This window comes from Cupressus sempervirens, chromosome 10 (genome assembly GCF_028749045.1).
Source record: "Cupressus sempervirens isolate cs-2001-9-10 chromosome 10, ASM2874904v1, whole genome shotgun sequence".
In the NCBI taxonomy this organism is placed as follows: Eukaryota; Viridiplantae; Streptophyta; class Pinopsida; order Cupressales; family Cupressaceae; genus Cupressus; species Cupressus sempervirens.
In genome coordinates, this window is record NC_143127.1 from 18,337,221 (window position 1) to 18,481,399 (window position 144,179).

Here is a 144,179-nt window from a genome sequence, read left to right on the forward strand (position 1 = left end):
ACAAATTAAGAAAATATATAATGATAAGAAATAAAAAACTATTAACTACATAAAATTATATATATATATATATAGAATTATTAAAATAGCCATAATTTTTCATTCTTGTAAACAATTCAATAGACTTAGATGACCATTGTTTTCCATCCTAAGTGTTAATATTGATTCTTTATCATTTGTCAGTTTATTTGTCCATTTAAAATATACTCTCTTTTTTAATGTAAAAAATCTATACTAAATTAGTAGTAATGAAGTTTTTTATTAATGTTTCCACTGGATCATTAGTATCTCATAAACAAATAATAAGAACTTTATACATAGATATATAAATATATAGAGACATATACAGACAAATATATTAATTTAACTAAATATAGAGAGGAGTGCAATGAAGACGGAGTGGATAAGAGAGGAGGGAGGAAATGACATAAATATATAGAAATGGATAAAGAGTCATTACAAAAGATAAAGATAGAAAGATGCAGCTAGAGATGGAGGGAAAGAAAGAGGTAGACAAAGGTAAATAGTTATGGAGAGGTAGAGAGATTTATATAAGTAACTAGAAAGAGAGATCTAGAATTATTCACAATGAGTAATGTCATTTTCCTCTATCTATCCCTCTCTTCTTTGTATATTTTTCCGTAATTAATCTTCAACATATCTTCGGCATACCTATTGCACACCAAAGTGTGATTGCTAGTTATTATATATGGTGTGCTTTCCACGGTGGCTTCCCTTTACCATTTATTATCTAATTGGGTTTTATAGTAATATAAGGAGTATATATTTGTATGAGTATTTTTTTTATAAAAAGAAACAAAAAGGATAATATTAAGGAAATTTCTAAAATTAAAATTAATAATACTAAAACAATCACTACTATAATTTTTATACAATTTCTATAAGAAATCTATCTAAAGTGGTATAGAAATAGGAAGTACATACAATAAAGTATATTACAATGTAGAAGGGGGAAAAAATTAATATTGGAATTAATAGTTAGCTCTATAACTCCCATTAATCCCTTATAACCAAAATATCTATCACATATGAAGGGAATAAGTCTTAATTCTATGCTATATAATCTTAGGAAAATTTTGATCTAAGGAAGCATGATTGGTATCCATATCTCAATGTAATAAGACTTGGATTGAATTACAATAAATGCTTATAAAAGCAAAAAGATAAATCCCTAGATGAAAACCTAAGAGATGATTAAATTAGAGCATGACAATGTGTCTTAATCATATGACTTGACACAAATTGATGATTAGCTCAATCTAAATATAGAGATAGTCCTAAGTTAACCTGAAGTGTAATAAAGTGACCTAAGTAATTTATGATTGATTACTTAATTATTAAGGTAATATTTTAATTACTCCAATAGACCCCCTTAGGTAAACTTAAAGAGAAGCCCAAAGCTTAATGATGGATGCATGAATGCATGAATTGGTGAATGGATGGGTCTTGGATACAATGCCTACTTAGGTACTAATGTACCTATTTGATCAATTATATTTTCCTAATAGTTTTTTTTAAGAAAACAATGATGGATTATTTTATTATGGACATTATTGGAGAACACTTTTATATATATTCAACTCCTACAATGGAAACCTCTAATCTAAAATGTAAACCCTTCAAAACAAGACATGTATCCATCCTAATTCTCCAATATTGAGTTTTTAATGTTTGACACTCCCACACATACCAAAATGGCATGCAAACCAAGTGAAGTATGTTTTTTTTATAGGTAATTGATCGAAACCTAGATTCTTTATTATTTATTTATTATTGTTGTTGTTAAGATTAATCATTATTATGTGTTAATATCAAGTAGATTTGAGCCCAAGACCTCCCTGATAAGAGGCTTGTAATTTACTGTTGTGTTGTAGGCTCTTGTCTCCAAGTGAAGTATGTTGCCATATAGCCAAAGAACCAATTTCACAATCAAATAAAGAAAATATCCTCACATAATAGTTTGAATTTCTTCTAATTCTTGTATTGAAAGCAATCTAATTTTTATTTAAAGTTAAAGTCTTAAAGTGCATATTCAAATTTATAGAGCCTTACTATCTTGCCAAAAGATGATATTACAATGAACACCCTCATTTTTTTACAGGTGACGACTACGAAGAAATGGTGGGAGAAACCCAACAAAATTTGACTTATTCCCTAACTAACTTATTCAACCTAACAATCCTGATGTAATTGACCTACAATTTGATTGTATGCAATGAATTTATAGGTGAAAATATGACAATTACATGTAATTTGTTGATAACAAATTTACAAAATACATGATGAAAATAAACTAAGTGTCTCATAAGATACGACTACTATTATGCCATCATTTTTTGGACTTGATGTTGCTACAAGATGTTCTATGATTAATGTGTTCAAATTTGGTGCAAACATCTCAGAACAAGAACTTGCATTCTGGATTGTTATATGTCACAAAACCCTTTATTGGAAAAACATCTTTTTAATGATTCTTTCCATCTCTTTCTTGAAAGCATTCTATGTCTGCAATCATTTCATTGCTTAGCTCTTTCCTTGCATGGTTGCATCATGTGATTGTTAATTCCTTAGGTCACTCTTTAGTATTGGATTTTATTTGTAAAATAAGACCAATATCATGATATGTTTAATTGGGTAGATCATACATGCAAACAAGAGAAGTCGTGGATCTTTCTTCCAATGTAGAACTCTACAAATCTAGAGCTATGCATGTTGGACAATTGAAACTTGAGAGAAGATGGAAGGAATCAAATTTTAATATGGGGAAAAAGATGAATTGTGATTTTTTTGCGAGCACTATAGTTGAATGAAATGCAATTATTTGGTGCCAAAATGAGGTGCAAGTGCATACATATACAAGAGAAGGCATTTCTTACTTATAATTAGGGTTTTTTAATCCAATAACAAGTGCACTTGTAAAGGTTTATTGATTGCAATTGGGGTTGTAAATCCTATTTGCAAGTGAGAAAGAGACTTATTTTATGCTTGGAAAACACTTGCAATCAAGGTTTTAAAGCTCACTTGCTAGGAAGCGAAAAATTCAACTATTTTTTGGCAATATAAACTCACAAATGGAGCTTTTAATTCCATTTGCAAGTGGGGAAAGTATGCAAACTTAAAGTTCTTCCTTTGGGGGAAAATTTATGCATTTCAACTTGAATCATTTTGGGGCAAAGAATGTATTGTTTATGAAGAAAATATTCTCAAACAAAAAGCTCCACAAATCCCTTTTTAAGAGCTAAACATATGAAGAGAAAAAAAACCTTGAACTTTGAGAAAAAAAACTCAAATCTTTGTCGATTCATATTGATGAAAAGATCTCCAACTTGTAGCTATATAGGCAATACAAACTTGATACAGTGCCTTTTATGATCAATGCATTTTTAGTCTTGCATAGTTCTTTACAAGTGCACATGAATGAAAACCACAATGCTTGAGAATAGCAACCTCCAAGACTAATTCAAACATCAAAAATAGGGTTTTAATCTATTGTTATAAGTTGACTTGCAATGCTTGAATAAAAATGACACCTATCAAGCAAAAAAATATTTTTTGATAAAATAATACAAGCAGAAAAAACTTTGATTTTGCCTTAAATCGGACTTTAAGTGTTGAAGTAAAGGTCAATGTTCACATGATTTTCTCTCCAATTATGTGTCTCTTGATTCTAAGACTCTTCATTTTTATGTAATTGGTGTCTTTATAAAGGCTAGTGTATCATTGTATTCATCTTTGTTTAATCAATACAATTATCTACTCATTGTGGACATGGCTACAAGTTGTGGTGAACCACTATAAATCTGATGTCTTATTTCCTTGTGACTTACTTCAAAAAAAATATTTGTTTCATTCTTTGTTCTTCTACATTTACAATTGGTATCAGGGTAGATTAGAAGCCGTTGATTGAAAATTTGATGATTGAATTTCTTGAAGATAGAAGAGTAAAAAATAGAGATTTATCTAGAAGAATTTCAGCTTATGGAAGGTGTAGATAGAATCTCAGTTGATCAAGCAAGATATTTTGCTTGCATTAGAAGCAAAGAAAAGAAAAAGACAGTGATGTCAAATGAAGATTGGGTAAATTTGGACAAGAAGATAAAAGCAACAATAATTCTTTCATTGTCAAACAATGTGTTTAGCTAAAAAGGCCTCTAAAAAATGTGGGACAAACCACCTTCCATGAATGAAATGGATTTGGTATCTAACAAAGTATTTATCATGAAAATGTTGGAAATGTAAGAGGAGTAACTAACAAGGTAGGAATGAATCAATTACCACAAAAAATAAATCCTTGTCCCTTAGATGTCAATACAAACTTCTACTTATCATGCAATATTAGATAGCTCGATTAACACTAGAATATTACTGACACACACTTAACAAAGAAATCTTAAGATTATTAAATTGTTTTAACCTTTAGTAACTTAGTTGTAGAAACATAAAGCATAAGAAAATAACATGAACACATATGACACCAAGATTTAAGAGGAGTAACTAAGAGGGGAGGAGTGAATCAATTACCACACAAAAAAAATCCTTGTGCCTTAGATGTCAATACAAACTTTCACTTATCATGCATTACTAGATAGCTTAGTTAACACTAGAATATTACTATTGCATGGTTAACAAAGCAATGTTAATATTATTAAATTTTTTTAACCTCTAGTAACTTAGTTGCGGAAACATAAAGCATAAGCAAATAACATGAACAGATATGACACTAAGATTTAATGTGGAAACCCAATTTGGGAAAAACCACCTTACAACTAGTCACAATAGTTTTCACTCTTTTGAAGTGAGCCTTGTTAGGAGCCAACCCTATTATTGGTTACAAAACATACTGTTAAGTATGACCATGTTAGAGAATTTAAATCACCCTGTTAGGAGTGGCCTAGTTAGAGGTCTTCAAACACTTCAACCTTAAAATGTCACCTTGCTAGAGGATTTATAAAATGATTGTTAAGTCAACTCTGTTAAGAGATTTCTTTACTGCTACAATGATTAGAAAGCAACAACAATTTCATCTGATTTATGAAGCAACTATCTTTGCAGATTTAGATCTTTGTTTTGGCTTGGCCTCTGGATCCTTCTTGATCAGATGTTTCTTTGTAGCTTATCTTTCACACTATCTTGCTTTACCTTTTCTTTGTTCACATATCCATACTTTTCATATTCCACTTGTATTTCTTGTTCTCGCAATTTGACCTTTCTTAAATATCATAAGCTAGGAGAATTTGACTTGAATACCCTTTCAAAATATTAATAAACATCCAAATAGTCGGCCTCTATTAATAAAATATTTGACAATTACATCATGTTGCCACTCAGTCAACACTAGGATTGAACACTTGGTTGACACTATGACTTCTTCAATGCCCAACCACTTAGTCAATATTTCACACCTTTGATGCCAGACCACTCAATCAATACTACAAGCAAGAATCCATTTCATTAATCAACTATTTGGTTAATACTAGAAAGTCTTCTTTACCCGATTGCTCAGTTAATCCTAAGATATACAAAGTTAATACTGCAAACTCTACATTGCTCAGTTAATACTGACATTTGTGTAAACATCAATGACAATCTAAAATTGAAGAAATATTTCCAAAAAACTCCCTCTTTGGCATTGATGGCAACACAACATGTCAACATAAACTGATAGAAGTATGAGCAATTGAATAGTATCCTTAGTTTCATTCTGATTCTCATCCATACTAACTCTGTTTGAGATTCTACTCGGATTTGTCTCTGCTACTTCCCTATCAATGTTCTTCTCTGATTTTCTCTCTCTTAGTTGTACAATACATTATCAAGACTCTCCCTCTTTCTCATTAATATTGAACTTCCCACAATATTCCATGTTGACACTAAAATCTCCCTCTTTGACATCAATTGCCAAAGGATACAAACTCTAAAATTACAATGTACCTTTTGCACTGATTCATATGCAATATGCTTTGTATTACATTGCATCAACTTGATTGATCTTCAATGGAGCTTGGTTGATGCTTCACTATCTTTTGCTTTAGTGAGCATCAAATAGGGGAATGACCCCTAGTTTACCTCTTAGATACATAAATGCATCCTTAGGTAAATTCTTAGTAAATATATCTATTATCTACTCCTTGATTTTCACATATTCCAATCTCACCTCTTTGTCTTGAACCAATTTCCTTAAGAAATGATATTTGATTGAAATGTGTTTTGTCTTTGTGTGCATCACTAGATTTTTGGATATATTAATTTCACTTGTGTTATCATAATAGATAACCATTGGTTCCTTGATCTCTTCCTTCATTCTTGACATTAATTGTTTGATCCACATTATGTTAGAATAATTAACTATTGCAACAACATACTCTACTTCTATTGTGGATTGAGAAATACAATTTTTCTTCTTGCTTGTCTAAAACACTAGCCTCTTTCTAAGAAATAATGCTCCTCCACTAGTACTTTTCCTATCATCAAGACTTCCTACCCAATATGCATTAATAAAGGCTCTTAACTCAAGATTTCCTCCTTTCTTATACCGTAACCCATATTTAGTTCCTCTTAGATATCTGAAAATTCTTTTGACTACCATCATGTGATTTTCTTTAGGATTGGCATAAAATATTGCAACTATGCCAACTTCCAATGCAATATCAAGTCTGGTGTGAACCACATACTAAAGTTTCTCAAACATTGATCTATAAGTAGTCTGATTTACATCATTTGAATCATCATTCTTTGAGATCTCATGTCTAGTAGACATAGGTGTCCCAACTGGTTTGGAAACTTTCATTCCAAATACTTTCAATGTTTCCTTGATGTATTTTGATTGAATGATGTATATCTCATCTTTCATCTGATGAACTTGTAAACCCATAAAGAATCTAATTTCTCCAAATATAGACATTTCAATTTCTTTCCTCGTTGCTTCAGAAAATTTCTTGCATAACATTACATGTCCACCAAATATAATATCATCCACAAATATTTCTGCAAGCAATATTTTGTCATGTGGTCCTTCTTTAATATACAAATTGCTATTATCATTTGTCTTTTCAAAACTAATTTTTACCAGATATTCATGTAGTCTTTCATATCATGATCTAGGAGCTTGCATTAATCCATATAAAGCTTTATGAAGTTTACATACCATATTTTTTTGGCTTGGATCAATGAAACCTTTAGGTTGTTAAATGCAAACTTCCTCTTCTAAGACTTCATTCAAGGAAGATGATTTAACATCCATCTTATATAATTTGAATATCTTTTGTGCTACATATGCTAGAAGTATTATGACTCCTTCAAGTTTTGCAACAAGGGAAAATGTTTCCCCATAATCAATACCTTCTTCTTGAGTATAACCTTTGCATACAAGTCTTACCTTGTTTCTTGTCATGTCTCCTGTCTCATTCAACTTATTTCTGAATATCCATTTTGTACCAATCACATTTTTATCCTTAGGTCTAGGAATAAGAGACCGGGTTTTATTCTTTTCTATTTTCTCAATCTCTTTATTCATTGCTTCTATCCAACTTTCATTTTCTAAAGCATCTTTTACAAATCTAGGCTCAAATTCACTAAGCAAACATGTACCTTTTAATGTGCTCCTTGTCAATATGCCTTATGTCTCTCCTCCAATTATTTGATCAAGTGCATGGTGCCTTCTCACATATTTAGCAAGTCTTGGATTTTTCTTTATTTGCTTAGAACTTGGTTCACTTGGTTCTCCAATATTTTCGTCCTTTTCGTCAGGCTCCTTTGGCTGATATGGTTGTAACTCGAGTTGTACTGCTTGGGGCTACAACTTGCATTGAATTATTTATGACTCGGGTGTCTTTGTCTATGACTCGAGTTGAACTACTAGTGAATTGTTTGGTACACTATGTTGTTGAATGACTTCAACCTTCTGAGGTAAAGTTTCATGTTCCTCTTCATAGTAGACAAAATTTTTGTAGTCTTCAGGCTCTCTGTTGATTTGTTCTTCATTTCTTTCTCCAAACTCATCAATCTTTACATGGGCACTTTCTATGACTTTGAGAGAAGTAAGATTCAAACGTTTGTAGACCTTACTTTTATTGGAGCGCCCTAGGAATATCCCTTCATCACTTTTTGCAGCAAGCTTTCCTTTCTTTACATCTGTTAAGATATAAAATTTGCTTCTAAATACTCTGAGATAAAAAAAACATTGGGTTTTTAACCATACCATAATTCATAAGGTGTTTTGTTTGTACTTTTCTTCAATTGAACTTGGTTCAATGTATGAACTACTGTGTTGATTGCTTCTCTCCAATATTTTGGTGCAACATTCTTCTCTGTCAATAGTATCCTTGCACATTCCATGATGGATTTGTTTCTTCTTTCTAGTATTCTATTTTTCTTTGTAGTTATAGGTGTTGATACATGTCTTTTGATTTCTCTTTCATTGCAGAACTCATTGAGTTCATTTGAGATGAATTCTCCTCCTCTATTAGATCTCGAGCATTTCAAATTCTTCTCTATTTCTTTCTCAACTCTAGCCAAATACCATTTGAACTTTTGGAAAGCATCAGATTTATCCTTCAAAAATATTATAGTCATCGTTCTAGAATAATCATCAACAAACGGAATGAAATATATATCTCCACAGTAGCTTTCCACACCTATTGGCCCACAAAGATCTATGTGAACTAGTTCCAAAACTTCTTCATAATTGTAGGACTTACTTTTGAAACTTCTTTTACTCATTTTACCAATTTGACATTTTTTGCACATGCCCATTTCTATTTTCTTCAAATAAGGGAACTCCTACTCTATTGTTCAAGTGCTTATGGTGATTAGGTTATCAAAGTTATCATAACACATTCTTTTATGCCATAGCCAGCTTTCTTCTATTTGAGCTAGCAAGCATGAACTTACAGTGAAACCTAGGTAGGACAAATTTCCTTTTGTCTGATTGCTAGTTCCAACTAGTTTTCATTTTCCATCCAATAGTTTAGCTTTGTCATTCATGAATTCAACTTTGTATCCTATATTATTCAATTGTGCTACATTGAGTAGATTATGTCTTAATCCTTCAACCCAATAGGCATTCTCACATTTGATTCCATCAGTTTATGTTATGATTCATTTTCCTTTTACATAACATGGTTCATTATTTCCAAATCTAACACTTCCACCATCATAGTGTTCCAAATGTTCAAATTTAGTTTTATCACTAGACATGTGATTAGAAAAACCACTTTCTATGATCCATGTATCAATTTTGCTAACATGAGAGAAATCTTTTCATTTTCCTCATCATCAAATTCATCTTTAACAGCAATATAAACTACTTCATCTTCATCATTATCACTATCAGAATCGTTTGCAATGTAACATGATTTCTTACCTTTACCTCTTTAGCCCTTGTAGCTTTTGAAGTCTTTCTTGCCTTTCTTTTTTCATATTTATCTTCCTTGTTTGGACACCTTGCAGCAATAAGACCAACTTCTTCACATGAGAAACAAATTGATGAAATTTTACCTTTGAATTTTCCTCTCCCTCTTGTTGCTCTTTTTTCTAGAAGGGTTTCAATGACTTCAAGATCTTCATCTGAATCATCTTCTTCTTAATTGTCAACTTGTTTCCTTTTTGAGCTCCCTCCCTTTCTACCAAGGGTTAGTTTTTCTTTGAATGCAGATTCAAGATTGTTAGAAGAAGGAGCATAGTTATCAAAGTTATCAAACTCAAAAGAAATCAATCTTCCCACAAGAGTATCTAGGGTTAAATCATGTGTTGGATTGCATCTCATCTCTTGAATAGGTGAAACTCTAATCACATAAATAGGAAGAAGAGTTCTTAGTACCTTGTTGATTATTGTTTCATCATCAATTTTACCTCATGCAGCTCTGATTGCATTAACACTTTCTTTGACCCTTTCACTGTATTGGGTGATGTTGTCACCTTCTTTCATTTTTAAATGATCAAATTTACCTCTTAAACTTTATTCCTTGGCTCTTTCCACATTTTTGTCACCTCCAAAGACTTTCTTCGAATTTTCCCACATGTCAAATGCAGTAGGACAATCTTTGACTTCATCAAATTCAAAATAGTTCAACGAGGATGCAATATCAACCATCATAATATTGTGATCCTTTGGTTCTTTTATTTGCTCCATAGTCATAGTATTGGGTGTTGGCACATATTTTTTCTCCAAGTAGAACACGCCAACGTCACTCATTCTTGATATATGTAGCTTCATCAACTCTTGCCACACTCAAATTTTTTCTCTGTTTAGCTTAGGGATCTCCCTTCTGTAAGACATCTCGATCTTTAGCTTAGGTCCTTAAAACCTTTACCTACAAGCATCAACTGCTCTAATACTAATTGTTGAAAATGTAAGAGGATTAACTAAGAGGGGAGGGGTGAATCAATTACAACAAAAAACAATTCCTTGTCCCTTAGATGTCAATACAAACTTCCACTTATCATGCAATATTGGATAGCTCAGTTAACACTAGAATATTATTGATGCATGGTTAACAAAACAATCTTAAGATTATTAAATTGTTTTAACCTTTAGTAACTTAGTTGCAGAAACATATAACATATAACATGAACACAGATGACACCAAGATTTAATGTGGAAACATAATTTGGGAAAATCCACTTTGCAACTAGTCACAATAATTTTCACTCCTCTATAGTGAGCCCTGTTAGGAGCCACTTGTGTTAAAGGTTACAAAACATACTGTTAAGTACGACCCTGTTAGAGGATTTAGATCACCCTATTAGGAGTGGCTTGGTTAGAGGTCTTCAAACACTTCAATCTTGAAATGTCACCTTGCTAGAGGATTTACAAAATTATTGTTAAGTCAATTCTATTAAGAGATTTATTTATTGCTGCAATGGTTAAAAAGAAACAACAATTTCACCTTATTTATGAAGCAACTATCTTTGCAGATTCAAATCTCTATTTTGGCTTACCTCTGGATCCTTCTTGATCAAATGTTTCTTTGTAACTTATCTTTCACACTATCTTACTCTACCTTTCCTTTACTTGCATATCCATAATTTTCATATTCCACTTGTTACTTCTTATCCTCACAACTTGACCTTTCTTATATATCATAAACTAGGAAAAGTCATCTTGATCACCCTTTCAAAACATTAATAAGCATCCAAATAGTTGCCCTCCATCAATTAAATATTTGACAATTACATCTTCTTGTCACTTGGCTAACACTAGGATTGAACACTCGGTTGACACTGTGACTTCTTCAATGCATGACCACTCAGTCAATACTGCACGCCTTTGATGCTTGACCACTAGGTCAATACTGCAAGCAGGAATCCATTTCATTAATTGACTACTCGGTTAATACTAGAAAGTCTTCTTTACCCAACTGCTTGGTTAATACTAAGATATATAAGGTTAATGTTGCAAACTCTACATTTCTCGGTTAATAATGACATTTGTGTAAACATCAATGACAATCTACATTTGGAGAATTTTTTCCAATAGAAAAGACTATACAATCTAAAAATGAGAGGAGCAATTGTTTCAAACTACCTTCATAAATTCAACACCTTAGTTAATCAATTAATTTCGGTGGGTATTGATTTGAATGGTGAGATTAAGGCCATCCTATTGTTGTGTTCATTATCGAATAGACCGGAAGGAATTCTAATGTGGGTAAGTACTTTGATGGCTACTACAACCAAGATAAAATTTGATGATATTGCAGCAATTCTTTTAAGTGTAGACATGAGGAGAAAGTATCAGGAACCTTCATCTGGTGATGCTCTAACTATGGCAGCACTAAAAGTAGAGGAAGAAAACAACATTGAAAGTAGAGGACGAAAACATTATAGAGGTAAAAATCATGATCAGAGATGATCTAAATCTGTAAAGAGTTTGAAGACAACAGGCAAAAATGGAGAGTGTTGGTTTTGTGGAAAGGTTGAACATTCAAAGAGAAATTGTCGGTCTTACAAAAGGGCACAAGAAAAAGTGTGGAATTGTAAACTAAACATAGCATAGGACAAGGATGATAGTGTCTAAGTCCTTGCAAAATCTAACACATCTCCAAATTCTTGGGGGTTAGATTATGGAGCTTCTTTTCAATCTACCTCTTGTACAAAATATTTTACAAACTACCAAGACAAACAGTTTGAGAAAGTGTTTCTCAGCGACAAGTCATATGAGATAGTCAAAAAAGGTGATGTTGTCTAGCAGCTAGAGGGAGGAAGTTAATGGGCATCGAAAGATGTTCACCATGTTCCCAAATTAAGGGAAAATCTAATTTCAGTTAGTTACCTTTTTACACAAGGATACCATCCCTCTTTTCTTCCAAATTCTTGGAAGGTCACAAAAGGTTCCCTGATTATTGCAAAGAGCAATAAGGTTGGTAATTTGTATCTTTTTGAAAGACCTACTAAAGTAGGAGATTTTATGATTGTTGTCAACAATGATGTGTCACTTTGGCATCAAAGGATAGGCCACATGATTAAGAAAGGGCTTGAGGTTACGCTCAAAATAGATCAATTATTGGGTCTTCAATCAACAAACTTGGAGTTTTGTGAACATTGTCTCTATGGAAAACAAGGACGAGTCAACTTCTTGAAGAATGGGCATGACATGAAGACCACACCACTGGAACTAGTGCACTCGGATTTTTTTGGTCCTACTTAGGTAACTTCTTTAGGAGGCACAAACTACTTTGTTTCTTTCCTTGATGATTGTACAAGGAAAGTTCGGATTTACATGATGGCTGGAAAATTTGAAGTATTTTCTAAATTCAAAGTTTTAAAAGCTATTGTTGAAAACCAAAGTAGTCACAAAATTAAATGCTCTAAAACAAACAATGGAGATGAATTTTGTTCATTGGAGTTTGACAGTTTTTGTACAGATAATGACATTTGAAGGGTGAAATTTGTCTCCTTCACCCCTCAAGAAAATGGGATAGTGGAAAGGCTCAATAGAATTATTCTTGAGAAACCTTGGTGTATGCTTTCAAATATTAGCTTAGGCAAAGAACTCTAGGTTGAAGCATGTAATGCAACAATGTATATAATTAATCAGACTCCTTAATCATGTTTGATTTCAAAACTTTGAAAGAGGAATGGTTGGGTAGAAGAATCTCTTATTCACATCTTCGAGTTTTTGGTTGTCAAACTTTTGTTTATGTTCCTAAAGAGAAAAGGAGCAAGTAGGATTTTAAATCATAGCAATGCACATTTCTTGGATATAGAGAAGATCAATTCGGTTTTTGAATTTTGGATCTGATAGATAAGAAATTTTCACAAAGGGATGTTGTTTTTAATGAAAAAGTATTTCCAGCTCTTCAAACACAAGGAAAACCCAATAAAGGAATATGCTCCATTCTCAATTTTTGAAAATCACAAGACAAAGAGGCAGCATAGTAATGTGCAAGCAATGCCCCCCTCAAATCTTTTTTCACTTACCTCAAGCTCTAGTCCTCCCTTCATCTACAGGCAATATGTGGAACATCGATGATGAAAATTCACCATTTGCTAAAAACAAAGCTTGTAATGAATAATTACACCATTACAACAGAAATTGTTGTTCAATGGTTTAAAGACATTAATAGAATGCAGAAATTCATCTCAATTCCTTGCCAATAGAGCATCCCCTACTAGTAAAGACCAAAAATTTCAAAACTATGTACAACCCATAGTTGATTGGACGACACACCTCCTCATTGCTTAAATTGTACACCTCTTTTTCAACGCACATGCACTCCTCTTATAAGTCTGCACTCTTCTCATAGCTCTGTGTGGTCAACCATAAGTCTCGCACATTACATATATTGATTGGCCTGGTGTGCATCCACAATGACAATTGAATTCCTTCAACATCCATTTTCTTCTGCGGACCATCCAATAGCTCCAAGTAACACTATCGGGCAAAGGGAAGCCCACGCTGGAACCTGCGTGGTCAATACACTTGTGGTTAATGATGAAAACGGTGTAGCACAGGTTGTGGTCTATCCATATATGCGGCCTCATGACACTTTGTACTAGTCTGGGCAAAATGTTGAAGACCACAACTACTAACGAGCTTGGGACAACTCACCCTAATCAAGGCACGATATCTCTGCACACAGAAAACCTATCAATCTCTTCATGCCCAATTCACAAGGAACTCCTTGTCAGTTTTACGATGAAGCAGCCACAAACCAATTTAAGAATGGCGTCGGCTATGCTTCAGATAGAATGTATCAAAAGCCAAGTCTTAATTTCTAGACTAAAAGTACTTTTTCCAAGCTTAAATTCCTTGTTTTCTTCCTATTCTTCATAGTCTTGGCCCCAAATTTAAAACATTATAATAAACTCAAAACTTCTTTTTCTCTGAATTTAAAACATTACAAAAAAAAAAAAAAAAAAATTTATTAGGTTGACATTCTAGATAACTTAAACATTACATGCTAAGTCTTCATTTCTAGACTAAAAGTACTTTTCCAAGCTTAAATATTTGGGGCCAAATCTAAGACATTTCCATATCAACCTAATGAATGATTACATGTTTTATTGGAGGAGTTTCTTTTATATTTTTCTTTATCTTAACATAGACTATTTGATTTTGATATGGATTTCATATTTTGACAAGGATCAACTATTTTCCTCTTCATTAGTGAAGCATCTATCATATTTGGATAAGATAATGACTACATTTTATTAATTAAAATGCTACAAGAGTATTTATTATCATCATCATTATTACATTGTTCCAAAAATGGAATCTACACCAACCATTGGAGGAGAGAGTGGGTGGAGGACAGGGAATCCTAGATTCAACTCCCATCTTAAACTTGATAAGGGATGTTTTGCAGTACATGTAGAAATTTTTGAATGTAATAATAATATATATCGATCAAGTTACCATCTCTAAGATCTTATCGATGCATATGTGAATGATTTCTAGTTGGTTTTATCACTTGTTTGGTACAAATGATGATAATGGCAATTTCTTTTCTGTCATCCCTAGTGATCTAGGGGAGAGGACCCAGTGCTTGAACACCCTAACTTCACACTTATTAAAACCCTATATAAAAATTTTAAATCACTCCCAATTTTTTACAGCAACTTACTTGGCGAGTAACCTACTTATAACTAAGGTTTCAAGTCCACGTCACCCGTTATGATGCCACATTAGCATGCTTTTTACCAAGTTGTCCAAAATAGCCCAATAAAAAAGTTAGACCAATAATCATGCATAAAGGGTACCCATAGTTGAATAGCTAATGTGGCATCACATCATTGGTTAATTTTTATAACTAAGGGTACATTTTTATTCAAATTTGGGTAGTTAATGTTGTACTAACGACTTTAAAGTCACAAGTATCGGTACAGTGTTGTCAAAAAAATTGGACGCTAAGTCAATAAGTTTAGGTATCAAGTGAACAACTCCTATCACAACTATTAGAACACGTTCAAGTACTGGGTCCTCTCCCCTAATTCACTAATAACACGTGCCTTGTGTATTTTTTTTATGAATTTGCAATATCATTGTTTTTTCTAATTTTGAATGTGACGTATAAGCTATCAGTTTGATACAAAGATACAATAAAGCCAACATTTACTCTTCTGATTTTAAAGGGAACTTTACTCATTTATGCACCATTCACCTATGGGTACGTAAATATATAAAACCAGACAATTGATCTAGATTCCAGAGCAATGGTTTGAAAATTTGAAAACATGAAATATTCCATATAGGATAATGAAAGCACAGTTATCCATACAACTCTTGCAAGCCTAATCCTTACAATGGATGCTATGTAACAAAAAAGTTTTCATGAATTGCGGATTGTGTTTTAAATAAATTTGGGTTCACATTTATTTGCGAACAAATTGTCTTTAAGAGCACTTCCCTTACACAATTATCATGGGCCAAGCCACTACAGCTGGTGAAGATATACATTTCTCAAGTCAAAGGCTCAATTGTTTAGGCCCAAGTTCCAAGATTCCACCCTACCATCAATCGACTAAAATGGTAGAAGCAATACCACTGAAATATAGTGTCTATGTGGGAACTTGATAGTGGATCACAACATAAACAGAGAAAAGAATGCAGTAGTATCATCTCACATGATCCCTTATCATTGTGGCCAACAAAAATGTTTTAATGGTATGAAGACTATGGCTGAAGAAGCTGTAAAAATACAAGAACAATTCATTTCAAGTCCCTGAGTTACATATCACAAATTAGAAAGTTGGGAAGCAGCTTCCTCCTCCTACCGACGACGGGCAAACACACTTGAAATTGTATAATCTTGTAGCAAACGAAGTGGCAACAGGAACATAAAATATTCAATTTACCTCACGTAAAACCTCTATCTACAGCTTCTCCAAATATATTTCAAAAACTCACAAGTTCCAGCTAAAATGGAGGAAACCCTCTTATACATGGAGTGTGCAAAAAATAAAAACACTAAACAAAATGTACAGCCAAGGTAAATTTACATGAAGACGTAATAATGGAGTGACAAAAGTTAAAATTGAAAAAGCCAAACTTACTATGTAAGACCAAAGATTTGAATTGGGGAAGATTTCAAAGCAGGGATCACAAAGAAAGGTATAGATTTGTTCCTCACTCAATGAAAATTGAGACTTCTAGCATAGAGCTTACTAATCCTATGAGAGGATGAAGCACCTAAATGAATCTGTAGATTAAATTCATACCTAAAAACCCAACTTCAGTGAAGGTGTAGTAGGTAAATCCAACTTCTAAGCCAAAGCAGAGAATGGGTGGTCATTTTTATATAGCACATTGAGGGGGCCATCATCAGTGGCAACCAGCTCGGTGGCAGGAGCCACTTTTACCTGGCACAACAATGTAAAACCCTTCTTCTCATTGCAATCTGATAAACCCCTTCATGGCCCAATGAACAGCTCAGTGGCCTCTGTATAGACAAGAAGTTTTTACAAAGAAGGAATATTGTTTTTAATGAAAAGGTATTTCCAACTCTTCAAACACGAGAAAAAATCAATAAAGGAATATGATCCATCCTCAATTTTTGAAAATCCTAAGACAAAGGGGCAGCATAGTAATGTGCAAGCAATGCACCCCTCAAGTTTGTTTTCACTTACCTCAAGTTCTAGTCCCTCCTCTTGTCTCCTCTTCATCTACAGGCAATATGTGGAACACAAATAATGAAAATTTACCGTTTGCTAAAAACAAAGCTTGTAATGAATAATTACACCATTACAATAGAACAATTTGTTGTTCAATGGTTAGAAGACATTAATAGAATGTGGAAATTCATCTCAATTCCTTGCCAACAAAGCATCCTTTACCAACACAGACCAAAATTTTCAAAACTAAGTACAACCCGTAGCTGATTGGATGACACACTTCCTCCTTGCTCAAACTATACACATGCACTCCTCTTATAAGTGTGCACCCTTCTCATAGTTATGTGTACAAATTACACAAACCTAGTGGTCAACCGTAAGTCTCGCACATTACATATATTGATTGGCCTAGTGTACATCCATAATGACGACAAAATTCGTTCAACATCTGTCCTCTTTTGCAAACCATCCAACAACTCCAAGTAACATAGTCGACCAAATGGAACTTCAAATTGGAACTCATGTGGTCAATACACCAGTGGTTAAGGATGAAAACAGTGTCTCGCATGTTGTGGTCTCTCCATTTATGCGGCCTCATGACACATTGTACTAGTCTGGCAAAATGTTGAAGACCAAACCTGCAAACAAACTTGGGACAACTCACCCCAATCTAGGCATGCTATCTCTGCACACAAAAAACCTACCAATCTCTTCATGCCCAATTCACAAGGAACTCCTTGTGAGTTTTAAGGTGAAGAAGCCATAAATTAATCTAAGACTTGGCCCAATTCCTCCCAAAAAAGTCAACCACATAACAATAATTATATTATAAGCAGTGATGTACCACATGGTATTCATGCAGAAACAAGTTTGCAACATAACTATGATAAAGAAATTGGTAAAGAACATCATAAGCCACATAAAAATAAGAAATCTGGTAATAAACATCATACAAAGAATGTTCATGGGTGGAGAAGGTCTACTAGACAAATAAGGCTACCTAACAAACTCGTTGATAATGAACTTTTATTTGCCGAAGAAGCAAAGCCATCTCTTTTGGTTTCGGAATTCTTGGAGCCTACAAATTATAAAGTTGCACTCAAGGATATAAACAATGATCAATGTCAAGTTGTGATGCATGAGGAAATGGATTCCTTACTCAAGAACCAAACATGAGATTTGGTTACTCATCCATCAAATCGAAGACCACTTAAGAACAAGTGGCTATACCGATTGAAAGAAAGGGGGAGTAAATGCTACAAGGCTAGGTTAGTTGTAAAAGGGTTTGATCAAGAAAAGGGGATCAATTTCAATGAAATCTTCTCACTAGTTGTTAAGATGACAACTATTTGAACAATTTTGGGATTCATAGTTGTAATGAGATTTTGAACCAAAGCAGCTTGATGTTAAGACCGCCTTCTTACACGGTGATGTGGATAAGGAGTTGTTTATGTAGTCTCCTCAATGATTCATCAAAAAAGGTCAAGAACAACTTTATTGCAAACTAAGTTGGAGCTTACATGGGCTCAAACAAGCCTCGAGATTGTAGTATTTAAAATTTGATCACTTCATGGTTGAACAAAACTTCACAGGGTGTGAATAAGATTCATGTGTTTATTTCAAGAAACTTCCTAATGGTTAGTTCGCCATTCTCCTACTCTATGTTGAAGACATGTTGGCAGTCGATACAAGTACAAGGATTATTCATGAGTTAGAGGAGAAATTGGCAAGAAAGTTTTCTATAAAGAACATAGGAGTAGCTTAGGAGATTCTTGCCATGACGATTACTAGAGCTAGAAGAAAGAAAGAGATCATGTTATCACAAAAAACATATATTGAAAAAGTTGTAGAGAGATTTGGTATGGATGATGCCAAGGTCGTTTCTACTCCTCTTGCTACTCATTTATGTTTAACTTCTAATCTGCGTTAAAAAAATACAAGAGGAAAAGGACTTTATGGATATGATTCTTTATAAATCTGCAATTGGTAGCATTATGTATGTCACGATTTCCACTTGCCTCGACATTGCTCATGCAATGGGAGTTGTGAACAGGTTCATGAGCAATCTTGTAAAGGCTCATTGAGAAGCAGTTAAATGGATAGTTAGATATCGCAAAGGCACTTATGATTATGTTTTATGTTTTGGTGGCAATAATGTACAACTGTGAGGCTTCGCTGATTCTAATCTTGTTGACAACTTGGATAAACAGAGGTCTACTGTTGGTTACACCTCCATGTTTGTTGGACCTGCCATTGGTCGGGCTTCAAGGTTGCAACATTATATTGCTCTTTCTTCTAGCGAGGCTAAGTATTTGGCTCTTTTTGAAGGTACAAGGGAAATGATTTGGCTTCAACAATTGTTTATTGATTTGAGATATCATTTGTGATAGTCATAGCGTCATTTTTATGGCTTATAACCATTCCTCTCAGTGTCGTTCTAAGCACATTAACATACATGCCCACTTTGATCATCATATGGTTGAAGAAGGCAAATTGAGAGTTGCAAAGATAGACATAAGGGTCAATTCAACAGATATCTTGACAAAGATATTTCCCAAAGAGAAGTTCGAATGTGTCGAGACTTCTATCATTAAGAAGTGAAACAACAATTAGAGCAAGGGATTGGCTAATCAGTTACATCATGTGACGTTCAAGTGGGATATTGTTGAAGAGAAGGCCAATGATCACATGGTTTCCCCCCCAACTATGTAGCTCTTTCTTTTTTACTCTTTATTTATATGTAATTGGTGTCTTTATAAAGGTGGTTATTGTATCATTGTATTCAGCTTTGTTTAATCAATACAATTATCTTCTTAGCGTGGACATGACCACAAGTTGTGGTGAACCATGACAAATTCGATGTCTTGTTTCTTTGTGAATTACTCCAACATTTTTCTCTATTTTGTTCTTCGTTCTTCTACATTTACATTAAGAATGTCTCATCCTTAGAGTTTCTTTCCTTTCAAGAATTGTTTGTAAATGACTAAGTCGAGGTTTGTAAATGTCATGACAAGTGTTGGACAATTCAATATAAAACAGTGATTGGAGTCTAAGATAACATTTCAATCATAATGATGCAAGTGAAGTTTGGTAAAAGACGGATTTTTATCTCACATTGACAAGCATTTACAAAGAAGAACAAAAGTTTTTGTTTTACATTTTGCTAGGTTGTAATAGCCCTATTACATGTTATAAGCTTTAGAAACTTCTTCTTTGTTTTGTAAAACGATGATTATATGAAAGATATCAGGCTTCGTAGAAAGAAATGCAAGTAAAACCCATGCTTCCAAAATGACATCACTGGAAGCAATTACATTTTTAGGAACAATTTACAAGTCCTTTCAAGTTTTAAAATAATAAATATATGTTGTGGTCAAGCTTTAGAAGCCCAACTAAAGCATTCTTATATTTTTTGCCATAAAATCATGTGATTGGGCTTTTAAAAAATAAATCTCATTGTGAAACTTTATGATAGAGACTTGTAATGCATTAAACAACTTAGAACAAAAGATCGACTTTAAATGCATCTTTACAAATACTTATCTTATGTAGAAGTCATAAATCAGGCTTTAAAAGCCCAAATACGTATATAACATTGTCATTAAAATGATTGATTTCTCTTTGAAAATATTATTTCGAGTGCAACGGTATAGCAATAAGCCCAATGTCATGACTTAAGAGGCCTTAGTGGACTTTTGATTCCATATTGCTGACTTCTTAAATAAGAAACAAGGACTTGTAATCGAGCTTTAAAACTCCACTTTCACATAGCTTAATTATTTCTTATCTCTTAGAATATAGCTTGGAATGAAGCCTACGATAGCTCATAAACAAGCAGTATTCAAAAAGCAATAGACCTAGGATGAAAAAAAGTCAAAAACAAACAATCCAACCAAGAAAAAATGATCTAAAAATTGATGACTTCCAAAAAGCAAGTACCTTGGAGGGTTTGGACTATAAATTTATGAAAAAAATTGTCTCTGTTTTGAGAATCCAAAATGAAGGACAACAAATCTATATAATTATTTCCTTTAAAAAAATCATTATTTTACATCATTAGTTTATTTCTAATATTGTCCTAAAACTTTTCCCAACAAAATAACAATTAATTAAATAGCCCTCCTGCTTATAATGATGAAAATTGCATACTTGTCCTTCTACTTATAATGATGAAAATTGCATACTTGTCCTTCTACTTATAATGATGAAAATTGCATATTGTGTCCCCTCTCATGCTTTGCATTCACTTCTATTATAGTGTCCTAAATACAATAATTAGCCCACAAGTGAAACATACCTATGTAAATTTGTCCATGACGTCAAATAAACCTATAGCCAATTTCATCAACCAATAGATATTTATATCGAATCACGATACACTTTATTCATCTTTCTGTATCATATCCACAAGCATGGACTTGGATTACTTTTGCAATCACAAAGCTAAACTTCAATTTGTTTAAAATTCAAATTCTCACCTTGCCAACCGGAGTCATTAGTACTTGTAACCTGATCTAAAGCACATTTAGTTGATTAGTAGGCTTTTGATTGCATTCAAGAATACTCGCTCATTACAAATCATGGTAGAATAATCAGGTTCTACCATCTAGGAGTTTGAAGCAGCGTGTTAGGCTCTTCTTGATAAAACATTTACAAAAGCATTGCTTGCTAGAATAATCAGGTTCTACCATCTAGGAGTTTGAAGCAGCGTGTTAGGCTCTTCTTGATAAAACATTTACAAAAGCATTGCTTGCTACACCCAAAACTTATATTCAAAGCCAAAAAGCCAGTTCACTAGGGGTCAAACTAGTGAGTAACTTTGCCCTCTAATCTAGCAGTTAAAGGTGTTTGCAAGACTGCCTATAACAAATCCAGACACAAAAGATCAAGGTGAACACATCACAGACTGCAAGAAACAACTAGATCAGTTCCATGAATTACATTACCACTTCACACATTCCACTCTCAGAGATCACATCCATACTCATGGAAGTGACCCCAACTCTATGCAGTCTAATTCATCAGTCAGAAATCAGTCCTAAGTACCCATGTGTTAAATTTATTTATTTTTCTCATTCATTTGAAAATTTAATTTTCTGAAAACAACCTCCATGATCAATCCTAGCTCTGCTAATACATTTAACTAAAGAATGTAATTTATTATCTTTCCAACACTTCATTAATAAATCAGCCTCATAACTTCTTTGGGTTTGAACAACAGCTGTTACAAACAATAGGAGAAGATTACATTAGGCCAGGGAATATGATAAGGATCACTCACAAGACCCAAGAATATGTACAATCAGCTTTAAGTGCCTAAGTGCATGAAATTTATGCGTCAATTTGAACTTAACCTAAGAAAAGTGTACAATGAATGAAGATGGACCCTGATGCAATACCATACATGTCAGGCAACTAAGAACTTTTTTGTAGTGTCGTTTTTCTGCTACCCTCAATTGAATACAATCAAGTGATTGAAAAATTGATGATAAAGTTACAAACAATGATAGTAATACCACAGTTACAGGCTGATCAAAATAATTCCAAAGAACAGCCGCCTTCTTTGCATGCTCTGCATCAACATTTCAATAAGATAAGATAACAGTATGACAGGTTAAGAGCAAACATACATATTTCTGTAACTTCATAAGATACTTTAACAGACCAGTGCAACTTAATAATTCTGTAATAGTTGCTATTGCTATTCTGCTTGATCCGAAATTACTGCCAAAAGAAAATCTTTTAAACATTGTCATTTTGATTTTAGGTATCAAATAGCTTTACCAGGACAGCTTCATCCCTCTGATTAGTTGCTTCTATTATTTAGTTACAACTGAAATTACTGCTTATCAGAGATTTTCTAAATGATGGTTTATCAAATTCTGCATAGAGCACCAAAAAATAAGACAGTTTAGAAAGCTAAACTACAATAATACATACCTGTGTTCAGCTAAACCAATATCTGGAATAATGCCCGATAATTTACACACTGTCATCCAGGAGAGAATGAGGCCTGTTAATAGCCTGTATTTCAAGTTCCCCAGCACTTATGTGTTCATCATATGGATGAAACAATGGCAAATGAGATTCTGCCATTGTATATCTTGAGGCTCTGCTTTGTTGGAGCTCACTGCTAGAAGCAGAAGGATTGAAAATGTACTCACTAGTGCGAAAACTGTGACCAGTGTCATATTCTTGATCACCAAAAGCCATCATACGAAATGTCCTCACTAATGACGAAAGTTCGCGACAATCATATTGAGCACTATGGCCTGGTTTCACACCATTATTCAGGTCATAGTCTCCAGAATCACCTTCCAATGCCCGCACCACCTTGAGAAAAAAGAGGGAAGCAATGAATAAATTATAATCACATGCTATCATTATAAGTGTTTTATCACTTACTCACCTGTCCCATCCGTGGTCGCCTTTGAGCAGAGTGACAAATGCATGCAGCTCCAACTTTTAACATACGGAACATCTTATCCCTATCAAAATTATTTTCTAGCCTATGATCAGCTAGACCTTCAAAGTTTCCGTTTTCGAGTGCATGGTCCAATAGAGGCCGAGCCTGCAAAATTCAGAGTGCACATTAGCAAGGGAAAGCAAGAAAAGGAATAAAATAACACTCTAAACACAAAATACGACGTCAACAAAATTTCACGTTAGACTTGTTATTATAAAATCTTGCCAATATCCCAAAAGACCACATTCATCCTGATGGACATGCAAACCTACATACAAAAATTTATAATTTGACTCCTTTTGGAATATTGCATGGATTTTGAGGGTTTTACAAAGCATGTTATGGGTTGAATTGCACATTGCTTTACAGATTTCTCGTCTCCATGGATAAGTTACACATTCAGTTGGCTATATATTAGTTCAGTGTTAGAGGAAAACTAAAATGAACAGCAGAAAGCTTCACTTTCTCCATCAAAACCCTGAGCATTAACTTCCTCCTCTGCCCCATAGGGATAGCTAATTGGCAGTGGCCAACAGGTTGGAGACTGCCTTTGACGTTGGCTAGATGATAAATCTATTGGGCCTAGATTGGTGCAAATTTCTGGGTGAAGTTTATAATCATCTTATACTCTATTTACATATCAGTTGCTTTTCTTGCAGATATAAGTGGGCATGACTTTGAAGAATGGATCAAGGACTCCCAATGCAATCTTTAGGAAAAACTAGATTATTTCTTATTTCTTAAACCACTTTTCCTCCATTACATACTGGCATTGATACTGATAAGTAGGCATATCATGAAATAGTAAAAAGAGAAGCAATATAGATAGAATGTGGAACTTTATCACACGTTTTTTTGTGTTTCTGGTCATCCTTGTAGCTGGTCAGAGCTATAATAGAGGATAAAATATATGATTGAAGAAAATTAACTTTTAGGAATGAAATTCATGTTTGAAAGGGTAATAATTTTTGTACGTCATGGAACTATTGTCTTGAAATAAGTTGTTATGGATGGTTCTCTCCAAAATCCATCCCTAACAGCTAAATTCGATAAATAGATGCAATGGAAGTTTCAGCTCACTGAAAATGCATTAATCACTGGTTAAACAAGACCTTAAGGGCTGTAGTTGACATGCTTTACACTTAGAAGTATGACCATCCATTAAAGGCATATAGATGTGATAGCAAATGAAATCATCTTACATTCAAGTTCTTATTTGCAAAGTATACACTCGTTTAGTTTGAGAAAACCAGGGATCCTCTTTTTGATCAATACCTAGAAGCCTTGAAGTCTTGATTTGAATCCTTGACATGGTTGCCCCTGTCATTTCAAACTGCATTTTCTTCTATGCTCGGATCAATGAAAAACTTTATTTTGCTATACTTGACCCAAAAACATTTTAGATTAGAAGTTTGTAATCAATACCTAGAAGTCTTTAGTCCTGATTTGAATCCGTGGTGAGCTTGCTGTTGTCATTTCAGGGTCCATTTTCGTCTATTCTCAGATCAATGAGAAAATTACTCGGCCCAAACACATTTATTTGAGAAGTTTGAAAGCTTTGAGCTCTCCAACCTACTTTCCATCTGAGAATTCAAAGAAGACTAGGCTTTGAGGGGATGTTTATTATTGTGTCATACTTCAAATTTCCTTGGATCTTGATTATCTTTGGACGCAAAAAGTAAAGCCGTGATTTAGTGTTTAAGTAGGGAAATTCGTTTGTTTATGCCCGAATGTGATGCAAACAAGACCAAGAGGCCTAATCAAACTGCCCAGCCACACAGCCAAAGCAACACCAAATTAATAGAACAATGAACCAAAACCTAAATTTTCTTCAATTTTGAAAACCAGCACAATATTAGAATATTATCAGGAGTTACATTTCTTTTCTCCATTCATTATTTTGTTAGTTAACAGATTTGGCCTTTTTACAATATTGACTCAAGCCTTTGCAAGACCTATCTATCAACAAACAGTTGAGAAAACCAAAACAAAAGATAAGAGTTTGATCTCTGAATTTTACAGATACAGCTCCCTTTGACAAATCTTCAATGAATATGTTTTTGGCACTTTCAGAATATGAAAGGGTATGCCCTTGACCAGAGAGCAGGAGAGACTTCTAATGGATGCACATCACCATGACACAACCACAGTTAAACATGAAATTATAAACTGCAATGAATTCAATGCTCAATAATTCACAACCATGAAAAACCACAAACAAATTAAAATCACTACTCTATTTTCTGTAAATACACCTCCACAACTGCAAAAATCATACATACAGTTTGATTATCATAGGAAAATAAATCTGTTAAACAACAAGAGTATGACAGAAGAGAGAACAATAGTGACACAGATCACCCTATAATCATAGACTCCAAAAAACAGTTTGACATCAATAATTAATTCATTCCATTCCTCTTAATACTCAATTTTCAACAGTAAAAATCTACTAAACAACCACCATAATTCGAGTCTCACACAGTTGTCACAGCAACAGGGGGAAAATGAACTAAAAGTGCCAATCCATTCCAGAGTTTTGAAAAGATATACAATCTCTTCGCCTTCAAGGCCGTTACACAAAACAGTCTTCAAAATGCTTATAAAAACATAATGTAAGAAAAGCAATGCAACTGAAAAGAAACTAAGCATAAAAATAGAAATAGAATCTAAACAGAACATCATGTGGCCTCTTTTCCTCCTCCTTTGTCGACCATAGCATCCTCTTTCTTTTTCTGGTTCTCTTTATACTCGTGGAGTGTAGTAACCACATTTGCAATATCTTCTTCTCCGGGCACATTGACTTTTTCACTCCCAATAGTCCAATACAGGGTACTTTCTTCCACAAGTTCTGCCTTTTCATTGAAAGTCTGGTAGTGATTATTACACCACATCAACATGGCATCAATTTTGGTCAGCTTTTGATGCTCTTATTTGCAATATACCTATGGATCTATTATGTAGTCAATATGCTCCTGGTAAATATCTTTCAACTCTCCATAATGATGATATCTTCGTACCCTCAATCTCTGCCCAAGGATGGAGGATTGGTAATGCAGAATCTCAACTTTGTATGGTGCATGGTGAACAAATCCTTGAGAGAAGGATGACGATCAATTGAGGCTGAAGGGAAAAATGAAATTTTAGAAGTGAGACATAAGTGGACTCAGATTTCAATTGCCCCATACACAATTCAGACTGGACAAAGAATGAGAATCACCTTCAAAATCAGACTGAACTGCTAGAGATGAAATGAAGGGGATGTGAGTTTGTGTAAAATGAAGCTAAATTAAAAAGAAAAAAATCCTAAGGTAGGGGCAGAATCCACTGCCTACTTGGGATTCGCAATCCCAACATACACTAAATTTCTGCCCTCTAAATTAAACAACCAAAAGGGAGGTAAGATGAGCGTGAGGTGAATAGAAATTTCATGTCAAGAAAAATGATTTTCAATCCACAAAAGATCAGATCTGAATCAAGTAAAACTCAATCGAATTAGAGACTGATGCCCCTAAATCAGTCTCAAGGAGGGGGTGGAATCCATCTTCTACTTGGGATTCTCAATCCCAAGGCACACCAAATTTCCACCTTGCATTAATGTGAATTCCATGAAGGCATGGGGGAGTAAAGCTCAGATCCATGGAAGACGAAATGTGGGAATTGAAGATGAATTGCAAATAAATGGTCTAACCAACGCCACGAGTGAAGAATTAGGATGATTTCAAGCCTAAATTGGACAGAATCAAATTGAGAAAGGTAAAAGGGCAGTCCCAAGGAGAGGGCGGAATCTACCCTCTACTTGGGATTCTCAATCCCAAGGAGCATGAGATTTCCACCCTCTATCAAAGCAAGGTATTCTTTCAACCTCAAATCAGACTAAGACCAAGCGAAGGAGAAAGATGATAAATGAGATCAGATTACAGAGATCGATAGAATGTAAAGTGCAAAATGATAATTCTAAGAGGGAGGCGGAATCCACCTACCTCTTGGGATTCCTAATCTGGTGAAAGCAAAATCCCAACGCATGGATGATTACTGCCATAAATTGCTGATGTTTGAGACATATCCTTGACTCCCAATTTACATAAACGGGATGAAAGCGAAAGTCTAAAACAAATAATGACAATATTTTGGAGAAAAGGGATGAATCAATGGATCAGATCAGAATATCAATCAACAAACCAAGAGTGAGTGTGAAGAAATGAACCAGCGAGATAGGGGGTGATTTGAACTCAATAATAAAAAAAAGCATTGAATCAATCCCAGCTAAGGAGCAGAATTCGAGCCCTACCTGGGATTTGCAATCCTAGCAAACCCTAAATCTCCGCCTAGATTTAATTTAAATCCATGGGGGATTCAATCATCAACATTGTCTTACATTTTTAGAATTAGATAGAATTTCTAAACCCTTTCCCTTGCAAGTCGATTGGTTAAAAGTGTTTGAAGAAGTTAAAGTCAAGTTGCTATCCATTGAACGAGCATCATAAGTCCCTTTGTGATAAAGAGAATGTCACATCATAAAACTGAGTGAAAATCCACAAAAAGAAGGAACCTTGAGGTTGTCTCATTTGATCACACAATTTGAATACATTGTTTAGCAGATGAGCATCCTTATTCAAGAAAGAGTTGTAAACTTGATATCAATATCAAGTATTTTATTTTGTATGTTGTAGTGAAACAAAACTCACATCGACACTCCCCATAAGCAGCAAGAGGTAGATACTTCTTCTAAAAGGGAACAATCCTGTACAATTTTCACCAATAATTTAAATGGCAAGAGGTCATTTTAGATTGTGGTAACCGCCTATTTTCTAATGATAGTGTAGGTGTTGAATCAACAAGGTATAAACTTATTAAGTAATTAGAAAGGAAAGAAAGTAATCAGGATATAAGTGATCAAAGAATAGTACGAAGGGAAGGAGGAAAAAATGGCAAAATGTTTTGATAGATTATACAAAGAATTCAGGGGATTAGAATCTCCTTACAGAAAATAAATTCTTAGGTCCTATTGCAATATGATGCCTAATTTGGATTTTCTTTGTTTGCAAGAAGTTTGTCTAGAGAAATTATTTGTTCTTCTTTGCCTATAGCATCTAAGAGGGAGAGGTAGGGCTGTCATTTTAGTCAGGCCAAGAATAGTGGGCCCTCTCCCTCTAGCTGAGTGGTTTGGGTAATCCTTGAGGACTCTCTCTCTCTCTCATTACAGAGAAAGATGTCTTCTATAGAATTGGATGACTCTCTCTCTCTCCAAGATCCCTTGGCTCTGTGGTGGTGACAACAACATGGACTACAAGAAAGATAAAATGGAGGGTAGGGGTATTTTATGGAACATAATGAATTATGTTTTGGTCTCAAATAAAAAAAATTCACCATCTCTTAGATCCTCTGAGAACAAGAAGTCAACTAAAAAGAGAGTTTTAGTTTTCTTGGTGCAATGCTCAACTTTCTAGGAAGAGGGTTTTACTCTAGGGCTGACAAATTTATGCAAATAAAGAGGTACTCCGCTTTGTATCTAGCAATGAAAATAATCTTGTGCAGGTGTATCCCTATGCTGTCTAGCCATTCCCTTAATGAAACCTCTTGGAGGTTCCTAAACAAACCCCAAGAGGATTGAATCTTGATGGCAAGAACAACAAAACAACTTAACCATCATAACATATGCCAACATTGGCACTTTAAGACCTCTTTTAAAGACATTTTAAAATATCATTTTGAGGCCCTTTGATAGTTAAACAATAAATGAAAGATCCCTAATGGATCTCTTCTGCTGATCTGCTGTAATTTTATTATTTTTAAATTTGTTTTCCCTGTTTAATAATATTTTCTTGCAAAACTAGACAGAAGTTGCAGGGGTTTGAGTGTTTTATGTTTTTGATGATTTTGCAATGAGTAATAACAGAAGTACAATAACCTGAACCAGTTCTGAAAATATATTTCAAATATAGCCAAAGTAATTTCGCTTCAAGCAGATTTTTAAATATAAAACCTAGTTTGTAACCGGATGAAGATTTACAATAATATCCAGATGATTACAACCAAGGATAAACCCAACCTGAATGCGTGAAGAAGAAATATGAACCCAGAAAGAAGATACGGCCAGATTCCAACTCTCCAATGTTGCACATGGGAAAGAATATGGCTGCCAGGTGTTGCCGTACAGCTGCAAAGTGCCCACACGTGGATAGAATGCCCAAATCCCAACTGAAACTCTGATTCAATACTACGTTCCCAAGAAGAAACAATGCACAATCTCGAAGACGCCTCTGACTACAACAAATCCAAACCATTGTTTTGGGGGCTATGTCCCAAACAAGCAAAGCAAGTGGGGTTGGCATCCCAAGTGCTGAAAGCTCAATCAGAGCCCAAATCACAAATCCAAGATGTAATATGTCAATAATGAATTAGAACTTTCTCTTTACCTCCTTATTACCCACGATACTTAGCTCGAACCCTAAAAATGTCTCCATGTGGCGTTGGATTATAAAATAATATATTTCTCATTTTTAAAGTGGTCAAGTATCCAGAAATTGACCTTTTTCCAAATAGAAAGAAATCCGTTCACTGAAATGCTCTAAGCCAAAAGAGAAATATTTAGAAAAGTTCAAGACCTTTCCAACGAGCTATTACACCAAGGGATACTCATACAAATGAGGCCAAAAAAACCCTTATTAATCCAAAATGGATATAACTTAGCCTTATTTAAATTATTAAAATGCTAACTTAGGAGAATATTTATATATATTTAAATATTTCCCAAATAGCGAACTGATAGCCCAAAACACCTCTACAAGGTGAGACTGATCTCGTCACATCCTGTGACTGATGCTAGATAATTTGAAATAACTGGCAGTCTCATACCTCAAAAATAGGGATACTCCTAAAAAATAGGAATGTTAAAAAATAGTAATGTCTCTGAATCTCCCGAAACTGAAACTATAGAATGATCTCGTAGAGACTCAAGAATGTAACCCATCTCCACCTCCTAAAATGTAGGAAACTCCTACAATTAACGAACTGCTCTCCTACTATCTGAACTCCAAATCCAAACACTGTGTACCCTAACTGAGTCCCTAAACACCACTGTCAACCTACGAGACTCTAATGATAGGCCAACTCTATCGTCTCTAATGTCCACTCTAGAAAGGGGGCATGACAATAAAATATAAATTTTATAAATTAAAGTTATTTTTTTGGGCGACTTCGATTAAATTATTAAATTATTGCCTAGTTAAAAAAGGGGACATCGCATTAAAAACATTCAAGAGTTTTCCAAAACCAAGTATCAATTGAGATGTTTGCCAAATTATAAGAATCAAGGACCAAAATTTACGGTAAAGCTAAACTAGTTTAGAAGATAACAAAGGTTCCAAGTATGTTTTCAATATTTTGAAATATAAACGGAATAGAGAACACATTGGCCCGATTGGCATTAGAGATTCGGAATCTGAAAACCTTGAGAAAATGAAAGATACTTTTGACAGTTTTTGTCAAAAAAAAATCTCATCTATTTTTATTGATCAGTATTTTAAAGCTAGACAATTTCATCAGAAAAATATTCCTAGAAAGTTAAAGAAGAATATTCTAAGGAGTTGAGTAGAAACCTATCCAAAGATGAAATTACTCAAACTATTAACTCCTCTACTAATGGTAAATCCCTAGGAATTGACAGTATCCTGCTAATTTTTATAAAATATATAGTCAATAGTGACTGAATTGTTGAAGATATCCTCGATGTCTAAAATAAGGTTTTTCAAAAGGGTTTGATTGGAGTTAATATTAATGGGGAAAACATTAAGCTCTTGCCTAAATTGAGATATAAAAATCTTCTGAAAATGTAGAGACCAATCACCCTTCTCAATATGTTATAGAGGCCATCTGGCTTCAACATATCCTTAGATTTCATATTCCTTTGAGTCAACCTTCAATCATCTATTGTGAAAATTGGAATACTCTTCAAATTTCTATGAATCCAAATCAAGATTAAAGAATGTACATATCAAGGCCCATATGCAATACACCAGATAGCTCATATAAGGGTAGGAGTAGGACATTGATCTATAGTTTTTTCCTCCAAAACAAGTAGTAGATATCTTCCCCAAGCTCTTAACAGAAATCAAGGACATTCACACATGAGGCATTCTTTGAGGAGGCTACCAAGTTCTTCCTGTCTTTTCTCTCTTCTTTTGACAGAAGCTATCTCAATCTTTTCTTTAGTTTTTTTTGGCCATCGGCAACAGGTTTTTCTTTTGTACATGGACAAAAAAGCATGGCACTATCTTGCCAACCCCTATTTTACCCATTCAAGCTGCTGCACTTAAAAGGAGGATATTTGTGTAGATATCCATTTAGTACATTGTAGGTTAAGCTTACAAAGATAACTTTTTCCTTTTTGGAGTGCATAGTGTTATCCTCTTCCTTATAAGTTACACTTCCTTTTTTGGAAAGTGAGGTATCTCATCATTTCTGGGAGTTGCAGTTCTTCAAGAGTGAGCTGTCATCCTCTTCTCTTATATTTTCTATAATGGAGACTCCATTGCATTTATTGTACACACATTATGAATGGAATAGTTGAGTTTTTGTTCATTGCATCTTACATGTATTTTGTCTTTTTTCAAGCAACTAGGTTATTGTAAATAAATTTGGGCATTTGTTCCTTGGTAGAGATCTCATGCAATAATTTGAAACCTTACAGGATGAAATCTTCCAGTTTTAAAGACTATACCACTCACAATATCCCAAAACAAAAGAAAATTTATCTGAATCAAAATGGCACACCAGAACCTGTAAGAAAAAAGTTTTGAGTGATACCCATTCAACCAAGCTTTCATTTCCAGAAGGAAATGATGTATCAACAGGTCTTCTCCCAGTAAAAAGCTCCAACAATAAAACTCCATATGAGTATACATCAGACCTTTCTGTGAATTTTCCACTTGATACGTATTCTGGGGCCAGATATCTGAAAATTCAAAAAAAATTGATGAAAATGAGAAAAATCATTGTTCTTGGCCATGAAATGAATTTAGCATATTTTCTGATAAATAACCAAGGTTCAGGGAGAAATGTTGTAAAGATGGGAGTAATAGCACACGTCGCCTAGACAACTTACCCAAAAGTTCCCACGACATGGGTTGTTACATGGTTATATGTATCTGTTGCTAATTTTGCAAGTCCAAAATCTGAGACCTATAGGGAAAAAGAAGGCAACACATGAGACACTAATTTAAACTTCCAATAGGCATTACTAACTATGAATCAACAAAACTCGAAAAGCTCCTTGACGAAATAATACCTGAGCTTCAAAATTGTTATCCAATAGAATGTTGGATGACTTGATATCACGATGAATGATCTTAGGATAGCCTGTTAAAGAAAATTGTGAAATTTAACTCAATTATGAAATATGCTTTGAGAATCAAAAAGAAGCAGTATAAGCTTTATTTCTGAATATATTTCATAGTGTTTATTTACGTAGGATCACTTAAAAATCACACAATGACATTTTTCCAAATGTCAACATACTTTCTAATTTATTTGTATCTGCCCATTCAAGCTGTTCTGGCTGTCCACATAATATTTAGCATACTCTGTCTATCAAAAAAAGGATAGTTCAATTCTACCTACAATTTACAGTTCTTTCAAGTTTCAAGTTTTTACTATCCAACTATTTTTTAATTTAAATCTACCTAACTACTTATATGGATTTGATTGATAAAAAACTACTCGCGTACATATTAATGTACTCATTATTTCCTCCGTGCATAGAGGAAATCCAAAATTGCCAATTTTGATTAACAAATAATGCCACTTGTGTTACATCCCAATTTTTGCCCTAAATTTTAAACTGATTATTGCCGTTGAAACAATTTATTTTTGATCATGTGAAGCGAGTTAGTTAATTATAGCCGTTGTATCAATCTATTCTTTCTTGATCATGTGAAGCGAGTTAGTTAATTATAGCCCTTGTATCAATCTATTCTTTCTTGATCATGTGAAAGTGAGTTAGTTAATTATAGCCATTGTATCAATTTAATTCTTTCCGATCATGTGAAATGAGTTGAAGTACATGTATAATGATGAGATATTTTCATGAATATGTGAAGAGAGTTAGTTATTTTGACATTGATGAAATCTCTAATAGTCACTAGATGATTTTGAATTAACAATTTATAAATCTTGAATTGATGTCTTGACGAGAATGTTGTTTTGATTGATTGCAAAAAGAAGACGGAAGAGAGAGGGGAAGCATTGCTAAACGGGGTCATTGGAAGGGGATGGTCGAATAGTTCAATCATTAGAATCAACAGGTTTGACCTAAAAACTACCATGGCAAGGTTACTAGGACTTGACAACATATTACATGATGGAACTGTGAGAGCTAAAAAAAAATTATAATAAATAATATAAAATAAACATAAATTCTTACCTTTAAAAGAATTATCAAATAATATTATTATTATTGATTATTATTAAATATTCTCTAATACGAACATATGTATATAAAAATAAGGTGACACCAATACATTATAAATCATAATCTAATGATGCCACCTTATCAATACGTACACATGAACGTAGAATAAGAATATATAATAACAATAACCCTTTAACTTCTTATTTTTCTTTCTTTTCTTTCCCTCCTCCTTTTCTTTTTAAATCGATTGCAATGGTATTCGAATGGGTTCTTGTAACTGAAGGGAGCCGAATAATCAAGCTCTTCCTTTTATTAGAGTCTCATAATCATAATCGATTCATTCTTCCCTTTTCCATAACATTCTATCAAAAGCTCTCGGAACAACTGAGCCTGGAAATCGATATACTTACTGATCACACGTCCGTCCCAAATACCCCAGCATAATATCTATCGTGGGTCGCCGAATAGAAGGATAAGACATATTCCTGACAACAGAGCAACCGGTTTGCAGTAGAGGTGTCACGTAAGACCTCTGTCATACATGGTTTTCCTTGCATTATTTACGCTGTCTGTAGTATAAGAATATTGCTTTTTATATGTAGTGTTTCATTCCGAGTTTTCTATTCCCATTTAAAAATCAGTCGTACTTCCCTTATGTCAATAACACAAAGTATCCATAACTTCTATTGTATATGCATTGATTCAAGTTCAAGAAAGTATTTAATAGATTTTAAAATATGGAGTCTGCATTACATTGATGATTTTCCTAACCATGAAAGTATACTAATCCTGTACAATCAATTGTCTCAGTTCAAGATGTAAATGAATCCTTTTTATAAGATGATATTATGAACACCAAGGAATTCACCAGGTAGTTGTGCCATTAAAGGCGAAGAAGGTGTAAATCAATTCTATGAATATAAACTTGCAGGCACCTAGGAATCACCAGCTTGGTAGCCTGAAAATGGTGAGGAGGTATATATAATCTGCACAAGAGGGAATGACATCAGATATAATAAATAAAAAGTTAAAAACCTATAAAGCTCATGCATGTCCCAGATATGTATAAGTTGTTAAGTCGAGTGGTGGAGATTGGGTTTGTAGACCCGATTTGAAATCCTTGGCCAAGGTAGAATTTAGGCAAATGTGTCGAACATGTGATCTTTGTTGAATGTCCAAACACTTCAGTTATTTTGGAGAACTGTGGGGAACTTCAACCCACCGGGTTGCTCTGAGGGCTGGACTCATGAACATCCCAAGCCCGATCTCGAGGTAGGGAGGGTCGTACTATTAAATTAAAATATGTGGGGATAAGTAATGGTCCACTGTTGGGAGCTTAAGCCTATGTCAATGCTTCTCCTCTCACCAATGCCGAGCCTTGGATAACAAGTTTAAGAAATTATTTCATTTATACAATATGTTTCTTTCACTTTTTACCTTCAAATGATTAGATGGTTAATTTCATTTTCAAGATAGAGAAAACATTTACTTTATGAGAATTTCAATTGATATAATTAGCCGTTAATTTAATTTCAGTTAAATAATTAGAAGTAGTTAAAATGTTAGCAATACTTTAATTTCCTTCAGTTATAATCAGATGGTTGAAATCAATGTCAGCTGAAATGAATTCAGTTACTTTTGAAATTTCCTTTGAATTTAGATATTTAAGATTGTGTAATTAGGTTGTAAAAAAAATGTATGTCACAACTTGAATCTAGGTTGAAAGAGTTTCCACAAAAAAACTGTGTATAAGGCTTTTGCATCAATGTTTTAGATTACACTCCATGATCCAAAACATTGATGCTAAAAGCTTACACACGGCTTTCTAGAATCTTCTTCCCTGATGATGGATCATAGAGTGTAATCTGAAACATTGATGCTAAAAATTTATACACGGGTTTATCCAAAAACTCTCATATTTTCCCTCTTCTTCCCCCTAATGATGGATTATTAAGTGTGATCTGAAATATTGATGTCAAAACCTATACAGTTCTATATGTAAACTCTTTCAATTCATTTCAATAAACTGTGGAGAAATTATGCCTGTCACATATTGTACCCACCAAGCTGAGATTTAGAAAATAGAATAATCCATGCAGATTGCAAAACAGTGATGATGACATAACTGTGTGGAATTTCTTCTTAATGTTGCATAAGAGTCGGAACGCTTGGGGGTGGAGTATCATGGAGACTGAAATGTTTGTCAACACAAGAAGGGCCCTCACATGGAGATCTAGGATCTAGGAATTGGTGATCTGCATGGAAAAAACTCTTCTTACGGAGAAAATAGTATTTTAGTGGGAAAAAGTTGGATTGAGTTTGTGTAACTAAATCATGCAAGTTGCTGAAAGCGAAATCAATGGCTTTGTCAATCTGATTGTTGAATGAGATAAGTTGAAATCCAGGGAGATGAATATCATTGTGACTTAATACTTTGTCAACATAAAAAAAGGCCCTTCCTCAGAGATCCAAGATCTATAAATTGCAAAATGAAATTTTTGTGTTAAGGAGATGTATTGTAGTGGGGAAAGAGGTGGATTCGGTTTAAGTCAATCCTGGCAGATAAAAGCAAAATCAATGGCTTTTCTCCCTGCTTAACAATAGAATGGGTGGTAAGGAATGAGGCAAAATGAGATGCCAACACCAGAGCACTGAGGTGCCATCTTGAAGCTGTTTGGAAGCTCACTTGAAATCACAGTTCCTGACAACTAAGGAAGAGAACAAGCAACATGGAGTTCTTGTTGAGTCTCATTTTTTTCCAGGGAAAATGAATGGACTGTAGTTGGAAAGATAGCAACAAGCTCAACATAGTATTAATGGTCCTGCCCTGCAGCCACAACCACTCAAGGAAGTAGCTAGGTGATGATCAAAAGATTTTCTCAGAACTGGAGCTTGTGTAGAAAAGTTGTAGTCTCCAAAACAAAATCTTCATTATGAATTGCACACTCAAAGAGTGCATGGTTGTGATGTCCCCTTTTGTAAATGCCCTAGTGTTTTACCTACACAACTAAATGCAAGTAAAACAAGAAGTAGAATACAATTAGTGACATCATGTACCTAGTTGAGATCCCACAGCATGTTAGAAAATCATTGAAACATAATCCATAAAATAGATCATCCTTATTAGAGACATTGAAAGCATAAATCCTTTCTTACTATGGGTAGACACATTTATTTAATAATAGAAATATATTTAATTTTCTGAAGAAATTCAACCATACAAATGCTATAGAAAACAATATTAGGGTGCCTTAAACAATCCTCTAACCTAGGCCCAAGAGAAGATGGCATCCCTCTTGGTCTCATGTGACCCTCTGCCATCCATATGAGGGGGCGTACCTAGTGAGGAATCCCATAGTCATTTCCCTCTTCCATTTCCACCCTTATCCTCCTTATGGTTAAAGTTCCTTAACATGATGATCAAAAAAGGTAAGGGTTTGAGGAAACTATAGTAGGGTGCTCACAGACCTTCCCTTCTAAGCCCAAGGGCGAGGCACTCTGTCATGTCCCCTCTTTAGTCTGACTAGCAAAGTTATGTGAGTTAGCCTATCATGGGGATCTCATAGGCTAGCAGTTGTGGATAGAGACTCATACAAGATATTCAATGACCGGGCTTGACTTTACAGGGAGTTGGGAGCCAATTGGGTGTAGTTCCTTGATTTTATGGGGTATCCCTAGATTTTAGGAGGATGTGGCGATTTCCAAATGTGAGGTTCCACGGGACCATTCCATGGTTTCAGTTTCAAGATGACAAGGTGTGTTCCCTAGTTTCTAGGAGCATCCCTAGATTATAGGGAAGGGATTGCCAGTTGATCCATCTCGTCCGATTTCAGTTACAAACAAGTGACATGGTCAGTTTCACGTTTATTTGGTTCGTATGGGCTTTCAGCAACAAAATGGAGAATATTTTAATATATTTAAATATTTCCTAAGCATTTAAATAATTTATAATAAGGCTATTTATATAGCCATTTTGGAGTAATAAGGGGAATATGGCTTCATTTGGTCATATGTGCCCTTCTGTTATAGCTCGTTGGAAAGGTCTTGAATTATTATAAACTATTTTCATTATCCAGAGACTCCTTGACGCTTTGAATTATGACATTTTAATAAAATAATGTTTTTCCTATAGCGTGAACGCCTTTATTTGGGAAAATATTACTTTATTTTAAAGTGCAAAGTGTAATAATCATTTAGGGTTCGATTTGCACTTGGGAAGAGTTATAAGGAGATGACGACCTAATTGTGGAGTATCTTTTGATATTTGAAACTTGTGAGATTGGAAATTGCTCTAGTGGAGCGATGTAGAGGCTTGGGACGAAAACCCTAAGTCTAGAGTGTTGGGACGCAAACCTCAACAAAGATTTGCTGATTCAGTATTGGAGTTGCAAGGTACTATTCTCTGTGGCAAGGATCAACATTCTTCATAGAACCATTTATCAAAAGGAAACATCACATTCAGGTAGGCGGCAAGCCTATTCCAACTTGGGTGTTTCTTCCATAGGCAACTCGAACTTGTATTCTAGGTGTCATTCTTTATTAGCAGCCATGTTTTGCAATTTGGAGATCATACAGGGGTTTGTGACAGCAAGCTCTCCATCTTTTGTGATTGTAAAACCCTTCTACAGCTGGCGTCAGGTTCATTGTAGACAGCAGCAAATCCATTTGATATATTTATTTCTTTGACTATAAAAATCTGAATATTATGCCTGGTACGATTTGAATCATTTCCAAATTGTTAAGTGTTTTCAATATTTGAATGTTGTTCATCATTCTTAGTTCGAAGTTATTTGTTATTTGTCATTTACTTGCATATATCTTCAAAAACACCTAAAAACTTGAAAACGAGAAAAAACCAAAAAGAAATCAAAAATCTATAAAGTCTATTCAGAGGAACAAAATTGTGGTCAAAGTCTCGAATTTTGAAACAAGCAACAATTTCCAAGATCACCAGGATTGGGGACTTTTCAATGGTATCAGAGCTTTGATCTTGCCAGCCTGTGAATTTTATTGACACTTCTATGCATTCGGGTAGAGCTGAGATAAACAAATTTTACACATGCAGGAGAGCTCAATTCGAGCAAGGGTTTGGAATTGAACAAGAAACTATTATGGCAAATGAACAGAGAGGTGCCAGACAAAACCAAACGAAGGAGGGAGAGAGGGAGATGATGCAAACTCTCATCACTACACAGCCCAGGATAGTTCAGACCTTGGAAAGGTTACAAGGTACCTTGGAACGGATGGAGTTGGATAAACATGGAGGCATGCATGAGAGACAGGGGCGGAGCAAATCAGTTTTAGTCGCAAGAAGTCAGCATAGTCATAGATCCCACACATCAATTGGGAGCTCCCTTCATTCCAACAGACAAGCACACCCTCGTACACTGGTTAGGGATAGACCCCTACTTCCGCGGTTTGCACCGAGTGAGTAGTCGGCACAGGTAGAGCCACTCGAGGTGGGATTCCAAGATTTAGTTATGGCAGCCACGGATGAGTCGAGAGCCTCGCCTCCGAGGTCAAGGACATTTTTCCTCTTTCCCAATATTGTGCACAATAGAGAGATGCTATAAGGTTTAGAGGAGACAGGGGCCATAGGCCACAACGGAACAATGACCTCAGTAGAGCTACTAGGAAGATCACATTGGCTGCATATGATGGTACTAGTGATACGAGTGCACGAGCTTGGGTGCATAAGCTAGACATATATCTATCTTTGAGGCCCATGCCTAAGCGTGGTGTTATTTGGTTTACAATCTTGCATTTAGAGGAGGTTGCCTATGACTGGTGGCACCATGGATTGGTCACCCAGGATCACACCATGGTTCACTCCTATGCAGAGTTCACTGAGCATCTCATTACCTAGTTTGACCTTACGGACACAAAACTCTGCTATAGGGAGTTGGAGCATCTTAGACAGACTAGACATGCAGAGGCGTATGTTAATGAGTTCCTACATATTGCAGTTATGGTATTTGATATGCTAGCGTGATGTTATTTATTGAGAGACTGCAGGATAGGTTTAAGGGATTGGTACGTGCTTTCAAATCCGCCACTCTTAAGGACGTCATTAATGTGACATTGAGACTAGACACCACCCCTACTTCTTATCATACATATAAGAAGCCATTCAAGGGTTCTCAGCCTCCATACAAGGCCAACACTTCCCGGGGTAGAGGCGGACTATCACCTCTTAGGAAGATCACATTGGCTACATATGATGGTACTAGTGGTACATGTGCACGAGTTTGGATGTACAAGCTGGACATATATCTATCTTTGAGGCCCATGTCTGGGCGTGATGCTATTCAGTTTGCAGTCTTGCATTTAGACAAGGCTGCCTATGACTGGTGGCACCATGGATTTGTCACTCAGGATCACACCATGGTTCACTCCTATGTACAGTTCACTAAGCATCTCATTACCGGATTTGATTGTAAGGACATAGAACTCTATTATACATAGTTGGCGCATCTTAGACAGACTGGACATGCGGAGACGTATGTTAATGAGTTCCAGTGTATTGCAGTTATGGTACCTGATATGCTTCAGAAGCGTAGCATGATGTTATTTGTTGAGGGACTGCAGGATAGGCTTAAGGGATTGGTATGTGCTTTCAAGCCGGCCACTCTTAAGGACGCCATTAATGTGACATTGAGACTGGACACCACCCCTCCTTATCAGATAGATAAGAAGCCATTCAGGGATTCTCAACCTCCACAAAAGGCCAACACTTTCCAGGGTAGAGGTTGACTATCACTTCAACCTCCTAGGATGGACCAAGAGATGAGGAATGATTTGAGAAGGAGAAAGCTATGCTTCTCCTATAAGGAGCCATGGGAGCTCGAACACCATTGCCTTGGTAAAGGCAAAATTCATTTGAATGAGGTGACGTCCAAGATGGCAGACGAGGAGATTCCTGACACTGATACTGAGGATAGTCAGGAGGAGATTGAGCAGGAGCATCCGCAGTTGGACTTAGACACTTCTGAGCCCTTGGCATCAGTCAAGGTGACTACAGCTACTCTATCCAATTATCTCAAATTTCACTCCTTTCGTTTGAAAGGAACACTTCAGGGCGAGCAGGTTATGAGCTTGGTAGACACAGGTGCCATGCACAATTTTATTGATCGGAAATTAGTGGATAGTTGTGGCTTGCAGTATGAGGTGTTTGCAGGTTTTGCGGTGAAGGTTGCAAATGGCGCAATATTGAGTTGTACTAGGAGGATTCCTCAGCTTAGCATTCAGATGGGGGATAATACCTTGACAGATGATTTCTATGTACTCTCAATGGAGGATTATGATGTGCTTTTGGGCATGCAGTGGTTACAGGGTATTGGACGATACATTATTGACCACCACTATATGTAGTTAGAGTTCCTTTCTAGAGGGAAGAAGACTATCTTGAGGGCAGCATTAGATGGTGGACGTAGGGAGGTGTCTTCTCCCAAGATGGAGACTATCATTAGACATGATGGCGTGATTTGGGCTACACATTGTTATGTGAAGCCCAAGACACCTACACCTCAGGATGGCAGGGCATTTCATGTTGATATACAGTCAATGATGGATCGGCATGGTTGAGTGTTTGGTGATATACCCCCGGGTGTACCTCCTAATAGAGGATTTGAGCATGGAATAGAGATGGAGGATGGAGCTAAGCCAATAATCACCACTCCATATCATCATCCTAGAGCATACAAGGATGAGATTGAGAAGACCATTCATGAGTTGTTGGACATGGGGTTCATTAGCCCTAGCTCTAGTCCTTTTGCTTCTTCTATGGTACTGGTTAAGAAGAAGGATGGGGCTCTACGGATTTGTATAGATTATAGGGCCTTGAACAAGAAGACGATCAAAAATAGATATCCCATTTCACGCATTGATGAGTTGTTGGATGAGCTTCATGGAGCTATCTACTTCTCTAAAATTGATCTTCGTTCAGGCTATCATCAGATACATGTGCAGAATGAGGATGTACATAAGACTGCATTCCATTGTCACTATGAGCATTATGAGTTCTTGGTGATGCCTTTTGGTCTCACAAATGCACTGGCCACTTTCCAGTCCTGTATGAACCATATCTTCAACAAACAGTTGAGGAAATCGGTTCTAGTGTTTTTCGATGATATTTTGATTTATAGTTCTACTTGGGAGGATCATCTCAGACACCTAGAGGAGGTACTTAACATCATGGAGAGTCAATCTTTATTTGCTAAGTTGTCCAAACGTAAGTTTGGACTCAGTGAGATTTTATATTTGGGCCATGTGATCAGTACTGATGGAGTGTAGGTGCATGAAGAGAAAATCCAAGCAATTCGAGATTGGCCCTATCCCAATAACATTATCGAGTTACGTGGATTTCTTGGCTTATGTGCATATTATCAGAGGTTTGTGAGGGGATTCCCTCAGTTAGCAGCACCCTTAACAGATCTCACGAAGAAGGAAGCCTTCAAATGGACAGCGCAGGCACAGGGAGTCTTTGACAGACTCGAGGAGCTTATGAGCACATGTCCGATTTTAGCACTCCCTTATTTCTCACAGCCTTTTGTACTTGAGTGTGATACTTCATGTGAGGGTATAGAGGTTGTTTTGATGCAAAACAAACATTCCATTGCCTATGAAAATAGGAAAGTTGCATGATAATGAGAGGTTGTATTCTACTTATGATAAGGTAATGTTGGCTATTATACATGCATTAGTCAAATTCTGACAGTTTCTTGTTGGCAACAAATTCATGGTAAGAACTGGCCACAATAGTCTGAAATATTTCCTTGATAAAAAAGAGCTCAATGATCGTCAACAAAAGTGGGTAAGCAAGATTCAAGCATATGATTTTGACATAGAATTTATTAAGGGGAAGAATACTATTGCTGATGCACTTTCTAGAAAACCATCACTTGCTGCCCTATATTCATTGAGTGAGATTTCAGCAAATTGGAAGGCTCAACTTTTAGTTGAGTATTCCGAAAATCAGCATGCTTGTGAGATCATGGATGGATTGGTACAAGATAATAAATACAAGGTGATTGATGATGTCATCTACTACAAAAACCGAGTCTACCTTGTTCCTAAATCACAGTTAAAGGGACAAATTTTGCATGCCCTCCATGATAATCCTACGATAGGGCACCCCAGTTATGGTAAGACATATAGAGCAGTACATGAGAGATTCTCTTGGAAGGGTTTCAATGATGATATCTTACACCATGTTCGTGAATGCATGACTTGCCAGCAAAACAAGACAGAGCGTACTTTCCCGGCTAGTTTGTTGCAACCCTTGCCCATACTGGAACAGAAGTGGATGGGACTCTCCATGGACTTCATTACAGGTCTTCCTCGAGTGCAGGGGAAGGATTATATTTACGTTGCGGTGTACAAATTGACTAAATATGCCCACTTTTTTTTTATTGCAATTGATTTCACAGCATCCCAGGTAGCTAAGCTATTCTTCGCGGAGGTGTTCAAACTCCATGGTCTCCCTAAGACCATAGTAAGTGACAAGGACAGCAAATTCTTGAGTTCCTTTTGGCAAAAACTTTTCAAGCTCGCAGGCACAGAGTTGACACCTAGTACAAGCTATGACCCTCAGTCGGATGGGTAGACAGAGATAGTTAATAAGTGGATTGAGGGGTATCTGCATAATTATGTGTGGGGGCAGCAAAAGGCATGGGTGCGTTGGTTGTATCTGGGTGAGTATTGTTATAATACTACGCACATGTCCATTGATATGTCTCCTTTCAAAGCCCTTTATGGCTACAATGCATTATCTTTTGTTGATCTAGCTTTGAGTGACAGCAGAGTTCCTTTGGCACAAGATTGGTTAAAGGAGAACCAAGATATTATGAATTCTCTCGAGGAGAACTTATAGCATGCACAAAATCAGCACAAGATGTACGCTGATCGGCATAGGACCGAGAGGGTATTTGAGGTGGATGACATGGTTTTCCTATGCTTACAACCCTACCGACGAAGCATCCTTAAAGGGGGGGGAGCTAAGAAGCTCAAACCTCGTTTTTACAGACCTTACAGAGTTCTCAAGCGAGTTGGAGAGGTTTCTTATGAGGTTGAGTTACCACCTGATAGTTGGATTCATAATGTGTTCCACATATCATGCTTGAAGAAGGCACTGGGGCAGCATATTAAAGCATCACCCGATTTACCTCCCTAAGGTGAGGAAGTTAAGTTGACTTTGGTTCCTGAGGAGATTCTTGAGGTGAGGGAACGATGGCTGAGAAGCAGAGTGATTCGGGAGTATTTGGTAAGTTGGAGAGGTCTACTCATAGAGGATACCACTTGGGAGGGTGAATCCATTTTGCAGCACCCAGCATTGCAGTTGCTTGTGGGAAAGCATCTCCGAGACAGGAGGAGTATCATGTCCCCTCTTTAGTATGACTAGCAGAGTTATGTGAGTTAACCTATCATGGTGGTCTCGTAGGCTAGCAGTTGTGGATAGAGACTCATACAGGATATTCAGTAATCGGGCTCGACTTTACAAGCAGTTGGAAGCCAATTGGGTGCAATTCCTTGATTTCAGGGGGTATCCCTACATTTTAGGAGGATGCAACAGTTTCCAGATGTGAGGTTCCACAGGACCATTCCATAATTTCAGTTTTAGGATGACAGGATGTGTTCCCTAGATTATAGGAGCATCCCTAGATTATAAGGAAGGGACTATCAGTTGACCCATCTCGTCTAGTATCAATCACAAACATGTGACAGTCAATTTCAAGCTACATTACCGAGTTCGGACCCGAATTCCACTGGGTTTAGATTTGTGCTTGGGTCCGGATCCGAGTGCCTAGAATTTTTTAAAAAATTTAAAAATTGTAAAAAAAGTACAAAACGAAAAATTGACTTTCAATGGTTCCATAGGATTTGGGCTATTCCGAGTTGATTTCAGTATGTAAGTAATAACAAAAAAAGTTATAAAAAAACAAATAATAATAATAATAAATAAGCCTTCTTGATTCTAATTTTTGGTTGTAAGTTTGTTATAGTTATGATATATAGACTAATATTTATTATTTGCTGACATACAATGTTCAATATTAATTGTTTGTTTGTCATTTGATCATGAATCATGATGTTCCAATTGAAAACTTCAATGCAATGTGCAATGTTTAAGTCTACTGTTTTTTACATCTTTGTATCTTATATTGTATAATTGTAGTACATCTTTTCATAACTAGCATTTTAAGTATCATATGTATAGTAATAGTATACACACCCCTGCTCCCCCCGACACCTCCCATCCCCAAATCAAGGCCCCTCTACCCCCCGTCTCGGAAACTTGTGCCCCCGTCACCCCGTCTCGCACGGCGGTGTAACTATTCATGAGTATATATATATATATATATATATATATATATATATATATATATATATATATACATATATATGTACATATATACATATACTCATAAACCCAAATGGGAAATTTGTTTTTGCCCAAACTCACAAACCCAAACCCCGAATCCAAATCTGTCTCCAAACCCGAATCAGCAACTTAGGTTTCACATTTATTTGGTTGGTTTGGGCTCTCAAAAGCAAAATGGGCAATATTTTAATATATTTAAATATTGCCTAAGTTAGCATTTAAATAATTTATAATTAGGCTATTTGTAGACGCTTAAAATCGTCCCAAATGCTATATTAATTTATTTAATATTTCCTTTGACATTATAATTAATTATTTATTAATTAGTTATATTTGTCATATTCTTCTACTTATTTAATTAAATTCATTTAATTAAATAGGTTCATTTCCCTAATATATTTAAGTTTAATTTAAATACTTCCCCTCTAATGTATTAAATTCATTTAATGCATAGTGCTCCATAGATCCCCTTTTAAATATTGAGAGGCAAATCGAAAGACACCACTCTTGGAAGCAAAACCTTGTCATTCTTGGCTAAGCACCAAAGAACTTTATACCTTTGGAAAGTGAAGGTGGAGATTTGGGTTACCATCTCCTCCCAGCTATGTGACATTATTTTCTTTCATCTACAGATTTTGGCCTCATGTACCTTGCATATATCAAGGACACCCCTAACTGAGCTTGTGTATCCTAGTAAAAACCTTATAGGATTGTTGGCGTGTTTGACATGCTAAGTGTTCAAAAAACCTCCCCATTTGAAGGGGACACCTCATCTAAGATTTTTCTTGTATATATATTTCATTGTATGCTTTGCATGTTATGTTTCATAAAAAAATCCAAAAACATCATAACAGTGCAAAATCCAAAAACATTTCAAAATAACAAAATTACAAAAGAAGCTTTTTTGTTTTCTACATCACTTATTCTATTCATCCATTTCATCACACTTTTCAAAATTTCAACCATCCTAATCATGTCCTCATCTTCTTAATCATTCAATCAAATTCCTAATCTTCATCCTAGTCATGATTCATAATCCACATCAATATCCAATTCCCTCATCCAATGATTCATCCTCATGATTCTTAATCCAATCCCTTGTCTAATTCATTCCTTTCTAATCAATTCCTATTTCAATCCATTTTCATCTTCATCCAAAATCAATCAATCTTTCTTCATCTATTCAAATATTCTTCTAATTCAATTTTCATAAAATCTTCTACTTTGGACTTAGGAGCACCATCATAATCCTTGGACTTTAATCCCAGTTATTTTGAATGACCCAAATCTTATCAAGGCTATCTCAAACCTTCATCCAATATCAAATCAAATCAAGTCAAATCCAATCAATATCAAGTCAAATCCAATCCAAATCAAATTGAAACGAAGTCCAAAATTGCTCCTAGTCTCAAGTTCATGTTTCATTTCTCATCAAATCTCTCACCGCTCATCTAATCTCAATGGATAAGAATTGGCTTAACCAAATGGTTGGGGACCTTCATAGGCAATATGGAGTCACACCTCCAGCACAAACCCCATATTAACTAAATCCTCAAAATTGCATGTCCAATCCTAATCCATCTCACATTCCTTATTCCTCTACCTTTGACAAGGGAAATCCACCTCATTATCCTTCAACCACATACAATTCTGTTCATAGCCCACACAATTCCTCAAACAGAAATGTCATTGCCAAAGAAATTGCAAAACTCAAGAATTCTATCTTGAGCCTAGCAAATCAAAAGCAAAAATCTACCCTCCAAGACATATGTCCTCTTCCCCCATGTTCCGAAGACCATAATCCTCATGTCCCATCCAACCCAAATCTTCCATGTAGTTCCCCATACTTCTAGCTTAATGTCCAAAACCATCATCCCTATCCCCTACCCATGCCTCAACCTCCACACAATCCTAATCCTCCAAAATCAACATCATCCCCACCTTGTAATAGGTTTATCTCACTAGAAACCTTATCTAGTACAAAACTAAAGTGATCCAATCACCCAAAGTCATACATCCAATGCCATCTCAAGAACTTGTTCCAAAGCATGTCACTATAGATTCCTCTTCTCCTCTAGATCCGAGCATTTCTCCATCTCATTATTCCCTTATCCCTCAAGATCCATTTATCCCTCTTAGTCCATCTCATGTTCCTAATCAAGATCAAGACATTCCATGTACCGCGCACATTACTGATTCCATTCTATCTCAAGAGTTAGCATCCATAGATCCTCCACTTCATGAAGATTCTCCTTACACTCCATCCACTAATACTCCTCCATGTCAAGATCAAAATGTTCCATCTCATAATTCCATTCCATCCATGATCCTATTCTACTAGATGATCCAATAATTCCTTCCATCCCACTACATGATCCTCCTTTAAGTCAAGATCAAAGTACCCCTTCATTTGCATTTCATGATCCCAATCCATATCAAACTCCTATTATCCCTCATAATTGTTGGAAATATAGATGGAGTAACGAAGGGGGGTGGGGGGGGTGACTCAATTACTACAAAAACAAATCCACAGATCCCTTAGATGTCTTAAATAACTAGTTACTGCTATCACTCGGTAGCCACACAGAAAAATGTTGTAACTCGGTAGATGAACTGTGTATTAACTTATTTCTGATCTTTAAGCATTCACAATTAACATGCATGCAAAAAAAAATAACATGAACACAAGAGACGTCAGATTTAATGTGGAAACCCAATATGGGAAAAACCACCAAGTAACTAGCTACCAATTTTCACTCTTCTAAAATGTGTCGTCAGGAAATAATGTATCGGGATGTTCCTGACGGGGTATCGGGAGGTTCCCGACAGTGTATCAGGAGCTTCCTGATGGGGTATTAGGAGGTTCCCGACGGGGTATCGGGAGGTTCCCGACAGTGTATCAGGATGTTCCCGACAGAGTATCGGGAGGTTCCCGACGGTGTATTAGGATGTTCCCGATGGAGTATCGCGAGGTTCCCGATGGTGTATCGGGAGGTTTTTGTCAGTGTATCGGGATGTGTGTCGTCAGGCCGATGTGTATCGGGATGTATCCAGAAGGTTCTATTATTGTAGTTGACATGTTGTATGTGGCCGACGGATACCTTCGGGAAGGTTCCTCAAACAGTATTTATATCTTCCTTCGGGATCATTGTAGTCATGATATGAGAACTTAATGTAATATCTTAGCATATGCGAATAATAAGAAGAAACCTGCTATTCGAGTTCGTGTTCATTATCTGTGTGCAATTGTTAATTAATCTATGCGGTAAACATTTGGCGCCATTGCCCAATGGACCTGGAAAGGCAGGAGAATGAAGAGTAATGCCGAATCAGCTGAACAAGAATAAGAACAAGCTAAAGGACAAGGATGAAATACGCACTGCACATGGAGATTGGATTTTAGCGCAGCAAGCCGAACGCAGAAAGAGGTTCCAAAAGATTGCTGTAGATGGACGCAAAAGCACAGAAGCATTGTTGGAGGAGACGCGACAGTAGGTGGAATTGGTGGAAGAGGCAAGGGAAGAGTTTTTGAATTGGTGTTCGCTGAGGGAAGACAGTCCAAACGGAAGAGAATCGACTCGCACAGCTCGGAGTGCCAAAGGAGCAAGAGCGTGGAGTGAACTCTTAGTCCAGGATCCACTTCCAAAAGGAACAGATTCACTTAACGGAGACCTTTCTTCACCAAACACAGCTGTCGGGATACTAAGTGTGAGCGTCGAAATACCAAGCGTGAGCGTCAGGATGGCGGGACCAAAGGAAAAGTTACCTAAATTTGATGGTGATGGAGCAGCTGATCCCATCCGACATTGTAAAACCTATGAAACGATTTGGAGAGCCAATGGCATAACGGATACCAATGAATGGATGAGGCAATTTCCGGCAACCCTACAGGGTGTTGCAATTGATTGGTTTACTGATACCGATCCACAAAAGTTAAACAGTTGGGATAACATTAAAAAGGAGTTCATCGCCGAATTTCAACTCCTGCGCAATGATAATGAAATTGTAGCAGAGATATTCAATACTAAGTAGGGGAAGAATGAAATAGTTTGAGTCTTCGCAAGGAAATTGAAGGACTTGATCAATAAGATAGAGAATAAGCCAGCTGACGAGTTACAGAAACGATGGTTCATTGAAGGCCTTCACCCAAAGCTACGAAAGAAGATGAAGATTGTGCCACCATCGACATACATTGAAGCATATAACCGGGCAATGAACCTGGAAAGTGAGCAGAAGACCAAGAAGAAGAAGAAGAATACTTCATCCGATTCAGACGATGACGCCTCTTCAAGAGAAGATAGCAGTGATGATGAAAGTAGCAGCAAGAAGGTTCGTGCCCTTCAGAAAGACATGATTCGGTTGATGAAGGAATTCAAGAGCATGAACAAAGAGACTAAGGGCAATGACCTATGGTGTACGGAGTGCAAGAAAGAAGGCCATACTAAGGGATCTGCCCAAAAGAACAATATTGTGAGATCTGCCAGATTATGGGACACTCGATAAAGGAATGCCCTTTCAATTTGAAAACAAGAACACCGCAGCAAGTGTTCCTGACACAGGAGGCATCCCCGTTAGGAGGGAACGAGAACACCAGTACGAAAGGTGTCACATTAGGTGGATATAGAAACAACCGACACGGTCAAAACAACAACAATAGCAGCAACAATAATAATGGCAGGAGTCGAATTCAGTATGATGCGAATGGTCGGCCGATAGTTCAATGTCGCGCATGCAATCTGTGGGGTCACTTCGCCCGAGAGTGTACAACGGCGAACACACCGAAGTTGCTATGTCGATGGTGTGGACCTAGCAATCATGACAATGCTAAGTGCTTGAAGTCCGCAGTAAACTTGATTACCGTCAGGACGGACGAGGAAGAAGTTCTGGCTATCACTCGGAAGCAGGCGAAGCTCTACCCTGATCCAACGGAGGAAAAGAAGAGACTGGAGGAAGCCTTTGCAGAAATCCAGAAAGCAACGTAGGGAGAAACAGCACACCTGAAGGACACACCTGGTACCTCTGTACGGAACTGTGCAGAACAAAACATTGTAAGGCAAATATTGCAGGCCGAGGTACCCGTCAAGATCAATGATCTGTTGCTCACTATGCCTCAACTCCGAACGGCACTCACGAATATAGTCCCGATTGCTAAGCAACCAGTAGAGCGAGAAAAGGAGAAACAGGGAGATGCAAGTGCAGAAGACCCGATGCTGTTAGCTATTTCATCCGGACGCTATCCGGCGGTTGTCGAAATGGGCATTCTCAGAACTGTGTTAACAAACACGATCGTGGATGGAGGGTCTGGTGTCAATGTGCTGCCAGAGGATACCTGGAGGAAGTTGGGACAGACGACATTGTGGCCAATTACCTTCCAATTGTTAACAACCGATCAACATGGAATCAAGCCATTGGGAATACTCACAGCGCAACCAATGACAATTGGAACACAACCATTCCTATTGGACTTCGTTGTGATTCCTCTAAGGCGGAAAGGGTATGATGCTATTCTGGGTCGGGGGTGGCTGATACAAGCCAAGGCAAAGCACGATTGGAAGAAAAACACTTTATCACTCGAAAGCAAAGGCTCGAAGTATGTTATTGATCTGCACACTCAGATGGTCGGGGAAGAAGCTGTATCGTCGGATTCCGAAGAAGAAAAGGATGAGAGGAGGCAGAGTATGGAACCCGATCAGGAGGGAGTCCTACGATTGGAAGGAGATGACGATCTAGATTCAGTAAATGGTCTTTACCACTAGCAGATAGAGGATTACGAGCTCTTTTCAAGTTGTAATATGCTAAGGATCGACGACGGTAAGAAAGAAGAAGGAAATGAGTGTCCGAAAGAACACAAAGAAGCCGAAGAAGGAAATGAATGTCCGAAGGAACAAAGAGAAGCCGAAGAAGGAAATGAATGTCCGAAGGAACAAAGAGAAGCCGAAAAAGAAAATGAATATTCGAAGCAACATGGAAAAGCCGAAGAAGGAAACACGAGTATGATTGAAGCTGAAGGAAAGAACATACAGTACGAACCTAAAAGAAGGAAAGATTCCACTATACGACTACGCAGGAAGAAAGTATTATGTCGAACCACGGATATAGCAAAAAGGTGCCAGCAGCAAGGAGGACACATCATATGGTCCGCACAAGAAACTAAGCAAAAGGGTTCAATAAAAGTTGTAGCAGTACAGAGTGAATGTGTTATTGACGGACAGAAGGGGCAGCTGACGAAGTCCATGGTAGCGAGCTTCAAGAACAAACTGGGCGATATGGAGATGACACAGAACAGGCGTAGTAGGTATCAACTCGGACAGTGGTTGTTGAAGTACGATGATCGGAATGAGATCAAACCAAGCAAGTTCAAAATTAAATGGATCGAACCGTACCAGATTCAGCAAATGGGTGATAACGAAGCAATAAAACCATGGATACAAGATGGAAACGAGGTGGCCAACGCAGTGAATAGGTGGAAGTTGAATGTCTACCATGAAAGAAGTAACGTACCTCCGTGGATGAACAACTGAGACAAGAACGATTGTAAGTACTATATATATGTAAATATTGTACATATGTCAGATAAGGAGCAGTAGGAAAAAATTAAAAAATTTAAAAATTTAAAAAATTTAAAATTTAAAAAAAAAAGGGAGGAAAAAAGACACTATACGGTCAAGCGACCATACGGCCTTAGGAGCAGGTGATACACACTGTACGGTATTCTCAAGTTCATCACCGTACGACATTAGAGGTTGTGTTACCGTACGACGCCCGTAGTCCTATCACCATACGGAAGTCCTTGCCATTTTGAAATATGTTTGTGCAATGAGTCGTACGGCTTCCTTAAGGAAGCATTCAAATTAAATACTGTACGGCATTACATTCACCGTACGGCATTCCAGATGAAGCGTCGTACGGCATTTTGGCCAGAGTACTTTCACCACCGTACGGCGTAGGATTTGTATCTGAGACCATATGACGTTAAGGTATACCACCACACGGCTTGTTGAAGGTGACACCGTACTGCTTGCAGCAAGGACACCATACGGCATGAACATGTCCTCTAGAAGCCATGTCCTAGTACGGCGTAAGGTATTGGAAGGACTTGCGTACGTTGGTCAATGAGGAAATGAATCGTAACTTTACAAAGTCCTCCAAGAAGGCAGTATGCAAGCCAAAAGTAGGGTGAGAGGAGGTTTTTCCTAACATTAAAAAAAAAAACGTCGACAAATCAAGAATGCTCAGAATGAGTAACAGATGATGTTAAAGGGAAGGGAAAGTATTAGTGATTGCCAGAAAGAGTGTGGAATCAAAAGAAATTGCAAAAATAGTGTGTTCCATGCAGTTTTGTGTGGGTTTCAGAGTGCTGATTTGGTCTTGGCGGCAACGGGCGCTGCCCCTCGACCCCGCTGGGGACGTTGCCCCCTGGACCCCCAGTCGTGGGAAGTGTGATCAGTTGATGAAACCTGGAGCTGCTACAGGCATAGTGTGCCAGAGGTGGAAAGATCTACAGAACAAGCATTTCGAGAGGGGTGTTACACTTGGAGTAAGTGTTGGTCGTGAAGCTGTCTTGGTGGATGTAGAGAGAGCTTGGGAGGAGTTGATCATCCAGTTGCAGGCAGTTCAGCGGCACTTGGCTCAATGGACCCAGAGTTGAAAGCAGAGAAAGCGGCACTGGTGGCTATCAAGGTCAGCTTGACTAAGGAGACAGTGTGTTTTAGAAACCAGTGTGGCGCAGGCACAGAATGAATGTGAAAGTTATGTGGCAAATCTATCTTGTTGTAGTTAGTTGTTTGAGTTTTGTTCTGTAGTCGTCAGGAGACAACTTTTCTTTTTGGGGGGATGATGTCATCAGAAAATAATGTATTGGGATATTCTCGACAGGGTATCGGGAAGTTCCCGACAGTGTATCAGGAGCTTCCTGACGAGGTATCGGGAGGTTCCCAACGGTGTATCAGGATGTTCCCGACAAGGTATTGGGAGGTTCTCGACGGTGTATCAGGATGTTCCCGACGGAGTATCGGGAGGTTCCCAACGGAGTATCGGGAGGTTCCCGATGGTGTATCAGGATGTTCCCGACGGAGTATCGAGAGGTTCCCGACGGTGTATTGGGAGGTTTTTGTCAATGTATCGGGATGTGCCGTTAGGCCGACGTGTATCGGGATGTATCCAGAAAGTTTTATTATTGTAGTTGACATGTTGTATGTGGCCGACGAATACCTTCGGGAAGGTTCCTTGGACAATATTTATATCTTCCTTCGGGATCATTGTAATCATCATATCAAAACCTAATGTAATATCTTGGCATATGCAAATAATAAGAGTTCCACTATTCGAATTTGTGTTCATTATATATGTGCATTTCTTAATTAACCTATGTGGTAAACAAAATGAGCCCTATTAGGAACCAACCCTGTTAAAAGTTACAAAACACACTGTTAGGTGTGACCTTGTTAGAGGATTTAATCACCCTACTAAGAGTGGCCTTGCTAGAGGACTTTAGAACAACTCAATAGAACTGTCCATTTTGTTAGAGGGTTTACAAAAATGGCTGCTAAACCAACTCTGTTAAGAGATTTAAAATTCACTGCTACAATTGTGAGAAAGTAACAATGAGTAACTTGAATGAGATGCAACTGATCTTTGTTGATACAGATCTCTGTTCTGCTTCACTAGATCCTTACTGATCGAATACACCTTTGTTGCTCCTCAAGGATATCTGATCCTTCTTCAAAATTCGCTCACACTTCCTCTTCACACAATCAACTCATTTGCATATTCGCTCATTCATACATCCATTCATTCATTCATATTTTAGAATTCACAACTTGACCTTTTATTTATACATTACAAATTGTCAAGTCAGCGCACTTACAAGTTACATTTGCCAATAAACAATACATCAGTCAGCTACAAACATTACACATGAAACAATTAAACTTTATTCTCAAAACAATGAAATCCTTCATTGGCTAACCCTGCTCGGTAAACAATGCTCCAAAAATGATTTCCAGTGTTAACCAAGTGAAGCTCGATAAACACTGCAAATCTGAAAAATCCTTTGAAGACCGAGTGAACTCGATAAGAACTAATTATCCTTCACTGACCTTGTGAGCTCGGTAGAAATTGACTTCTGCCATAGAATCCTTCAGCGCCTGAGTTAGCTCGGTAGAAACTGTCTTCACAGTGTAACTTTCAGAAACGCTCAGTAGACTCTATAATTCACTTTGCTGACCTTCTGAACTCGATAGACTCTGTCTTTTGCTTTGCTGACCAACTGAGCTCGGTAGACTCTGTCTACTAACTAATATGACATTTGTGTAACATCAAAGAGAACACACAATTGATCATTGTATCCAACAATCTCCCTCTTTAGCATTGATGGCAACACAACATGTCATAGCATAATGAAATTTGAGAACAAGTATTTTTCTGAAAGAATGTTTCTCCCTCTTAGATTTCATTCCACAAACTTCTCAAATACAGTAATCTCCCTCTATGAAGGAATTACATAGCTTTTTTTCAAACATCAAACTCTTCACAAACAAATTCAAATTTCAAAAAGATATGACAGTATACTCTCCCTTTTTGACAACACATGACAAAGACAACACAAACCAAATGAAGAACAATGTACCTTATGTACTGATTCATATGCAATGTTCTCAAAATTATTCTACATCAACTGAAAGATCTTCAACTTGATGCATCACTAAAACCTCATTTTAATGAGCTTCAGATAAGGGAATGACCCCTAACTTACCTTTTAGATACAAGAATGCATCATTAGGTAAAGACTTGGTGAATATGTCAGCAATTTGTTCTTTTGTATGGACATATTCCAATCTGATCTCCTTATCCTACACCAATTCTCTGACAAAGTGATATTTTATTGCAATGTGCTTGGTTTTTAAGTGCATCACTGGATTTTTAGATATGTTGATTGCACTTGTATTATCACAAAATATAACAACAGGTTCTTTGATTCCCACCTTCATGTCTTCCAATAATTGTTTGAACCAAACAATATTAGAACAGTTTACTACTACTACAACATACTCTACTTTTGTTGTGGATTGGGATGTACAATTTTGCTTTTTACTTGTCCAAAAAACCAACCTCTTTCCAAGAAAGAATGCACCTCCACTTGTACTTTTTTTGTCATCAATGTTTCCTGCCCAATTTGCATCAATAAACACTTTCAAATCCAGATTACTTCCAAATTTATACCATAATCCATAATCTTCAATTCCTTTCAAGTATCTCATGATCTTTTTGATTGTCATCATGTGATTTTCTCTTGGTTTTGCTGAAAATATTGCTACAATACCAACTACAAGGGCAATATCTGGCCTTGTATGAACTATATACTGCAACTTCCCAATCATAGATCTATACAATGTCTGATCTACCTACTTTGATTCATCATCCTTAGCAAGCTTTAGACCAGTGCACATAGGAGTTCCAACTGGTTTACAGTCTTTCATACCAAACTTTTTCAGTATCTCCTTGATGTATTTAGACTGAGTGATGTAGATGTCATTCTTAATTTGCTGAATTTGAAGACCAACAAAGAATTTGATCTCACCAAACATAAACATCTCAAATTCCTTGTTCATTTGCTCTAAAGCATAGGTCATCATTTCCTGTAAACAAATTATCATCCACAAATATCTCTACTAAAACAATCTTGTTATCTGGTCCTTCCTTGATATACAAGCTACTATTATTATTAGTTCTCTAAAAACCAATCTGAATAAGATAGTTATGCAATCTTTTATACCATGCTCTAGGGGCTTGTTTTAGACCATACAATGTTTTGTATAATTTGCAAACCATGTCCTTCTTGTCTGGATCAACAAAACCTTCAGACTATTCAATGTGGACTTCTTCATCCAATATACCATTAAAAAATGTTGATTTGATATCTATTTGATAAACCTTAAATCCTTTATATGTAGCATATGCAAGTAGGGTTCTGACACCTTCCAATCTTGCAACATAAGTAAAAATCTCTCCATAGTCTATTCTTTCTTCTTGAAAGTATCCTTTGCATACCAGTCTAGCTTTGTTCTTTGACACCTTACCATCTTCATTCAACTTATTTCTAAATACCTACTTAGTTCCGATCACATTTTTATCTTTAGGCCTGGGTACAAGAGTCCATGTTTTGTTTTTCTCTATCTGCTCTATCTCTTCATTCATAGCCTCAATCCAACTTTCATTTTCCAATGCATCTTTGACACCTCTAGGTTCAAAATCAGCAAGTAAACAAGTACCTTTTAGCTTACTTCTTGTCATAGTACCTTCAGATTTGTTTCCAATAAGCTGATTTGGTGCATGATGTCTCTTGACATACTTGGCTAAAGCAAGGTCCTTGCCTTTTGAACGAATTGCATTATCATCCTCTTACACTTCAACTTCAAGTTCTGGCTGTTCTGTCTGCTACTAGGGTCCTTCAGACTCAGTAGGCATTGGCTCGGTAGCATATGAATGTGACTCGGGTTCTTGTAGCTCGGTTTGAACTTCCTGTAACTCGATTACTAAAGGCTCGAGAGTAGAAGATTTCTGATTGACAGATGTATCTGGCACTATATCAAGTTCAATGAAAACAAATCTCCTATAGTCTTCTGGTTCCTTTTTGCTTGATTCTTCAGTCCTTTATGCAAACTCATCAACTTTCACATGTGCACTTTTTATGACTTTGTGAGTAGACAAATTCAAACATCTATATGCTTTGCTTTTGCAATAGTATCCCAAAAATATTCCTTCATCACCCTTCACATCGAATTTACCTTTTCCAAATTCTTTCAAAATGTAACGTTTACTTCCAAATACTTTTAGATAACTTACATTGGGTTTATAGCCATACCATAACTCATGAAGGGTTTTGAATGAGTCCTTCTTCAGCTGTACTCGGTTCAAGGTATGAACTGCAGTGCAGTTAGCTTCCTTCCAATGTTTGATAGCAATGTTCTTTTCAATCATTAAAGTTCTTGCACAGTCCATGATAGATTTGTTCCTTCTTTCAGCTATTTCATTTTGCTCAGGAGTGCCAAGGGCTGATACCTGTCTTTTGATTCCCCTTTCAATGCAAAAGTTATTGAACTCATGGAAGATGAATTCACCACCTCTGTCTGACCTCAAGCATTTCAATCTTTTTGCCTATTTCCTTTTCTACTCTAGCCAAATACCACTTGAACTTTTCAAAAGCTTTTGATTTCTCTCTCATATACATGACAGTTATCATTCTTGAGTAATCATCAACAAAAAGAATGAAAAACTTTTCTCCAGTATAGCTTTCAATTCCAATAGGTCCACACAAATCAGTATGCACAATTTCCAAAACTTCTTTAGATTGATAGTTCTTACTTTTAACGCTAGTTTTTCCCATCTTACCAATCTGAATTTGCTTATCTTCGCCAGATTATCCAAAGTTCACATGACACAACCTTCTATGCCATAACCAAGTTTCTTCAACCTGAACAATAAAACATGAACATTCACCAAGTTCAAAATAGAACAAGTTACCTTTTGTCTGTATGTCTGATACAATTAGCTTTCCTTTATCATCCAGCAATCTTGCTTTTCCATGCATGAATTCCACTTTGAATCTATTATTGAGTAACTGTGCCACACTCAACAAATTGTGTTTTAGTCCTTCTACCCAATATGCATTATCACATACAAGCTCTTTGGTTAATGAAATTCTTCTTCCTTTTATACAACAAGATTCATTATTACCAAACCTCACACTACCACCATCATAGCCTTCAAATTGTTCAAACTTAGTTTTATCACCAGTCATATGATGAGAGCAACCACTATCTATGATCCATGTATCATTTTTGCTCACATGAGAGATAAGTGCCATTTTATCTTCCTCGTCATTATCAGAATCATCTTTCATAGCAATGTAAACAATTTCATCTTCTTCTTCTTCATCATCAGAATTATTAGAATCCTTAGCCATGAAACATATTTTCTTACCTTTGTCTTTGAGTGATTTGAAATCTTTCTTGCCATTGCATTTGTGACCTTTCTTCTCATCCTTGTTTTGTTTGTTTGGGCACATAGCAGCAATATGATGAATTTCCTCACATGAAAAACAGAGTAGAGGAACCTTACCTTTGTATTTCCCTCTGCCTCTAGAATATTTCCTTGCAAGCAAAGCTTCAACCACCTCAAGATCACTGTCTGAACTTTGTTTTGATTCTTCACTTTCTAACTGAGAATCATTTATTTTCTTGCCTTTCTCTTTAAGTGAAAGCTTGGCTTCAAATGTTGATTCAATGTTCTTGGAAGCTGGAACATAGTTATCATAGTTATCTAGCTCAAATGCAGTCAATCTTCCTACTATGGCCTCTAAATTTATCTTATGATTTGCTTCACATCTTCTTTCTTGAATTGCAGAAACTCTAATTGCATAAATGAGAAGTAATGTTCTAAGAACTTTACTTACAATTGTTTCCTCCTCAATATCTCCTCCAGAAGCCTTGATAGCACTAACAACTACTTTAACTCTTTCAACATATTTGGCAATGTTTTCATCCTCTCTCATCCTCATCTGATCAAATTGTCTTCTTAGATTTTCTGCTTTGGCTCTTCTCACATTATCATCACCTCCATAGATATCTTTCAAATTGTTTCACATTTCAAAAGTAGTTTTGGAGTCCTTGACATCATCAAATTCTTCATAGCTTAGGGCAGATGCAATATCTATCATCATGGTGTTATGAGTCTTTTTCTCAGCAATGTCATTAGCAGATAATGTACCAGAAGGTGTTACATACGCTTCATCCAGATATTTCAATCTTGCATCTCCAATGGAAGCCAGATGGAGTCTCATGAGACCTTGCCATGCTGAAAAGTTATCCCAGTTAGGCTTTGGAATTTCCCTCTTGTAAGACATCCTAATCTTTAGCTTAGATCCTTGAAATCCTTCCTGCAAGCACCAAAAACTCTAATACCAATGGTTGGAAATATAAATGGAGTAAATGGGGGGTGAATCAGTTACTACAAAAACAAATCCACAGATCCTTTAGATGTCTTAAATAACTAGTTACTACTATCACTCGGTAGCCACACAGAAAAATGTTGTAACTCGATAGATGAACTGTGTATTAACTTATTACTGATCTTTAAACATTCACAACATGCATGCAAAAAGAAATAACATGAACACAAGAGACACCAGATTTAACGTGGAAACCCAATATGGGAAAAACCACCAAGTAACTAGCTACCAATTTTCACTCTTCTGAAGTGAGCCCTGTTAAGAGCCAACCCTGTTAAAGGTTACAAAACACACTGTTAGGTGTGACCTTGTTAGAGGATTTAATCACCCTACTAAGAGTGGCTTTGCTAGAGGACTTTAAAACAACTCAGTAGAACTATCCACCTTGTTAGAGGGTTTACAAAAATGGCTGCTAAACCAACTCCGTTAAGAAATTTAAAATTCACTGCTACAATTGTGAGAAAGTAACAATGAGTAATCTAAATGAGATGCAACAAATCTTTGTTGATACAGATCTCTGTTCTGCTTCACTAGATCCTTACTGATCGAATACACCTTTGTTGCTCCTCAAGGATATCTGATCCTTCTTCAAAATTCGCTCACACTTCCTCTTCACATAATCAACTCATTTGCATATTCGCTCATTCATACATCCATTCATTCATTCATTAATTCATTAATTCATACTTTAGAATTCACAACTTGACCTTTTATTTATACATTACAAATTGTCAAGTCGGCTCATTTATAAGTTACATTTCCCAATAAACAATACATCAGTCGGCTACAAACATTACATGAAACAATTAAACTTTATTTCCAAAACAATGAAATCCTTCATTGATCGACCCTGTTCGGTATACACTGCTCCAAAAATGATTTCCAGTGTTAACCAAGTGAAGCTCGATAAACACTGCAAATCTGAAAAATCCTTTGAAGACCGAGTGAACTCGATAAGAACTAATTATCCTTCACTGACCTTGTGAGCTCGGTAGAAATTGACTTCTGCCATAGAATCCTTCAGTGCCTGAGTTAGCTCGGTAGAAACTATCTTCACAGTGTAACTTTCAGAAACGCTCAGTAGACTCTGTAATTCACTTTGCTGACCTTCTGAACTCGGTAGACTCTGTGTTTTGCTTTGCTGACTAACTGAGCTCGGTAGACTCTGTTTGATAACTGATATGACATTTGTGTAACATCAAAGACAACACACAATTGATCAATTGTATCCAATAATACTCCTTCCACTCCATCCACTAATACTCCTCCATGTCAATATCAAAATGTTCTATCTCATAATTCCATTCCATCCACTCCATTATATGATCTTATTCCACTAGATGATCCAATAATTCCTTCCATCCCACTACATGATCCTCCTTTAAGTCAAGATCAAAGTACCCCTTCATTTGCATTTCATGATCCCAATCCATATCAAAATCCTATTATCCCTCATAATCCCCCTCATAATCATAATCCTCCACATGATCCTATCACACCTATCCAATCCACTCATGAACCCCATATACATAGACTCGCATCTTGTATTGAAAATGATAAATATCCATTTGAAGAAATAATATCTCAAGATGTTGGTACACCTTCCACTCCTTCCAAATCCGAAATTCCTCCAATCAAACCTAAATGTTCCCATCATCCATATTCCAAGTCCATTTTGAGCCTTTATATCCATATTCCTATTCCTTCCTCATTTCCATCCATTTTGGGTCCTTATGTTCCAAAGCTAGACCCTTCATCCCTTCCATCCATTTTCGGTCCTTACATACATCCATCTACCATATCCAATTATTCCACTTCATTCCCTCGTGCTCCTAATTGTTAGAGTAAATAATTAATTATTTATTATTTATTCTATTTACTTAAGCTTATTTAGGTTAATGCATTTATTAATTAGTTGTACTCTAGAAGTTTGTTATAAGCTTTTGACAATATGGAAGTTTGTTCTCTCCTAAGTCATGCTTATCCTCTCACATTGTTCGAGGACTTTCCACCTCATGTGAATGTATGCTTAGTTGTCACACTTATCTCCTAGCGTCTTCTAACTTGTTCTAGGAGATTCCTGGAGTTTTTAATATTCAAACTCCCTCATTGTATTTTCATAACACATTCTCATTGTAAATAAAATTTCATTGTTTTTGCATACTTTTTCTCTCTCATGTCCGTTTAGGGTTTTTCCCTAGCTCCATGCCCTTCTCTCCTTGGCTTCCCTTTGACAGGTTTTCGCATGTAGGTGATCTTGGGCATCTTCAGAGTTGGATTTCATCAACTCCAACATGGTATCAGAGCCTCCCTGCTACTGCTTCGTTGAAAAATTTTTGAAGCTGTGATTTGGAGTCACAAACCCTAGTTTGTTTGTGCATTTTTTCTTCAAATTGGGGAACAGCGAATTTTCAAAGCACTTTCAGCCCAAATGGACGTTGCCATTGGTTCCAGAAGGCGCTTTTCAGCTGGGATCCAAATAAAATTTTTCGTTTTTGGAGACAGGGCTCCGGAAGGCAAAAATTTTTTGCCCTACAGACTGCCGTACGGCCTGTACAAACGATTTTTTGCAAAAAAAAATTTTAAAATAAAATTTATGCCGCGCCGCTAGGCAGCCACCGCGGCACTAGCTGAGCGTGGCCCGCAGCGACTGCAACAAGCAATGCCACCCCGAGCTCCACCACGGCCCGGTCGCCACTGATCTGCCACCGCGCCTCCCAAGATTACACCACCTCCGCCGCAGCGCCTCCCCAGTCCACCGCTCCGCCAGGGGTCTTCGCCTGCCCGCAGCTTCGTCCAGTTAGCAGGCACTGTCAGCACTGCGTGGCAAGGACACTAAGCAATCCGCGTTGGATTTCTGGTACAGTCAAAGCCAACCAACGTGTGACACGTGGCCCCTGCCACGTCATCCATACTTGCCACGTGGCGTCCACATGGCTTCTTTTTTGCGCCAACGGTCTCCAAGCCGTCAATTTTAATGGTGTAATTTGCTGACATCAGCATGACATCATCAACCTTGCTTGCACATCTCCAGGGTCTGTTTTTGACATACCTTCAATTTTTTGGCCATAACTTGAGCATACGGAGGTATTTTTCCGATCCGAAAGAAGTGTCGGAAATCTAGTTCCGAGATGGAGAAATTGGTGTAGATATTTTTAGGTTTTGATGTTTTTTTAGTGCCCCTTTTTTTAGTCAAAGTCCGAAGTCCTGTTTCTGACTCCGACATGCATATCTTTTGCGTCCTATATCAATTTTTTGAAAACTTTATATTTTTGAAAAACTAGTTCTGTCGCCTTTTCAGAAATGCAGTTCTTTTTCTTAGATTTTGGCCCATGCTCTTCCTAGCATATTTTTAGTATTTTTGCTATATGGTGGATATCTTGAGTGTTTTAGGCCCGAGGATCGTTTGCCTGGCATGGTTTCCTTTGTTTTAGGCTGTACTATGTTTTATATCAGCTTGTTTTCAATTTTGATCATTGTAGCTATCATTTTGAAGCACTTTTATGTATCGCACTGAGATAAAGTGCCACTTTTGCATTCTAAGGGTCATAAACGTTGTTTTTGAGTCAGTTGTACATGCACTATTTTTATAAAGCACCATGGAGGGGATAGTTGTTTGTTGTTTTAGGCATTCTCCCTTTGTCAAGTGAGTGTCCCTTCCACGACATTAGCCCTGTGTAGTGTCAGTTTGACCATATTTTTATGGGTGTTTGTACCTCTTCCTCTCTCGTCATTCTTGGTTCGTCTGCAGGAGACTTCGGCCCACCTTCTCAGTTGCTTGTCATCTCACCCCGTCTACATTAAGGGGGGGTTATGCTGTTGTTCTAATGCATCCTTGGTTCGATGGTTCGTTAGTGTGAGCTATGTATTCAGTGGTTGATCCTATATACAAGGCGATTGCAGTGGCTGGCTACCTATGCATTTCGGTGAGATGGATCATCTATCATATAGACACGCTCGGTTCGTGCCTTCTTCTTCCATGGAGGTTCTTCAAATCACCAGTTTTCTTTTTGATGGCAGATTTGCAGCTTCTTCATGCTTCAGCGATGCTCTTCATGATCACTCCTTGTTTTTGTTTTAGGGGACATTCCTCTAGTTGGAGGCTTCTTCAGTTCTTCACTAGGTTACCTCTTTTTGGGGGAGGGGCTTTCCCACGTGGTTTTCTCTCTTTCCCCGTTTACAGAGGTTGCATCTCTTTGCATAATGCATTCTACATTTCTTAGTTTTGTGAGCTTAAGGCATTTCCTTAAGTTGCACTTAAGAGGGGGTGTTAGAGTAAATAATTAATTATTAATTATTTATTCTATTTACTTACGCTTACTTAGGTTAATGCATTTATTAATTAGTTGTAGTCTAGGAGTTTGTTATAAGTTTTTGACAATACGGGAGTTTGTTCTCTCCTAAATCATACTTATCCTCTCACATTGTTCAAGAACTTTCCACCTCATGTGGATGTATGCTTAGTTGTCACACTTATCTCTTAACGTCTTCTAGCTTGTTCTAGGAGATTCCTGGAGCTCTTTATATTCGGGCTCCCTTATTGTATTTTCATAACACATTCTCATTGTAAATACAATTTCGTTGTTTTTGCATACTTCTTCTCTCTCATGTCCGTTTAGGATTTTTCCCTAGCTCCACGCTCTTCTCTCCTTGGCTTCCCTTTGACAGGTTTTCGCATGCAGGTGATCTTGGGCGTCTTCGGAGTTGGATTGCATCAACTCCAACAGCATCTGTCGTTCGATGGTTCGTTAGTGTGAGCTATGTATTCAGTGGTTGATCCTACATACAAGGCGATTGCAGTGGCTGGCTACCTATGCATTTCGATAAGATGGATCATCTACCATATAGACACACTCGGTTCGTGCCTTCTTCTTCCATGGAGGTTCTTCAGATCAGCAGTTTGGCAGATTTGCGGCTCTTCATGCTTCAGCGATGCTCTTCATAATCACTCCTTGTTCCTGTTTTAGGGGACATTCCCCTAGTTGGAAGCTTCTTCAGTTCTTTACTAGGTTCTTACCTCCTTTTGGAGAGGGTTTTTCCCACGTGGTTTTCTCTCTTTCCCCGTTTTCAAAAGTTGCATTGTACATGGGTACCTAACATGGCCTCATTGTCAGGACCCATTATGCAATTCTACATTTCATCTTAGTCTTGTGAGCTTAAGGCATTTCCTTAAGTGCAACTTAAGGAGGGGTGTTAGAGTAAATAATTAATTTACTAATTATTTATTCTATTTACTTAAGCTTACTTAGGTAAATGCATTTATTAATTAGTTGTAGTTTAGGAATTTTTTATAAGTTGTTGACAATACGAGAGTTTGTTCTCTCCTAAGTCATACTTATCCTCTCACCTTGTTCGAAGACTTTCCACCTTATGTGGATGTATGCTTAGTTGTCACACTTATCTCCTAGCGTCTTCTAGCTTGTTCTAGAAGATTCCTTGATGTCATGTCCCCATTTTGGAGGCAATTTGATTTAATTAATTTAATTAATTAGGTTATCCAAAATAATGAATATTTTATGAAGTTGACTTATTAATTATTTTAATTAAATAAATAAGTGGTATTAAGTTAATTATTTATAAAGTTATCAAATAAATAAATATTAAAAGGTAACTTTATATTTAATTAATTTAATAAAGTGACTTGAATTATAAAATATTTTATAAAGTCACTTAATAGATAAAATAAAATAATGTTCTAGAAACTTCTGGAGAAAGTGGAGAAAAATAAATAAATAGGCACCCCGAGCTTCATTCTAATCATCCATTTGTTTATCTCTCTCTTGACATCAAATTGTGATTCAGTCACATAGTCTATTGTGGAGCCAAGTGGTTTCAGATAGTCAGTTGATCCTTGGGAACGAAAACTCTCTTGGATTTGCATAACTGAGGAAGTGAAATATCTTCTGAAGGGTTGCACATTTGGAGGTGATACTTCAGTCACTTTAGCTAGGGCATCATTGGGCCTAAGGCCATTTTCAACATTTCAGGAGGCATTTTTAGCAGGGCCGAACTTATTGGTCATTTCTAGCAGGTCCGAAATTACAGGAAGCCATTTTAAAGCAGTCCAAAAAAAGCAGACCGAAAAAGCAAAACCGAAAAAAGCAATTCGAAAAAGCAGCTCCAAAAAAAGCAATCCGAAAAAGCAGTTCGAAAAAGCAAAACGAAAAAAGCAAACTCGAAAAAAGCAAATGGAAAAAGCCGATCGGAAAAAAAGCAAAGTAGAAGGGGCAGCATTGAAGAAAATTATTACAGCCATCTACAATCAAGTTCTTCACTTCTCATTTGGCATATTTTCTGAGAAAAGTAGGTTTTCAGCTGAGTACAAAATATAGCTTTAGCACGTCACTATTTTCATATTGTACTTGTTTTTGTTTGCCATTTGGCATTATTGGTATCAAAGGAAGGCTAGGATTTTGCAATTGAAAGAGCACTGTAATTTTTACACTATCTATATTGCAAACTTAGAGTTTGATGATCAGCTTATTAGTTTGCATGCCAATTGTTTGACAAAATGTCAATTGGCTATAAGTTCTCTTTTTGGCATAAATAATGTTATAATTTTGCATACTAAGTGTTTATATTAATGCCACTTGGTTGTAAGTGCATTAATGCCATCTTAGGTTGCATCCAAAGTATTTGTCATAATTACTAATTGTTGTAACTGCATATTGCAAGTAGTTTAAGTCACATATTTGTATTGAATATTGCCAAAATTTAGTTGCACATTCATGTTAGGTCATTGTTTAGACAATCTGGAGTCTTTTGTAAGCATTCTCTTTGATGCAAATCGAAACAAGAGTTATTGCAGCAATCTGAAAAGTTATATCAGTCATATGACCCCTTGTATGCAAAGTTTTTGACAAAATTCTTCGAGCCTTCAATCAGCATTTTAAGGTCGAATTTGAGCAGGGTCATTACAGTGGTATCAGATAGGTTTCCTGCCACCCTGATTGGGTTATTTCAGATTGAATTCAATTATCAATATGGCTTTAACAGGAGATAAGGATTTGGAAGAAAGAATGCACAATGTAAAGAAGAAATTAGATTGTCCATTTCAGCAAACAGAGGACCTTCTAAGAACTTTGAAGGAGTTGGAAAATTATTTAGGCAAGTTTGATCAATCAAGACCCGATGCTATGCAAATAGCTTTACCTCCAGCATTTGGTTCGTTGGTTAAGCCTCGATTATTGAGACATCATGATGAGGTAATAAGACTTACAGCTCTCTCTTGCATTAGTGAAATCATGAGGATAATAGCTAGGCTTGATTCTTATGACGACCAAATTATGAGAGAGATACTTCATGCCATGGTAAAAAGCTTCGAACAGTTGGACAACATCCGGGACCCTTATTTCACACAGAGGGCAAGATTACTTTAAGTATTTGTGAGGTGTAGATTTGAAAATATTATGCTCGAAATAGGTTGTATTGGTGCATTCGCAGGATGTTTAATACATTTTGGAATATTATGGACGAGTTTCATCCCAACAGGGTATTGGCATCAATGCACTCCATCATGTTCACAATCCTGTTTGAGGAGGAAGAAATTTCTGAACTTTTGGCAAAAGACTTATGGTATGTTTGGACAAAAGAGAGGAATTTGTCACCTATGGCACGTATGTGGTTAAAGAGCCTGATTGATAGGCCTAAGGATCGTACCTTCCCTATGACAAGCAAAAACTTGTATGAGGATTTTAACAAACATGCTGATGCAGGAGCATCCAGAGGTATAAGGGCAATCTTGTGTTACCCAAAACAAAATGTACTTAAGACTTAGTTTCTGTTTCATGTGCTTTCATTTTTGGACACCCATTTGGGTCAAATAAAGGTTCCAACTCTCACAGTTTCACTATCAGTGTGCTAGAAAATCCTGAAAAAATAAGAGCATGTAATTGGGCCATCATTTTGGTAAACTAGAAGGTGTGAATTGGTCAGATGAATGTAATTATGATTTAGAACATTCCAGAAAAAGAATCAAGTCAAAAGGCCCCACGGTTTGAAAGTTATTGCAATTTTTCGAGTTTTGGAAACCTCCTAAGAATGCTTCAAAGTCAAGTTATGGGCATTAAATGACCTCAAAAAGGGCCGAAAGATGGGGGACAAGCAAAGCTTGTCCATAGGGCTATAGAGCGCTTCGATAGCTTTCCGAAAATATAAACGGTTCGTCAATCGGAGCTACGGTTCAAAAGTTATGCCTCCCGGAAGTTCGGTTACCGTTTCTGGATTCTTCTAGATTTGCGTCGACTTCTAACGCAGCTTCTGGAACCTTCTATTTGGTCGGTGGATGCCTACTAGCACTTTCTAGAATGTGCTCCTAGTCCTTAACCCTCCGGGGTTTATTTAAGGAGATTCCTGGCATTGTAAAAGGCAGTTCGGAGTGGAGTTTGAGAGGAGGTACTGAAAGGAGAAATTATCTCCACATTTATGCTATTGTAAGCCTTAGGGCATGTTTTGAAGTTTATTTTCTCTGTACTGAATGTACTAGCTTATTTTTCAGTTAATACAATTTCCCTTTTCTGTTGTGTCCATTCTGTTCTTGGGTTGTGTCCCAACGGTAACCGAACTTCCGGGAGGCATAAATTTTGAACCGTAGCTCCGATTGACGAACCATTTACATTTTCGGAAAGCTCTCGAAGCGCTCTATAGCCCTATGAACAGCTTCGCTCGTCCCCCATTTTTCGGCCCTTTCCGAGGTCATTTAATGCCCCTAATTTGACTTTGAAGCATTCTTAGGAAGTCTCCAAAACCCTAAAAATTGCAATAACTTTCAAACCGTGGGGCCTTTTGACTTGATTCTTTTTCTGGAATGTTCTAAATCACAATTACATTCATCTGGCCAATTCACACCTTCTAGTTTACCAAAATGATGGCGCAATTACATGCTCCTATTTTTTCGGGATTTTCTAGCACACTGATAGTGGAACTGTGAGAGTTGGAACCTTTATTTGACCCAAATGGGTGTCCAAAAATGAAAACACATGAAACAGAAACTAAGTCTAAGTACATTTTTTTTGGGTGACACAGGATTGCCCTTATACCTCTGGATGCTCCTGCATCAGACACCCAGGGTAGATTGAAAAGTGACCCTGTCACTTTATGAATGGTAGAGGAAATCCCAAATGGGAAACCTCAGCTGCTGAAATCCAAGTTGAGTCCTCGATCGGTCGTCCTTTCCATTTGACCAAATACTCTTCATACTGTCTGTTTCTGGTACTCCTACCCACACGATGATCTAGAATGTCTTCTATCTCCTCCTTCTTAGAAGTAGGAATTGGACATGGCTCTAATACCAGCTCCTCATCTGCACCATCATCATGATACTCTGTTAAATCTGCAATGTTGAAAATGGGAGAAATGTGAATACCATCTGGCAGCTCCACTTCATATGCATTTCCTTAGTCATGTTTCTTCAAAATTTTGCAGGGGGCCAAATTTCTTCATTTTCAGCTTGTTGTAAGTACCGGCTGGAAATCTTTCTTTTCGTAAGTGCAACATGACTAGATCCCCTACTTGGAATTCCTTATGTCTTCTCCTTTGATCAGCCCTAACTTTATACTCTTGATTCATCTTGGTAATGTGTGCTTGAACCTCCTCATGTAGACGCTTGATATGTCCAGCAAATTCTTCCGCTTCAGCACTTGTCCTCTCCCCTTGCTCTATCTTCCTCAATTCTGGTGCAGTCCTTGGGCTATTCCCATATACAATTTGGAATGGTGATTTTCCAGTACTCCTATTTATAGAGTTATTGTAAGAAAACTCTGCTTGTGGTAGAATCAAATCCCATCCCTTGGGCTTATCCCCAACTAAACATCTCAACAAATTGCCCAAACTTCTATTTACCACTTCTGTTTGACCATCCATTTGTGGGTGATGCGTGGAACTGAATTTCAAGTCGGTTCTTAACTTTTTCCACAATGTCCTCCAGAAATACCCCACAAATTTAGTATCTCTGTCAAAAACTATGCTCCTTGGAAGACCATGTAGTCTTACCACCTCTTTGAAAAACAAGTCTGCAATATGGACAGCATCATGAGTTTTGTGGCATGGAATAAAATGTGCCATTTTGGAGAACCTATCAACCACCATGAATACTGAGTCATTACCCCTTTGTGTCCTTGGCAATCCAAGAACAAAATCCATACTTATGTCCTCCCATGGCCTTGATGGAACAAGCAATGGCTGATATAGGCCAGTATTGTGACTAAACCCCTTGGCAACTTGACAAACCTGGCAACTCTGTACAAACTTCTTCACATCCTGTGAAATTTGAGGCCAAAAATAATGTTCTCTAAGAATGGCAATGGTCTTATCTCGACCAAAATGTCCTGCCATCCCTCCACTGTGTTTCTCCTTAATCAGATTTTCCCTCATGGAACTCCTTGGAATGCACAATTGACTACCCTTGAACAACATGCCATCCTGAATCAAATAGTCTAACCGCTTGGTTCTATCTACAGCAACAGGTTCTTTACAAGCTTTTCATGCTTCAGCAAAATCAGGATCTTCGAGGTACAATTTCTTGAGTTCATCAAACCCAACTACTTCAACCTGCATTACTGTAAGCAACAACTGTCTCCTACTTAGTGCATCTGCAACCCTGTTAGATTTTCCACTTTTATGCTTCAACAAAAATGTATAGCTCTGCAAGAACTCTACCCACTTCATATGCCTCTGATTCAATTTACCTTGGCTATTTAGGTACTGTAATGCCTGATGATCAGTATACAAAACAAATTCCTTTGGCAATAAATAATGCCTCCATTTCTTTAAAGCCTGAACTATTGCATAGAACTCTTGATCATAAACAGAATACTTCTTCTTTGCATCATTCAATTTTTCACTAAAATATGCAATAGGCTTACCTTCTTGGCTTAATACAGCCCCAATAGCACTGCCACTGGCATCACAATCCACCTGGAAAACCTTTCTAAAATCTGGAAGTGCCAACACAGGTTGTTCTGTTACCTTCTTCAGCAATTCAAAACTTCTCGCAGCTGTTGCAGTCCATTTGAACTCTTTTCTATCCCCTCTTATTGTATCAGTTAGGGGTGCACATATGCCACTGAAATTCTTAATAAACTTTCTGTAAAAACTAACAAGACCATGAAATGATCTTACCTCAGTAGCAAACCTTGGAGTAGGCCATTCCAAGATGGCTTTTAACTTCTCTGGATCCATTTTGAGACCTTCGGGTGATATAACAAACTCCAAATAGACTAACTCCCTTTTTGCAAAGATACACTTCTTCAGATTAATTAACAGTTTCTCTTCCCTTAGCCTTTCAAGGACACTACGAATATGCAGTAAATGTTCTTCCAAAGTCTTGCTGAAAATTAAAATATCATCCAAATAGACAATAACAAATTTTCCCAAGAACTTCTTAAGTGCCTCATTCATGAGCCGCATGAAGGTGCTTGGGGCGTTCGTCAATCCAAAGGGCATGACTAACCACTCATAAAGACCCTCCTTGGTCTTGAAGGCTGTTTTCCACTCATCTCTTTCTCGAATCCGTATCTGATGATAGCCACTCTTGAGATCTATCTTTGTGAAGTACTGAGCTCCACTCAAGCAATCCATAAGATCATCCATCCTTGGCAAAGGAAACTGGTACTTGATGGTTATCCTATTTATAGCTCGAGAATCTGTACACATCCTCCACTCTCCATCCTTCTTTGGTGCGAGTACTGCAGGTACTGCACATGGACTTAGGCTCTCTCGAATCAAGCCCTTCCTCAACAGCTCCTGAACCTGTCTATTTAGCTCCTTTGTTTCAGTAGGAGTCATCCTGTGAGCAGCCTTGTTAGGCAAACTAGCTCCTGGAATCAAATCTATCCGATGACTAATTTGCCTTACTAGTGGCAATCCATCTGGAACATTATCAGAGATAATATCTCCAAATTCCCCTAGTAAATCTGAAACTTCAAGTGGTATTTCACTACTACCTTCTTTATCTTTCCTAGGAATCAAAGCATAGCACATATGCTGATGTTTCATGCCATGTAAAAACTTCCTTTCATCAACAAGACAAATCCTAGCACTGCTACATACCTTTTCACCTTCCTTTTTCATGGGCTTCAATTTGTGGCAAACTCCATCCTTTGTCAGAGAGTATGTGTTTGCATGTCCATCATGTACTGCATGTCTATCAAACTGCCATGGTCTACCCAACAATAGATGGCAAACATCCATCAGAATAACATCACAGAGAACTTCATCATGGTAACTCCCAATTTTGAATTTCACTAAACATTGTTCACTTACTAGGACCTTATTTTCTCTATACTGAATGTACTAGCTTATTTTTCAGTTAATACAATTTCCCTTTTCTATTGTGTCCATTCTGTTCTTGGGTTGTGTCCCCATCGAGACATTAGCACATTTTCAAGTAATGGTTTATCTGCATCATCTTCACAAGCAGAAGGGGTTACAAATATTGAGCAGGTTGAGCCAGTTGCATTAGAAGGTGATATCACAAGCACACCGATTGCGTGATTGACACAGATAGTGATTACAGTACAATTGGGCTGGATGAAGTTACAGTAGTTGGGGATACTGTCATGTTTGAGGCTAGTAGCTCTTCACTTGGTTTGGCAAGCCAGCTGAAGACAAGGGACAAGGATATTGTCGCGGCTTTATCTCATCATGACAAGATGCATGGATTGATTGAGAATCACATTTGGATGATTCAACTGCAGGAGAGACAGAAAGGAGTCACAACAGGTTGTTCTTGTGTTGACTTACAGGTGATTAGGGAAGGAACGGGAACGATGAAGTTGAGTTATTTACATCTTCTATCAAATCGTGGCCATCTTCTTAGCCCTGTCGGAGACTATCCAGATGCCTTGAGGAGGAAGAAGGAGGAAGTTGACAGGCTTTCTCGCGAGCTTTAGGACACTCGAGCCTCTTTGGTGAATACTCCATTGGCATTACAGGACTAGGAGAGACATGGGGATAAGCATGGCATGGAGTTGAGTTTAGTTTCATCTTGCACTCCTAATACTCAGTTTTCTGCAGTATGTAAATCATATGTGGTCGTTGATAATGTTGTGAGTTCATCTTGCATTCACATCCAGGATACAGGGACAACGTCAGACAGGTATGTGGAGTTAGTTAGTATTGGTCATATTACTCAGGTGAGGAGTTTGCTTGAGTTACCAACTGATTCTAGTTTACGGATATGGACTCCAGATTGTTATATTGGCATTTGGGATTTAGTTGACTGGAGATCTTTAACACTTTTTGGTAGCAGTGATTGTTTGGGTGCTATCATGGATTTGATTAGCAGATTGCACGGTGTTGTCTTTTCTTGTGCCAGCAGCTTGTTCGATGTTGGTATTAGTTTTTATACACCGATGATGGGCTTTGTTCATATATCCAGTCCACCATTCTTGCTGGAATGTGTTGATGATCTTTCATATTTGGCAGTGTGTACAGATGAGTCCCAGGCTCATATTGGCATTGATGACATCCAGGAGGATGCAGTGGGTAGTTTTGAAGACTTAGTTTCCTTGACAGTTTCTTTTGGTACAGAGGAGTTGGACAGCAATGCTACAGACTTTGATACTCCGTATGTTGATATGAGCTTTGGAGTTGATTCGCAAGATATGGATGGTAATACTCTAGAGACCAGTAACTTTAAGGATAATCCTTTAGACAGTGCGTCGGAGGAGGTTTGTAGGAGACAGTCTAGCCAGTGCCATCATGTGTCTAGTCAGTTGAGAGTTAGTGAAGGAGACATTGCTATCGCTTGCCAGCATTTCGATGCTACTCGTCAGTTGTTAGCAGTTTATGGATGAGATTCTCCTACTAGTGATGAGCAGGGAGGCAATTATCTTTCCTTGACAGAGATCCACACATTATGGGAGGCTATTTGGATTCTGAGACAGAATTATATGCAGTTGGTAGCCGATAGAGATTATCTTATGGAGTGGGGAAGTACAGCATACGATGCATTATTGGCCAAGGAAGATGAGGTGAGTGAGGTTACTCAACAGCTCGAGGTAAATTCTGAGATTCTTGAGAGTACACAATTGGCTTTCGAGGAGTCATAGTTTCATTTGGCTAAGGTGACCATGGAGTTAGAGTGACTGTAGTTTTTACCAGATTCTGTACAGTCACAAGCTGTGGTGTCTGGTGATCCGAGAATGTCCATGGTCAAGATTGTCAAAGACAGTGGAGATGGGGATGCATCCATCCTTGATACTAACATTGGCATATCGGGTTCGTTCCCACTAGAGACAGGTTCAGTTGAATTAGGTGCTGCAGCTGATTGTTGTGATATGCCTGACATGGTGGTGGCCTCTAGTACTGATGGCACGAAGACTAGAGATGTTGTATCAAAGATCATGTGTGATGTTGGTGAGCCGGCAATTGGCATGGTTCCTGCTAGTAATACTACTCCCTTGGTGATATCTTCGGAGGTAGTAGTCAGTTCCAACATGGTTAATGATCGATTGCAGTTAATTTCATCTGGATTGCAGTCTGAGCCACTGACTGAGATTGGCGCATTCTATCGGCATTACACTGTAAGGTATGCTCATCAATTTACCTTTGATGACCATGTTGATGAGATGATGATACAGAGATGTACTTTGGTTCCTAGTGCTTGTCATCAGTTATGGGACAGTTTGACGCCTCGAGATGAGAGTTATGAAGGGCATGACATGGCAATAGGTTCTACGGTTGACAGCTTGATAATACGACTTAAGAGCAGGAGTTTGGGAGTGATTATTCAGCGGTTGTTGTTATTGATTCTACTCCTTTGGCTATGACATCTCCTGACTTAGCTGGTGATCAGTTACAATGGGTTGTATCACTTGTTCATGGTGAGTTGTTGACTGAGGTTGGTTCTTTTTATCAACATTCTACTGCAGGGTATGTACATCAGTTAGCATTTGATCCTTGTGTTGAGGAGTTGATGGTAGGCAAATTTGGTTTGGGTTCCATTTCTTGCTATTTATCTTGTGATGTTTTTTCACCATCAGCAGTGCATAGGAGTTATGGTTATGAGACAGTGGCCGATGATCTGCAAAGTTGCGTTGACTGCAGGAGTTGTACAGTGTGTGGATTCTCCATACTTGGTACAATTTCATTCGGGAGCGTTCACCATTGTTGTAGAGTTGGATTGTACATTCCGTATAGGCCAGTGGGATGCGTTGATGGTATTTACTATGTTGGCAATTTGATTTGTCCACTTTACTTGGGTTTTCATTTTCTAAGAGTTTGTGTCTCGTGGGTTTCTGATTGTGGTAGTTGTGATTTTGGAGTTTGGTTGAGCTGTAATTGTCAGTTTGATTATGGATTCCTCTTGGTTATATTGCATAGGATATTACAGGAGCCTGTGTTAATTGACAGTAATATAGTTCATGACGACATTTGGGATCCAAGCGGACTGATTGGTTTATTGTTCAGCCATTGCTTGGGGACAAGCAATTTCAGGAAGGGCGGACTGTCATGTCCCCATTTTGGAAGCAATTTGATTTAATTAATTTAATTAATTAGGTTATCCAAAATAATGAATATTTTATGAGGATGACTAATTAATTATTTTAATTAAATAAATAAGTCGTATTAAGTTAATTATTTATAAAGTTATCAAATAAATAAATATTAAAAAGTAACTTTATATTTAATTAATTTAATAAAGTGACTTGAATTATAAAATATTTTATAAAGTCACTTAATAGATAAAATAAAATAATGTTCTAAAAACTTCTAGAGAAAGTGGAGAAAAAAGAATAAATAGGCACCCCGGGCTTCATTCTAATCATCCAGTTGTTTATTTCTCTCTTGACATCAAATTGTGATTCAGTCACATAGTCTATTGTGGAGCCAAGTGGTTTCAGATAGTCAGTTGATCTTTGGGAACGAAAACTCCCTTGGATTTGCATAACTGAGGAAGTGAAATATCTTCTGAAGGGTTGCACATTTGGAGGTGATACTTCAGTCACTTCAGCTAGGGCATCATTGGGCCTAAGGCCATTTTCAGCATTTCAACATTTCAGGAGGCATTTTTAGCAAGGCCGAACTTATTGGAGGTCATTTCTAGCAGGTCCGAAATTACAGGAAGTCATTTTAAAGCAGTCCAAAAAAAGCACACTGAAAAAGCAGAACCGAAAAAAAAAGCAGGCCGAAAAAAGCAATCCGAAAAAGCAACTCCGAAAAAAGCAATCCAAAAAAGCAGTTCGAAAAAGCAAAACGAAAAAAAGCAAATCCGAAAAAAGCAAATGGAAAAAGTAGATCGAAAAAAAAGCAAAGCAGAAGGGGCAGCATTGAAGAAAATTATTACAGCCATCTACAATCAGGTTCTTCACTTCTTATTTGGCATATTTTTTGAGAAAAGTAGGTTTTCAGCTGAGTACAAATTATAGCTTCAGCACTTCACTATTTTCATATAGTACTAGTCTTTGTTTGCCATTTGGCATTATTGGTATCAAAGGAAGGCTAGGATTTTGCAATTGAAAGAGCACTATAATTTTTAGACTATCTAGATCGCAAACTTAGAGTTTGATAATCAGCTTATTAGTTTGCATGCCAATTGTTTGACAAAATGTCAATTGGCTGTAAGTTCTCTTTTTGGCATAAATAATGTTATAATTTTGCATACTAAGTGTTTATATTAATGCCACTTGGTTGTAAGTGCATTAATGCCATCCTAGGTTGCATCCAAAGTATTTGTCATAATTACTAATTGTTGTAACTGCATATTGCAAGTAGTTTAAGTCACATTTGTATTGAATATTGCCAAAATTTAGTTGCACATTCATGTTAGGTCATTGTTTAGACAATCTGGAGTCTTTTGTAAGCATTCTCTTTGATGCAAATCGAAACAAGAGTTATTGCAGCAATCTGAAAAGTTATATCAGTCATATGACCCCTTGTATGCAAAGTTTTTGACAAAATTCTTCGAGCCTTCAATCAGCATTTTAAGGTTGGATTTGAGCAGGGTCATTACACTTGAGCTCTTTATAAGCGGGCTCCCTCATTGTATTTTCATGGCATTTTCATTGTAAATACACATTTTTCTTGTGTTTGCATATTCTCTCTCTCATGTCCGTTTAGGGTTTTTCCCTTGCTCCACGCTCTTCTCTCCTTGGCTTCTCCTTGACAGGTTTTCGCATGCTTCTCCTTGTCATGATGAAATCCAACTCCGAAGACGCCCAAGATCACCTGCATGCGAAAATCTATCAAAGAGAAGCCAAGGAGAGAAGAGCGTGGAGCAAAGAAAAAATCCTAAATGGACATGAGAGAGAAAATATGCAAACACAAGAAAAATATGTATTTACAATATGCAAGAAGTGATGTGTGAGATACAATGAGGGAGCCCGAATATAAAGAGCTCCAGGAATCTCCTATAACAAGCTAGGAGATGCTACGAGATAAGTGTGACAACTAAGCATACATCCACATAAGGTAGAAAGTCCTCGAACAATGTGAGAGGATAAGTATGACTTCGGAGAGAACAAACTCCCGTATTGTCAACAACTTATAACAAACTCCTAGTCTACAACTAATAAATAAATGCATTAACCTAAGTAAGCTTAAGTAAATAGAATAAATAATTAATTATTAATTATTTACTCTAACACCCCCCCTTAAGTGCAACTTAGAGAAATGCCTTAAGCTCACAAAACTAAGAAATGCAGGATGGGTCCTGGCAACGAGGCCATGTTAGGTACCCATGTACAAATGCAAAAGATGCAACCTCTATAAATGGGGAAAGAGAGAAAACCACGTGAGAAAAACCCTCCCCCAAAAAGAGGTAAGAACCTAGTGAAGAACTGAAGAAGCCTCCAACTAGGGGAATGTCCCCTAAAACAAGAACAAAGAGCGATCATGAAGAGCATCACTGAAGCATGAAGAAGCCACAAAATCTGCCATCTGAAAGAAAACTGCTGATCTGAAGCATTTCCAAGGAAGAAGAAGGCACAAACCGAGCATGTCTATATGGTAGATGATCCATCTCACCGAAATGCATAGGTAGCCAGCCAATGCAATCGCCTTGTATATAGGATCAACCATTGAATACATAGTTCACACTATCAAACCATCGAACCACGGATGCATTAAAACAACAACATAACTCTCCCTTAATGCAGACTGGGTGTGATGACAGGCAACTGAGAAGGTGGACCAAAGTCTCCTGTAGACGAACCAAGAACGACGAGTGAGGAAGAGGTACAAACACCCATAAAGACACGATCACACTGATGCTGCATGGGGCTAATGGGGTCGACTCCTTCCAAATCCAAAATTCCTCCAGTCAAACCTAAATGTTCCCACCATCCATATTCCAAGTGCATTTTGAGCCTTTATATCCATATTCCCATTCCTTCCTCATTTCCATCCATTTTGGGTCCTTATGTTCCAAAGCTAGACCCTTCATCCTTTCCATCCATTTTGGGTCCTTACATACATCCATCTACCATATCCAATTATTCCACTTCATTCCCTCGTGCTCCTAATAAAGATCAAAAAAGGCACACATCCTTGAATTCCTTCCACTGTTCACCATCATAAGCTCTCCATCCCATTTTTCCTCATGTTGTCGTACCATGGCCAATGGAAGAAAATTGGATGCCAAAGATAAAGTGAATTAGGCTAAAAATGTACAAAAATCCAAGGATCAGCATGTCCCCTCTAAAAGACATGTTCAAGATAAGAAAAATATGATCCAAAACAAAATCAAAAGGCTACAAAGGCTAAAAATAAAAAGTGCAAAAATCATATGGATTCCAAAGCTACTTAATGAAGCAATGAATCTGAAAGAAAGATTCAAAATGGCATCCAATTTCGCTAATCGAAAGGCTTCCCTCATTCATAAATCATCCAAACTTCCATTTTCCAAATCGATTTTGGGTCCTTATATACACAAATCCACGATCCTGAATCCATCATCTCCTTCATCCATTCTGGGTCCCTATATCCCAAAATTCAAACTTTCTCCTACATATCCTCTAAAATTTCCTCATTTCCATCACCCTTCAAGGTGTGTGTCAATGACTATCTTTCCACCTCCTTCATCCACTCATTTACAAGTCTTCCAACCTAGCATCCATAAACCATGCCTTCCTCAAAGCCACTCCACCCCCTGAATCCAAACTTTTTCATAAGTCATTTTCCTCCATTTTCCAACCCATTTCATCCTTCGTTTCCTATCCTACCAACCTCTATGCGAAAATAGTAAAAGTTCCTTGAAAATAACAAAGCAAGAGAAATAAATATCAAGGGATACCATCCATGTATCTAGATGCTTGAGTCCTCCCTTTATTTTCCTACCATGAATCCATCTTCCAGTCCACTTATCCAACCATTCACTTATCCTTCCACTTGCACTCTACACTGGGGGCAAGCTCCATCCATACCACATTGCCTTGTATATCTTCCATATTCCTATCTACCATTCATCATCCTTGTCCATCTTTGATCTTGACTATCCTATTCCTTCCATCCATTCATGCTCACTTTCCGTATCCATTGTTCATTATCTATACATTATCCTACCTAGTTTCATCCTTCTTTCATATGTCCTTGGTCTTGATTATCCCATCCATTTCCTCCATTTCATGTTCCACATGTTATCCATATCCTTCATACCGTTATCCATATCATATTCATACCCTCCCTCCCATATCCCATATTCATTCCACTTGCATGCCTATGCTCGTGATCAATACTAGAGGCCCACAAACAAAATGTTCGTAAATGCTTTGGAAATACACATGCCTTCCCTTCCTCCATACAATAGCCTTCACACCATCTTTCCATTTCCACACATCTTTTCCCACCATATTTCCTTCCATTTTTCCTATCCTTCGTATGGGGCATTTTTGGTCACTCCTTTGAAACATGGTCCTTGGCTCCCCATTATCCTATACTGGACCCTTTGGTCCCCCATATTGTTCCACCATTCAGATATCCCATCCATATATCATTCCTTGGTTATCCCTTGTCATTGGTTCTAATATATTCCACCTTCCATCAATTTTTACTTCTTCCAATTTAATTCAATCAATTCATTTATCATCTAATCTAATCAAATTCCCTTCTTCCAATCATTTCCTACAATTCAATTTACATCTTATCTAAGTCTCCTTTTTCTTCTCATCAACATCATTCAGCTCATTCAATCAAGTACTTCCATCATCTAATCACATCTTGTCCAAATTCTTCTAGTTCGTCATCTAATCTCATGATGCTGAGCTTCAACCCATCAAACTGAGCTTATCAAAATAGTGATTGCAAATAATCTTACACAAATTCACAGTAAGACTAAATGTTTTGAGAACCTTGTTCCTTTTTACAAAATTGCTAGCGAACAATCACAAACATTTCAATACAATTCAATCAAAATCAAATTTTACCTTACAGGATGAATCCTTCCTACACAGGCTTTACAAATTCACCATCAAAATAAAGTTCATGGCAAGCACTGTGGACTGAATGACTACTTGATCATAAGGTCTATTTTGTTGAATTTATTTTTGTGCATTAGTGATAGCCTTCTCAAGTGTGCCTAAATCTTCAATATCTTGGTATCATTTGAATGACTTAACCTGATTACACGTATCATTTTGCGATATGAGATAATTTCATGATTCTTTAGCACATCTCTCTTGGTTTTTGAGTTATGGTTATGCATTGCTCACTGGGGATAACGGGTTGGCACACTTTCCACCAAGATTCCTAACAAAACTTTGGGTGTGCCCAAACCTCTCCAATGCGTATATGTTATCTGTTCCATCATGACTATGAAACCTACATATATGTTCCTAAAGTCTCTATTTTTTTTTTGAGTCTAGTCCACATAAAGGAACCTTGTCATCTATGCCACTATAGCATTTGATGCATAACTCCTCTTGCAACATCAAACTAGGGTGTGCTCTCCCGTATGAACACAACTGAATCCCAGGCATTCATGTAGTTAAGATGCATTTAAATTAATCATTATCCAATTTACCCCATGTCATTCAACTCTTAGCAACAAGTCATGCAAGGCCTTCTTTTAAGCCTTTTTCCTTCCCTTTTCCTTCCAAGAAAATGGGGCAAAATATATTCATTTTTCACCCCATTTCCTTGACGGGGCACCCTCCTCCCTTATCATCGCTACGACACAACTCCTAAGACTCCTATCCTCTCTGAAGCAATCTATATTTTATTTTCTTTGATATAATGTTGTTTCAACATCACATCAAAGAGGGGCAAAATGTAGATGCTTAAAATCATCCCAAATGCTATATTAATTCATTTAATATTTCCTTTGACATTATAATTATTTATTTATTAATTAATTATATTTGTCATATTTTTCTACTTATTTAATTAAATAGATTCATTTTTCTAATGTATTTAAATTTAATTTAAATACTTTCCCTTTAATGTATTAAATTAATTTAATGCATAGTGCTCCATAGATCTCCTTTTAAATAAATTCTAATTTATTTAATTCCCTCCACTTTATTAAATTCTTTAATCCTATGATTAAGTTAAATCCTATTTAATTTAATCCTACTCTCATCCTAAAACCTAGTCTACACCCATCACCCTCATCCTTCTAAGCCTATCCATTAATTACTCCCACTTTATTATCCTAAACCTCTTTTAATCACCTCTTTAGCAACTAAATGGTTGCTCACACGTGTGAGCAACATAAGGCTCAAGGAGCCTCCTCTCATTAATCTCTCCAAAAAGGTACTCTTACACCTTTGTCCCCCACTCCTTTCCCTAAGGTTGCTCACAAATGTGTGAGCACACCTTGAGCCTCTCAACCATAAAGGCTCTTTTTGACTTTTGCATGGCTTGTCCTTAGCCCATGTGTTTCCTTGTGGCTCCTATGTGGATGCCACATAGATGCCACCTCCTCAAAGCCCCCATCAAGCCTATAAATAGAGCCCTTGTCTCAAGCATTTTACATCTCCCTCATTTGCATTGTTATCATGCTAGTTTAAAGTTAGAGCTTTCTTAGTAATTTGCATGTTGCTACTAACCCTTTGGTAGTTGTTTGCTTCTTGCATTGCTTTGCTTATTCATGATAGTATTGCACTCTTAGATTTGCTTTCTACATCCACTTCCATTATCCATTGAGTGCTCTCAAGAATGGGTGCTTCCATAGCCATCTCTTGAAGCATTCTTCACCATTTAGCTTAGTTGCATGTTCATTATTGCATCTTTCATATCATTGGGATTCACAATTGTGCTTGGGAGAGCACATCTACATCCCTCACACTTAAGCACACCAACAAGGCCTCTTATGGGCGCTCTTGTTGAGCTACTTTGAGATTGTGTGGGGACTCTTTCTTATCAGTTGCATTAGTATTAAAATGCAATATTAGTTAGTAGTTTTCTTGATTTCAACATGGTTTTATGCACACACTACTAACGTTTTATTGTTTACACGTGCTCCCAACAGGTTAGGTTTTCACGCATAGACTATTTATATAGCCATTTCGGAGTAATAAGGGGAATATGGCTTCGTTTGGTCATATGTGCCCTTGTGTTATAGCTCGTTGGAAAGGTCTTGAATTATTATAGAGTATTTTCACTATCCAGAGACTTTTTTGGCGCTTTGAGTTGACATTTTAATAAAGTAATATTTTTCCTATAGCCTAGATGCCTTTATTTGGGAAAATGTTATTTTATTATAAAGTGCAAAGTGTAATTATCATTTAAGGTTCGATTTGCACTTGGGAGGAGTTACAAGGGGATGAAGACCTAATTCTGGAGTATCTTTTGACATTTGAAACTTGTGAAATTGGAAATTTGCTCTAGTGGGGCAATTCAGAGGCTTGGGACGAAAACCCTAAGTCTGGAGTGTTGGGACACAAACCTCAATAAGGATTTGGTGATTCAGTATTGGAGTTGGAAGGTACTATTCTCCGTGGCAAGGATTGACATTTTTCATAGCACCATTTATCAAAAGGGAACATCACATTCAATTAGGCGGCAAGCCTATTCCAGCTTGGGCATTTCTTCTAGAGGCAGCTCGGACTTGTATTGTGAGCGTCATTTTTTATTAGCAGCCACGTTTTGCAGTTTGGAGATCATACAGGGGTTTGTGACAGCTGCTCTCCATCTTTTGTGATTGTAAAACCCTTCTACAGCTAGCGTCAGATTTATTGTAAATAGCAACAAATCCATTTAATATATTTATTTCTTTGACTACAAAAATCTGAATATTATGCCTGGTACGATTTGAACCATTCCCAGATTGTTAAGTGTTTTCAATATATGAATGTTGCTCATCAATCTTACTTCGAAGTTATTTGTTATTTGTCATTTACTTGCATATATTTTCAAAAACACCTAAAAACGAGAAAACAAGAAGAAACCAAAAAGAAATCAGAATTCTATAAAGTCTATTCAGAGGTACAAAATTGTGGTCAAAGTCTCGAATTTTGAAACAAGCATCAATTTCCAAGGTCACTGGGATTGGGGATCTTTCACACTCCTTGCACCCCCTCGGCCTCGTGGGACTGTCTATCACCACCATCAACTAGGATGCTTAGAAGAGGACCTTATAAGAGTTTCTCCCTCTCGGCATTCCCCTATTATCCCTACGGTGATTGATTACAACAAACATATACAGAGTTGCACACTATTACATGTATTCTTCAAATAAACTATCGCATAATAATCATAAAATTGATAATAATACCATATTCATGCACATTATACACAAGCAAGAAATCATAAACAGAACTCAATCGGCTATATATAGAAGAGCTGAAAATTCATGCCAATTTACAGATATATTATTCAGACTCTATACCTGAGTAAGATTGTCGTTAATCTGATCTGATTGGTTCGGTGTCTGACTGCTTGATATTTTGATTGTTGTTGAATGATTGATATCTATCTGAATGATTGATTAACTGAATGAATTCATTAATGATTGCCGAATGATGGTGTAATGAACTGTGATAGTTTGATATATTCGTGATTTGAATGGATGCTGATTTGATAGAGTGGTTTGTTGATTGATTGTCTGCTTGATTTTTGGAGGGATTAATGATGGATGGAAGATTTGTTTGGATGGGTTCATGAGTGAATGAATAAATGAAGGTATTTTGATGACATCTACAAGACCAACCAGCCTATGGGACCCTTTGCATGTTCTTTTCAATGTCATCCCGCCTATTATGAATCTTCTTTAAGAAGCTCGTTGTTTTATGTAGTCTTGTTTCCTCAAAAATCTAGTGTAATTAGCCCTCCTTCAAATTATCCTCAGACTGCTCTTAAATATCTTGTTATGTCGCACAATTAAAGATGAAGTGTCATTCTGTTTCGACACATCCTTTACTGCAGTAGATGCATTTTCTTTCTTCCCAATCCTCCTTGGGCACCGTTCACCTCCCCGTCCCACACCGTAAATGATGGGATCTCGTTCGTAACTACGCCACTAGTAGCCTATTTTTATCTTTCGTATCTACACGTAGGTAATCTTTAATCTCATGGCACCACATGGGATTGAACTCTTTCACATAGTGGACCTTTTTCTTCCCTCTTTGTTTTGTCCACATGACCGCTTTAAATTTTTCCAGCACAAACTTTTTTTATCTCTTCATTGGTGTTGGGGCGCTCTAGTATGATTGATAAATCATCCTTGAATAATTGGAATGATCTCTTTTATAGTTCATTGTTGAAAGGGTCGCCACTTTTCATAAGATTTGAGTCACCACCCTCCATCTCTGTCCTTTGTGAATAATAAATTTATTCCCCAACTTATCTCTCTTGCCTCTCCTTCTCAAATGACACATTTTCCCTTTATATCTTCCAATATAAGGGAGAGGTCGCATCTCTTCATCATGTCTGCCCCTTCGCAATGCTCATAGCCTTTCACAATTACCACCCTCAAAAAGAGTCATAACCCTTATCGTTTCTATCCCTTGGAAGAGTCATAATCTCTCATGATTACAACCCTTTGAAAGAGTCATCACCCTTCATAACTTATGTCTTAGAAGGAATAAAATTCCTTATTTTCTTCTCTATTTATTATTTCTTGATTCACCTCTTCCCTTTTATCTTCCTTCCTCTCCCCCTTTCAAATTAAGCTCTCTTCTCCCTTCTATAACTCATATATGAGGGACTTGCAATTTTTCATCTCATGCCTTTTGACTATTCATTAGTATACAGCTAAATTTTAGTTATGATTACATTTAATTTTCTTCCTTCTATGTTTATAATTTAAATTTTATTTTTTATTATTTAATATTTTAATTTAATTATTATTGTTGATTATTAAATCCTATTTTTAAAAGAGGACATTACAATGTTACCTTGGGATTAGGGTGCTGAGGATTGTAATGATGGTCTTAGATGACAAGCAAATCAACAATTTCCTTGATGACTATAAGAAGTGAAGATACAAGCACGGCATAGACAGAGCCAGGTTCCTGCTGAATCCGGAGTTCAAACTTGTTCATCATACGCTACATAGGTTTCAATTGAAAAGCCTAATGTTATTTCAGTCAGTCACATAGCTCCTAGGTAAGCCTAATGTTATTTCAGTCAGTCACATAGCTCTTGGGTAAGCTATTACAACAAGTTCGGGTTCTAGGTGGAGGTAGGACGACTAGTTGTCTATCCATCAAAAACAGGAGACAGCAGAAGTTGAACTGTCAATTTGACAACATAAATTGGCAATCAAAGTTTTAATGAGAACAGATTTCCACAATCCATAATAGTTATGGTGCTTAGCTTCTGGATTAGATTGTGTAGAGATTTTTACCATCAACATTTCAGATCACACTACATGATCCATCATCAACTTACATTGTTTTACATTTCTTGCTCTCCCATCCTGATGATGGATCACATAGTATGATTCGAAACATTGATGGTAAAAATCTCTACACAATCTAATCCAGAAGCTAAGCACCATAACAATCAAAGTTTTGCCATCAACAAATCTGAGGAGACAAATTCACCATGTATATTAAAAGCTGGAGATCAAAAGCCAATACCCAAAATGAGGAAAGACGGTGAGAACATGATTACTGAAATAGACACCAAAAAATTGAAATACGAAATCTGACAACAGACGTACAATTCCTGATTCTTAACAGTAAGAGAATTGAAGTCCAAATACACAATTTGTGTAATAAAAGTTCAAAGACACTGCCAAAACTTAAATAACCACCATGTAGAAATCTGAAATTTGGAAACCAACGAAATATCAGAAATAGTAAAGGCCTGATCGTTAGGCTTTGATTTCAACTGACATGACCCTATTACCGAGTATATTTCAGTGTCTGTTTAGCATTCACATAGGAGAGGCACATACCCACAGGCTAAAAAATTTAAAATGGCATTGTTACCATTTTCCTTAAACTTTTTAATTTATTTCTATCTACTATCTTCCGCCGCCTGACTACTTCCAAACTCATTTCTATCTATCATTTACAGATTCTGCCCACTTACTTTTCAATTTACTTCTATGTAGCCCTTTCTTTTTGTTTGATCAGTAAATAACTATATATTACTTACTGACGATTTAGATACCCTAATCAAGTAGAAAATAGACTAAAGAAATTTCTTACAATCTTCATGGAGATAAGCCAATCCCCGGGCAGCTCCTAAAGCAATCTTGACTCTAGTTGCCCAATCCAGCATAGCTCTTCCTTTTCCTATAAAGTTAGAAGAAGAGTAAAAATGCAGAATATAAAAACACGCGGGTACACAAGCCATCAAATTTTAGGGATCCAAGCTTGAAGCAATGCCAACTATACCGTGGAGATGTTGTTCAAGGTTGCCATTTGGAACATAATCATAGATAAGAAGCCGCTGACTGCCTGCCACGCAATAACCCACTAGAGAAACCAAATGCCGATGATGAACCCTACCAATAATTTCGACCTCGGCTTGAAATTCACGTTCTCCTTGCCTACCTCCGACTTTGAGCTGCTTAACTGCAACAACTCGTCCATCCTGCAAGCACCCTTTATAAACACAGCCAAACCCACCCTCTCCCAGTAAATTTTCTTTAGAAAACCCGTTTGTTGCTACTGCCAATTGCTCATATGTAAACATAGATCTCAAATTGCCCCACCCGTGCCTAGGTGTTTCATTCATGGGCCGCAGGGCTCCAAGCAAATCTCCTTTCTGAGAAACATAATTATCATTGTGGTCATTTTCACAAACTTGGATGGGAGGAGGGCGGGGTGTGAAGGGCCCGATTGGAGATTGAACTGATGATGGAGAGAAGTCAGACCTTGGCCAGCTCTGAGAATTATTCAATTTACCTGCGAAGTGTGTATAAACGAGCCAATACAATAAGAACGTTATTATACTTTTATGTCCAATAATTTATACATTCAAAAAAGTTGCAATGAATTATTTGTATTCGCTATTCGCAGTTGTAGCTGTTTTATGAGTTGCAGAGAATGAAGGGGTAAATCTGAGGGACAAAATGCAGCACAATACTGATCCGATCCCAGCCTATTCTTAAACGTATAAAATGATATTACACTGTTCATGTGCTCCAGTCTGTGCTCAGATATCACGCTTCTTTTTTAATTCGTTAAAATTCCAAATAAATCTCTTGAACATGACCAAACCACCAAAAACCAGAATTCATGACAACGAAAAAACAGAGCTAAATGTTTTTCAAAGCTAATGTTAAAATAATTGAAAGAGACCTGGTTTGTAGGAGAAGCTTCCAGTATAGGGTCCAAAGTAGTTTTCCCCATGGTGAACTCTCCTCCTCTTCTTTGAAAACCAAATAAGAAAGCCAACTACGGAAAGAAAAATTAACCCACCAACTACTGTTCCAAAAATGACTTGGGGAGAAACGGCGCCATGTTTGTACTTATGTTTTGCTAATACAGATCCTGCTGAAGGCCTAGTAACTGGCAAAGACGATTGTGAAGGAGACAAAACGCCTGAAGGTGACTTGGAAAAAGGGGGAAAAGATTCGGTGGGAGAGGGATGGTGAACAAAGGGATTAGGAATAGATGGGGCGGAGTGAGAGGTTATCGACGAAACACCAGAGTTTGGATCAGGTGGGTAATTGGGTTTTGTGTTTAGATGAGGGGCTAGTGATGGGAAGCTTGCAGCTGGAGATACGAGGGGTCGATGCGAAGATGGCACTGCAATTGGCAGTGGTGGAAATGAAGAATGGGGAGAAGGGATATCATTTGACGGCGGTGGTGAGGAAGAATGTCCAGAAGGAACATTTGCGGAAGGCTGTGAAGGGGACGGAGACTTGAGATCAGAGGCGGGAGGGGAAGCTTTTGAGGGACTGGGTGGAGGAGAAGAGGTGGAAGGTATCAATACAGGAAGAGGAAAGGCAGAAGAAGTGGGTCTAACAGAGGGTGAAATGGGCCTAATTGAAGGTGGAGTGGGTGTCACAATCGGGGAAGGCAACGCAACGCTCTGTGCAGGTGCTGATGAATTTGAAGGTGCAGGAGAAGACGGGAAAGAAGAATGTGCTATAACAATAGTAGAAGATTTGGATGGTATCGGAGGATCTGATTGCTGATGGGCAAGTGGCTGAGTAGCGGGTCTAGTTGATGACATTGAGGCAGATCGAGAGATTGCATTCGAATTCAGTGCGTTCAATTGAACTGAATTCTACGGATTGGTGTTGCCGTGGAGATGGAACATCTGAATGAATTGATCAGAATCAAACATTGGCATATGCAGTGATTATAATAGTGTCGAGAAAGACAACGCCAAAGATGGTTTCAAAATACCATTCATCCATTTCATTCCGAGAGAATAGAAAGGAGTTGGGTTTCATGGCCTTTTTTGAGTATTGGTAGATGAAGTATAACAACAAAAACATACTTGTGGATGGGCACAGTGGATTTGTGCATTTGAATACAGTACATAGTGATTTGAGAAAATCGGAGGCATAATCCTTATCCCGGTAAAGCACAAATCTTTGCACCAGAGAACTGATTAAAGGCTGCAGAGCCTGACAAAGGAAGATGGTGGTCTAAAAAGCAGAAGCATGAGCAAAACCATAAACGGCCCATATTCACATTGAAGACTAGAACCTGCTTTAGTCAAAGCATGTCACTTCAGAAATTAAACAAACACTCGGTACTAGTGATTAAACAAACAAACACTCGGTACTAGTGAGAAAGATCAGCATATTGACTTTGATGATCTCCCACCTTCTTTTCTCCAAGGTTGCAATTTATTGGAAATAAATATGCATTGATTAACAGACGTATTTTCACAGTTCATTAAAAAAAAAAAAAGTGCGGGATATTCATTAAATTCCTGGAAATTGAGAAAAATATATTGTGAATTAATCTGGATAAAAGTAATATATTAATGTGATGGACAACCTTCGCCGTCACTCAATCAACTATACATTTTTTTATTGCACCGGCTTAAAGTGTATAAAAGTTATTATTCGGATCACGGTCAAACTAGATAATAACCATGGTTGCAAGTAGTTGTAGAGAGAAATGTACTACGACTCTTTTGTTGCCCTCTTAAAAGCATTTTTATTCATTAAAAATTACCTTGGCCTTTTTGGATTATTTTGAAGATTCAAGCGCCTTAATATTTTATTATTTTTCTTTGAATTTTTTCATTTTTAAATTAAAATGATGTAAAAAAGTAGAGTTGGAGAGGGGCAACAAACTCTCAAAGTATATTATAGTAAATTTATTAGCAACTTTCAAGGTTGCAAAATATATAACTTTACATCTATTATGTAACTAATATTACATTTCTTAAAAGTGGTACAACAACTTAGAAACAACTTACAATAACAGCCTTCACCTAGCGAGTCCCTTGTTGAATTGAAGCCCATCCCCTCGGGAAAGAAAGGGAGACAGGATAAAGGGAAAGAGAAGGAACCAGAGGAGTCGAAGGAGGAGAGGAGAGGGGGTAGGAGAAGGTCGGGGAGGTTAGCTAAGTCCAATGCTAAGAGGAAGTTGAAAGTTGGGGCCTCGCAAGAGGAGGATTCGGATTCGGAGGACACGGATCGTCCCAAACGAAGGATGAAAGAGAAGGCATCAAATTTTGGGGAGGGGAGAATGGAGGAGGAAGAGGAGGTTTCGGATTCCTCATGGTCTGGCTTGGGAGGAGGGATGAAGGAGAAGAAAGAGGTGTTGCATGTTTCGGCCACCATTGGGTTGGGGGTGTGTGGGTTTAACCCGAGACCAATTCCCTGATATGGTGGATAGAGTGCCCTCCCCCATAACAATTTCCTCCCATGTTAAGGTTTCTCCCAAGGATAACGCTAACCCCCTGAATGTATAGGATGTCACTTTGGTGCAGGCGGACATCATTCCTAACGACATGCAAGAGGTCAACATGGAGATTAAGAAGATGGTTGGAGACGAGGTGTGGCAAAGAATTCATACGCTGGAAGAAAGGATGCATCTTTTGACAAAGTTCAATGTCAAAGTGACACATGCAGCTGCCACCACACTTCGCCTACTTAAAGATATGGAGGGAGATTTGCCAAAGGAGGACTCCAAATTACTATTTGACTTCCTTGCGGAAGATTGGGCAAACATCTTCCTAGGGAGGAAAGAGGCTAAGAAGCCTTAATGGCTTTCTCCTTCTGGTTTTTTATGTTGTTTATCTATTGGTTGTCGAACTTAGCTGGGTTTAAGTTTGTTATGCCTTTGTTTTTGTATTTATGTAGCTTTTCTAGTTTTAATACAAGTAGTTTGTATGTCAAGCGTGTTGATACTCTTTTAGTATGTGTGTGAACTATGTGTTTTCATTTTCTAAGTGGTAGGGGGTTATTTTGGTTGTTGGTAATCTGCTAGTAGTCGACCAGTTTGACTGTTAAGGGCCAGCCCCCTAGTTTTGGCTACTTTTAATTCAAAACGAAAGATAAGATAAAATAGTTGGTAAAAGTTACAATATTTAGCATGTTAAAATAGTACTTGTTAAAGCATTTACAACTTGAGGAAACCTAGAATGAACCAACTTTTATGATCTAGTCATCTACTCTTTTCAAGTATTGTAAGTTCTTTTTAGATTTAATCACGTAAGTATTTTTTATGCAACAACACTTATGCAATGGAATCCAGAAACAACTTGTAATACAGACTCTCCTTCCAAGTAGTTGTAGCTTGTATAAAAAGTCCATAACTCCATCATCTTAAATATGAATACTGTATTCATGTTCATGTTCTTAAATTGTCTAATCATTTATTTATTTTATTTTATTTTTTTCTATGTTGTATGATATTAATAGATTGCATTTGCATCTAATTGTCTCCTCTTTCTCGCTTTCAATTGTTTCTTTCAAACATCAACCATTTTTTTCACCTCAAACATTATTACCTTTGTATTGTCATGAATTGTAAGCAACTAATTTGGGTATAATTTAAGGATTATTTTGTGTCCACTTTAGTGCATTCTCTATTGTAAGCCCCATACAACGCTTAATGGGTTCATCTAAATTCAAATATGGGTCCTTTTTTCAATCTTGCTTTAAATCGAGGTCAACCCTTATTTTTAGGGGGTGAATCAATTGTGACAAATTAAACATTAATCCAAACTTATAAATCTCAATTCCAACAATTAAAATAATGATGCACAACAAGAGAAAATCATATACCAGAACACAATAATTTGTTATCTAGGAGATCCCTTGATTAGAGGGAAAACCCTAGTGGGGATGACACCCACAAGATAGTGTACTAATATATAAGTTCCTTGTGAAGGGATGTGCACCTATTAGGATCCAACTACAATGCATGCAATACAATAGTCCTTATTAGAGGACAGGGTCATGTTAGGAGACCTTGAACCCTTGTTAGAAGGTCCTAACCTTGATAGAGATTCATAAAGAAACAAATAGACCCATTGTCTAAATTCTCGAGCAATTGTGAAGATCAAACTTTAGGATAACATATCCAAATCAAGTGAACTGTTTGATTTGCCACTTGCCAAAATAATTCCTTTGAAGCTCAACATGATCAAGAAACTCAAATTGTGCTTTGTTTGGATCATCTAACATAAAAGATCACATCCACAATATCCACAATAGCCATATGATGCGGGAGCATCCTAGGTGTATGGGCAATCTTGCATCGCCCAAAAATATTTATATTTTTGTCTTTTTTAATACAGGTTGTTTCAATGCAAAGTTGTTATTTGTAGTTCCACTTACTATATTTATTAAGTCGTTCATACAAGTTCATAATGTTCTAATTTTATAGGTGGAGGTTCATCTTAGCTATATTAGCTTGATAGTTGAGTTTCATCACTATACTATGTGTATTGGTGAAATTATTGGAAATTTTTGGTACAAAATCGTTGAGCTCAATTTTGAAGGCTTTAGAAGCTTTGAAATGAGGTTGAACCCCAACTAATGATGCTTATGCAGTCAAAGCAATGTAGATCGGTAGATTTTGTTTCTAAAAAGTGATTATAATAGCCAATTGGAGCAATAGTTAAAAAGTTATGACCTCCAAAAGCTAGACTACCTAAAATTATAATTTAAAATTATTTTGAGTCGACTTTATGTAATAAAATGTGAAAAATAAAAAATAATTAAGGGTTGGTCAACCTTAAGGGTTAGGGCTAAATTTTAGAATTTTCCTAGGCAGTAGAAAATTGCATGTATAAGGAAGGTCGTTAGGGTTGTGTAAGGCAATTCAGGGTGGTTGTTTGTGGCTCTGTCTTACAAAATATTATAAGAAAAAGGTCCATGTAGTTTCACATGTTTCATTTCTAAAATATGCATGATTCCATACTTTTGGAGATAATAAGAAGCTCATTTTATGTTCTTGGAAATTGTTGGTGTTTCTCTATTTTTGATATGTGTTTATGGTATTAAGGGTAGCACCCTTCATTAGAAATTCAATTAAGATTGTCGCAATGAAAAATAGATGTGCTGAAATGAAGAAAATAATTAAATGACTTACCTAAAAAAGTGAGATGGATTATTGAATTTGATTTTTTGATTTCTAAGCAACTCCAAACAAAATCATAAAATTTTATTATACACTAAAAAAAGTGAGATCTCTAAAACCCATAAATCAAGTAAGGCTCTTGACCAAAGTCAATCTCGAAGAGTAGAGTCAATCTAGAGGAGGAGGGTCGATTTGTCATGGTCGTTGCATCCCTGATCTGAAGTGTCCAATTATATAAAAATTTCTAAATCTTCGAAGTTCTTTGAGAAGGGTATCTAAATATATGCTCTATTTTTCCTTCTGAAATCCACAACATTCAAGAAAACTTCTTGTGTTTTATTAATGAGGGGTTTTCCTTAGTCAAACCCCAATTTAGTAATTAACCTTGAAATTGAATAATTGAAATGTTAGAAATGTAAAGTAAACACAAGAGTTCACCTTACAATAGTAGGATATCTCAAATCAAATGCAATATGCTCACATTATCAATTGAATGGATCAAGAGGATGTGAATGTAGAAGCCCTCCCTTGATGACAAGATCCACTATCATTGATGAAGGAAGATACATTTTGAAAGGGTGTGGCATGAACATGGAAGAGATGATGAAGCCCCCAAATGAGTTCCTTGAAGCTCTTTGAAAGCACCTTGAATGCAAGAAATATCTTCTCCAATGGCTTGCAAAAGGATCTCCTCGAATATACTTGAAGATGGCTTGGATGCTTAATTGCTTGACTTCTTGTGTCTAATGATGAAGAGATCATGGATATGGCTTTTGGGTGGATACAAAATGAGGCAAATGGATGGGATTATAAAGGGCTTTGAATAAAACTTCTACTTTCAGTTGACTGAACACAAAATTAATGCCTCAGATCAACCCTGACATAGGACCCGAGAAGGAGACCCAAAAATGGGTCCTGATCAAGGATGCACTGTGTCATCAAGGATGCATTGTATCACTAGGGATGCACTGTGTCCCTAATTCTCAAATCCATAAACCCTCAGGATTCCCTCTAGGTCCCAAAAAAAATCCTATTTTTGGGAAATTGGATACAGTTCTTGAAAAAACTTAGTTTCGGTGTGGAAAAGAGATTCTAAGTGACCAAAGGAAGAAGAGTGATGACCCAGGTGGATAGAGAATACCTTGAGATTTGCAACATGAAATAGGAATACCAAGGAGGATCTATTAGGTCCTACCCTAATTTCATCTTGGAAGAATGAAAAGAGGTATGAATGTGAATTGAATGCAAGCCCATCGTTAAATATCACTTAATAGTGTTAAACCATCATTGAATTGAATGCTTCCAATTTAAGATGGTAAATCTAGCCCCCACTTTAGTGAGAGTATTGGCTCAACCCAAACTCTTGGTAAAGTACAGAATAAGACATGAGACAATCCTATCATAATCAAGGAGACAAAGAATTGATCAAGCCACCAAGGGATTGAGTCATTGCTAGCTCCAATATCATAATAAGAGAGAAATCATTGACTAAGAGAAGATGAGAAAGAAGGGTTGTGATTAATTCATCCAATGTGAAATATTCATCTCATTGTGAATCACACAAAAAAAAATGTGTTACTTGTGTATGGGACTTAGCATATATATTTGAATGTCTTACCTATGTATGGGATTTAGTGTATGTATTTTAATGCAATACTCGTGTATGGGATTTAGTATATTGAAAGTGCAAAAGAAAGAGAGAGACATTCTTAAGGATGCTCACTTCCTCAAATAAATCAAAGGTGTGCACAGAGAATCCATTCTTTAGGATTGTGTATAATCCATAAAGGGATTCACAAGTACATTTATAAGATATCAAGTAAGTATGTGTGTACAAAAAGTGATCAGAGTGTATGCCCCATGTTAAAGTCATTACTAACACTTTAACAAGAGCAATGATTATAACAAGGTATACATACATCCACTTATAGATGGTTCCACTATGAAATGCCCCCAAGGAAAATAATCACATAATATATAGAGAGCACAAAAGGGATATACTTGTTGACACTCCAGTCATGTTTGTTATTAGTGACATACAGTTATTCAGACTGTAAGTATCTACCGAGCAGTTAACAATGTAAACCAAACATTTCAATTGCTACCGAGTTCTACAGTTGCTATCGATTCCCTTGGGTAGATTTCAGTTTGCATTGAGCAGTTACTACAAAGTTGTTGATTAGTAGTATAAATTGAGCATCTCAGTGTATGCAAAGGTTTATCAGTGTAAACCGAGTTATGCAGTGCTTACCGAGTTCATAGTTGATGTGATGCGAGTCTAGTATTAACCAAGCTACTCAGTGTTAACCGAGTGACTTAGTTTATACTAAGCTCATAATGATAGCATTGACCAAGCTATGCAGTGTGAATCAAGTGATTCAGTTTATATGTTGAGTTTCATAGTATTCACCAAGTCACTAGTGCAGACCAAGTTCAAGACTACTTGGAAGTGATCAATATGGATTGAGCTTCTATGTCTACCGAGTGCATCATGATGCCAAGCATTGAGAGTGGATGTAGAGTATCAGAACCTCACCAAGTTAGTCTTCAGAACCTAATTTTCTACACTTTGGTCGACTTTGTGATTTTTGTGTAAACTTGTATTGTGGTCGACTTTGTAATTTTTAAATTGAATTGGTATTATATGTAATGTATTATGTCACATTGAATGACATGGTATGGAAGTAATGTAATAATTAGAGAAGAGAAAAGAGTGAATTACAAAAGGCTACAGTAGTATAAGTAGCAAAAAGATTTATCTATCACAGCAAGGTGATTTCTACACTCAGAGGAATCTCATTCAACAAACCAAGTTGCAGATCAGAGATCAACTATTACTTCAGCCTAATAGGTGGATCAGTCAATTTTTTTAATAAGGTAGACATAACAATCTTGTGTAAATCTCTTTGCCGAGTGCATACTTCATTGTATGTTTGTAAATCGTTTTGCAAGGTGGACCTAGCAGTCCTTATTGCTCCTAACAAGGAAAATCATTAGAAGTGATCATTGTAAGCCTTAACAGGCTAACTTTATAATGCAATACTAAAGCTTGTGGGTATCATCCCCACCCCAGTTTTACTTTCTATTTGGAAGGTTTCTGGGTCACCAAATTGTGTGTCAAAATTGTTATGTATGCTTTAATGATTTTAGTTTCTCATGCATGCAATTAGATCAGAATAAACATGAAGGATTAATTACTAATTAAGGATTAAATTTTATAAGTTATTGATTCACCTCTCCCCTCTTAGTAACATAGCCTATCACAATATTTCCAACAATTAGTATCAGAGCTTTGTGGTTCTTAGAGAAAAGTTTAACAACTTGAGCAAAGATCAAAGGCAATGGAGGTATTTAGACTTGACATGGCTATTGACAATGAGAAGCTAGATTTGGAATTGGCTATTGGACAACTCAAGAAAGCAAAAGAGCAACTCTCTCAATCCCTGAAAAGAAGAAAAGATCTTGCAATCCATATGAATGATCAAATCTACATTGAAGAAAGAATTGAAGACATCCATTCAAGCAATTCAGATGAAGTTGATGAAGCAATCAAAGAACTATTCGAAAAGAATAGTACTCTTCAAGAAGAAGTAAGAAAACTAAAAAGAGAGCAAGAAATTTAGTTAAGATTGTGTGAAGTCATGGAAGAGAAAAACAAGATAAGATAAGAGATTGAAGGAAAGAAAAATGAAATCCAACACCTATCCCTTCAACAAGCAGACTTCATTGATCAACTTACCAATGCAAATGAAGAAATCAGGAATCTAAGACCAGAGAATGAAAGATTGCAGAATAATCTAAATACTAAAGGGCAAACCAATGAAAGAATAATGAAATCTGAAGTAGACATGAATCAGTTGAATGAGAAAAGTCATTACATGCAAAAAGAAAAAGAAGGAATTGGATATACAAAAGAAGGTGAATCATCCAAGCAAGGAGCTCAAAAGAATAAAAAGCCTACTTACAGTCACTGAGGTAAGATACGTCATACATTGAACAAATGTTAGAGCAATGGGAAAGCAAAATTCAATGGAAAATGCTACAATTGTAATTAGCATGGTCATAGGGCAAATGAATGCAAAGAAAAACCAAAATTTGAAGGCAAATGTCACAAATGTAAGAAGCATGGGCACAAGTCATCAGAATGCAAAACTAAAATATTGAATCCAGCAAAATAAATTGTAAAAGCTATATTTGGTTGGGACTACAACACTTGTTGTAGATGTAATCACTGTGGAGAATTTGGACACATTGGAATAAATTGTGAGAAACATTACATAAGGAAAAGAGATACTACCAGAAGATGTTTCATTTGTACAAAACTTGGTCATCTTGCCAAGAATTGTATGAATACTGGAAGAATTGAAGATGAGAAGAAGGAAAAAGTTGATAAGATCAAAAAGCAGACGAGACAACAATGGGTTCCAAAATCTTCTAAGAATGCAAGTCCAAGCAATGATGATATCACTCAAGAATTGGGTGACTCCACCATTTCCACTTGATTTCTCAAAAGAGAACTAGAACTAGATGTTCAAGAAGACATCTAATATTAGTTTTGGTTTACAGGACGAAAGATCCATATTAGTATTCAAGATGCAAAGGGATCACCGAGTAAGAGATGGTAGTTACCACCAAGTTACTATCCTCACCGAGCGAGGTCAAGTTGCAGACTCTAGCGAGCAAGGTTGTGAGTAACTAAATTTTGTGTGATTACCGAGTCATGAAAGACTCTACCAAGTATTCAATGCAAGTGAAGTGGATGATAGTTTGTCATTTGAGCGAAAAATCATACCAGGCATTTATGGTGATCGAAAGGAGAAATTTGATAAAAGGGTAAAATCAAAGTCATTTCTCACCGTGAATTTTTGAGAGCTATCTGTGTAGAGTGATCTTTAGAGTATTCAAGCAATTTGAGAAAATTGTTACTAAAAGTGTTCATATTATCTCAAACCCTATTGAGCAAAGATGGCATCCACCAGCAACAAAACAAAGAGAGGTTCAAACATGTTGGTTCAAGGTGTGGAATAGAAGGCACTAGATTTGACTCCTATCATTGCAGAAACCCTAGATATGAGTGGAGCGCAGTCACAAATTCCACGAAAGGTATTGTTAATCAATGATATTCATTTGCATTTCAAATGTGTTGTACAAGACATTGGAATATTAGAGATGGATGAATCATTAAACGAGTTATGCATTAATGGTGTGTTGAAACTCTAGCATCAACATCTTGAAACAAAAGTTTTAACTCACATTTTGCATATGCCACACAATTTCCAAGTAAAATGGATAAGATTTATCCTTAGTCATGTGCACAATGGTCAGTTGTGGTTGGAACAACCAATTTTGATAACTAAGAAGATGATCCATAGGATCACTAGTCTTCCAATGTTGGTAAAAGCGAAAATGACTAAAACCCTAGGTTAGGTTGAACTGGAGAAGAAAACCCTTACTAAGTGGGATGGAAGGGGAATGAAGATCAACTATTTCATTGACATGGAATTTAAGTTCAACATACATTTCATCACTCACAAAATATATAGCTCGAGCAAGTTGAACAATGTATCTTGTGAAATAGTGGATTTAACATACAAGGTGGTCAAGAATAACCTATCACTTGACCTTGCCGAGTTACTATTGAACCAGTTCAACAAAAACATGGAGAGCATCAAAACTTCAAAGAATAATCCATGTAAGTTTGGTTCACTCTTGAATTGTTTATTTTACTATGTTCAGAAGTTCTTCCCATCAAAAGGTACAGTAGTTTGGAGAAAAGATGTACCATTCTCTATCAGATTAATGAGTACATTGTTGAAATGGGAGAGAATTATGAAAGTATTATGGATAACTACTTTGATGCATTCAAAGAAAAGATGAATAATAGATTTAGGATTCCAAGGAAGCTAGTTGAGGATTACAAAGATGATGTTTGTTTCATGGTTGATAGTGACAAAGTATACATTCAGGCAGTTAGGCCAAGAATAGTATGGTAAAACCTCTTGGATATGAGGTGAACATTAATGAAACCAAAGACATAATTAAGGCATTAATAAATGAGCCTGTCGATCCTAAATTTGCTTACTTTGGTACCTATGATGAGGCAAAGGCTAGAATAGAACTAGAAATAAAACTCCATTAGGCAGTCAACAAGGGCAAGAAGAGAATTGCTAAACTGAAAACCAATTCCACTCTTTTGTTGATCGAAAGCAAGGGAGAGGATGAAGAAGTAGAAGAGGAAGAAAAGTTAGAGGAAGAAGAGCCACTGAAGAAGAAAGGTAAGGTAATTATTACCAAGCCTACCAAGTCATCTACTACTGTGTTCACTAGAAGATCATCCAGGAAGAAAGCAAAGAAAGAAGGAGGAGATATAATCTTCAAGAGGTCTCCACCTACCTTTGAAGAAAGGATGAAAGAATTTGAATCAATATCTAACATAACAAAGTTCAAGGCACTGAAATATAAGACCAGGATTGCAAATGATCAAATGCAAATAAAAGAAGTGTTAATAACTAAAATCGGTAAGTGGAAATACTCCCCAGACCATCTTGCTCATCAAATTCCTAATGTTTTAATGAAGAAAGTCAAGCCAAGATGGGAGCATGCCATGAAAACTATAAAAGATATATATGAGCAGACCCTGAGGCAACTCATGTCGAATTTGGATGACAAGAAGGTGAAGGAATCTTTAGAGAAAAATGAAGAAAAGCTAACTTTAAGATTCAACACTTGTCTTGTACTATTGAAAGATATAAAACATGTTGTGAAGAATGCTACAAACACATGGAAGAATGTTTATCTTCTTCACAAGTCGAGTGATTTTGTAGTTAGTGTAAGTGACAAGGATGATGATGATGATGATGATGATCAGGAGAAAGATGAAGAGATTGATACTGAAGAAGTCACTCATTTTGATAATTTAGATGATGAAGAAGAACAGGGCCAAGAAGCTACTGAATAAGACTTACTAGATGTACAAGATATTGAGGAGACTAACCCATTAAAGATTGTTGTAGTGGTCATAGCCTCACTTCCTCATTCTCCAAGCAAAATATTGAAAACACCAAGTCTGGAGACAGCTTCAGCAAGATTGATCATGACTAGCACTGAAAGCACAAGCACTCAATCAATCTTTGCACCTATCCAGCTCAGTACTTCATTGATAGAAGTGGCAAGCACTTCATCTACCGAGCGACAAGCTCTTCCTTCTACATCATTTTTGGCTACTCAAGGTATTTCTTCTATAGGTATTTCAACAATGAGTGTAGTATCCACTTTTTTAGTGAGTGCTACCATTTCTATAATTGTTTCCATTCCTACCATGCAAGTAATAAGTGCAAGGATAGTTGAGACCAAGCCTCAATCGACCACAATTTTTTTGGGAAAAGGCAAGGAGAAGGAAGAAGATATAGATCTTGATGAGGAGATTATCAATCCTAATCGAGACATCTCTAATCTCAATCCTGATCAGATGCATATTTTTGGAGAACTTCTTCAAAAGAAAACCAAGCAGCAAAGGCTTAGAGAGGAAAGAAACAAAGAATTTAAGATAATTGAGGATGCTAAGAATATCATAGCAGAGGCTCTAGGCATAGAGGTTGATACTTCTCAATCAATTTTGTGTCAGTTAGTAGAGGTAATCCAAAAATATAATGAAGGTTTGGATGGACAAGACAAATTGTTGTAGAAAGCTGAGAAAAAAGTTTTAGAACTTATTGCTCAACAAATTGCTATTCATCAAGTAGAATTATCTACTATTCTAGGCTCTCTAGAGACCTCTTGCATCAATGTATCTTTACTTTTTGGTAAAATTTGTGATACATCAATCTTCACTAAGGAAATAAGAGATAAATTGTCAAATATTGATGAGGATCTAAAGGCAAGTGCACAACAATTTCAACTTGACCTAAGTTCAAGCTTTGCCCACCTCAACAAGATCTAATTTATGACTGATAAGCAAGCATAATTGCTAAAAGAAGAGGCCAGAATGATATCAACATTGATAGACATTCAGAACATGATTCTCTCAAACATGGATGCTCTGCAGAAACACATTGCAAATGCAAAAATGCTCATCCATGACAACAACTTCTCCATTGTAGACCATATGATAGAACGAGCAGCAGAAGTGCAGATTGCATTGCACACATGCAAGGTGTTGCAAGAGAATTGGGACAAGACTTTGGCACTTATCCTGAAGGTACAATTAGATTTCTTGTCACATTTTGGCATTATTATATAAATCTATATAACATAGATCTTTGGCATTAATGTCAAAAAAGGGGGAGAAGATGTAAGGAGAAAGGGGGAGAAGATTAAAGATTGTAGAGAAAATGTATATATCAGATGTATATTATACTATATATTTTGTATGAGGGAGAATTACCATATTATTCATGTACAAAAATACATCTCTTACAAAATCAATTTTCAAAAATCTTAAAAACAGTATACTCTACCGAATTGGAGACATAAGGTGATGGATAAAGATGTTCTTGAACATTCTTGAATTCAATTTTGATTGATAAGTGTTTTTGCCACTAATGCCAAAGGGGGAGATTATTGACATTCCAGTCATGTTTGTTATTAGTGACATACAGTTATTCAGATTGTAAGTATCTACTAAGCAGTTAACAGTGTTAACCAAGCATTTCAGTTGCTGCCAAGTTCTACAGTTGCTACCGAGTCCCTTGGACAAATTTTAGTTTATGTCAAGCAGTTACTACAAAGTTTTTGATTAATATTATAAACCAAGCATCTTAGTGTATGCTGAGGTTTATCAGTGTAAACTAAGTTGTGTAGTGCTTATTGAGTTCGTAGTTGATGTGATGCGAGTCTAGTGTTAATCAAGCTACTCAGTGTTAACCAAGTGACTCAATTTATATAGAGCTCATAGTGATAGCATTGATCGAGCTATGTAGTGTGAATCAAGCAATTTAGTTTATATGTCAATTTTTATAGTATTCTCTGAGTTAACAGTACAGACCAAGTTCAAGACTACTTGGAAGTGATCAATATGGACTGAGCTTCTATGTCTATCGAGTGCATGACGACACCAAGCATTAATAGTGGATGTCGAGTATCATAACCTCACCAAGTTAGTCTTTAGAACTCGAGTTTCTACACTTTGGCTGAATTTGTGATTTTTTTGTAAACTTGTATTGTGGTTGACTTTGTAATTTGTAAATTGAATTGGTATATATGTAATGCATTGTGTCACATTGAATGACATGGTATGGAAGTAATGTAATAATCAGAGAAGAAAAAATAGAGAATTACAAGAGGCTACAACAATATATGGAGTAGAAAATATTTATCTATCACATCAAGGTGATTTCTACACTTTGAGGAATCTCATTCAATAAACCAAGTTACAGATCAGAGATTAGCTACTACTTCATCCTAATAGGTGGATTAGTCAAATCCTTTAACAAGGTAGGCCTAACAATCTTGTGTAAATCTCTTTACCGAGTGCATACTTCATTGTATATTTGTAAATCCTTTTGCAAGGTGGACCTAGTAGTCCTTATTGCTCCTAACAGGGCAGATCATCACAAGTTAGCATTGTAAGCCTTAATAGGCCAACTTTATATTGTAGTACTAAAGCTTGTGGGTATCATCCCTACCCCAATTTTACTTTCTATTTGGAAGGTTTTTAGGTCACCAAATTGTGTGTCAAAAGTGTTATGTATGTTTTAATGATTTCAATTTCTCATGCATGTAATTAGATCAGAATATACATGAAGGATTAATTGCTAATTAAGGATTAAATTTTATAAGTTATTGATTCAACCCTCCCCTCTCAGTAACTTAGCCTATCATTATTTTTTCCAACAATATTGATTTCGGGGTCAATATGATCATAAGGTAATAGATGTATATATTATTGCAAATGAAATTTTATCATTGCCAAAAGGAAGTGGAACTATAACACAATGGAAGAAAGACACATAAGAGCAATGAAGAAGGGTCTTTTTGGACTATCATAATGGAGACCAAAACAATTGGTGCCACCATGTTGCAAATCCAAGTGGAAAAATACAAGGACACATGTACAAATAGTGGCACATGTACAACACAACATGTAACAATGTATAGAATAATTGAGATACAAATAGAGAATGACAACATTTTGATCCCTTTATTGCCTTACACCAATGGAGCAAAAAGGGTCATTTAAATAAATCTAAATAATATTTAGCAAGAATAATATGGGGGAAGCACATCACAATATTCAAACATACAAAGCTACTATGCTAGAGTATCACTCAAGTGCATTGTCCATCTCCACATTCTTAGTTTGTATTATTTAGGGAAGGTGGATAACTCGCAAGAGGAGCAACAACCAATACAACAAGAATAATAGTTATGCTTGAACAAGGACCCCCTTGAGGGTCAGTATGCTCGAGACTAGATGCAAGTGAAAGTTGTTTTGAAAGTATGTTAGATAAATCATTATCAAGATCATGAGCTTAAGGGGCTTTCTAATGAATGGTTCATAAGGCACAACACTTGGTGAAGGTTTTGCAAATGGGGTTGCAAGCTTTGGGTTTAACCATGGAGAAAACTTTGTAGTTAAGCACGCTCAGGCTGGAGTAGTACTAGGATGGGTGACTTCCCGGGAAGTCCCGATGCTTCACCCCTGTGAGCATCACCTAGATCTAATGAGTGCTAAGTGTTCCATTTATTCTCATGAGAGATGGATTCATGTTGAATCACTACTCATGAAACATGGCTCAATGAGTTTGACTCAAAATCACACAGTTAAATCCTGATAGCAATATCACAAGATCAATAGTATCATATTCATCATTGTTAGAATATACACAATCATCTAATGTATTTTCTTCATCGAGACTGATAGAAATAGAATTCAAAATATGTATATCATGTTTATGTATTTCATTATTATGATTAACTTCCTCCATAGACATAGGTTGGTCAAAGGAAGGATAAGAAGCACAAGAAGCATGAAAATAGGCTTTAGCTCTAGCTTGGCACTTCTTTCAATGATCACAGGCATGTCGATTATATTTAGTCTTGCTAGAAATTGGTTGGGGAGAAGAAGGATCCATGGAAATGGATTCCTTTCCATCTTCATATGAAAGAGTAGAAGGAATTATGGTAGGTTGAGATGTAGGAGGAGGAACCACACTAGGTAAAGCATTTGATTCAAGAAGTGGTGGCTTATTAGAAATGGAAGAATTTGAAGAAATAGGTGTAGAAGGTGCAGACAAAAGACCACAAGTAAAATCCTTAGGCATGCTCAACTCACCAATCTTTCTATGCATGTAAGCTTGATATGATTGGAAAATATCATCATGATGAGTAGGAGGTGGAATAGGAACAAAAGGCCAAAAGAAGTCAAGTGTAGCACAATTTTGAGGATTAGAAGGATGATAAATTCTATCATTCCTACTTGGAATTGATTGCAAGTAGGAATGACAACAAATGAAGTATTCACCATGTTACCGCAAAGTTCAAAGATTAAGGAAATGGAACTATGAGGAGGATGTAAGAAACCATTATAAGTTTGAATCCAAGTATTAGTTGATTCATAAACATCACAATGCAATTATTTAGAAAAATAATGTTATGTTGTGAAATTAACCATGGAAGTAGGATTAACAAGACCAGTCATAAGAAGGATACTTAGCAACCCTACTAGCAATGTAAATAGGACCATTAGGAGCGTTAATAGTTCCAGAATCATCAAAGGTCACTTCAACATTTGGGATCAAATTGCGATGGTAGGGTAATTTGTGGGTGATTTTCATTTTTTTTTTTGCAATTGCCCCTGACGTCATCACAATACTGACATTGGCATCACAATTGCAACGCTCGCATGAGTATAAACAAAACAAAGAGAAAACATGACATAAATCATTCCCCGTTTGTTTTGATCGATTATGGAGAGTTGCATGTGAAAGAGGGTGGAGACCTCTGAACAAGGGTGGAGATCTCTGAATGTTGGTGGAGAGCTTTGAGCTCTAAACGTTGGTGGAGATTTCATTGTCGTGCCCTTGTGATTGTTGTATTTTGTTGTTGTTCCCTTGCGACCTATACATTTTGTTATCATGCCCTTGGTGGAGATCAGTGGAGATCTAGGGCTTTGTTGTCATGCCCTTATGATCACTGCATTTCATTGTTGTGCCCTTTCTTGTGATCTTTGTATTTCATTGTCGTGCCCTTGCTCTGCAATTTTGTTTTCGTACAGTGCCCTTGTGATCTTCATGCCCTTGCTCTACAATTTTGTTCAAGGGGAGAAGAGGTACCTATGTAAAGGTTCTTTTATTTTTCCTTCTAAACTTGTATCTCTTTATATTTCTCCCAGTAGATGAATAGAGAAGCTTCTCTTTATGTATATGTATATGTATAAGAATTTTTCTTAGGGCAAAATCACCCAAGATCAAGAAGCTCGAGCACTAGCACAATATGGACCAATAAAATATGATCGGAATAACAATATTAAATTGAATTGATCTACATACACACTAGGAGTGCCTGAATATAAAGGCCTCTAGATTGACTAGGAGTTAGCACAGTGATAAGTCTCACAACTAAGCACATTTCCACTAAGAGTGGATTATCCTCCATTGAGCACATAAGTTAGTGCGATGATGAAAGGATAAGCTTAACATGGGTGTATCATGTAAAATGATGTTGTAGACACCATGTGATTATTTAGAGTGCGAACAACTATGTTGTCTACATGACAACTCAATTGATTATGCAAACTCCAGTGTTGTAGACATTATGTGCTAAAAAGAGATGTTAAATCATGTGTTGTCAACAAGATGACTCATATGAGTACACATACTCCTAGGTGTCTAACCTAATAAAATAATGCATTGACCTAAGTAAACTTAAGTAAAGTGTAATAATTATTAATTATTTACACTAACACCCCCCTTCTCAGGGGAATGCATTTAAGCCTACAAAAGCTATAATGAAAATGCATGATGGGTTCCGACTACTAGGCCATGTTAGGTACCCATGTAAAAATGCAATGCAATCTCTCTGAAAATAGAGAAAGAGGGAAAACCTAGTGAGAAAAACCCTCCCCCAAAAAGAGAGATGAAAAAACAAGATGCATGAATGGATAGAGTAATTAAGATCCCCCCATTACAACATACATCATGTATATAGAATAGAGAAGTATGAGACAGACAAAACTCCATAAGAGGAAAAAGTCCCCCCCCCCCCCCCCCCCCAATATGTAGAATGTTGATCAGTGATAGCTACTCCAAGATGAATGTAGAAGCTGATCCATGACTATTGAATAATGTTCCTCCCCTTAGGAAGAAACAGTGTCATAGGTACATATGAGATGCTTCCCCAATTTGTAGGAAGAATCTTGAAGATGAATGATGTCTCTGAAAATTGCTCAACTATTCCTGTGTTGATACTAATGGTTGCCCCTTCCAACACTGCTGAAAATAACATGTTTGGATCTAGCAAGGATGGATGTAGAACATATCCCAAAGAACCAACTATCTCCTCGAATGATAAAGACCTCTTGCAACTGCTGTACATAAGGATCCACAATCATATCAACCTTGTAAAATTGATCATGTAGAGAATGGACAAGAGGGTCAGAGTGGGCCCTCGCAAAAACTAAAGAAGGATCTTCTTCATCAAAGAGAAGATGTATATCATCTATAACATCTCCCAAATCTCCTACGTATGACTCCACAAACAAACCTAAAATATTTGTTATGTAGTCATCCCCTGATTTTGGAACTAGAAGACAAGGTGTACCCAACTATACTGAATTACATGGACCTATCACTGTAGCAACGTATGCATGTGGAATTTGTTGATGATGTGACATCATTCTGCATATGTCAATAGGATCCATCATATCTGAACCTATTGAATCACTATCATTGTTGTCAATATCAGTTTTTGCAATGTATGAAGTATGGAGAGGATTAGAGGATAAGCTAGGTGAACTTTTCTCAAAGTGAACATTCCTCTCTATGAATATCTGATAAGTCTATATGCCTTAACACTTTCATCATATCCAATGAAAGTACAAGGCCTTGGTGGTGGTGCCTTGCATTCCCTTGAAGATATGTGTGCCCATCCTAGACAACCAAAAACTCTAATGTTTTTCACAACTGGTTTTCTTCCACACCATGCCTCAAAAGGAGTCATTTGATCTAAGACATTATGAGGAGACCTATTAACGATGTGATTCGCACTGCTTATAGCTTCAACTTCAAGTGATGGATCAAGAGACTTAGCTTGAATCATGCAACTTGCCATTGACTTAAGAATCCTAATCCTCATTGCTACAACACTTGTCTTTTGTGGACTAAATGCCACTGGATTCTAAAGATCAATACCCTCAAGTTCACAAAAGTCTCTAAGTCTTGAGTTCACATATCTACTTTCATTGTCCATACAAAGAACCTTGATGGATTTCTTTGATTGCTTCTCAACATGACTCTTAAAGGCTAGAAACTTATCAAACACTTCATTCTTGTGATTAAGAAAGTAGACCCATGTGTAGTGTGAAAAGTCATCAATAAAAGTAAGGACATAGCGACCCTTGCTAACTGAAGTCACTGAAAAAGGGTTTGCTAGAACCGCAGGAACCAACTCAAGAACAACTGATGCTCTCAAAGACTTCCCTTTGTCAAACTTCTCTTCTAGATGCATATCCATTGAACAAGTTGAACATTCACCTGTAGAAAAGTTGATTGTAGGTAGACCTTTGACCATATTCTTTAAGATAAGTTGATGAAGATAGCAGAAGGAAAGATGTCCATATCACTCATACCATAAGTTACTTTGTGATTGAGATTGTGTCAACAAGGCATGTAAAGGAGACTTAGGTACAAAGTTGGAGAAAGAATAAAGCCTCGTGTCATGATTGAATTTACCCACTACAACCAATAAATCATCCTTAAGATTACGCATAATTACTAAGTTAGGAAGGAACTCAACTTTATTTCCACCTCCATAGTGAGTGATTTGGTAAATTGAAAGGAGATTAGTGCTAAGGTTGGGAACATAGAGAATGTCTTTGAACTCTCCATTTTCCATCTCAACTTGTCCTTTCCCTTCAACTTCCACTTGTGCATCATTCCCTACAAAGATGTGACATACCTTGGACTGCTTCAATGAAGAAAAGTGTCCTTTTGAGGAACCCATATGAGATGAGACACCTAACTCAAGAATCCATTCCCATGAAGAACTTGAACTTGCCATAAATGCTTGCCCTTTTCCTTGTGAAGTGAATGGATTTGAATCCTTGGAAGCATTTGGCACATTGATTTTATTCTTCCTAAGTTTTCCAACTCATCTATTTGCTTAGTCTTACAATGATGCTCAACATGATTTGGTTTCTTTCAATAGGCACAAAATAGTTGAACCTTCTTGTTGTTATTTCCCTTCTTGTTGGAAGAAGAATTACCTTGTTGTGAGAAGGAAGATTTTTGTGTCTCTGATTGTGATTTTTGCTTCCACTGCTTTTTCTTGCCATTGGTAAAAAAATTTTTGCCTTGATTTGATTGGTTCTCATTACTAGCCACCAATGCTATAGACTTGGATGACTTGAGAATTCCCATATCTATCAACTTGGATTGTTCCAATTTCAACATTTTTGCAAATGCATCAAATGTAGGCATAGTGAAGGCACTTCCCATGGTCAACCAGTGAGTGTTGTAACTTGAAACAAAAGATGCATACTCTAAAGGTAGCCTCTTCAAGATGTGATGAATCAATCGATCACCCTTTATGGGATTACCACAATTCTTCAATAGTGCTCTCAATTCATTGGCTTTGTCGACATAGTCTTGAATTGTGTCAAAATTCTTAAGATCCAAGAGAAGTAGATCATCCTCAATTTGGAATCCCTTTTCCTCATCCACCTTACCATAAAAACCTTCAAGTTTCTCCCAAGCACCCTTGGCATCCTTAAAGATAGAAATGTGGAAGAAGAGATCTCTATGAACACAATTCCTAATAATTCCTAAAGCCTTGTTGTCTTTAACTTACCAATTAACTTGTGCATCAACATCAGTGGGTTTTATAATTGTACCATCAACATATAGATTTAAACCTTTTTCCATTAGTCTAATCCATACAATATCTTTCCATGTATTATAATTGTGTGAAGTTTTAGGTGAAACCATGATGCAAAATTAAAAGAAGCACAAGAGAGAAAGAGAGACACAAGAACACAAGACACCTCCACTATTCACTCAATCAAAGAACCCCCCAAAAATGATGCTTTTGGCACTTTATATGTAGTGCATTTACAATAGGCCCTTGTCAAAATGGACAAAAGTGGGCTTCTGATTTTTCTGTTTATAACCTCCTTTTGGAGTTCAATTCTAGTAATGTAGCTCAGATGTACAACAATTTTGAAGTTTTATCAAAGCAATACAATGCAAAAAAGGACCTATTTCTGAAAGTGGTATTTCTGTCCACACAAGCCTATAATTTATTGTAGATATGGAAAGTAGACAAAAAATTAAGCAATTAAAAAAAAATAGAACCTAAAAATGTGTCCAGATAAACTCGAACTAAGCCTTTAAAGTTACAGAAATCGAGATTTGTGATTTGCAGAAAAATTCAAGAATAGAGATCTCACACATCCTACACCAATGTATAGATCACAAAATTCTACCCCAAAACAAAAAAAAATTGCTTAGAAAAAGGAGTTCATATGAGGGAGGTATCACTGTTTGAAAACCACCTATGCAATTATTTTTCCTGAATCACCGCCATCGCACCTCCAAAAATCAATTGACTCTAGATTTCACCTAAATATCTGATTTTGATGAAACAAAAGTCAATTTGGGGTTTTTTTGACCTTTTGAATATGATGTCAATATCTGATTTGCACTAGCAAGCTCCAATCTTGTCCTGCACAAAATCTCTCCTACTAGCCTAAAAGGCTAATTCTTTTGCAGAATTTCAGAAATAAAATGCAAATCCAAAAAAAAAAATTGTAGAAATGCAAAAAAAATTAGATCTAAAAAATTAATTGCATAGATCTAAAGAGATCATACTAATTTTTTTCAAATTGGGCCTTCGGGTGCTAATTTGCAAAAAAAAAATTGCCTTAAATTTGACTATGGGCTAGGGTAGGCAAAATTATAGTCAAAATTCATTGAATCGAAGCTTCGGATGCAATGGTGAGGTCTGCTTTGGCTCTAGATGCTCCCAATGACTGTGATACTCCAAATTTGAATTGAGGTCCTCCAAGAGGTGAAGCAAGAATGGTCTCCAATGGATATGTGAAGAGAAGCCCCTCAGCTCTAGTACTATGTAAGAATTTGCCTTAGGGCAAAATCACCCAAGATCAAGAAGCTCAAGCACTAGCACAATATGGACCAATAAAGTATGATAAAAATAACAATATGAAATTGAATTGATGTACATACACACTAAGAGTGCCTGAATATAAAGGCCTCTAGACTGATTAGGAGTCAACACAGTGATAAGTCTCACAAGTAAGCACATGTCCACTAAGAGTGGATTGTCCTCCATCAAGCACATAAGTTAGTGTGATGATGAGAGGATAAGCTTAACATAAGTGTGTCACATAAAATGATGTTGTAGACACCATGTGCTTATTTAGAGTGTGAACAACTATGTTGTCTACATGACAACTCAGTTGATTATGGAAACTCCAGTGTTGTAGACACTAGGTGCTAAAAGAGATGCTAACTCTTGTGTTGTCAACAAGATGACTCATATGAGTACGCATACTCCTAGGTGTCTAACCTAATAAAATAATGTATTAACTTAAGTAAACTTAAGAGTAATAATAATTAATTATTTACACTAACAATATTTATATGTATATATGCATACACACACGTGTGTTTATGTATGTATGCATGTATATATAGAGAAGCTTCTCTTTATGTATATGTATATGTATATGTATATATACATACACACATATGTGTGTATGTATGTATGTATGTATGTATGTATATATACAGAGAGATCTTTTTTAAGGTGTTTATTACATCTTAGCACAACAGAAAAATTGATCCAACTACATACATATTCTAGAATCCAAATAATAAAACAATAAAACTAACTCAACCCGTGCTAAGTGACTTACCTCAAAATCTTGCACACAAATAATGCAGACCAAAAAAAAATGGGTAGAGTTCGTAATAAATTTTACAAAAACATATCATAGTAGATATTTTTAGAAAGAAACAAGCCATAACCCGGTTAAATGGGTCTGGTTGTTGATTAGTTGGGTTGATTACAAATTTGTGTAGAACTATCATCAGATTAGGTATAATAAAATAAACAATCAGTTGTTCCCAACTAGCAGAATCAAATGTAGTTTTCCAAAGTGATAAAATGGCATACGTAGATGCATCACTTGCATGCTAGGCATGAAGCACATTCCCCAACTTATAGCAATTGGTTGGATATAAAGGCTCCATACTGATGCACAGGTAAGGACGGTGGGAGTCAAAATCAAGTTAATCTCACTTTAATCTACAAGGGAAGTACAAGCCTCCCCAACGATTAGGATGGGTGTCTTAGGCCAAATCAAGGTGGATTAAATTGTTTTCAACCAATTTTTGGTCCTCAAGTAACATTAAACACCCAAATCCCTCAAAATGTCCTCGAGGCCTAATTGATTTCTCAATAACCCTGCAGTGACACAAAAGTGAATTTTCCTCTCAAACTTTCCAAAACACTCCCCAAAAAAATGGTGGATTCAAGTACCCATTAAGCCATAAAATAACATATTAGAAAGGTTCCATGTGTTCCTTTGGACCATATCCTGTTGTTACCATACTGTGGCTAAAAAATGCATGAAAATAGGGTAATGTAACAAAGAAACTACAAGTTTTTTGCATTCCCAAGACCCCAAACTCTAGGTAGTTTCTCCTTATGTTGTAAATGTTCCAAATCCAAAAGGAATTAGTCCCAAAAATTTTGTAACACCAAAAGCACCAAATCAGTCCCCTACAAACCCTCAAAGGTAGGGTTTTCTAAATCACCGCCTTCCAGGCACCTTCAAACTCAATTGAAGGTTGTTTCACCTTGTGTCCAACATACCTGTTAGGAATAAGGTGTCTCAACCTTGTATAATTCCTATTCTTATTATTATTTGTTTTGTAAAATGTATTTTTGCAAATAATATGTAAATGTGAGTGTACATGTCTAGTTGGCATATTGATCACTTACATGTGTCAGCATCTTGAAGTGTGTGAAGGAGATCATGGCTAAAATGGTTATGACGGATTCCTATGACGTGTAAGAGCTATTTAAGGAATGAGCTATGACAGGTGTAAGAGCATCTTTGACATGAGGCCTATTTGGGCTCCCAAGAATGAGAGGTTTGTGTGTGTAAGAGAATATGCCAAAAATAGGTTGGTATGACAGATTCCCTTACACTTCTCTTGTGACCGCTATTTTTGGCAGATTCTATGACAAGATGTCATTGCCTATTCAAGGGATGTATGCCCTTTTCTTGGTATTGGGTGTACATGTGGCATTGTGCATGTTTCTTGGTGGTTGATCCATGAAAAATGCCCAACTCTTTTGTGGGCATTTTGTTGGGTCTTAAGATGTTCATAAAATGGGTATTGCATGTTGTAATGCAATAGAGTGAAAGAGTGAGATGAGAAGATATTTGCACAAGGTTATGCTGCCAGATTTTCTCTAGAATGGAGCAAGATGTAAATCTCCATGTGAAGGCTGAAAATGTATTGTAACTTGTTGTTGAATAATACATTAGCTTGATGGTTTGGAGGGTGGCATTTTTTACCTAGAAAGGTTTTCCCCACATATATCTGTGTTCTCTATTTTGTCTTATTCTTATAGTTCTATGATTGTAGAGTAATAATCTGTATGTCGTAATGCTGCTGAATTTTGTTTAGATCAGCAAATTGCAATCACTTTCCTTTAAGGGTTTAATTGTGGGAAATCAACTATGTCTGTTTTCGCTTTTATGGCATAGTAGTATGCACTTGTATTTGCTGATTAGATGTTGTACTAGGAACTATTGCATACAGGATGTGCATACTGATCTCAGATGAATTTTTGGGATGCTCTCATTTCCCTTCAATACCAAAGCACTTCCAATCATTAAACACTAACCTCTAATGGCTAGAACTCTTGTTGTTTCTCCATAGCCATGAATTTAGTGTCCTTCACAAACTCTAATGGTGATCACCAATCCTTAGAACTTCCAATCAAAACATTGTTAGATATGATTTGCACATATTGTTACAAGATAATTCCATAGGAATTAGACTCCTACATTCATGGAATGATCAACATTTTAAGTAGAAACTTGAACTTGTTAATTAAAAAATGAAATCCTTAAAGCAACGATAGTAAACTTGAAAGGAATAAAATTCACAAAGCTTAGTGCATTAGAAATTGATCAAACAATATGAGAAAAGGTTTATGAGATCATAAGGCTACAAGAAATAAATGATAGTCAAGCCACTATTCACCAAATGTTTGAAAAATGAAGTTTTTATTGGCTCTCTTTACACAATTCTTCATACAATTGATCAATCCCAATATTGATCTCTTTGTAAAATGCCTCAAACTTTACTCAATAGCATCCCTTACAACTATCCCAACTGATTTGGATCAGTTTCAATGCCTAGTTATGCCTAAAAATCATTAAATCCAATTCTCTCCCCCAAATGAAACTAACCATTGGGATTCAAATATTTGATTTTTTCAACTTACAATTTATTGAATACAACAACTAATTAACCCACTAAACTTGCCTATTAGGTCCTCAAGACCAATTTAACCAATCCCAAACCTTTCTAAGACTCCTAAGGACCCAATTAACTCCAATGTGCCATTATGCCCATATTTCACTATCAAAGATCCAAAGATCCTTAATAGGCCCTTTAGGATTCATTATATTTTTATCATCTTTAAAGCCTTCTAAGGCCATGATTGACTTCAACACATGCCAATTGATTGGTTTAAACACCTCCTTGCCTCTGATCCATCTTTTGTCTTCTTAGGGATCCTTGCATGTCCTAATGCTCTTGCATCACATACACTGGCCCATTAATAGAAACCAAGGATGTAAGCATGCATGTATTGGCATAGTCTCCATACAAGGATCCCAAGTATCTATTGCTGCTATTAATCTGAGCATCACTATGTGATCCAAAATGTTATGAAGTACTAAAGTTGATAGTAACTTCTCCCATGTCTCTAGAAAGTGTAGCATAGGTTCAGGGCCCCTTGGCTCCCAAGAATTTGTAGTAGCTATTCTCATTGCTAGAAGAATAACTTCAATGAAGAGTTGAGTGTGAGACGTTGAAGAAGGAAGTTTTGCTTCTATGTAAATGCCATAATCACGAGGCTCATTCCCTTGCAAAAGCCTCTGCCTCAAAGAAATTACCTCTAAACCATGCAAATGATGTTGAAGTGGTTCCCAACCTTGAAACACTTTTATAAGCAATGACATAGCAAATGCAGATGCAATGCATATATATATAGTGCCTCTTGTGTTTGCATTTTGTACCTTGTAATATCTTGATCTAAGACATACTTGTTACTCATGTTATCTTTACATTCGAGAGGACCTAATGGTCATATGTTATACTTTGATTTCCAGTATCATAGATGTTAGATTACTATGTTGTTCAATTAATCATATTCTTATGATGATGCCATTTTGAGATGACAGTAAGTTTTATGATGATATTTGGTTATCTGATATTTGGACATATCTTTGATTATGTTATATGTTGGATTTAATGTTATGGTTATTTACTTCATTCTCACTTGTGATGCTTTATGTGAATGTAAGTGATGTAAATGGATTATTTTGGTATAATTGAATAAATGGTTAAATTAGGTTATTTAATGCATTAATTGCTTTGGCTATGTTATTTTATGCAATTGCACTTGATCAAGTGTTTTAACACGTACAAGATTTATATCCCTGGCAGTGGCACATGAAGTTAGCGATTCAATTGTTCATATTTTACCAATGTTGTCCCTGTATGGCCAATGCATATTACTTAATTATTTAAATTAAAGCTTTTGATTATTTGATTAAATCTAGACTCATTTACATTATGTGATTAGCATGTGTGTGCATTTAAAGGTTCGCATTGTCACAAAAGTTATTAAGGAATTTTTGTGATTTGTTGGAATTACAATAGGAAAGATAAACTTTTGAGAGGACAGGGGGGGGGTGGGGGGTGGGTGAATCAGTGCTTCAAACTTTGACCCATAAAATATTCACCACACATCCATCTCACATATTCACTAAGTAAACTGAAATACATGTAAATCATGTAAACAACTAAACATTCACACATATATGACACTAGATATGATAACCCAGAAACCCTCCAATGAGAAGGTAAAACTGGGGTGGGGATGACACCCACAAATCTTCACTAATGTAGTAATAAAGTGTATCCAATGAAGTTTATAATGTTTGATCATGAAACATGATCTACCCTGTAAAAGGTCTATCTTGTTAAAGGCTTACAAATACTATTAGGTCTCACCCTATTAAAGGATTTCAACACCCTTTTAGAAGTGTGCCTTGTTAAAGGACTTCAACTCACAATTAAGTAAGCACCTTGTTAGAGGATTTCAATATAGCCTGTTAGGACTACTTTGTTAAGAGATTTAACTGATTCACCTATTAGAATGTCTCAGCAATGATCCTGTGGTTAGCACTTTGTTGCTTGACGACAGATTATCTCTAAATTGATGTATACTTGATCCTTCTTGATCAGATGTCTCTTTGTTATTCACTATTTCCTTTCTCTATTCTTCTTTAACTGATTTTGTAATGCAATTCATATCATAATACCTTGGTCATTATGAATATCCTAGTTTGTGCATGCAAAACTCTCCTTGATCATTCATTCATTCCCTTTCACGCTCATAGAAAATTTAGGGTTTGTCCTCCTTAAGAAGACCTAGGTGACTAAGGGTTAGGTATGAATCAACAACTGTGATTCACCCATATTTTTGCTTAAACCTTCCCTTTACCTGATTGGATGCATGTAATGCATAGGGATTCCAACTTAAGATTCATCCTTATCACCAAAATATTGTAATTCAATCTTTAATTTGGCTCAAAAATGGTTTACATAGTAGTTTGTGCCAATAAAAACAACTATGACAAAATTGTGGTACTCGACATTTGAAGTCCTTGGTGCTCGACACATATTGACTTCAGTACTGCCACTCAACATCTGAATGACTTGGCATATATTGCTTTCTCAACTCCTAAATCACTCGGCATATACTATCTACTCGGCACCTAAGTGACTCGGCACTCACTGTTTACTCGGCATGTTCTACCTTATATGTTGTGCTCAGCATATGTTACCTATTTGACATGAACTAAGTAAATGACTTAAGTGTATAAACACTCACTAGTCAAAACCAATATGAGATTGTAACAATCTCCCCCTTTGACATGAGTGTCAAAAAAAATTGGTCATTCATTAATATTCTTATCTATATGAGTATAACATAAACTCTTATTCGACTTCTATACAACATTTCAAAATATCAAAAAAATTCCAACAACTTAAACCTCAAAATCTTATAACTCCCCTGATTTGTTTTGATCTGTTATGTTCTATATTGAAATCTCTCCTGCTAAGTAGATTTGCCTCAACTGATACTCTTTCACTTGTTTGTTGCTCTGACTCCCCCTTTACTCTTACTCTCCCATGCTTGCTCCCCCATGCTCTTACTCTCCCTTTGTGACACTGATATCAATGGGTCATACACTGATAGTGTATTTGTCCAAAAAAGATTTATGGACCTCGAGAATAATCTTAAGAGCAACATTCCAATTGTCACAAGCTACCTGCAAAGACTTAATTTGGGTGGCCAGCATGGCAGCAAGGTGTACTAGGCCATCTAAAGTAGAAAGATGGGGGTCTTTCTTCATAAGAGTTTCTGCATAGCCTAACTGCTTATGTAAAATCTCCATGTGAGGAGTCAATGTAGTTTGGATGCTTATCAGTTTAGCCCTTATGTTAGCTTCATCTGTAGATAGTACTATTAATTGACTTTGAGTTTGCAATAGGGTCCTAAAATGTTTTGCTAAAAATGTTTGACTTTGAGCTGGAGTCACGAGAAATTTTGCACCTGATGAATTCATTTGACTTTTCAAGCTTAGGATGTGATTCCTTGTCTCTTGTATGAAGAGCATAGGATTACACAGTTTGGTATAAAGAGAGAAAATATTCTCTAGTATCTTCTTCACACTGTCTATCTTAGTTGCCAATGTAAATTAGGTAAGTGCTATGTCACTAGATATCTTTTCATTTACTTTACTTTGAAATTTCTTTTCAAACCATTCTAATAATTTGGTATTGATATCCAGGTTTATATCACTTACTCTTTCCACTATGTTGGTCAATTGTTTAATGATTGGCTTTGTTTCATCTAGAGTAGGCAGACTGAATGCATCAAAGAAGACGTCTTTGATATCAAGCAAAGCTTGCTTCTACCTATGCTCTCTTCTGAGAAATTCTTGATGTTTCTTTCTAGTTAGGGCTTCTTGAAGTATACACATTTGCTCAATTATTATTACTGCAAGATCAAACTTGGGCAATATAATTTCTTCATCTAGGCTAACATCTCCATAAGTTATTACCTCTTCTACCTTGGATGAACTAAGACTCAACACTAAGAATTGCAAAGGTGTTGCATCTGTGCTCAGCCTCCGAAGAGTTTGACTAGAAGGAGTGCCATATTTTGGTAAAGTTACCAATGCTTGAATTTTTGCTAGCTCCTTCAGCTTGGGTGTCAACTTAGTCTCTTTAGGCTTGTTCTTTTCTACCTTATTGTTTTGAATTGTACCTTGAACTTGTGTAGGAGGTGTAGATGAACCTATCTGACCTATTTGAATTTGTTTCTCATTTGTGACTAGTGTCTCCACCTTATTCTCTCTAACTGTCTCAACCTTATGTGTGGCAACTTTTAGTATATTTGCTAAGATTGTAGTGCCACCCATGTGTGTACTAACAGTGCAATCTACTATTTCCTTCCTCTGATATACAACCAAGGGTTGTGAAAGTTGTACACTAGTGACTCGAGGAGTGATTCCAATTGTTGGTAGTTCTTGTGCTTTCACCTACTCCCTTGCAGTTATAGTCACTAATTTCTGAATTTCATCTACACTAACCAATATAGGGTTGTCACATAGTTTGGCCTATAGTGTAGATTGGTCAAGTATCTTTTTCAAATCTTCCTCTATTAAGGGATTGATGCTCTAAGCAGTTAGATCATAAACATCCTTTATTGTAATAGTTTCAGTACTTACACTTGTTATCTATGGAGGGTTGACACTCGTGATTTGTGTATCTTGTACACTCTATTCTTGTTGCTACTCTTCCTCAACTGTTTCTTGATAATCTATATTCATTTCAATGCCTCCCTTAATTATGCCTTCTTTATTGTCATCATCTTCATCATCTTTGACCTCAATAGGTTTGTGTTCATGTTCTTTGACTATGACTAGTCCATATGTGATTTTCCACATTTGTGTGGTCTTCTTTACAACATCCTCTATGTTGTTCTATAATATGTTGAATGACCTATATTTAGGAACAAATCTAACAACATGCTTCTTTATGGCTTTAGATATTTGTGCCTTGCTAAGTTCTGTCATAACTTGGGTGAGGGATGTCTCCCTAATTTGTCTCTATATATCTAAACAATAATGCCATTTTTGCTCAACTCTTTCATATAGACTTTTAGGTATGGAGTTGGCAATCTCTAGATGAGCCTTCTTGAAAGTAGCCATCATGACATATATTGCTTCCTCCACTTGATTCTTCTCAACTTTTCCAAGATTTTTAAAATTAGTGTGAGAGAAACCTAATAAATCAACATTGTTTCTAACATTCTCACATAAGCTATCCATATCTGAAGATGGATTATGAATCAACACTTGGAATTGGCTATTGTCATCAGTTTTAGTTCTTTCCTCATTAGATTAAACCTGAGCAACATATTTTCTTCTGGGTCTTTTCTATGTTGCACCTTCCTGCTTTGTAGGCTTGGCTCTCTCTTTAGCCTTTTGTGCAATGACACATGTACTGGCCCTTTTTGTAGGTGTTGTAGGTTTGGGATGGCTTGGTTTAGCAACCTTTTTAGACCTTTTCTTTGCTTGTGCCTTGGCCTTTCTCTTCTTCTGATAAGTAGGAATAGATGCTTCCTTGGCTTCTTCTTCGTCAGCACCTTCTACAATCTCTGTTTCTTTCTCTTACTAATTCTCACCCTGTCCTTGTGTCAATGCAAGTGGTGCTTGAATTTGAGTGTCTTCTTCCTCTTCATCTTCATCGTCTTCCTCTTCTTCCTCCTCCTTGACACCTTCACCAAATTTATCCTTTAGTTTCTTCACCAATTTATCCTTCTTCCTAATCATAGAACTGCTCTTCAACTCCATAGTAATCTTTTATTTGGCCAACTCATAGTTACCAAAAGCTTTGGCATCTTTGTCCACTTCTTCTGCAATTAATGTTGTGATTGTTGCAGAGGCCTCATTAACATTAATCTCATAACCTAATGATCTTAGCCATCTCACTCTAGGAATTGCTACTTAAACAAATGTGTAATCAACATCAATTAGGAAACAAACATCATCATAATGTTTTTCCACTAATGACACTAGAATCCTTAATCTCTTCTTCATGGATTGTTTGAAATCCTCAAAATAACTAGTCATTATTGACTCAAATTTTTCACCTAACTGTTCAATGAACTCTCCTATTTGAACTGTAATAGACCTATTTGTCTTCCATGCAATAGTACCAAATGTAGAAAATGTATTCTAAACATAAAAGCAGATACATACCAAAATAGATCCAAATTTACACTAAGCACTCTTTGTTTTCCTTATTGCTCCTAGGTTTTCAATTAATTGTTGTAGCTGCAACTCGGCAAGATAATATGTATGATCCTTCTTCACAATCTTGTAGCCCATATCTACTACATGCACGATACACTTTTCAATCTACTTGATTGATAAAACTTATGTGCAATTACCCTTACTGCAAAAGCTATCGGAGGATCTATGATTGTGTTTATGGTCATTCCCCTCTTGTTCCACACAACCCTTATTTTCTTTTCAATAACTTCTTTGGACTCACTTCTCATAGTCTTTGGTTGATCTAGGGTTGGATACCCTATTACCCTATGAATTATCCTCTTTATGATTTTGATTGACCCATTATCTAACCACACTGAGCTATCATAATTTTTTCTCAAAATAATCCTTATCCACTTAGTTTTGAAAATGTTAAGGAAATCTAGGGCACGGGTTAACCCTTTCTTTTCTACAATCTTGAATTCTTCCCTCAACACACCATTTTCACATAATCTTCCATACTCCTCTCCAATTTCCATGTCACCAATACTCCCAATCTTACAATTATAACACTTCTTGACATCTTGAATCATTAAAACTTGCGGTGGTATTATAGATAGTGCATAAGAGGGATCTTGTTTGTATGATATGTTTGGAATAACCTTGAAAATAGGTTGTTTTTATCTCATTGCTAACCAACTGAACATTTAAAACCTCTTTTCCCTCTACATCTTTTTCCTTCAAAGAACTAGACACCATTATATGAATCCAGGGTTTACAAAATTTGAAACAGTGTAGCTCGACACATAATAAATACCTTATGAATCTTGATGAAATTATATTGAATAGTTGCTCAAATCTCCTACAAACACTTCAAATGAAATTTCTAGATCACCTTTATCTTTTCTTGCTCTCTCTTGAATTTGAATGATGTTAAATGAGCAGAAATAAATCAAATAGCCCTTTAAAACACTGCAATTAATGCTAAGTACTTACACAACTCTAAGCTCGACATCAACTAATTTTTGGCTCACTCAACATCCACATGTCTTTCCATTTGTTCAACCATTATGAGCTTGACATCAACCAACCAATCTATTAGCTTGACATCCACTAGAATTTCACTTGGCAACCATAGGAAACTTTTCATGCTTCGTAGTAACACGAAAAACTTAAAGATTTTTCTTTGATTCCTAATAACACCTTGCATCTTTATTCATGCTTATGTAATCTTTTCAGAACTAAATCCTTTGGAACTGATGTATGGTATAACTTTTAAATATCACTCCCACATACCTCTTGATTTCTTAGTTTGATGAGGTGTGATCTCCTGAACCATTAGGTGAAGTGATCTCTTCTCCACTTGATGTGTTGCAATCCTCCTTTCTCTTCCACATCTTATTCATTTCATTTCTAACAATTTCAATATCTGCCTTGCCTTTGCCTTTATTGAACTCACAACTTGGTGCTTTTGACCTTGTTGGACAATATCGACTGATGTGACCAATCTTCAAATAGCTAAAGCATGTGGTTTGACTCAACCACTTTTTTTAGTCACTCGTGAAGTGTGTTCTAATACAGTTCTCAGGAATATGTCCTTAATCTTGACAATACTAGCAACTATACCTTGTATTATAATCCCAATTATAAAAGTTGCCATTGTTCTTTACCTTTGTTTGCTTGTTTGATGACCACATGGGTTTGGATCTGCATTCAAAAGCTCTATGTCCACACTTCTGATAGTTATAACAATATCCTTCAAATCTTTGAGTGTGCATGGTCTTAGTTTTGCATTCATGTGCTTGATGACCTTGTTTGTTGCACTTATGGTAGTGACCCATGAAATTTTGCTTAACATTCTATTTTACATTCTTGCTCTTACATACATTAGTAGCTTGTCATTTCTTACCATAATTATTACAAGTAGGTTTGAAATTCTTACCTTTGTTACTCCTTTCTTCAGTACTTTTGGATGATTCTCATTCTTCAATACTTGTGTATCCTAGTCTAGATGTATCATTGATAGATCTAGGAGATCTCATCAATTGCTCCAAGTATTTGATGGCTTCATTAGGTTTATTGAAACTTTCAACAAATTCCTTTTCCCTTTTTAGCTCATTGCTCAACTATTCATTCTGCAACTTTAATGTTGTTATCTCAATGTCCTTGGCATTCAATTCATGGTTGGCATTCAGCATTTGATCCAAAGGTTCCAATTGCATGTTAGCAATCCTAGTTACCTTTGATGATTTCTCTTCCAATTTTCTAGTCAAAACTCTTTTGTCATCTTCAATCATGGGTTTGTCTTCCATAGATTTCTTTTTCTATTCAGTCACCTCACATAGTAGTATGGATTGTAATTCTTGTTCTAACTTAAGATTTATAATCTCTTCAGCTAGGGTTCTCTTCTTTTCCATTAGATTTTCAACTACTACATCAAATTCATTGGAGTCTCTATTTGCAAATACCTTAGTAGTGTATATCTCTTTGTATCGTGGGCCATTCTCTTCAATAGAAATTTCTTTCCTTCTCTTTAAAGATTTCTTTAGATCTTCTCTTGCTTCATTCAATTGATGTAGAATGAGATGTATTCAATATCCTAGTTTTCAATAATCTTTCCCAACTTGTAGACTTCCATTTCCAAGATCTTTCCTGAAAGCTGCAAAACTTCACTTTCAAAGAACAAGGCTCTGATACCAATTGTTAGAATCATAATAGGAAAGGTAAACTTCTAGGCAGGGTGGCAGGGGTGGGGGGGTTGAATTAGTGCTTCAAACTTTGACCCATGAAATATTCACCACACATCCATCTCACATATTCAATAAGTAAACTGAAATACCATGTACATCTAAAGTATGTAAACAAGTAAGAATTCACACATATATGACACTAGATATGATTACCCATAAATCCTCCAATGAGAAGGTAAAATTGGGGTGGGGATGACACCAAAAATCTTCACTAATGTAGTAATAAAGTGTATCCAATGAAGGTTCCAATATTTGATCATGAAACATGATCTACCCTATGAAAGGTCTGCCTTGTTAAAGGCTTACAAGACTTTTAGGTCTCACCCTGTTAAAAGATTTCAACACCCTGTTAGAAGTGTGCTTTGTTAAAGGACTTCAACTCACAATTAAGTAAGCACCTTGTTAGAGGATTTAAATGCAACCTGTTAGGACTACTTTGTTAAGAGATTTAACTGATTCACCTATTAGAATGTCTTAGCAATGATCGTACGGTTAACACTTTGTTGCTTGATGGCAGATCACCTTTAAACTAATTTATACTTGATCCTTCTTGATTAGATGTCTCTCTGCTGTCACTATTTCCTTTCTCTATTCTCCTTTAACTGATTTTGCAATGCAATTCAAATCATAATACCTTGGTCAACATGAATATCCTGGTTTATGCATGCAAAACTCTCCTTGATCATTCATTGATTCCCTTTCACGCTCATATAAAATTTAGGGTTTGTCCTTCTTAAGAAGACCTAGGTGACCTAGGCCTAGGTATGAGTCAATGACTGTGATTCACCCATATTGCCACTTAAACCTTCCCTTTACCTAATTGGATGCATGTAACGCATAGGGAATCCAACTTAAGATTCATCCTTATAACCAAAATATCACAATTCAATCTTTAAGTTGGCTCAAAAATGGTTTACATAGTAGTTTGTACCAATAAAAACAACTATGAAAAAATTGTGTTACTCGACATTTAAAGTCCCTTATGCTCAACACATACTGACTTCAATAATATCACTCAACATCTGAATGACTTAGCATGCACTGCTTGCTTAGCTCCTGAATCACTTGACATATACTGTCTTCTCGACACCTACTGACTTGACACATGAGTGGCTCAACACTCACTATTTACATGACATGCTCTAACTTATATGTTGTGCTTTGCATATGTTACCTATTCGACATGAACTAAGTAAATGACTTAAGTGTATAGACACTCACTAGTCAAAACCAATTTGAGATAATTATTAAGGAATTTTTGTGATTTTGGGTTTTCAACTTTTATTTTCATTGATTTTAATTTTTGGCAACTTTTCCATACATAAATTCCAATTACTTAGAATATCCTATTTTCATTTGGGCTGATTCGGGGTTTAACTAGGTTACCTGGTTATTTTCCATAATCGATTATTCACTCAAAAAGTGAATAAGTATCAAAAGAGGAAATTAATTCCTCACTTCTCACTTTTGGAAATTTGAAATTTGAGAACTACGAGCATGAGATCTTCGTGAGATCGGTCTCGTTGGATCCAACTCAGGGAGACCTTGGTTTACCATTACTTTTGACAACTTCTGCAAAATATTTATTTTATCTAGTTGATTCCTATTTAGCCCTTTTGGGTGTCAGGTAGGGCTCTCTCATTTTCATGTTTCAACTCCATTTCTATTTTTTTTTCTTCTGGTAGTTGTATGTTAGGAGGCTGAGAACTAGTGTTCCCCTTCATTTCTAATTATTAGTTTTGTCTGGTTGGATGTGTCTGAATGTTTCCCCAATTTTCAAGATGAGGGTTTCTGGTTTTGCATCATTATGTAGGTCGTTTATGCATATGGTGTTCGAACTTGAATTTTATTGGATTTTCATGCTTTTGTGCCCTAAGACCAAATGGGTTTTAATTTCAAAGTTTTTAAGTTTTGAGGTTTTTACCTCAATTTGTGTGTCACCCAATTTTCTCAGGTTTTCTTGACATGATGTTAGTCATGGACTTGGATTATCCGCAAGATGTCAATCAAACCACTACTGCACTTTTATGTTGTATTGGGATGTGTTTCGCATCTATACTCTAGTTTTTTTATCGATTGAGTTTGATTTTGCTTGTGTTCTCATCCAACCCTCGTGTGTTGATCTTCATGATGGTGGTGTGCTCACACACGAGCACACACACGTGTTTGTTGGGGGCTATAAGACGCAACCTCCCATTTGCTATTGGTTGAGATATGTTCATCTGGGGTTGGGTTGGGAATATGCATTGCCTACAGGCACTCATTATGTGATGGGCATGGGTATGTAGGGTAAGTCAATGGAGGGGCTTCTCTCATAACCCAAGTGGTGTTCCCAATGGGGTGTACATGTAGAAGTTTCTAATAAGTGGAAACTTAATAAATTTATAAGAAAATTAACAAGATAAGAAATACAAGGTCAGTCTCCTAAGGGTGGTGGAAGGGGAATGACCAATACTTCATTGTCCTTGCAATTTAGTTGGGGACACAACATGTCAACCTCCCAAGGGTGTACTGCGGGGAATGGTTTATTAACATGTTTACCAACTCTCCACCAGAGTCCCTTCATAATTGACCCATAGAGTTTTTGGTAAGGACCTGTTGTACTTACATTGTCATATGATCTTCATTGCAGTCCTCCTTGCTATCTGGCATGAGTGTTAGCTATGGACATTTACTTTATGTGTGTTTGTGGTTGGATCATTATCTCCATCAACACGATGGGAGTGGACCTATTTGTTCCATGTGGTTGGGAGGTGTAGTTACCTATACCACTGCTAGGAACCGGTGTACAAAGATTGTCTATTATTCTAGTGCGATCGGTGCTTAATGTTTCACTTGGTATATTTGGGATTCTAGAGTATACTTCCTTGTGATTTATGCTTTCATTGGAATGCTCTAATATCATGTTTAGATGATGTTAGTTTATTTGACACATTCTTATATTATGATGTTTAGCATATGATTAGATGATGTGATTTACTTACTTGGAATATCTGTTGCTTTACTGGATTAGCATGTTAGATTCCTTGTTCTTATGATGTTATTACGCTTTAGTGGTGATGCCCTCATAGGACAACTCCAACTATCTAGTTGGTAGTTTGGGATGTTACGCGTGGGGAATGGCTCAGGCCTTTGAGGTCTCATGATGCTATTACAGTTGGGAGGAACCAAAAATGAGTTTTTTTATGTTTGTTCATTGCGATGTTGCTTTCAATATGTTTCCTTTACTGCTACGTCTCAGATGGTTAGTTGCTTTTCTGTCATGTCTTTCTTGTGTTTGAGTATTCAAGCCTTGATTTATGGATCCAGTACTCCCCCATGTGGAGGAATTATTTTCCTTATCTTTTCATCTTTTGTTTTCATTGCTGCTTGTTGTGTTTTTCTCGCGTGAGATTGTACTCTCTCATGCAAGAGTTTGTTGTTTTGCATGGAGGCTTGCATTTCTTTGCATAGCTGCTTGTATTTTCTTGTGTGAGCCTTAACATCAGTGCGATGGTTTTGGCGATTGGGCCAAGTATTTTTTCACATGAGAAGTTAGTTCCTTGTGTGGCCTGGTGCACTTCATCGCACAAGACTGTAGGGAGCATTTTCTCACACAAAAAATAGGGGGTATCTCTGCTATTTTTTGGAGAACACAATTTGGTGTTTTGAGTACCCTTTTGGATTGCTTGTATTTCTAGGCTTCGACAGATTGGAGTTTTATAATTTGTTGTTGTATTTGGTTTTCATCTTCTAGTTTGAGTATGTCAGTTGGTAGTGATGTTTGGAGATTCGTTGGTAGTTGGGATTGTTGGTTAAGTCTTCTGTTGCAATCTTTATGATCTTTGTATGTTGATTGTCATGTATATCCATATTTGAAAAATAAATATCTTGGCTTCTATTTATCCTTGTTCCAAGGATCTCCAGGTGGGGCATTACATTTGGTATTAGATCCCATGTTCCAACATTGGGATCTCTGTATTATGCATCCACTATGATGTTTTTTTAGTATGTATGTTATTATCTTATGTTTGTTATTTTAATATCTTGTTGTGGTTCATGCTTGTGATAACTCTTATGTTTTGATTTGTGATTCTAACATTATCTTGTTGCTCCCATAGTGATGCCTCCTACATGTAGACTTGGTGGTCAGGGTAGTAACCAATGGAATAATCATGGAGAAGAACACCGTGAGGAGGAGCATCAGGATGGTGGGGGAGAACATGGTAATAATGATCAGGGTGACATTGGGCCACTAATGCCCCTACTCCAAGAGATCATAGCTTAGTTGGGACCTCATGTATAGGAAAACCAATATGACCATGGTTGAGAAGAGGGATCTCATCATGGAGATTCCCACTTGTCTGAGCATAGAGAAGAGGAGCATGAGCGTGAATGCTCCCATAGACCACCTAGTGGCAGAAAGCACCATTAGGGTGGTAGGGACCATGATGGTGAAGATTCCATCCATTTGGACATTATGAAGTCTCTTCAGTAGTCCAAACCACCATACTACGATGGTAAGGGAGGTGGCCTCAGGGAAAAAACTTGGTTATTGAACATGGAGTGTTTATTTTCCATGTATCCATATGAAACCAATTTGAGGGCCCATTGTGCAGTTATACATCTAAGGGACCACATATCCATTTGGTGGAATATAGAGGTGTAGAAACTCTAGGTGAACATCATAGATATCACTTGGGAGATCTCTAAGGAGAGGTTTATAGAGAGATTTCTATCTCCTCAATTTAGAGAGGCTCGTGCCGATGAGTTCCATGAGATTAGACAAGGGAACATTTCAATGGAACAATATGAGATCAAATTCTTTGAGCTTATGTAGTACTCATGCTATAATCATGATGAGATACTCATTACTCAAAATTTTGTCTGAGGTTTGAAGGATTCCCTTATTGGAGAGGTTCAGATGCATCAACCTAGGACTCTTATGTTATTGCAGAGAAGGCATAAATTACAGAGAGTAATTTGGCTAGAGGGTTCAGTGGAAAATAAGGTTCTTAGAACCATAGTTCCAAGACCTCAAAACAAGATTCACAGTTTACTTTTTCCTCTAGAAAGGGCCAAGCCCAATCAACACCCTCACAAGGGGGTAGCAAACATCAAGAGCGATGATGCCAACATTTTCTTTAGAAAGATAGATAGAGTTCAGGTACCACAGGAGGGAAGGGGCAAAACTAGGGTCATGGCCAGAAGTCTTAGTAGAATGTACCTCCTTAGAATAGTTAGTAGAACTCTAGCATGGGTAGTGCACCATATTCTAATGCTCCCCAAGGTGGATGTGGGCCCGATTCCGTCTTTGCAGGAGAGTGTTACTCTTGTGGCCAGCTTGACCATAAAGTAGAGAGTTGTCTTATTAAACCTTCTTCAAGACCTAGTAGAGGCACAACTAGATTGGAGCCTACTGTGGGAGATGTAGGTAAAAGCCATCAAGTCTTTACGATAGATGATTACCATCAAACTAAGAACTAGGGTACTATAGTTGAGGCTACAGATACGTTGCTTGGTATTGTAGCTTTAGTATTATTTGAATTAGGTACTTTAGATTCTTTTATTTCACCATCTCTTGTTTACCGATGTGGGCTAGTGGTAGCATGTTAGGTTGATAGGTGGTAGGTTGAGTTAGCCACAGGATCCAAAGTGGTTGTAGACTCCTTGGTCAATAGTTGTAGTCTGAACTTGGGTACCTTCACCACCACAGTAGATATTCATATCCTACCTCTAGGATCATATGGCATTGTGATGGACATGGATTGGTTAGCCTCCCATTAGGAGAATATAGATTTCTATCATAAGTTAATACAGTGTGTTGATGATAGAGGTGGTAGGTGGAGCTGTTAGGAGTCTAGAGACCAGTCTCACTTTAGATGATCTCAGCTAATCATCTGAAGTAGAGTGTGTGGAAGGGATGTTAGATGCTCATTGAGGAAGCCGAGAGTCATATGATGATACTTGATGATCACCCATTCCTTTGTGAGTATGCAAATGTGTTTCCTAATAAGATACTACGTATGCCACCACAACATAACATTGATTTTTGGATTGATCTCATACTAGGAGTAGAGTCGATTTCATGAGCTCCTTACCGCATGAATACTCAGGAGTTGAGTGACCTTAGATTAAAGTTAGAGGAATTATTGGCCAAGGGCCATATTCATCCTACTGTATCCCCATGGGGTGCACTAGTCATCTTTGTGAAGAAGAAAGATGGATAATTGCATTTATTCATTGACTATCAATAGTTGAATAAGGTCACAATGAAGAACCGATATCCTTTGCCGAGGACATATGACTTGTTCGATTAGATGAAGGGAGCATGCACATTCTTGAAGATTTATATTAAGTTAGGATACCATCAGCTTCGTATTCATGAGGCTGACATTCATCATATAACTTTTTATACACGATATGGGCATTATGAGTTCACAGTTGTACCCTTTGGGTTAACGAATGTGCCATCGGTGTTCATGATTCTAATGAATGAAATATTTCATACGTACCTTGATCAATGTGTCATTGTATTCTTAGATGGCATATTGATCTATTCTAAGCCTATAGAGGAACATGAGGTCCATTTATGCCAAGTATTGTAGTGCTTGCGAGACCATCAGTTATATGACAACTTGGGTAAGTGCAGATTCTTCTAGTTGGAGCTAAACTATTTGGGGCATATCATCACTAGGGATGGTATTGTAGTGGATTCAGAGGAAATATGAGCTATCATAGATTGGTTGATACCCACTAATGTTTTTGAGGTTCATAGTTTCAGATTGGCAAGTTATTATTGTTGCTTCATGAAGGATTTCTCACATGTGGCTCATCCCATCACTTCTCTTCAATAGAAAGGGAAGAGGTATGTTTGGTCAGACAAGTGTGAGATAATATTTAATGCTCTTAAGGAGTGTTTGACCAGTGCACTAGTCCTTGTAGTACCTAACCTTGTAGGTGATTTTATGGCTTGCATAGATACTTTATTAGAAGGTGTGGGTGTGGTGTTGATGCAAGATGGTCACGTGATTGCATACGAGTCTAGAAAACTCAAGGACCATGAGCTTAACTACCCCACTCATGATTTGGAACTTGCAGTCATTGTGCATGCTCTTGTTCATTGGAAGCATTTCCTTTTGGGACACAAGTTTGAGTTGCATAGTGATCATAGGAGCTTGTAGTATATCTCTATCAGCCAAACTTGGATGCACAACAACATCGCTAGATGGAGTTCTTGTGTGAATATGACTTTGATGTTCACTACATTAAAGGGAAATAAAATTTCATTGTGGATGCCTTGAGTAGGAGGTGACATGAGATATTAGTTTTGTCATTGGAAGTGGAATTAAGAGGTTGTATCTTATAGGCTTTGCCTGGTGACATATGGTATCAGGAGGTGAGGGCAGAGATTGAGTCAGGATGTACCCTTGAGGGGAGGTTTTTAGGTTATTTTCTTGAGTTTGATGGACTACTATGACACTTGGGGCATATCTATGTATCAGTGTCAGGTGATCTTTGTACCTTGGTTTTGTCAAAAGCACATTGTGCACTGTATTCCACACATCTCGATGTTAAGAAGATGCATGCTGATCTTAAACAGTTGTACTTTTGGGCTGAGATGAGGAGCAATGTTTTTGATCTTTTTGCTCGATGTCTTGAGTGTCAGAGAGAAAAAGCAGAGCATTAACATTCAGTGGGTCTTTTGCAGCCGCATGCCATTCTAGAGCAGAAATGGGTTACGGTATCTATTGATCTCATCATGTGGTTGCCTTTTTCATCACGACAATATGATTATATTAGGACAAGTTATCTAAGGTCACATTTTTCACCCATGAGGACATCATACACAACTTCTTCTATTGCGCATGTTTTCTTGGAGGATATTGTTTGTTTGCATGGGACCCCTCATTGGATTATTTCAAATAGAGATCCAATGTTTACTTCAGCATTATGGACATCTCTCCAGCATGCTTCATGTGCATAGCTCAATTTTAGTTTGACTTATCACCCAAAGACTGATGGTCAAAGAGAGATTGGACCAAGTTCTGGAAGACATGCTTCACATGTATGTGATGGACAGGTAGGTGAAGTGGGAGGATTATTTATACCTTGTCAAGTTTTCTTATAACAACTAGTATCAAAGTTCTCTTGGAATGTCACCTTTTCAGGCCTTGTATGGTAGACCATATCGCACCCCTTTGAGTTGGGATCATTTGGAAGATCGTGTACTTCTAGGTCCAGAGATGCTTCAAGATATGGAGTAGCAGGTTGTTTGTATTAGAGAGCATTTGGTTACTACTCAGGACAAGCATAAGAATATGTAGATGCCCATAGGTTGGATCGTCACTTTTCTATTGGTGACAGGGTGTTTTTGAGAGTGCATCCAAGGAAGAGCCCCATCCATTATGGGAAAGGCTCTAAGTTGGTGCCACGTTTTGTTAGACCATTTGAGATCCTTGAGAGGATCGATCCTATTTCTTATTGACTAGTGTTGCCACCTAGTCTACCATGCATCCATCATGTTTTTCATATTTATATTTCAAGAGAGTATATTCCCAATGTGACCCATGTTCTTGATTGGGATACTTTGTAGGTGGAAGAAAGGCATCATTCTTTGGAGCCCATTTGTATCCTTCAGCATCAAAGACTGACTTTGAGAGGTTGGGACATAGAACAGGCAATAGTCTAGTGTGACCCAAGCAATGAGACCTCTGCTACCTTGGAAGATGCTACACATTTGAGATATTTTCACCCAACACTAGTAAATTTAGACCTAATTTTTGATGAGGATTCGTCGCAATTTCAACACCACTATGTTGACAAAATGATGAACCCTATCATCAAATTTTTTTCATTGAGATTACAAGACCTAAAATGTTTGTCAAAATTGCTATATTACTATTGTAGAGATATCAACAGAACTATTGTCAAGATATCTGCCTCAACCTGCAAGCATTGTAAGCATCCTTGTCGAAATAAACTCACATCACATGTATAACATACTCATTGAAATACTAAGTTCTTTTTCATCAAAAGGGAAATGGATACATGTCAAAATGTATGTCGTACATATAGCATTCTCATCAATTTTTTTGGCTCTTTTCTATCAAAATGGTGACGAATACATGCCAAAATGCACGTCGCACATATAGCATCCTCGTCAAAATTCCTTGCTCTTTTCCATTACAATAGTGATGAAGATGCGTCAAAACTTATGTCACACATATAGCATCCTCATTGAAATGTTATGTTCTTTTCCATCACAATGGAGATGAAGACACATTGAAACTTACATCACATGTATAACATCGTCGTCAAAATGTTGTGGTCCCTTTCGTCAAAATTGCAATGTCTGATTTTGTTTTTTGTTTTTAAAAATTATATTATCGATTAAAATATTTAATGCTATCATGCATGACTATTGCAGAGTCCTTCAAGCTCTACAGTGGTGGCCTCCATAGGAAAGTATAGAGTGTTTGCCACTTTTTTCAACACTACCAGAGTTTTTAATAAAAACCCCTCAATAGGGCAGATCTCTCCAATTTTTTCGTTGTAGGACTTGCAATTTACAAGAGATAAGGGAGGCAATGACATAGATGATGAGAATTAGTTGTAAGTGCCTACAGGAAGTGGATTTGAGGGAATTGTCGAGAGAGTAGTTGCAGTGCATCTTCAACAAAGCCAATGAAAGGGAGAAGGTGACCATGATTGTGCTTCTAGGGGTGGATTACTAGTCTAGCCATCATGTTCACAATGGAAATCTTATTCATGACCTTTTCCTACCCATCGTTCAAGTTATAGGCCACCCGACACTTGTCAACGATATGGTCAAAATAATGCCTGTAGATGAACTCTTTCACTAAGTGACTATGGCCTTAGACCTGATGGATGCCAATCTCTCGGGTGGGTTGCTAAAGACATTGCTTACTTTGGAAGATAAGGAAAAGAAAGAAATTATGAAAAAAATCCTGGACAATCTTCAAGAACTATGTTGCTCAAGTTAATGATATGGAAAGGTTTTTGTGATTTTGTCAAGTTAATGTTGTGCCTTTTTTAGAGGACGTTGTAGCTAGGTTGACCTCAATTGGCAAGGGTATTGGGTACCTTTATCATTGAGGATGTATTTTCAGTTTAGTATTAGAGGATCTTCTCCATAACATATGTATCTATTTTTTGGTGATAATGGGTACTACCCCCTAGGTAGAGCAAACAAAGAATGAAATGCATTAATGCCCACATATGGCTGAGTAGGTCAATACTAGTGAAAATGTACAAATATGCTTAGCATGATATTAGATAATTTGAAAGGAAAAAAATTTAAGATAGTTTGCATGATTTTTTGAATCAATGACAATTTAAAAGAACAAAATGAAAATAACATAGACTTTAAATCCATCGAATGACATCTTATTTAGTTGCAACAGTGAACTATAATAGCTAATTGGTTAGCAAGTAATATACCTTTTGTCAGAAGAATCCTTGAAGCATGCAATCATTTGCACTAAATCCTCAATAGTCAACTACCCAACATAGATCTTCTACAAATAAGAATTTGACTCTCATCAATATCAACAGCAAATACTTCAGTTGGTGATTGCAAGTTATGTGTTTAATAATGATGACAATAACCTAAATATTAAACCAAAAGCAACTCTAAGATAATAAAACGTAAATTATAGGGGCCCTCTCCAGTTGTTTCTTTGAAACTTACTAGAGGGTAAGGAAAACATGGGTTTCCCCAGCTGTCCCCAATACACAATCCTTGAGCAACGACATGGCTAATGTTTCTAATATTGACTTTTACCCAAAATTACCAGTAATTGTGACACTTGGTTCTTTCTTTATGGCACATTAGTGAGACATGATATGCATAAATAGTCCATGTTAAAATGTGGGCAAAAAATATAGCTTCATTTCTACATACACAACAATAAAAATATGCACACATAATGGTGCTTTAATGAATTCACTATCTTACCTTTATCTCTTGGCATGCATTTGCAAATTTTTGAGATACTCCTAGGATCTTTTGAATGGATGTCCATCATAATCCAAAGGACAATTTGAGGATTAATATGCCAAATTTGGTTAAGTACAATGCTGTTGTAGACACCTAAAATCCTTTAGAAAATAAAGTATTTTTATTTTCTGAAAAGTCCCTGATGACATCATCATTTATTAACTAATTAATTATTTAATTAATTAATTTATTTTTATGCCATTAAATCCCTTTATCTTAATTAAAAATATTTAATTAAGGAATCTCTCCCAAAAATGTTTAAATCTTATTTAAACATTATTTTCTTATTTATTAATTATTTAATTAATAAATTGACCAAAAAACCCAAAATAAATAAAAAAATTATTTTTTGCCCAAAATTTGGCCAATTTCTTTAAGACCACTAACCTCTTCCAAAATCTTCTAATCCTTCTTTAATTTTGATTAAAGGCTAATCCCATCATTTCCTACCCCTAATCCCAATTCAAAATATTTAATTAAGATTAAATATTAATCCTCATGTTTATTAAAAAAGTTTTAATAAATATCTCTTCAACCCAAACCCTTGAAATAAATAAAACTTTATTTATTTCCTAAAAATCTAATTTATCCTCATCATAAGAAGTTCTAGACTCTTCTAGAAAGTCTTCATCCTCATCCTAGGAAGTTCTAGACTATTCTAGAAAGTCTTTATCCTCATCCAAAGTCTAGACTCTTCTAGAAGATGTCTTTAAACCTAATCCTAATCCCCTCCTAACCTTGTCACATTCCCTAAAAATGGGTTAAGACTTACTAACCCAAGCCAAAGTTAACAAATATCTCCTCCTTCACCCACCCTCATTAAATGCCATCCACTTGCCTATCCCTAAGCTAATCCTAAACCATCCTAATCCATCCTCTAATCATTTGCACAATCCTAAGCAAGCTTAAAACCTTCCTAATCAAGTCCAAGTCGAAATTCCTATCATCTCCCTCAAAATATCCCAACCATAAAACTTTATGAAGCCCACTAGGCCATAAATGACTCTTTCAAGCCCTTTCATTGCTCTTACAAGCCATTATGAGGGTCTTTATGAAGATTTTATCCCTTGAGCCTCCTTTGTTGACTCGTCCTTCCCCTTTTCTCCATCCTCTCACCCTGTGACATGTGTCACTCCCTGATTGGTTGTAAGGAAGCACAATCCATGTGCTCTCCTCTCATGCAATATGAGCCCTCCATGAGCTTTTCTCCATCCTTGCATCTTAGCCCTCCATCCCTCAAGCCTTTTGCCTATTTAAGGAATCCTCTCCCAAGCCATTTTAACACAATCCATGAAGTAAAGTCATAATGCCATTTTAAGAAGCCATTTTACATCAAAGCCATACACTCACACCCAAATTCCAACTCCATTTGAAGCCCTTTTTGAAGCATAAGCTTGAGCATACATCCTATCTATTTGGACAAAGCCACTCAACAAGAGAGCTTCTCATTGAGAGAGCCCATTAATGGCTCATATTCTCAATTGAGAGCTCATCTTAGTCTATCTTGAAGTTTATGAATTTTGTTTAGTTTGTAGAAGCTTTATTTAAATTTGGTTTCTATTAGCATACTAACATAGCATATACATTTTATCCTTGATCTATCCAGCTTTTGTGTCAGTTCCTCCTTGATCAGCATCTTGCACACATCACACAACCCTTGGTTAGCTATTCCAATGCATCCTTTAGCTAGATATCCTATCACCAAAGTGTTATCCTTCTTAGTTTAGCTTGCCAGACGCATAACTCATCCAGATCCATCGGCTTAGGTGCTCTTCGATATATCCTTGTAGGATATAGCTTTCCTCATATCTGATCTTGGTCCGTTAGTACCTCGTCCTACCCATCTCGTTGGCAAACAGTTCTCTTTTGGATTTTCACTTTCTTTCGATTTGGAATCTTCCCTTTTGGGTCTTGAAGTATCGTTTTCAAGCAATATTTTTGTTCCCTCCTCAAGGTTGCCATGATCTTCCATATTATGGTATACTGCGAATGGGGCAATTTGAGCATAAGGTTTTGATCAGGTCTTTCAGTTGTTTTTCTTTTCTGCTTGTGGGTTACCCAGTTTTGGTTCCACACTGCTTCCTATGGGATTCATGTGTGATGCTGGGGCAATCCTTGCGTGTTTATTTTGAGTCAGTTCGTCAGTCCTCTGGACAATTGGTGAAAAGGCCTTGATGTTCTTGGTAACCTTGGCAATTAACCAACAATCATATAGCAAATCTAGTGCTCAACTACATGGCGGTACTTCTCTTTGAAGTATCCCCTTGCTCAAAAAAGCTTCAATGGTTTCCCTTCATCTCCATTATCCCCCATCCATATCTAGCATCTGTCTCTCCTACCCCAGCTTATGCATCAGTATCTCTTTGAATCAATTTGCACTTTTAGCTTTAGGGATCCACAATCCTAGTCTTAGGGATCCACCAATCTAATCAATCCACCAAGCCTCATCTTTCAAGCTCCACAATCCTAGTCCTAGGGATCTCCGAAACCCATCTTCCGCCAATCTGACTCTTTGAAATCCTGTTGCATCAGCTTTATCATCCCATCATCCATCTCCCTATCCTGGATTCCTTTTTATAGCGCTCTGCTCCTTCATCCTCTGCAATCGCTGAGATCTTAAGCTTGCTTCCTCTTGTGCCTCTGATTCTCCCTTTATCATTCTCTCGTAGTGAGAGTTTGAGCTAACTAAACCTCTTCTCTTAAGCCAATCTGAGTCTCCTTGCTCATCTTGGATTCTTGTACTTTTCAAGAAGCCGTCGAGCCTTGCTTTCTCTCCCTGTTGCCTTCTTGAGGGGGCATCTCGTAGTCCATTCTCTCCTCTTCTGCTCTAGCCTTGGGCATCTTATTTTCTTATCTTTGATGTCATGCCACTTGCAACATCACATCAAAGAGGGGCAAAATGTAGACACCTAAATTTTTTTAGAAAATAAAGTATTTTTATTTTTTGAAAAGTCCCTAATGACATCATCATTTATTAATTATTAATTAATTTATTTTTATGCCATTAAATCCCTTTATCTTAATTAAAAATATTTAATTAAAGAATCCCTCCCAAAAATGTTTAAATCTTATTTAAACATTATTTCCTTACTTATTAATTATTTAATTAATAAATTTACCAAAAAACCCAAAATAAATAAAAAGTTTTTTTTTTGCCCAAAACTTGGCCAATTTCCTTAAGACCACTAACCTCTTCCAAAATCTTCTAATCCTTCTTTAATTTTGATTAAAGGCTAATCCCATCATTTCCTACCCCTAATCCCAACTCAAAATATTTAGTTAAGATTAAATATTAATCCTCATGTTTATTAAAAAAGTTTTAATAAATATCTCCTCAACCCAAACCCTTGAAATAAATAAAACTTTATTTATTTCCTAAAAATCTAATTTATCCTCATCCTAAGAAGTTCTAGACTCTTCTAAAAAGTCTTCATCCTCATCCTAGGAAGTTCTAGACTATTCTAGAAAGTCTTTATCCTCATCCAAAGTCTAGACTCTTCTAGAAGATGTCTTTAAACCTAATCCTAATCCCCTCCTAACCTTTTCACATTCCCTAAAAATGGGTTAAGACTTACTAACCCAAGCCAAAGTTAACAAATATCTCCTCCTTCACCCACCCTCATTAAATGCCATCCACTTGCCTATCCCTAAGCTAATCCTAAACCATCCTAATCCATCCTTTAATCATTTGCACAATCCTAAGCAAGCTTAAAATTTTCCTAATCAAATCCAAGTCGAAATTCCTCTCATCTCCCTCAAAATATCCCAACCATAAAACTTTATGAAGCTCACTAGGCCATAAATGACTCTTCCAAGCCCTTTCATTGCTCTTACAAGCCATTATGAGGGTCTTTATGAAGATTTTATCCTTTGAGCCTCCTTTGTTGACTCATCCTTCCCCTTTCCTCCATCCTCTCACCCTGTGACATGTGTCACTCCCTGATTGGCTGTAAGGAAGCACAATCCATGTGCTCTCCTCTCATGCAATATGAGCCCTCCATGAGCTTTTCCCCATCCTTGCATCTTAGCCCTCCATCCCTCAAGCCTTTTGCCTATTTAAGGTATCCTCTCCCAAGCTATTTTAATACAATCCATGAAGTAAAGTCATAATGCCATTTTAAGAAGCCATTTTTACATCAAATCCATTCACCAAAATCTATCAAAAATCCTCCATTGAAGCCCATTTGAGCATTTGAACATACATACATAATCAAGCCATCTTAGTTATTAGACACACCTCTACATCAAGTGATCATCCTCATTGAGAGAGCCTATCCATGGCTCATATTCTCATTTGAGGACTTCACTTTGTCTCTCATGAAGTTATGTTAAATTAGTATGCAAATGCTTTTGATTGTTTTAATTTAGTGTTTCTAACATACTAAAGTAGCATATACAGCTGCTACTAAGATTTCTCCCAAGGCATAAGGAAAAAAGAGTAGAAAGCATATCATGTTGAAGCATGTTGAAGTTGGTCTGCACAAGTGGTGTTGCATTCTAATTAGTCAACATAGATTAAGTGTCACAAACATAGAAAATAAATGAAACAAAAGTGCCACAGGCAACTAACTTTGACTTGGGCAACACTGATGTGCAAAGTCTCTAGACAATGATTAATAGGATACTCAAACATCAAGTGGACAATAAGCCCATGCTCCGTCTCTGCCAAATGGCACAATACCCCTACTAGTTCAATAGACAACCATGCCTAATTCATATTACCAAATGGAAGTTTATTTCCATGTGGACCTTCCAAGTGGGATTTTTTTAATATATCAAAAATTGAAAAATAACATAACAGCTAACAAGGTTGTTTCAAATGTGATGGGATAAAATGTTAAATCATTGAAGCTTTAATAGTGGAGAGCTATGTTCAAATCTCGAAAAAAAACACAAATATGTTTATTTGGAATAAAAGATGAACATTAAACTAGGTAAACCACTGCATCCAATTCTAAGTATGGTGTACTCCAATGGGCAATGCTTCATGCAAATCATGGAGAAATTGATTGAAGAGATGACTCCACTCTTAACATTGAAAGGTAAAGGGCACTCCACCATTAGAATATCAATAAAAAAAATAGATGAACTTGTAAGCTAAGTCATCACCTGTAGCCTTCTTGAATTTTTAAATGTTAGAATTTCAGTTAATGCAGATACAAAAAATCTCAAGAACGATACTTGACCTTTATTATTCTTCCATACAATTTCAAAAAATGTCTGAACAGGAAATGGATCCTGTAGGCAATTAAAATCCTAAACCAATTATATTTAGTTAGTCATTTAGGGTTAGCAACCCCTTTTTTTCCCTACTTAGGGAGCATTATAGAAATGCAAAAAATTTATAAGCATGCAAATAGGATCTAATGATATAGAACTCTATCATGTTTACCTAGAAATTTTTTACATAGGTCGACATTAGCATTGAGAATGATTGTTGATCTGGTCTATAAAACCCCTCATGATCTAAAGCCTCCATTACTTTAACACAACTATTGTCTAGGGCCTGCAGTAACAACCAGTATCAACTTCGTCCAAATCTCCTTAAAACATGACACAAATAAAATATATAGCTTTGCAAAAAATTAAGTAAATCATAGAAGACTCACCAATTCCTTAATAGAATCTAAAAGAACATCTATATTCCAGGAGGTTAACCATGAAATGTAAGTTGTGGAACTACTAAAAAGTGAAGAATAAAATGTTCCATGCATGCCATGAGCATCAACAAGGCTTGTGTGAGTGCGAATAATAGTACTAATTATCTTGGAAATAGCTTGCTCTATAAGTGGGCAAAATAATGAAAAAAATATTTGTAATGTGCAACATCGATTGTAAAGCCACATCCAAGCTCCTCCATTATTCTTGCAACATCAATATCCTCTTCCAACTATGTCAAAATAGTATTCGACACTTGCCAATTGCATGCACAAGATTGAAAACTCCTGCAGTGACCAAATAGTACAAAATTGAAGTAGTGTGTATACAAAACTCATAGAAAAAGGCTAAAAAGAAACCTTTTCGAATCAAGGATCTAATCCTTTCTATCCTCCAAGTTCAATAAATAAGAACTATTGGAAAAATACTAGCTTCACAATAATAAAAGAAAAGAAAAGAAAAAAAGCAAATACTTTAAAGTGTTGGCAACATTTACATCATTTTTAATAGTGGTTTGAGAAGTAGTGACATGTGCTCTTTCAGCTCTAACAATGTCAAAGCCCGAAGGAAAGAAGGTATGTGTTTTGATAGCCCTTCACTTTGATGGAGGAATAATAAAATCCGCCCAATAAGATCTTCAGAGATTCTAGTTGTAGGATTCTCACAAATTTTAGCCTAAGAAATGTACTCTAATATTATCCTTCCAAGGTTGAGGCCATTGTTAATGATCAAAATTCACAATCATGAGTAATAAAAAGAAAAAAAACAAGAATTGTGTGAGAAAGAAATCATTAATCTTATATCCAACAATCTAAATTAGACAATGCAACAATCGATTTTCTTGCCATGCCATGTGTGTGCCTTTGATGAGAATGCTAATGAACTAGAAGAAAAGTGTTTAGTGATTAATTTTAAGATGTGAAGTGCGTGAATAGAAGATAATCAACATCCTCTACCTAATAAGGCATAGATGATTATATATAGCTAACCTTAGAAATTTGATTTTTATTTAGTTTAGTTTGAGCTTCACTTGGTTTTGAGAATAGTTCAATATTCTCTACTTAACAAGGCCAACCATGTGAAGGTGGAAGCTCATTTGACCCCTTCCCCCCTCCCCCCCACCAACATCACTCTAAATTCCCCATTAATATCTAATAACATTCATTCAACCATTTTTGAAGTATAACATTCAATCATTATAATCACATGATAACATTCATTAACACATAAAATTCATTAACATCTAATTGTTGGTCTCAGATTGGTTTTGACATTTGAGTGTCAACACACTTAACCAATTCTCAAGATGATTCTGAGTATAATACAAAAGTTAAGCTATAGTGTGTGACGAGCTAGAGAATTCAATAGGTGCCGAGCAAAGTTCAAGTGCTGAGTGATAAGTGATGCCCAATCACTATAGAGGTCAAGTCACTATAGGTGTCGAGAAAAGTATAGATGTCGAGTGAAACAAAATTACTATAGGAGCCAAATGAGATAGAATTCCTATATGTGTCGAGCATCAGCAACTAGTAAGTGCCGAGTAACATAAAATCAACATATGAGATTGTATCTTCACAAACTGAGAGGTAAACTGTTTTTGAGCCGACATAGGATGAATCTCGAAGGATCTTGAAGATAAGATCAAATCTTTTGCCTATGTAATCAGCATGCAACCAATAAGAAAAATGGAGAAGGCATGTAACCAATAGGAAAAGTGCAAGAATTGAGCAGTAAATGAAGAGTGAATATTGATCATAGATTCATACCTTACCCTAAGTCTTCGCAACCTTTAAAAGGAGGATGAAACCCCATTGTATGCACACATGAGAGAAGTGTATGGGTGAATTATAGTGAAGTGTAGAGGGGTGTAAAGTCTTAGAAAGAGCAGAACAACATTGTAGAATTTAGTTGATTAAAGAATAGAGTATCAGAGTTTAGAGAAGAGACATATCAGATCAAGCAAGGATCAGAACAGATAGAGTAGAACAAGGATCTTAAATCAACAATTAAGGATTGCAAGTCATCAGGTCAAGACTTTCTAATAATCTCTAGCAATTGTATTAGGAATGAAAATCCTATGATGATAGGTTGGATTAATAGCCATGTTGTAAGCCTTTAAGAAAGGTACTAAATCCTTTAATAGGGTAACATTCCAAGTGAGTGTTTGTAAATCCTTTAACCAGGTCACTTTTAACAGGGTGTAAAGTATTTAATAGGACAAGCCTTTCATAGGGCAGACCATTGGAAGTGGTTAAAATTTGTAACCTTAAACAATTACATATTGTTGCAGTGATACTTTGTGGGTGTCATCCCCACTCTAGTTTTAGCTTCTCATTTTGTTGGGTTTCTGGGTTACCAAATTCTTGTGTTATCTATTTTCATGCATGTCTTTACTTTCATGTTTATTAGATGAATTAGATGCATGTGAATGTTTTCAGTTAAAAGTTTTTGAAGAGGTTAAAGTCAGTTACTTTTGATTCACCCCCACCTCTCAGAAGTAAATCTTCCCACTTGTAAATTCCAACAATTAGTATTAAAGCCAAGTTCTCACAAGGAGGAGCCTTATAGCTTGGAGAAAAGATCTGGAAATGGAAGTCTAAAAACTTGGGAAGATCATAGAGAATCAAGCAATTTATATACAACTTGCTTTACATGTTTTGGAAGAAGCTAGAGAAGAACTGAGAAAATCCTTAAAGAGAAGAAGAGAGATTGCCATAGCTGAGAATGATACACAATACAAGGAGATTGACACCTCAAAACAATTTACAAATGGAGATTCCAAAGATTTTGATGCAGAAATAGTAGACCTAATGGAGAAGAATAGAGCCCAAGTAGAAGAAATCAGAACTCTCAAGATTGAACAAGAATAACAAGCCATGATGCTTTCTGAGGTGACTGAACAAAAGAAAAGAGCCATTGAAGATAAGGCCATGCTAAAAGAAGACAAGAGAAATCTTGCCAACAGACTAGAAGAAAAGTCAATTGAGCTTGCAAGAATTTCAAACATGCAACTAGACACCCTAAGTCAGATGATGAATGCACATCATGAACTGAATATCAAAGATATTGAGATCTCTGCACTAAAGATGCAAAATGAACAACTGCAAAATGACCTAAAAAGAGAAAAGGAAAATTTTGAGAGCTTCAACAAACCCAACAAGGCCATCAAGTACTTTGAGCAACTACTGAAATCACCAAGGGTGAGTAATGATACTTTAGGACTAGGATACATCAGCACTGAACAAGGAGAGTCATCTAAGACCGCAGAAGAAAGAAGTAACAATGGTAAGAACACTAAACCCACTTGTCATTTCTATGGTTAAAAGGGACATACCTCTAATGTATGAAGGAGCAAGAATTCCCATCAACATGACAAACCTAAGAATGTGACTTATTGTCATAAGTGCAAAAAGCAAGGACACCAAGCACATAACTGCAGGACTAGGACTATTAGAACACCAAGATTTGAATGTCACTGCTACAATTGCAAGAAGTATGGTCATAGAGCTTTTGAGTGCAAATCAAAGCCTATGTGGACATTTAATCAACTAACAAAAGGAAATAATCATGGACATCACTACAATTGGTATTAAAATACCAGGTATAACTATCATTACTATTAGGAATATGGACACATCCCTAAAAATTGCATAAGAACACATTTCAGAGGGAACTACAGCAGATGGTTGAGACAAACCACATGCTTTAGTTGCTTGAAGACTAGTAATATCAGCAATAATTGCCCAACAAGGTCAATGGCACCCAACTCAAAGAAAATTAAAGGTAAAGAGAAGGTAGATGTTGAACACATCAAAGGAGAAATGAATAAGACATGGAAGAAGAAAGATGGGAGTAGCACATTAAATGAAGGGATCACTTCACCTAACAGGTCAAGTGGCCACACTTCATCAAACTAAGCAAAGAGAAGGCATGAGGGATTGATTTACAAAGCTTTATCATACATCATTTCCTAAACAAGCAAGTACTAAAAAAAAGAGATCAGCATGATTAGAGATGCAAAGTTAAAACTTCAAGTTCTCATCAGTGTTGCCAAGTTAGAAAAATTTGTCCTTAGAAGCTGAGTAAAATCTTAGTACATGCTGAGTTGATTGCCAAAGTTAGTAGAAGCCAAATGGCTAGTTGCTGCTAAGTTGGTAGCGAAAGCCAAGTGAAGAGGAAAATTTAGTTGAAGCTAAGTAAAGGATACTCCTATGGAAGCTAAGTGATGAAAAGGAAATGGAAGCCAAGTAGTGCAAAAATCCTTAAGAAGTTGAGGGACAGCTGTAAAAACACTAAGCATTAAATGCTATGAAAATAGGGTATATTATCGCATTTTCAATCATTTTTCCTCATCCCAAATGAAGAGCAAAGATGAAAAAGAGTGCAGAATGACTCCAAAGTAGAGAATCCAATGTTTTAGTAGATTTCAATAGAGATTTAGCATGATTTCATCAAATTCAAGGTATTTACATTTGTGTCGAGTTACGCAGTTTCATATTTTCTTTGTGTTCAAACCCTAGGTCACACAAATGGCTTCTAGTTCTAAGAAAAATCAGGAGAAAGAACCATTTGAGGTCCAACTTGTGTCAAATGAAGTAAAACAACCTAATTTCTGACCAATACCATAGGTAACATATAAAAATGACCTAGCCAGAGACCTATTTGTCATAACCCCTAAAGTAGTTATGGTTCAAGACGTTAGGAGATGTTACAATTGCAATATTGGAGCCACATGTGACATGGAAATGAGGGAAGCTTATGAGATATTGTGTGAAAATGGAGTGTTGAAGGAAGAGTACTAGATTGTTGAGAAGAAGGGTTTGATGTGTGCCCTAGAATTTCTAATAGTTTTCAAGACTAAATGGATTAGGCTAGTGCTTAGCAGAATACATGATGGGATTTTATGGTTGGAGGATGGTCCAGTGAAAATTACAAAGAGAATTGTACATAGAGTGATAGGTACCCAACCCTAGATCAGCCAAAGACCCTTAGGAGTGACTCTAAGGAAGCAATTGAGAAGAATACTTGTGCCAAGTGGAACAAGAGAGGAATGAAAATTGATACCATTCAAGGCCCTCTTGTTGAATTTTTTATTAGAGTCATTGCACACAAATTTTACCAATCAAGCATACTTAACAGTGTGCCTTGCATTGTAGTGGATGTGGGATAAAAATTGGTGAAAAAGGATCATACTTATGATCTTTCAGAACTCTAATTGCAACAAATCAATGAGAATTTGGTAGCAATAAGAAGGATAAAGGGAGCACAATGCAAGTTTGGTGCTATTTGATTTGCATATTCTTTTATGTACAAAACACGTTTCCTTCTTTTGGTAAAGTTGACTAGAAAAAAAGTAGGTCTATCATAGCTCAAGTTAATGAATACACTAAACAAATGGGAGCTAATTTTGAGACCCGGATGACTAGCTATTTTGAAGACTTCAAGAAGACCATGAAGCAAAGGCTAAGAATTCTAGTTTCTTTAGTAGAAAAACATGTAAATGATGCATGTTTTCTTGTAGATATTTACTACACCTACATAAAAGTTGCCATACCAAGAGTTAGATGGTTAAGACCTCTTGGCTATGAAATAAATATAGATGATGCATTAGCAACAATAACTACACTACTAGTAGAAGAAGTGGACAAAAGTACACCACATTTTGGAACTTTTGATGTGGTTAGGTCAAACGTGGATATGGAGTTAAAGACTACCTCCACATCGAAGAAGATAGATAAACTTGTTAAGAAGTTAA

General features: G+C 36.6%; 1 protein-coding gene across 1 annotated transcript; it reads right to left on the reverse strand.

Moving 5' to 3' along the window:
* Window positions 1-22,211: 22,211 nt before the first annotated feature.
* LOC149532354 (proline-rich receptor-like protein kinase PERK15) lies at window positions 22,212-88,463 on the reverse strand. Its single transcript, XM_089807836.1, has 9 exons — window positions 86,974-88,463; window positions 86,065-86,577; window positions 85,876-85,962; window positions 32,829-32,899; window positions 32,646-32,722; window positions 32,348-32,495; window positions 23,483-23,644; window positions 23,014-23,406; window positions 22,212-22,645 (listed from the first exon to the last, which is right to left on the reverse strand). Exons 1-8 carry the CDS (start codon window positions 87,851-87,853, stop codon window positions 23,056-23,058), a joined length of 2,289 nt encoding a protein of 762 aa, XP_089663962.1. The 5' UTR covers window positions 87,854-88,463; the 3' UTR covers window positions 22,212-22,645; window positions 23,014-23,055.
* Window positions 88,464-144,179: the final 55,716 nt, after the last annotated feature.

Bases quoted from the DNA above. Each gene is read 5' to 3' on its own strand.
- LOC149532354 (XM_089807836.1), bottom strand. From the start codon at position 87,853: ATGTCATCAACTAGACCCGCTACTCAGCCACTTGCCCATCAGCAATCA. The intron at 86,578-86,973 runs GTCTCTTTCAAT...CACACTTCGCAG, and splicing joins AAGCTTCTCCTACAAACCAG to GTAAATTGAATAATTCTCAG. The intron at 32,496-32,645 runs GTAAGTTGTCTA...TTGAATTTTCAG, and splicing joins CATGTCGTGGGAACTTTTGG to ATATCTGGCCCCAGAATACG.